At 32.9% G+C, this 119245-nt stretch overlaps 17 protein-coding genes, 1 long non-coding RNA gene and 1 pseudogene across 23 annotated transcripts in view; 14 read left to right on the top strand and 5 right to left on the bottom strand.

The window, feature by feature from the left end:
* The first annotated feature begins 7272 nt into the window (after window positions 1-7272).
* LOC105800164 (thylakoid lumenal 17.4 kDa protein, chloroplastic) lies at window positions 7273-8542 on the top strand. Its single transcript, XM_012631105.2, has 3 exons — window positions 7273-7441; window positions 7743-7989; window positions 8293-8542. Exons 1-3 carry the CDS (start codon window positions 7295-7297, stop codon window positions 8514-8516), a joined length of 618 nt encoding a protein of 205 aa, XP_012486559.2. The 5' UTR covers window positions 7273-7294; the 3' UTR covers window positions 8517-8542.
* Window positions 8543-10928: 2386 nt separating this feature from the next.
* On the top strand, window positions 10929-15359 carry LOC128032406 (uncharacterized). Its single transcript, XR_008188503.1, has 4 exons — window positions 10929-11414; window positions 11547-11598; window positions 12236-12336; window positions 15051-15359. It is a non-coding gene; the product is annotated as an uncharacterized LOC128032406 (long non-coding RNA).
* A 2714-nt stretch (window positions 15360-18073) lies between these two features.
* Window positions 18074-21502, top strand: LOC105800160 (glucan endo-1,3-beta-glucosidase). Its single transcript, XM_012631101.2, has 4 exons — window positions 18074-18320; window positions 18426-19399; window positions 20801-21119; window positions 21253-21502. The coding sequence occupies exons 1-4, from the start codon at window positions 18107-18109 to the stop codon at window positions 21273-21275; spliced, it is 1530 nt and encodes a 509-aa protein (XP_012486555.1). The 5' UTR covers window positions 18074-18106; the 3' UTR covers window positions 21276-21502.
* A 2074-nt stretch (window positions 21503-23576) lies between these two features.
* On the top strand, window positions 23577-26925 carry LOC105800161 (acyl-CoA-binding domain-containing protein 1). The gene is made up of 6 exons (XM_012631102.2): window positions 23577-24316; window positions 24726-24831; window positions 24966-25066; window positions 26019-26110; window positions 26223-26320; window positions 26597-26925. The coding sequence occupies exons 1-6, from the start codon at window positions 23787-23789 to the stop codon at window positions 26771-26773; spliced, it is 1104 nt and encodes a 367-aa protein (XP_012486556.1). The 5' UTR covers window positions 23577-23786; the 3' UTR covers window positions 26774-26925.
* A 4047-nt stretch (window positions 26926-30972) lies between these two features.
* Window positions 30973-34578, top strand: LOC105800158 (importin subunit beta-1). Its single transcript, XM_012631099.2, has 3 exons — window positions 30973-31142; window positions 31736-34147; window positions 34253-34578. Exons 2-3 carry the CDS (start codon window positions 31740-31742, stop codon window positions 34449-34451), a joined length of 2607 nt encoding a protein of 868 aa, XP_012486553.1. The 5' UTR covers window positions 30973-31142; window positions 31736-31739; the 3' UTR covers window positions 34452-34578.
* A 1693-nt stretch (window positions 34579-36271) lies between these two features.
* On the top strand, window positions 36272-40780 carry LOC105800157 (importin subunit beta-1). 2 transcript variants are annotated; one of them, XM_012631098.2, is made up of 3 exons: window positions 36272-36437; window positions 37377-39798; window positions 39905-40780. In XM_012631098.2, the coding sequence occupies exons 2-3, from the start codon at window positions 37391-37393 to the stop codon at window positions 40101-40103; spliced, it is 2607 nt and encodes an 868-aa protein (XP_012486552.1). In that variant the 5' UTR covers window positions 36272-36437; window positions 37377-37390; the 3' UTR covers window positions 40104-40780. The 2 variants fall into 2 exon arrangements, with proteins under 2 accessions (XP_012486552.1, XP_052476908.1); XM_052620948.1 differs by having other exon boundaries at window positions 36304-36437; window positions 37388-39798.
* A 549-nt stretch (window positions 40781-41329) lies between these two features.
* On the bottom strand, window positions 41330-45706 carry LOC105800159 (uncharacterized). Its single transcript, XM_012631100.2, has 9 exons — window positions 45610-45706; window positions 45195-45413; window positions 44538-44811; window positions 43767-43917; window positions 43445-43667; window positions 43275-43366; window positions 43023-43158; window positions 42344-42675; window positions 41330-42126 (listed from the first exon to the last, which is right to left on the bottom strand). The coding sequence occupies exons 1-9, from the start codon at window positions 45654-45656 to the stop codon at window positions 41876-41878; spliced, it is 1725 nt and encodes a 574-aa protein (XP_012486554.1). The 5' UTR covers window positions 45657-45706; the 3' UTR covers window positions 41330-41875.
* Window positions 45707-46339: 633 nt separating this feature from the next.
* LOC105800165 (uncharacterized) lies at window positions 46340-47950 on the top strand. Its single transcript, XM_012631108.2, has 4 exons — window positions 46340-46482; window positions 46641-46713; window positions 46803-46858; window positions 47590-47950. The coding sequence occupies exons 1-4, from the start codon at window positions 46430-46432 to the stop codon at window positions 47702-47704; spliced, it is 297 nt and encodes a 98-aa protein (XP_012486562.1). The 5' UTR covers window positions 46340-46429; the 3' UTR covers window positions 47705-47950.
* A 305-nt stretch (window positions 47951-48255) lies between these two features.
* Window positions 48256-50983, bottom strand: LOC105800162 (protein ABIL2). Of its 2 annotated transcripts, none has more exons than XM_012631103.2 (10): window positions 50677-50983; window positions 50438-50574; window positions 50062-50144; window positions 49796-49946; window positions 49612-49711; window positions 49397-49489; window positions 49238-49301; window positions 49073-49161; window positions 48878-48996; window positions 48256-48788 (listed from the first exon to the last, which is right to left on the bottom strand). In XM_012631103.2, the coding sequence occupies exons 2-10, from the start codon at window positions 50516-50518 to the stop codon at window positions 48618-48620; spliced, it is 951 nt and encodes a 316-aa protein (XP_012486557.1). In that variant the 5' UTR covers window positions 50519-50574; window positions 50677-50983; the 3' UTR covers window positions 48256-48617. The 2 variants fall into 2 exon arrangements, with proteins under 2 accessions (XP_012486557.1, XP_012486558.1); XM_012631104.2 differs by having other exon boundaries at window positions 49073-49149; window positions 50677-50979.
* Window positions 50984-52378: 1395 nt separating this feature from the next.
* On the bottom strand, window positions 52379-57702 carry LOC105800156 (starch synthase 1, chloroplastic/amyloplastic). The gene is made up of 15 exons (XM_012631097.2): window positions 57308-57702; window positions 55828-56198; window positions 55617-55694; window positions 55400-55524; window positions 55175-55256; window positions 54830-55003; window positions 54539-54620; window positions 54126-54217; window positions 53969-54031; window positions 53792-53881; window positions 53520-53644; window positions 53318-53426; window positions 53186-53241; window positions 52929-52968; window positions 52379-52797 (listed from the first exon to the last, which is right to left on the bottom strand). The coding sequence occupies exons 1-15, from the start codon at window positions 57630-57632 to the stop codon at window positions 52639-52641; spliced, it is 1971 nt and encodes a 656-aa protein (XP_012486551.1). The 5' UTR covers window positions 57633-57702; the 3' UTR covers window positions 52379-52638.
* A 5419-nt stretch (window positions 57703-63121) lies between these two features.
* LOC105800155 (CLP protease regulatory subunit CLPX1, mitochondrial) lies at window positions 63122-69988 on the top strand. The gene is made up of 15 exons (XM_012631095.2): window positions 63122-63962; window positions 64335-64396; window positions 64770-64870; window positions 65567-65646; window positions 66289-66339; window positions 66673-66747; window positions 66848-66925; window positions 67169-67225; window positions 67456-67526; window positions 67639-67738; window positions 67830-67934; window positions 68273-68335; window positions 68453-68575; window positions 69547-69702; window positions 69796-69988. Exons 1-15 carry the CDS (start codon window positions 63381-63383, stop codon window positions 69865-69867), a joined length of 1776 nt encoding a protein of 591 aa, XP_012486549.1. The 5' UTR covers window positions 63122-63380; the 3' UTR covers window positions 69868-69988.
* A 2194-nt stretch (window positions 69989-72182) lies between these two features.
* LOC105800154 (E3 ubiquitin-protein ligase SINAT5) lies at window positions 72183-77179 on the top strand. 3 transcript variants are annotated; one of them, XM_052621441.1, is made up of 4 exons: window positions 72183-72482; window positions 74987-75109; window positions 76039-76425; window positions 76642-77179. In XM_052621441.1, exons 1-4 carry the CDS (start codon window positions 72324-72326, stop codon window positions 77002-77004), a joined length of 1032 nt encoding a protein of 343 aa, XP_052477401.1. In that variant the 5' UTR covers window positions 72183-72323; the 3' UTR covers window positions 77005-77179. The 3 variants fall into 3 exon arrangements, with proteins under 3 accessions (XP_052477401.1, XP_052477400.1, XP_012486548.1); XM_052621440.1 differs by lacking the exon at window positions 74987-75109 and having other exon boundaries at window positions 72183-72590; XM_012631094.2 differs by lacking the exon at window positions 72183-72482 and having other exon boundaries at window positions 74492-75109.
* Window positions 77180-77862: 683 nt separating this feature from the next.
* LOC128032443 (30S ribosomal protein S4, chloroplastic-like) lies at window positions 77863-78461 on the bottom strand (annotated as a pseudogene).
* A 1810-nt stretch (window positions 78462-80271) lies between these two features.
* On the top strand, window positions 80272-83715 carry LOC105800153 (protein BOBBER 1). The gene is made up of 6 exons (XM_012631093.2): window positions 80272-80766; window positions 81931-82103; window positions 82180-82228; window positions 82917-83083; window positions 83287-83370; window positions 83505-83715. The coding sequence occupies exons 1-6, from the start codon at window positions 80409-80411 to the stop codon at window positions 83541-83543; spliced, it is 870 nt and encodes a 289-aa protein (XP_012486547.1). The 5' UTR covers window positions 80272-80408; the 3' UTR covers window positions 83544-83715.
* Window positions 83716-85484: 1769 nt separating this feature from the next.
* LOC105800151 (splicing factor SF3a60 homolog) lies at window positions 85485-91854 on the bottom strand. Its single transcript, XM_012631092.2, has 13 exons — window positions 91578-91854; window positions 90942-91150; window positions 90734-90847; window positions 90441-90545; window positions 90181-90323; window positions 89954-90050; window positions 89542-89706; window positions 88870-88941; window positions 88123-88281; window positions 87891-87968; window positions 87154-87282; window positions 86332-86478; window positions 85485-85895 (listed from the first exon to the last, which is right to left on the bottom strand). Exons 2-13 carry the CDS (start codon window positions 91113-91115, stop codon window positions 85749-85751), a joined length of 1530 nt encoding a protein of 509 aa, XP_012486546.1. The 5' UTR covers window positions 91116-91150; window positions 91578-91854; the 3' UTR covers window positions 85485-85748.
* A 1858-nt stretch (window positions 91855-93712) lies between these two features.
* On the top strand, window positions 93713-95634 carry LOC105800150 (protein phosphatase 2C 51). Its single transcript, XM_012631089.2, has 3 exons — window positions 93713-94642; window positions 95027-95132; window positions 95213-95634. Exons 1-3 carry the CDS (start codon window positions 93827-93829, stop codon window positions 95524-95526), a joined length of 1236 nt encoding a protein of 411 aa, XP_012486543.1. The 5' UTR covers window positions 93713-93826; the 3' UTR covers window positions 95527-95634.
* Window positions 95635-99072: 3438 nt separating this feature from the next.
* LOC105800149 (uncharacterized) lies at window positions 99073-103991 on the top strand. Its single transcript, XM_012631088.2, has 2 exons — window positions 99073-99254; window positions 101383-103991. Exon 2 carries the CDS (start codon window positions 101518-101520, stop codon window positions 103591-103593), a length of 2076 nt encoding a protein of 691 aa, XP_012486542.1. The 5' UTR covers window positions 99073-99254; window positions 101383-101517; the 3' UTR covers window positions 103594-103991.
* Window positions 103992-110126: 6135 nt separating this feature from the next.
* On the top strand, window positions 110127-112265 carry LOC105800147 (probable trehalose-phosphate phosphatase D). 2 transcript variants are annotated; one of them, XM_052620392.1, is made up of 10 exons: window positions 110127-110247; window positions 110340-110487; window positions 110625-110759; window positions 110897-110968; window positions 111061-111150; window positions 111244-111297; window positions 111381-111482; window positions 111593-111670; window positions 111768-111908; window positions 112010-112265. In XM_052620392.1, the coding sequence occupies exons 2-10, from the start codon at window positions 110353-110355 to the stop codon at window positions 112175-112177; spliced, it is 975 nt and encodes a 324-aa protein (XP_052476352.1). In that variant the 5' UTR covers window positions 110127-110247; window positions 110340-110352; the 3' UTR covers window positions 112178-112265. The 2 variants fall into 2 exon arrangements, with proteins under 2 accessions (XP_052476352.1, XP_012486540.1); XM_012631086.2 differs by having other exon boundaries at window positions 110619-110759.
* Window positions 112266-117907: 5642 nt separating this feature from the next.
* Window positions 117908-119245, top strand: part of LOC105800148 (abscisic acid receptor PYL8) — a 2002-nt gene continuing 664 nt past the window's right edge. The window contains exons 1-2 of the mRNA XM_012631087.2: window positions 117908-118264; window positions 119094-119245. The exon at window positions 119094-119245 is cut by the window's right edge and continues 64 nt beyond it. Of these exons, the coding sequence (XP_012486541.1) occupies window positions 118145-118264; window positions 119094-119245 (272 nt within the window). The 5' untranslated portion in view covers window positions 117908-118144. The remainder of the gene's footprint in view (window positions 118265-119093) is intronic.

The raw sequence follows: 119245 nt of genomic DNA, 5'->3' as shown, positions 1-119245 counted from the left end.
AGGGAACACTGTTGGCGGCACCAAACAAGGGAACCACATTGGCGGCACCAAACAAGGGTTCCTGTTATGCACCACTCGTGTTATAAACACGAACTCATCCATTGAAACAAGAAAATCAGAAGAAAAGAAAAGAAAGAAGAGGTGTTGCGAAAAAAAGAGAAAAGAGAGAAAGAGAAGAAAAAGAAGTTATTTTCTAAAAATAATTGATTATTTTGTTGTTATTGTTTTGTATAATTTGTATTTTTTTAGTTTAGTTATTAAGATTAAAATCAATAAAACTCAAATTAATAGTTTTAGTTAGGGTTTTATTATCAAAATATTACAAAAAATAAAAATTTTATAGTATTATTATTATTATTATTATTATTATTATTATTATTATTATTATTATTATTATTAAGATGTTACTTAGTATTATTGTTAGTAAAAATTACTATTATTTTATAGTTAGTTATTAATAATTTTAGTTAGTATTATTTTGTATATAAAATTATTAATATTATTATTGTGTTAGTTATTAGGATTAGTGGTTAAATGGCTTTCATGTGCAAAATTGAATATTGAAACATTAATTTTTTTTATTTAAGTTATTTATTATCCGTGCGAGATGTTTTACGAGATTTTGTTTATTTTTTGACAGATTAAATATTGAAGATGGATGCTAAGTTTTTTGTATGCGTTTATTTCGACGGTGTCATCTTGACAACAAGTGTTGGATGTGTATTTGAATGTCAGCAACAAATAGCAATGAGATTTAATAAAAATGTCTCGTTTGATGAAATGGAGGCATATAACCTTAAATTAAGCTTTAATATAATGCAACTTTAAAATAATTAAATTGGTAAAAAGAAATTGAACAATAACCACAATAACTTAAACTAGAATAATTAAATTAGAATAATTAAATTGATACAAAAAAGTACAAACGTGTTAATGTACAAACATGTGCCATGGGATCTGCATCATGCTGGGCCATGGTTATTGTTCAATTTCTTTTTACCAATATAATTATTTTAAAGTTGCATTATATTAAAGCTTAATTTAAGGTTATATGCCTCCATTTTCGATATAATATTAATAATTCTGAACGCCATATACTATTTTATAACTTAATTTGGATACAATGTAATCATAATCATTTGCATAGTTTTTTATCATTACACATAAAAATTTTACAATATTAGGTCAATTAATACCCGATCCGGACGACTGTCCAACATGAAAGTTTCGGTTAAGGCATTTATTCCGACTATGACCACTTAACCTGCATATTCCACAACGCTTTCCGTCAGACTTCTCCCTGATGTCCATTTCATTACGGATTCTGCTTGACTGCGGACGACCTCTTGGATTCCTCCGCAGCCCTCTGTCTGGGAGAAGCTCGAAAGTCGTCAAAGGCACCTCCCACGTTGATAGGTCAGGCAAGACGGGGAACTCATTTTCCCAGACACGCAATGTGCGCTCCAGCGTGTACACATCATCGACATATTGTTCAACATTGACGTTAACTTTAGCACACGCTGCCACGATATGCGCACAGGGATAATAAAGTGTTTCGAACCTTCTGCACTCGCACCGTCGGTTCCGGAGATCAACTCCGTAGGACCTAGTTGGTATACCAGGTCGACGACTGATGCTCTCAGTAACTCGAAATGTTTCCAGTCGTCGTGAATATATTTCTACATTCATTGACCTCGCCAACCGATGGTTTGCGACCATTGTATCCCTGACATGTTCGACAAACACATGTCCCGCCTCAATCTGGTCGGCTTGCTGCTGACCCATTCTTGGTATCAAAGTAGCTAGCCTGTAGAAAGTAGCAGAAAATACAGATGCAATCGGAAGATGACGTGTTTTTAACAAAACAGCGTTGATCCCCTCGACTAAGTTTGTGGTCATTTGGCCATAACGAAAGCCCTCGTCAAAACTTTGAGCCCATTGCCACAGCTCCATTGTGCCCAACCATTGTCGAAAAGATGTGTTTGTCTGCCCCTCCATGTCACTCTTAAGTCGGATCATTTTTTGCCGGAACATATGTGGCTCTAACTCGTACGCTGCACACGTATTAAGAAAAATAAGTTCTAGTAACTCCATAACATGAAACATTACAACTTATAATGAAAATATAAGGTTATCATTTACCCATTGCCACGACTTGTCTCTTCCAGTCTGCATTCTTGTAATCTTTGTGGAAGTTAGCCGCAATATGACGGATGCAGTAAACGGATCTTCACGGCACACCGGAACGCCTGATTGCTGCAATTAAACCCTTCCCTCTATCGGAGATGATGCAAATGTTATCGTTGCTAATAACATACCTCCGCAGGTTTGTGAGGAAGAATTCCCAAAACTCCATATTCTCTTTATCTACGATAGCAAATGCTATCGGGAGCACGTTTCTGTTGCCGTCTTGAGCAACTGCAAGAAGTAGGATCTGTGTATATTTTCCATACAGCCAGGTCCCATCCACCTGCACAAGTGGCTTGCAGTGGGGAAATGCCCGCACACATGGATCGAACGTCCAGAACATCCAATGGAAAATCCTTTTTGCGGTATGAATCGGTCATCCGGCCGTAATATGGCCTTGTCGCAACTCAATCACGCCTCTCGGTACATACTCCCGCATAGCGACTATCCAACCTTGAAGCTCGTTATCGATGAATCGTAATCTCCATACAGCTTGCTCCATCGCCATCTGCTTAGCAATCCATGCCTTCCGATATGAGACTCGATCATCGAATCGTGCTTGTATTTCTGCAATCGATCAAAAACTTTAATGGTCGGCATGTCCTTCACCATTGGCATGATACACGTCTGATTGTTTCGAATCAAGTTTTCCATGATCTTCATCATACGTGTTGATGTGCATGTATGAGGACCAACAAATTTTCGTATCTCCCACATCGAGAACTTTTAATGAATGCATTTCGACTTTTGAGTCAATTGCAGCCTTCCGCTGCCTTCTAACACTCCCCAACATATATTGTCGGAGTAGACACTGTGACTTTATAATCAACTGATATATTCATGTTGTACCGTTTGATGGCATATACACACTCTTCTTTACAGCTAAATCTCTGGCCTATGAATAACTCCTCATCATCAGATGTTACGGCCAGCCCGTGACGATGAACTATTTCAGGGTACTCTGGGAACTCAACTACATACGCTGCGTCGGGGTCTATGAGCGACATGTGTGGCCCAGGATTATTGTGTATCAAAATATGCCGCATCTGCTCCCTGATCGAAGAAGCGTTAATGTCTTCATCGTTGATATCATCAGGTACATCGTCCACATCGGGATCACCGTCACTATCGACCTCTTCATCCCAATGATCGCCACCACCTTCTTCTTCGCAACCACATTCTTCTTCACCACCAACCATATCAACATCGGGTGTAATATTCAGGTCGATACCGATCCCACCCATAGTTGATTCACTATCAACGTATGATATTGGAGCCACCATCCGCGGTTCTTCAGCCCCGTCTTCTTCATCGATGCATTTTGCTCCATACCGACTAACTCAAAGAAATAAGTGAATCGGTGCATTCTTGTCACTCCTGTTCCCACAGAGAGATCGACCATTGTCTCAACGTCTTCATCGTCGCAAGTTCCATTTCATTTAATTTGACCGGATTTGTCGAACCCGAAACTTGTAGAAAATTTTACTATCCTTCTCCCACAACGTCTTAAAATTTTTGCATTAATCATTGCCTTCATTTCATCAAACGAGACATTTCTATTAAATCTCATTGCTATTTGTTGTCGACATTCAAATACACATCCAACACTTGTTGTCAAGATGACTCAAATCGAAATAAACGCATACAAAAACTTAGCATCCATCTTCAATATTTAATCATCAAAAATAAACAAAATCTCGTAAAACATCTCGCACGGATAATAAATAACTTAAATAAAAAATTAATATTTCAATATTCAATTTTGTACATGAAAGCCATTTAACCACTAATCCTAATAACTAACACAATAATAATATTAATAATTTTATATACAAAATAATACTAACTAAAATTATTAATAACTAACTATAAAAATAATACTAATTTTTACTAACAATAATACTAAGTAACATCTTAATAATAATAATAATAATAATAATAATAATAATAATAATAATACTATAAAATTTTTATTTTTTTGTAATATTTTGATAATAAAAACCTAACTAAAACTATTAATTTGAGTTTTATTGATTTTAATCTTAATAACTAAACTAAAACAAAAAAAATACAAATTATACAAAACAATAACATAATCAATTATTTTTAAAAAAATACCTGATTTTTCTCTTCTCTTTCTCTCTTTTTCTCTTTTTTTCCGAACCACCTCTTCTTTCTTTTCTTTTTCTTCTGATTTTTCTTGTTTCAGCTGGACAGAGTTCGTGTTTATAACACGAGTGGTGCCGCCAACAGGGAACCCTTGTTTGGTGCCGCCAACAGGGAACCCTTGTTTGGTGCCGCCAACAGGGTTCCCTTGTTTGGTGCCGCCAACAGTGTTCCCTTGTCCCAGGGAGTTGTCAAATCAGTCCAGGTTTTTTTTCTGTTTTTTTTTGGTTTTTTTGTTTTTGTTTTTGATATATTTTGGTAAATAAAAAAATTTATAATATTTTGGTAATTTTTAATTTTTTATATTATTTTTGTAAAAAACCCGATATATACTCACATTTTTGTTATTTAATATATTTTGAGTTTCTTTTCTCATAAAAAATTAATTGATTTTGTAAAATGTATTAGAAATGATGGAGCTATTGTATAATTTAAATGAAAACACTAAAATTGTTTGATTTTAAAATTAGTTTACAAGTTCTCTTCACTCAAAAAAAATTAAATTACTCAAAAAATAAAAGTATAAGATAAAAATAGAGGAAAACAGAAAGAGAAGCAATGGTAAAAATAAGTTAAAAGAACATAAAATAAAAAAATAAATTGTTCAAAATAAAAAATATGAGGACTAATTATATAAATTAACCTAAAATTTATATTTTATGAAAACCCACGAACATGCAACACAAAAGAATATTAGAAATATTACATATGTGGGTGAAAATTTTAAAATATATATGAAAGAAAATACTATCGATGGTTAAATGGCTAAAAAGAATGTGAGTAGTTTCTTTAAAAATATCTTTCTAATTTTAAAATAATAAAAGACATAAATATTTTTAATAAAATATATTTTATTTTAAGATTTGAGCTTTTTTTTCTTCTAAATTTCAGAGGAGGAAGAAAGATATTCAGAAATCTTAACTCTGAAAATAACATTGAAATTCCAAATTATCTAAAAGAAAGAAGAAATAAAAACACTGGAGTTTATATAAAACTTCGTTAAATTTTCAAACAAGAGAACAAAAATAATAAATCGATTCAGATTCATCAAGTGGATAAAATTCAATTAAATAATTTTGAGTTTTAACAGACACCCATTAATAACAAAATAAAAGAGAAAAACCACCAGAAAATTCATATAAAAATTCATACGAAAAATCATTAAACACATAGAGAAAGAAAGATTTAGACGGGGAGATTAGCGACATCATTGGCAGGGGCGTGATTGTTGACGGCCCTAGAGATAACAGATGATGAAACGGAATTGAAGCTCGAAAACATGAGAGGGCGATCATGCGCTTCTGAATCTTCAGCATCATCAGAAGTTGAAAGGTTTATGCAAGCGAATCGTTCCAGCGATACAAAGAAGGCTTGGGCAACGCTGGTCCCCAACCACGACAAGAACCCGCCTTGATTGTTATCCATTCTTTTTTTGTTCTTAAAAAGAAAAAGATTATTTGATTGATTTGGGAATTTTGGTGTTCCGATTGGCCTATTGTTTGTCACTTTTTACAGCGAGAAATCAAACTGCGAGGTCTTTGAAATTCAAAGCCATAACCATAAAGCATTGAGGAGGAAGCGATGGTCAAAGCCTCAAAGGCACAATAAGGGAAAATGAAACAAATTTACCTCTAAATATTTATTACCATTTTGTCATTCTTTGCTATTTTTTAATGATTTTTACGTTATAATTAGTAAATGGAATGAACGCTTTTGTTTGGAATGCATCAGTTTTATAACTTATATTTTTCGATTAAATTTGTAATTTTAATAAAATTATATTCTGAAAATAGGAAAACTCTTCTTTTTAAGATTCTAATTTTGATCTGTAGAAAATTTTCATTACATCAAACCAGATGCATTAAATCTTGGAAAAATTAACTATATTTTAACAAAAATTATTTATATCTATACTATTATTTAAGTCATGAATTGAGTTGTTATTATTATTTTTGATAATTAAAATAATTTATATTATTTGAGTGTATTTTAATTTTTTTTTATTTTTAAAAATAAGAAAAATCTGGATGATGTTGATTTTGAATTTATAATATTTACATCAATTAAATTTTAATTTTTTATTAATCATATGTTTAGCTATTTATTTTTAAATTTAATTTTATTTAGCGTTACATTATGCATGTGGATTAATGATTTGAAAAGAAAAATTGAAATGTCAAATTTTAATTGGTCGGTTTATAAATTCACCAATAGTATTAATACTAATACATATTGATAGTTTAAGTATCACATTGAACATTTTCAAAGTACAAGTACTAATTGATATTTTATGAAAATATAAATTAAAATAAAATATATATTGATAGTTTAAATACTACCTTAAACATTTTTAAAATATAAATATTATATTAGATATTTTATGAAAATACATTTACTGACATTATCCTAGTAAATTTAGTCTTAAATCGGATTAAACACATTAATGTCTATTGGATGCGAAATCCAACGTGTCATTCCAGGTAAGATAGACGTAGCTAGAACCATCGTCAATGAATAAGCTCTCAAAATGGAGATAAAAGAGACAGAAAAATGCATACCCTCAAAAATGGTGACCCTTTCAACTCCACTCTCCCATAACTCTTTATCCTCTCCACAGTTATCAACGAAACGCCATGGTTGTCCTCTTCATCAACCCCATGTACCTCTCAGAATCACCTGTTCTTCTTCTGGTATGGCCCTTGCTTTTTTTTTCTTTCTTAAACTGCTTCCAAATTCTTTTTCCTTTTTTCCTCTTTTTGAATGTTTGGAATATGGATTCAAGCTTGAAAGTAATTCCCATTATGTGGGTAAATCTCAATTGTCGGTGATGTCTTCAGTTCAAGTCATGTTTTGGGGTTTATGTTGTTGAGTTATTGTCTGGAACTTTAATGGGGGAAGCCATGTTTAGCTTTGTGTTTTCTCTTTAATTACTAAGGCTGATATGTTTTCTTCCATGGAAGCAGCTAGTAAACGTGTTCCCAAATCCGAGGAAAGCTCGTCTCACTTTAAGGAACTGAGGACTGTAGCTTGTGGCCTTCTTGCTGTATGCACCGTTGCCACTGCCTCGCCTGTAATTGCTGCCAATCAGGTTGAAAACCTTCACCACTCCTTTTGGGTTAAGAATTGCCAATAACACATAAATTGTTGCACGGTAGCTGTTTGTATCTTAGCCTGAAAGAAGAAATAATGGAATTCATACGTAAATTAGCCAAGTTAATTAAATCAAACTGTCTATCCAAGTTGCCTTAGGTCATTTAGTAATTGGCTTGCTCGGGTAAGGATGACTATGGGGACTGGGGAATAAATGTTCCCATATCCATCTGACGATTCAAATTAACACTGTCAAAAGGCTACTAAAAATGTCTAATTACTAAAGCATTGTCATGCAGAGGCTTCCTCCGTTGTCAACGGAGCCGAACCGATGCGAGCGTGCATTCGTTGGTAACACCATAGGTCAGGCAAATGGTGTGTACGATAAGCCGCTCGATCTATGGCTTTGTGATTACACTAACGAGAAATTGAACCTGAAGGGGAAATCTCTTACGGCTGCACTTATTTCGGATGCTAAGTTTGATGGTGCAGACATGTCTGAAGCTGTGATGTCAAAGGCTTATGCTGTTGGAGCTAGCTTCAAAGGTAAATCTTCTTTATGTTTTGCATTTTCTGCAATCATACATCTTGTCGTAACTCAGTGTTTTTGAGACAATTATAATTTTGTGCAAATTATCTATTTGATAAACTTGGCACAATTACTCGTATATATTTAGATACAGATATATGAGTATGATCCTCAAAATACATGAAAACATTTAAAAAAAATTAAGTACACGTACCAAGTACATGTGTGTATTTAACACACATCCAAGTTGAAGTATTGGAAATCATGGTGAATAAGTTTAGCATAAAAATGGGAAATGATCCAAAATATATTGAACACAGGTACAGACTTCTTGAATGCGGTTTTGGATCGAGTTAATTTCGGAAAAGCGAATCTGCAAGGAGATATATTCAAGAACACAGTGTTATCTGGTTCAACATTCGACAATGCGCAGCTTGAAGATGCAGTTTTCGAAGATACCATCATCGATTACATTGATCTTCAGAAGCTTTGTACCAACACAAGCATCAGTGCTGAAGGAAGAGTTGAGTTGGGTTACCGATGACTGATTTATATACACATATATATTCTATGTTCTTACTTTTTTTTCTTTTTTACACTACACCAAAACAGGCTTTTAGCGGCGTTTAGATAAAAAACGCCGCTAAAAATCAAGCATTAGCGGCGCTTTTAATAAAACGCCACTAAATATAGAGTATTGGCGGCGCTTTTTAAAAAACGCCACTAAAAATGAGCATTAGCGGCGTTTTCCATAAAGCGCCGCAAAAAACCTAAGTCCAACAACGTCGTTTTCTGAGTTTTGGGGGCATTAGCGGCGTTTTTGAAGAAGCGCCGCTAATGCTAAGGGCATTAGCGGCGTTTTTGAAGAAGCGCCGCTAAAGCTCAGGTCTTTAGCGGCGTTTTTGAAGAAGCGCCGCTAAAGCTCAGGTCTTTAGTGGCGTTTTTGTAAAAGGGCCGCTAATGCTTAGGGCTTTAGCGGCGTTTTTGAAAAAGCGCCGCTAATGCTCAGGTCTTTAGCGGCGTTTTTGAAAAAGCGCCGCTAATGCTCAGGTCTTTAGTAGCGTTTTTGAAGAAGCGCCGCTAATGCTCTATTTTTAGCGGCGTTTATGAGGAAGCGCCGCTAATGCTCAAATTTATCATATTAAATAATTTTTTAGGTTTTTTAAAAGTTTTTTGGGTACATTACTGAGTGTTTTTTCATTTACATATTAAATAATTTTTTATATAATCGTAAAAAGAAATTTATCACTATAGTTTAAGGTTTTTGGTTTAAGGTATATGTGGTTTAGAGTTTAAGGTATATAGGGGTTACTATTTTAAGGTTTTTGCAGATTTTTGTTGGTGTGGTTTGGATCCTAGTGTTTCTTGATATTTTGTTGTTGGTGGTTAGAGATTTTTGTTGCTTGATAGAAATGTGTTTAACTCTGGATATTTTCATCATTTCAGGCAAGAATGATTTATTTTTATTATGGTCTGATTATGGTTTTAGTCCCGATCTGTTATCATTTTATTTTAATTTAGTATAATTTGGTTTCTTTAATTTTATAATATTGACGTGAATTTAAAAAAATGGTAGATGTGTGAATTTATTATTCGTTAGGATTGATTGGAATTTTAGGTGTTCATGTGTAAAAGTTTCATAACTTGTTTGTTCTGTTGTTTGAAACCTAATATGACCCATGGTTTTGCTTGGCACTTTTACATTTTAAATTATCTGTAATACCTTACTATTTTCTTCTTCCTATGGATACCATTACAACTTGCAGCTTGAATGTTTCTTTTAGGTATTCTCGCCTCCAATTCGCCTTACATTTGTTGATTGAATTTTTTTAAGTTATTAGGTTTGGACATTGGTGCTAGGGAGAAGTAAGGAAATCCTAAAGTTGATGATGGATTCAAGGTTCCAAAAGAAAAAATCACCTGCATTGCGGCATCTGTTGATGTGGATGAGGAGTTTGAATCTTTCGGGGTTGGAGAAACTAGGAGTACTGTTACAACTAGGAGTTTGAATCTTTTGAAATATCTTTATGATTAAGGAACTATACTAAATGCGGTCACAAAATTTATGGAGGACAGTTATAAGGGTTGGGGTTTAAGGGTTAGGGGTTAGGGGTTAGGGGTTTACGGTTTATGTTTTACGATTTAGGGGATAGGGGTTAGGGGTTTATAGTTTATATTAATTAGTTTTTTTAATTTATATATTAAACAATTTCTTATATAATTGTAAAATATATAATTTTAATTTTAATATATTAAAATTGTGATTATAGTTTAAATTATTTAAGAACTTAATAGATAAAATTTATATATATTAACTGGTTTAGGATTTAAGGTTTACTTGAGATTTGTTAAATGATAAAAAATTATACAATCAATTAATGCTTTTATATTTAAAATATTTAATCTAAACCATTTGATATATTTAAATATTAGATTTAACAAAAAATTTGATAAATAAATAAATAAAGTAATGATTGATATGAATATGTAACTATCTATTTTGGATAGGACCAAATTATAACAAATAAAATGAAATACAAAACTAAAATCATTCCACATCGAACATCTAGCATAATAGTTATATTTTAGTTAAGAAGAAATATCTCTAATAAAATGGAGATTAAATCGGAAAATAATAATATAAAATCGTGATTAACATTTCAATCTTTAATAGAAATCGTAATTAACATTGGATAATTCTAACTTAATAATTAATTGCACTATTAAATCATTTGTTTTCTTATTAAAATATATGATATTTATTTTGAGAGTAATTAATTTTTTTATAAAAATCCAATTTATAAAAATAGTAATAATAAATGTTTTAAAAAAATCACTTAACTAAAAATTTTTAGTAGACAAAATAAATTTTTTTAGCAAAGTAAAACGGCGTTGTTTTATTTAAAATGAAATATTTTTGTGGCGTTTTTATAAAAAACCCCGCAAAGTTAATCAAAATCCCGCTCACCCAAAAAATGATTTTTTGTTACCCGCTCATTACCCCCTCTTCTTCTCATCTCTGTCGTGTGCCCTAAATCACCAAATAATAGTTTGTTTTTCTTTAGTTGAAATCCCCCAAATTTCCCATTTCCAACAATACCAGTCAATACACCTACACCAATCACACTTCTTTTTCCTTTTCATTTCACTGGACTGAAACCCTAGATGAGAAGAAATCGGAAGAAGGGGAGTAAGGAGGTTTTTGCGCTTTGTTTTCCCCCCTTTCTTTTACATTGCCTTACTAAGATGCCATTGGCTGTTCGCTGAAATAAAGAGATAAAAAAAAAGGTTGAAGAAGGTGAAGAATCTTTGTTTCAGTTTCTTTTACTGTCTTTGCTTAACTAGAGTCAGTGTATAAAGCATCAGGGGGAAAAAGATAAATATCATAAGTCATTCTATGGGGGGTCTTCTGGTAAAATGTTTCATGGGCCTTCACAGTGATGTAAGCTATCTATTGCATCTCTTATCTCCTCCTTTTTCTGCTTTACTGTGCTCTTTATCCTTGTTTTTTCCCACACGAGTTCTAGTTTCGTGTTCTATCTCTTTGTGATGCAATGCTTCTTTTCTTGTACAGGTTTTTGAGAAATATGTGAAGAACTAGATTGCGATTGCTGCACCTTTTCGGGGTAAATGGTCTTTATAACTTGAGTATCATGTAATATGATTGTTTCAGATCATTTGTTGCCCAAAAGGAAGCTGCAAAATAATACAACAATACCTGAATTAAACAAATTCTATTTTAAAGGTCACATAAGACGTATTATAATATTTTCTTCGAATCATACGATGTTGAATTTTTTCCATTGCATTTCTTGATCTACTAAAATCTGAAAATTGGTCAAAATATTGGGTTTATAAGGGAAATTACTGTACAGACTATAGAGTAATGAATCCTAGGTTGAGCTTTTTTTCTTTGTTTAACAAAAATTACAAAATATATATTTGTTCAAGCACCCCAGGCATTTCCAAGTGAGGATTATCTCTGATATGTTTCATTAGAAGCTATCTTAAGATTAGTCACGAGAAGTCTAAGACAATGTAGTTCTATCAAACAATGGCATGCAGTTCCCTTGATGTTCATCTTTTTCCTTATATATGTTCCAAGGTGATTTCTTATAAGCAGGTTTTGAAATATATAAGTTTCTCCAATTAATAGTACACTGGAACTGTCAGTTGAATCACTTCAAAAGAACTTCATATGCTCAATAGCTGGTTTTATTGAGTCGAGTTGCTTATTGAGTTGCTATTGAAATGATTCAACAGGTGCACCTGGATATATTGCTTCTACCTTCCTAAATGGAGTGTCATTTGTTGAAGGGTGGGAACAGAACTTTTTCATTTCAAAGTGGAGCATGCATCAATTAGTATGTGATTATGTTCTAATTACTTTTTTCATTTTCAGTATTTCTACTTAGATGCCAACGAGGGCATGGATAGTCTGTTGACATGCCCATTAATTTATGAATGTTTTATTTAATATTTTTATCGTTATTATTATGTAAATTATGAGTAAATATTTGATGCCACAATTTTGTCATGTTTTGTGATGCAATATGGTTTGAGTTCCATTTTATGAAAGACATGAAAAACAAAATATTAGATACTGTTAATTTGAGTTCTATTTTACATTGGCCTTTTTAAGAACTTGGGAAACATCAATGACCTTTCTTCTAAGGACCATCCAGGATATTATGTGATAAGCAGCATCGAATGTTGTTAATTGATATTTTTAAGTGCTGCAAATTTAAGTGTTTAAATGTTGTAAATTGAAGTGTTTAAGTGCTGCAAATTGCAGTGTTTAAGTGCTGCAAATTAAAGTGCTTAGTTGCTGGAAATTGAGATGTTTTATCGCTGTAATTGAGGTGTATAAATGTTGTTAATTGATATGTTTAAGTGCTGCAAATTTAAGTGTTTAAATGCTGTAAATTGACGTGTTAAAGTGCTGCAAATTGAAGTGTTTAAGTGCTGCAAATTGAAGTGCTTAGTTGCTGGAAATTGAGATGTTTTATCGCCGTAATTGAGGTGTATAAATGTTGTTAATTGATATGTTTAAGTGCTGCAAATTTAAGTGTTTAAATGTTGTAAATTGAAGTGTTTAAGTGCTGCAAATTGAAGTGTTTAAGTGCTGCAAATTGAAGTGCTTAGTTGCTGGAAATTGAGATGTTTTATCGCCGTAATTGAGGTGTATAAATGTTGTTAATTGATATGTTTAAGTGCTGCAAATTTAAGTGTTTAAATGTTGTAAATTGAAGTGTTTAAGTGCTGCAAATTGAAGTGTTTAAGTGCTGCAAATTGAAGTGTTTAAGTGCTGCAAATTGAAGTGCTTAGTTGCTGGAAATTGAGATGTTTTATCGCTGTAATTGAGGTGTATAAATGTTGTTAATTGATATGTTTAAGTGCTGCAAATTTAAGTGTTTAAATGCTGTAAATTGAAGTGTTTAAGTGCTGCAAATTGCAGTGTTTAAGTGCTGCAAATTGAAGTGCTTAGTTGCTGGAAATTGAGATGTTTTATCGCTGTAATTGAGGTGTATAAATGTTGTTAATTGATATGTTTAAGTGCTGCAAATTTAAGTGTTTAAATGCTGTAAATTGACGTGTTAAAGTGCTGCAAATTGAAGTGTTTAAGTGCTGCAAATTGAAGTGCTTAGTTGCTGGAAATTGAGATGTTTTATCGCCGTAATTGAGGTGTATAAATGTTGTTAATTGATATGTTTAAGTGCTGCAAATTTAAGTGTTTAAATGCTGTAAATTGACGTGTTAAAGTGCTGCAAATTGAAGTGTTTAAGTGCTGCAAATTGAAGTGCTTAGTTGCTGGAAATTGAGATGTTTTATCGCCGTAATTGAGGTGTATAAATGTTGTTAATTGATATGTTTAAGTGCTGCAAATTTAAGTGTTTAAATGCTGTAAATTGACGTGTTAAAGTGCTGCAAATTGAAGTGTTTAAGTGCTGCAAATTGAAGTGCTTAGTTGCTGGAAATTGAGATGTTTTATCGCCGTAATTGAGGTGTATAAATGTTGTTAATTGATATGTTTAAGTGCTGCAAATTTAAGTGTTTAAGTGTTGTAAATTGAAGTGTTTAAGTGCTGCAAATTGAAGTGTTTAAGTGCTGCAAATTGAAGTGCTTAGTTGCTGGAAATTGAGATGTTTTATCGCCGTAATTGAGGTGTATAAATGTTGTTAATTGATATGTTTAAGTGCTGCAAATTTAAGTGTTTAAATGTTGTAAATTGAAGTGTTTAAGTGCTGCAAATTGAAGTGTTTAAGTGCTGCAAATTGAAGTGTTTAAGTGCTGCAAATTGAAGTGCTTAGTTGCTGGAAATTGAGATGTTTTATTGCTGTAATTGAGGTGTATAAATGTTGTTAATTGATATGTTTAAGTGCTGCAAATTTAAGTGTTTAAATGTTGTAAATTGAAGTGTTTAAGTGCTGCAAATTGCAGTGTTTAAGTGCTGCAAATTGAAGTGCTTAGTTGCTGGAAATTGAGATGTTTTATCGCTGTAATTGAGGTGTATAAATGTTGTTAATTGATATGTTTAAGTGCTGCAAATTTAAGTGTTTAAATGCTGTAAATTGGCGTGTTTAAGTGCTGCAAATTGAAGTGTTTTAAGTGCTGCAAATTGAAGTGTTTAGTTGCTGGAAATTGAGATGTTTTATCGCCGTAATTGAGGTGTATAAATGTTGTTAACTGATATGTTTAAGTGTTGCAAATTTAAGTGTTTAAGTGCTGTAAATTGAAGTGTTTAAGTGCTGCAAATTGAAGTATTTAGTTGCTGCAAATTGAGATGTTTTATCGCTGTAATTGAGGTGTGTAAATGTTGTTAATTAATATGTTTAAGTGCTGCAAATTTAAGTGTTTAAATGCTGTAAATTGAAGTGTTTAAGTGCTGCAAATTGAAGTGTTTAGTTGCTGAAAATTGAGATGTTTTATCGCTGTAATTGATGTGTATAAATGTTGTTAATTGATATGTTAAAGTGGTGCAAATTGAAGTGTTTAAATTTAACTTGTTTTAGTTTATGTGCTATGTGATGATTGTGTTTTAAAATTTAATTTGTTTTAGTTCCTTACATTCTTATAGGATTCACACTCAAGGAGCAAGAAACATCTTAGCAACTCATTGGGATCGAGCAGTCAAAATTCAGAATCAAGTGACACACAAGAGCTAGATTTGGAGCTTAAACTGTCACTGTAATCAGTAATTTTTTTGCTACTATAAATGCATGCTCATGGAACTACATTTTATGCTTTCCTAGAATTGTAAGTTCAAATAAGTTGATATGAACTAGTTTCAATTTTTTTTAAAAAAATTTCAAAGGAATGTTATGTAATCAAAGGTAATTTGACTTGCTGCATGAGATATAGTGAAAAACATTTATCTTCTTGTTCATGAATTTTCATTTTAATACGTCTTCAAATTAAATTATATATTTTTTAATTGGTGGAATCTCACATTTGCTGTTGCTGTAATCTCTAACCTAAGAATGGAGCAGTTCTAAAGGATTTGCTTAAGCAAGTAAAGAGATTGACATTTTTATAATAATTTAGGATAGGAATGGAGCAAATCCAAAGAATGGAGTGGCGTTTTTATAATTTTTTTTTTAAATTTTTCGTGACCTTTAGTGGCGTTTTTGGGAAAAGTGCCGCTAAAGGTCCTGGTCTTTAGCGGCGTTTGCGGGAGAGCGCCGCTAAAGGTCTTGGTCTTTAGCGGCATTTTCGGGAGAAGTGCCGCTAAAGGTCCTGGTCTTTAGCGGCGTTTGCGGAAGAAGCGCCGCTAAAGGTCCTGGTCTTTAGCGGCGTTTGCGGGAAAAGTGCCGCTAAAGGTCCTAATCTTTAGCGGCGTTTGTGGGAAAAGCGCCGCTAAAGTTAGCGACGCGATCTTTAGCGCGTTTTTTCCGGCGCTTATCAAAGCGCCGCTAAAAGCCTGTTTTAGTGTAGTGTTAATTCGTGTTGAGATTAAAAATGGTATTGGAAAACAGTTATTTCTGGTTTTGCTGCATCTTTAATCTGCTTTGGGCCGCAAATGAAACAGGTCGAAAATTTGTGGAAAAGAATTTGGGTCAATCGGCGCTCAGGCTGATGTCTGATTTGAAAGTTTGCTTTATTATTTAAGGGCATAATGACTATTTAAAAGAAAATTTCTATTTTTCATTTTTACTCCCTTAAACTTACGGTAAAATCTCAAAATTGATAGAAAATTTTACTTTTGTTGATATGGCATGCACCTGGATGTCATGTCAAGAATTAATTAAATTTTTAATTTTAAAAAATTCAAAATTATATTTAAAATAAATATCATTAAAATTATAAAAATATTTAATTGCATTGAATCAAAGTTTATGTATCAAATTGCACATTAGATCAAAATTGTGTATAAATTTAAAATTTATACCTATATAAACTATAGCAAATATAGCAATTTATACTTGCATCTTAGGAAATTTTGAGAAAAGGGTTTAAAAGCCATCTAAAATAAACAAGTCGGTTTAAAAGGGTTTACCTCTATTAATATTAAAAACAGCAATGACATTGAAATTAATTACTATAGCAAAAGATAAAAGATTCTATCGCAACATAATTGCGGTCCATTCAAAGGGGTTTTGGTCAAGTAAGAAGTTTCTCCCTATTACATGTAATATTCTTAAATAAAATAATAAAAAAAGGAGTGAATTTGTTTTTCATGTTTAGTAGTGGAGAAGATAAAGAAGAAAGAAATTGGGAAAATTTTGTGGGAAAAAGGATTGAGAGCAACTAAAATTGTAAAAATAAAAAAATGAAAGTGTTAGATTAGGGTTTGTTTTTTATGTATCGTGTAGAATGTATATTTGGGGCTAATGCTATAATAAATGCTTTCAAGTTACTTTGTCATGCAATTTTGTCCATTTGATTTTATATTGTATTGGTTTAAAGGCAATTAATGTTTATTTTCTTATATAGCTCTAATTTTTATATTTATTTTGATTAAGTTCTTTATTCAAATATTTTAACATGGTAATTTTGCAGTACCAATCCTTCAATTTTATACAACATTTGTTATTACACATTAAAATTTTAACTTAAGATTATTTAAAAGCTTAAAATTTTATTAAGCTTATATTTATATTTCATTTCTATATTTTGATATTTTTAATTTATGCATTTTATATATTTTTATTTTACTATTTTAAAAATACTTTTAAAATTATTTAACAATAGTTGAATTATTTTTTTCAAAACACGTTTAATAAAATAATAAATAAAATATTAATTTTCATATTTTCAAGTTTTACAATTTTTTATATTTTTAATATAATTATTTAATATAAAAATAGTTTAATTTTAATATAATTATATTTTCCATTAATTTAAGAAAATATAAATTTAATTCATATTTTATTATTTAATATAAAATATAGTATAAAAACAATGTAGTTTTAATATTAATATAATTTTCATTTTTAATTGTAATTTTAACACAAATCTAATTTTAATTTATATTTTATTATGTAATTTAAATATATTTTTAATATTTTTAATAATTTATCATATATACATATTTAATCTAATTTCCTCAATAATCCCTTTACATTCTCATTTCATCGCTAAGCTGCATTTAAATTAAAATACACATAATTTTTAATCTCATTATTACAACATGCATCTAATTCCATCACTAAAACACCTAGTTTCACTACTATCTAGTTTTAATCTTATTAGAGGTATTTCAAATCTCAAATAAATTTTAAGGATGACTAAATAAAGCCGCAAAAGCTGAATATATTGAAAACTGTGCGAAAATTAATTGGATTCTCAATGGCTATTTGAAGCTGTATGATATTCTTTATGCTGTTGCCAGCATGAATATGAAACCAGCACCTTCAATTTTAAGCTTAAATAAGGAACTGATCAACATTCATTTATTTTTAACAATACCTTCTCCAGGATGGAAGAAAAGATTATTCCTTACCATCATGAACTAAAGTAAGATCTGATCCTTAACTCATCTACTTGTCCCCAATGACAATTTCACTTCTACAAGATCCTTAATTATATTTATGCTATAAAAAATAGAAAAATCTGAGTAGTGAGTAACGTAAGATCGTAGGATCCAAAGTTAGATCTTAAAGTAAGCACAAACGATAAAGTTTAATTGCCAACATGCTTCATGTCGCAGTTCCAAACCCCATTCACAAAGTAAAGCATCTAAAACTTCTTTTCTTCAGCCATGGTGGTCTTGTCCCCCCATTGCACCAACGATCACCATCTTCTCTAACCCACCAAAAGCTAGCCATGGCAAAACAATTCATCCCATTGTCTTCTTCAATATTGGTCGCTGTAATTTCGCTTTTTCTTGTATCAACGTTCGTTCCAGGTACAAAAAAACTAAATCATATTCGATCCATTTTCAAAGATTTTGTGTTATTATATATGTGTAAGCCTGCTAGGTAATTGTTGCGTTTTTTTTCTCCTTATCTAGGAGTTGGGTCCATTGGCGTGAACTATGGCACCGTAGCGAACAACCTTCCCCCACCACCGCAAGTGGCGCATTTCCTTTTGGAGTCTACCGTTATCAACCGCGTTAAGCTCTACGACGCCAACCCTGACATCCTTAAAGCCTTTGCTCACACCGGCATTGCTGTAACGGTCACTGTTCCAAATGATCAAATTCCTCGACTTACAAAGCTGAATTTTGCTCGACAATGGGTGGAAGATAATGTTCAACCTTATACACCAGCCACTAATATAGTTCGTATTTTAGTCGGCAATGAAGTGATAACGACGGCGGACAAAATGCTCATCGGAAACCTTGTTCCGGCGATGCAAACCCTCCACACTGCCCTTGTGGCGGCTTCATTAGACCGGAGAATCCAAGTCTCGACGCCTCATTCTTTAGGCGTTCTCTCGAATTCGAGCCCACCGTCGTCCGGAAAGTTTCGACTGGGCTACGACATTCATGTGTTGAAGCCATTGCTTAGCTTCCTTAGAGCTACAAAATCACCATTTATGATAAACCCGTATCCGTTTTTCGGTTGCTCGCCCGATACGCTTGATTACGCACTGTTTAGGCCAAATGCCGGAGTGTTGGACGAAAACACGGGGTTGCTTTATACGAACATGTTGGATGCTCAATTAGATGCGGTGTTTTCGGCCATGAAAGTCCTGGGATTTGATGATCTGGAGATTGTGATAGCCGAAACGGGTTGGCCATCGATGGGGGATTCGACCCAAGTTGGCGTTGATGCAAATGTTGCAAGCGAATACAATGGTAATCTCAAGCGGCACGTATCGTCGGGTGCCGGCACACCATTAATGCCGAACCGGACTTTCGAGACCTACATTTTTGCGCTTTTCAATGAAGATCTTAAGCCTGGCCCGACATCCGAGAGGAACTTCGGTCTCTTCCAACCAGACATGACCCCGGTTTACGATATTGGGATCTTAAGGCCCACGGTAACTTCTACAACCCACCTTTTGAATTTCAACGTTACATATCAATATACCCATATTGATATGCTTCAATATCAATATTGTTGTACTCAATTTTCTTTTCCTTAAAAGGATTCGTTTCTATTTAGTTAACTCGAATTAAAGGGGTTTAAAGGTAAGTCAGATCAAATTCATGATATTAGTATTACCTATAATTCTTCAAGCTTACCCATATTTTTAAAATAATTCTTTTATTTAATATTTATTTAATATTTAATTATATATATCTTTAACTATCATCACATCTATTTTTATTAAATTTCTAAATATAGATATAAATTTTAATAATTAAATTATAATATATATAATTTTCGTATTATATAAATTACATGATATATACAAAAAGGGCTTGGGTTCTAAACCTTTTAAAGCCAAAATGATAAAACATATTTTGGGTGTACCTTAAGCACTCTCGATAAATTCTATGAACCCCTTTGGTTTTTTCTCGAGGTTGAGAGACAAAACCTTAGATAGAGGCAAAGTTAAAAAAAAATTTTAGGGGGCCGAAATTCAATTATAATTTTTATGGTAGTAAAAATGTAATTTCACCATTTTAATAGCTTCTATTTTTATAATTTTTAAATGATTAAATAAAAAAATTATCTTTTTTAGGGGAGTCAAAGTGCAATTTTATCTTTATTGATTTAAATTTTTAAAAATTTTAAAGAGCTTAAATGAAAAATTTTTCATTTTAGGGGGGCCAGGGTCCCTACTAGTCCCCCTGATTTCGCCTCTGACCCCAGGACTAAAATTGAGTACAAACACCCCGAGCACAATGCCTCTATTGTTTGAGGTCTCGGTTGGCTGCTCAGAGGACGGCACTTCAAATACTTTTTCTAATAAGAGAGTCGATTCCCCCTCAACAAAAACTAATATATCATAAAGCGAAAATAATCAAGTCAAATCAAGCTTGAGTTTTTAATATTGAAGTCAAACTAAAATAATATTTTATACATACCTAATTATTTAACCTAAGCTTATTTTTTAAGTATAATATTTTTGTTTAAACTCTTTCAAATTTTGGATAAACATTTGGGTATGAGTCAATAGCTTTACCCTTGAACATATTTAAATCCAACTTATTAATACGGGTAAACTGTAAAAAATAATCTCTTATATTTGTTTAAATTTATATTTTGATCGATAATTCGATCACTAACGTCCTCAATTTATAACAATTTAGTCTTTTTTTTTTTCGCTATTATAATAACACCATTTCAACAAAACTCAACTATATATTTTTTCTTTATAATTTTTTTTACATAAAGTTTAGTGGGTGCCATACTTTATTTAAGATAACATGGACTGGTTATAATAATGATTAATGAATTTGATCTGTTGATGTCATGTGGTTGGGATTGACAGGCTAGATCATCGATTCCAAACAACCCAACCCCAGTGCCGAGGGCCGCACCTTCAAATCCGACGCCAAGATCGTCTAAGGGGAAACAATGGTGTCTTCCCAAAACAGGCGCCGATGACAACGCTTTGCAAAGGAACATTGATTATGTTTGCGGCTTGGGTTTGGACTGTGGACCCATTCAACAACATGGTGCTTGCTTCCTCCCTAACACTGTTCGGGCCCATGCCGCTTTCGCCATGAATCTTTACTATCAATCCACCGGAAACAACGACTCCGACTGCGGTTTCGACCAAACCGGAGCCATCACCAACGTTGATCCGAGTAATTTAACCCGCAATCATTATTTTGCAATTTTAACTCTAGTTGTTAATCATAAATAAACGTGAACATTAATCAGTTTTGTGAAACGTTCTTTTGATCCCTTTCGGTGGGTTTTTTCCCCTCCTTTTTGCAGGCTATGGAAAATGCCAGTACTGACACTTTGTGCTGCAAATCCAACGGATCAAGACATGGAACTCTGAATGATTCAGTTTTCAATTTTGTTTCATTTTTAGTTTCTGTAGTTTCGGACAAGGAAACAAAAACAGGAGGAGTGGTCTTTTTATGTATTAGAGGCATGTGGGTGCATGCATCGTCACGTGAAAGAAACATAGGGGATTAATCTTTATGAATATAAAATATATTTGGGTTTTACTTAACACAAAGTGGCATGCATGATCACATCTTCATTCGTGATGGTATTTATGCTTAATTATTAATTACATTCCAGATTTATACGATTTTTTCTTACAAGCTCAAAGATATACATATATGTGTCTCTGTGTTAAATCCGTATGCTTCAATCTGAAATATTATGTTTTATAGTATTATTTTTGTGCCATTCGAACTCTAACATAGTTTAATAGAGAATTACTTTTGAAATAATTTTTATAGGATTTTACTTGTTTAATATGATGGTTGCATTTTATATTTTATTCATGTATATTAAGTTTGACTAAATTGAAATTCGTTTAATTATTTGCTGCATAAAGTATTTCAAATTTTAAAATATTTTAATTATTAAATATATATTAAATAAAACAATATTTTCAATTACTATGATAAAATGTTAAATATGTTTAAAATGTTGCAAGACAGTTATAATAAATCTAAAGATTATTTTGTTAAAATTTAAATCATATAAAAATGATTGGAGTGGTTCCAAAAATATTATTGAGATGAGTCAATTAATTTAATTTTTTTAATGTTTATTATGCCTCCTTCACGTGTTATCAACGGGTAGTAAACCATGAGTTAAGGAATCCATACCAGACGAACCTCTAATCATGTGAGTTTGTTGAAACTTGAACCATAATAGATTAACAAACTTTCATAACGTCATCTTTGTTTGAGCCATGTAAGGATTCACACTTATTGATTACCTAATTGTTTTGAGACATCATATCCTAAAAAGAAACAATATATAACTCTATTGTCAATGAGTTCATAATACATGGAATCCTTTGTCCCCTATGTATAAGTTCATCATAACACCTCAGAAAGGGAAAACAAAACAAAACTATTTATCATATACAACCATGCCAAATCCCATATTTAGTGGCTCTCCATATCGACTAAGGGTGAACCACCATCATAATCACTATCTCTTCCTCATTGTTAATATCACTGGTTAACAACAAATGCATTGTATTCATATAATCACCTAGGTATCTATTTTTTTTCTTATTTTAAATAGGGATAAATATCAAAACTTATATGAACTTTAGTTTTGTGGCAATTTTGTACATCAAATTTTAATTTGATTCATAAATCACTAACAACGTCATTGAATTAGAATCATCTTACGTTGATATATTATATAGACAAACAATTATATTAATCTAATATGAAATTAAATATATTTATTTATTTATTTAAATGTGTACAATTGAATCAAAATTAAAATTTTATGCATACATGTAAATCACAACTCAAATTTCATATATAAAATTATACTAAATTAAAGTTAATACATAAAATTACACATTAAAATAACGTTTATATATAAATTTAATATTAATCCTTTTAAGTAATATAATTATTTTCCTTTAAAAAAAGAGATCAGTGAGAATACTTATTATCATCATCTAATTGCATTAAATGAACTTAAATTAAATTAAAAGCAATATATTAGTTAACAAGATCTCTCAAAGTTCTCTTTACAACATTTAAAAAAAATCTCAAAATTATACATAAATAATAATTTAATATGAAAGTATATATAAAAAATTTATTTTAAAATTTTTGTAAGTTATTAACACAATTATTAATATAACATCATTTTATGTTAATATAAAATAAATTGATGTATTTATTTATTTAATCGTATAATTAAATTAAAATTTAAGTTTCAAGCATATATTTGAACTATAATTAAAATTTCACGTATATAATTAGACTAAATTAAAATTCATGTATATAATTATGGATTAAATTAAAATTTATGTATAATTTTAAAATTTATCCTCAAAAAGCCTCTCAAAATTTAACTCAAAGAAAAAGACTTCCTAAAGTTCTGTATATCACGTGTTAAACACGTGATATAGAAAAAGAAAACCAGAAACTAATCATTGTCAAGATAAATCTGAGGTCAACAACAAGAAAAGAGCCACCTGTGTCACAATAATAGTTAATCGTAGTCCGCGAAACAACTGATCGCATTCCATGGGTGCGCACTACGCCCACATTTGGTTCCTTCTTCTTGTTATATTTTTATTAGAGTATAAAGACCCATTAAAAAAACGAGTAGTATAAAGAGACTACTACACCTTTGGTTTGGTTTCTCCGGCGGCAATGTTTCCTAAGCAATAATATACAAAATTTAAGGGAAAAAGAGGAAATTTTTATCTTCTTCAATTTCCGACAAGATTTATAGGGTTTTAGCTTAACTACGATGCAAAGATGCTTCATTTCTAGTGTTTCTGTTTTTTAGGGTTGGGCTTTGATTTTATGTCTGGGTTTTGGTTGATTGATTCCATGGCTGACTGGCAACAGCTTTTGCAATCGATTATCTTAGGTCTTATATTCTCTTATCTTCTAGCCAAGCTAATCTCCTTAGTCGTTTCTTTCAAAGACGATAACCTTTCGATAACCCGAGCCCGAAGCAGCAATGTCCAGGGCTACGAGAAAATCGACGATTCGGGTTCTGGATCCGACCCGATTGGAAGTACTGAGCACTTGGGTCTGCACAAGTCGGATTCGGTAGTTGCCGAATTGGGAAGTATTAGGGCCGAGAGTGATGGCGATGGTGATGGCGTGGATGATGATGACGACGATTGGGAAGGGGTGGAGTGTACGGAACTGGATGATGCGTTCAGTGCGGCAACGGCGTTCGTGGCGGCTGCCGCGGCTGATCGGTTGTCGCAGAAGGTTCCGAACGAGGTGCAGTTGCAGCTTTACGGTTTGTACAAGGTTGCCACCGAAGGGCCTTGCACTGCTCCCCAGCCTTCCGCTTTGAAAATGACGGCTCGTGCTAAGTGGTAACGCGGTGCTTCTTGGCGTTTTCTGCTCTCTCTCTCTCTCCCCCTAATTTATTCGGGTTTTTTTTTGTTTGATTGCGGGTTATTTCTTATTTTGGGAAATGTGAACACCATAGATGAGCTTACTGAGTATAATTTAGTTAATTCGCTGACTAAACTTTGTTTTTACGATTCAAAGCTGAACTTGTTTTACTTGAAGCTCTTATTATGAGTAGAAATTTGGGTAAATTTGATGATCATTTAATTAGTTTCTTATTCAATCTTCAATGTTTGATTGTTCCTCATTGTATGGCACTTCAATTTAGCTTGAGAATTGTTTCTACTACATAATTCAAGACTTGAATGATTGAAAATTGATTGAGAAATTTATAGCCCTGGTTATTGAATTTGATTATTCGTTTATTCTTAGGCAAGCATGGCACAAATTGGGTGCTATGCCTCCAGAGGATGCAATGCAGAAATACATTGATGTTGTGACAGAGCTATATCCATCTTGGGCTGCTGGTTCAGCTATGGTGTGGTTTTAATCTTATTGCTTTTCTATCTGCTAACTTCCTTTTTTGAGGATACTGTTTTATTTCTATCCACTTTCTTTTTGTTTTTCGATGTTTTGCTGATTAACTGGTTTTTTAACCTTTGTTCCTGGAAGGGCAAAGGTGGGGCTGATAATGCTTCAAGTAAAGATGTCAAAGGACCAATGGGACCGGTTTTCAGCTCTTTTGTGTATGAAGAGGAATCTGAAAATGATTTGTAAGGTTCTTAAAACTTATCTAACTGCTATTGACTGTGTATACTTATGTCTTATTAAGGTTAACCAGTTAAGAGATAATTAATCGAGTTGTTCTTTGGGTACTATGTTGCTCTAACTCTTCGTTTTTCTTGAAGTACCCATGTACAGCACTCATGTTTGACGCATATCCTAACATGGGTTTAGGGATATGAACCTCCGAATGCATATAAAAACTTGCAAAAAAGTTGAATATACTTCTTTGCAACATATACCAATGTCTGAAACTCAATACTTGTTTCCGAGTAACATGGTGAACCGGACGTTTTGTTGTGTTTTCGGATGTTATAGGGCTTTGCATGTTTGCTTGAGCAAAACCTAGGTCTTTGAAATTGCTATTGTTTGTGATAGCGTAATTGGTTTTAAGCATGGAAGTTTAGTATGTAAATTTGAATAGGAAAAAACTTCCTTTCTTAAGCTATAAGTCAACCATATGCAATTCTACCTGTGATAGTAAAAATTTCTTCTGTTGTACTATTTTGCAGTTCTTCTCACGACTTGCGTATCTTATCCAATATAATTATGGAGCCATCAAAAAATTGAATCCTCCAAAATCAAAGACCATTTAACTTCGGACTATGAATATGGAATGTGCCTGTTCCATGATTTATGATCTATATTTTCAAGTTTTGTTTTTGGCTGTTTGTAATTCTGAATTCTCTTCACGAACATTGGTGTTGCCTTGGATATTATATAAGTTTCTGTTTCTGATTGTTGGTGTGCTCGACTACGGAATAGTTCCTATTAGCACAAAGGAGTGCATAATTATAAGTGTTTCATTAATGAATCAGACTTCCGTCCTGTCATTTAAGCAAAATATTCTTTATTGCTTACTAAATTCTTTATTGCTTACTAACTGAGCATGTTGTTTTCTAGTATCCAAGACATTTGATGGGAATGCTTATTGTTTTTCAGGAAAATGGATGCTATCCACACTTTTGCCAGAGAAGGAGAACTGGATAATTTGCTTAAATGCATTGAAAGTGGTGTTTCTGTGCATTTGCAAGGTTTGTTTCTATTTAGTTGTTTTTCCTCCTTTAAAGAAAAAACTAGACTTGCATATATGGGTCTGAAAGACTTTGCTTAATCAAGTAACTTGTTTGCATTTGATGCTTGCAGACAGTGAAGGCAGGACCCCGATGCATTGGGCTGTAGATCGTGGCCATCTTAAAATTGCCGAAGCACTTCTTAGCAGGAATGCTGATGTGAATGCTAAGGTAATTATTGTATCGCTGTTACGGTTTTACTGGTATTCACCTCCTAATCTATTTGTGTGTGCTGAAACTATCCGTGCCTGATGTACCTGTAATGCACAAAAACAAATATGAAATAACTGTCTTTTAGAATGTTTTTGAACCGTTTTCAAAAGCATACCGAAGTAAATAAGAAATTTTTTTATGTTAAATGGTGCACAATGCTCTTTATTTCTCTTTTCTCTTTCTGGTGTTGTAAGCATTGTTGTTAAAATCTTTGTTTTTTTTTTCTATTGGAAGGACAATGAAGGTCAAACCCCATTGCACTATGCTGTTATGTGTGAGAGGGAAGACATTGCCAAATTTCTTGTAAAACAAAATGCAGACAAAGATACGAAGGATAACGACGGCAACTCTCCAGTCGACCTATGTGACTCAGATTGGCCTTGGTTGCAACGTGCAGGCAAAGCGGAATGACCTGTGTTTTATTCCCAAGTTTGGTTTCAGTTAAAAAGTACTTGAAAAAATTTCTCATGGATGTATATGGGTATAAGTAACCTTTTGCACTTCTTTCCTTAGTTATATGCTAATGTGGGGTACTCTGATGTTCATTGGCCTCACCTCCTTAATTACTGCTTTCTTTACCACCATAAGTAGATGGAAAAGAATTGGAAGGTGGGTTTAGCCGGTGAAATGGAATTCTGATACCATCATTTGTTTGAATAGAGTCTAGAGGTATGTAGCTGGACATAGCCGGAGAAGTTGGATGTTACTCTTCAAAGGGATCCAAAGCGAGCAGTGCAGTGAACCTAATTAGTTGTTTGATCTGATGGTAGATATGATAAACCGTAGATTCCATTACCCTAAATCTGTTCCCATCAAACGGAGACTTCGTCACCCTAAAAACTGATGTAATTTCACAATATAAATGGGCAAACTGCTTAAGATTACTTATCCTGGTTCACTAAAAAGTTTCTACCGTCTGATCAAGATGTCATGATATAAACTTTGCCTCTTATCTTAATAAAGATTATATCATGATTTGGTCTGAAATTTTATTTTATCTTTGTCCCATTTGGTCTCTAAACCATAGTGGTTGGAATTCTACCGATCTTTGTTGTACCCTAACAGCAACCTCTTTGACATTTGCATCTTCTGTTATCATGCCATCGAATTAGGTGCCGGCATGGCTTTCATTTAGTGGATTTTCAGAACTTTACTTTAACTTGTAGTTCCAATCATGCACAACCTTGAATGCAATAAATTTGGCATTTTGGGCCAACAATTTAAGGACGTCAACTTTATCTTTTTCAATTTTATCAAAATTAAGCATGGTGGGCATTAATGTTTAATTTTTTTTTAAATTTATCTAATTCTTTTTCATTGCTTTTTCTCCTTAAATTGTTTTATTTATAAATTTATTATTTTAATAAATAAATGTCATGTTAAAAATGAGAAAATAGATATTTATTTATTTATAAATATTTTATAATTTTGTATGTATTTTTATCGAAAAATAAATGTTTAAATTTTTAGTTTTTAGTTTTTATTTTTGAATTTTAAGAATAAAGGTTAAATTGATATAATATGTAAAATTGAAGGTTAATTTTGTTGAATTTTTAAAATTAGGACCAAATTAATAGAATTTGTAAGTATTGTAGAACTAAATTTGTTATTATGTCAATGAAAATGATCATGTTAGCATTCTGTTAGTAATTTAATGGATTAAATTATTAAAATTTGATATATTAGCAACTAAAATAAAAATTTTAAATTTGGATGATAAAAAGAAAAGAAAAGCATCTAATAGTTGAATGACTAAAATATTAAATGTTTGATTATTTGAGCTTGAATATCTATGTTTACGCTTTTATTAATTAAGAAATAAGTCAATTTACTCAATTTGTTCGATTTATAAACTCGAAATTGAAAATTTAACCTAATAAATCGTCAAAATCAATCACCTAAATTGAATAAATCGAAAAACCTACTTAAATTTATTCACGTATATAATTGAATTTTTTTACTAAACTACACAATTAGTCACTATAAATATTAGTTATTCCTATTTTAGTCTTCTTAATTTTCTAGAAAATTAATTTGGTCATCACCATTAAAAAAGTTAACTAAATTAGACACTCCATTATTAAATCTATCTATTCTATTGTTAAGACCATTTTTTATTCCTTTTCTCTCTTCCCCCTTTTTTCCTTATTCTTTCTCCATGATTCATTTTCTTTCTATTCTATCTCCTCTCTCCTCTCCATAACTAACTAGAGCTGATTACGGGTCATGCTAAAGTCCGTTTTTAAGTTCGAATAGACCCGATCCATCCTTTTTTTTTTTTTTTCCATATTCACACATATCTATATGTATATACAAGTACATGACATGTCTTCAATACATTTAAGTCTACAACCATTGCTTTCATGGGAACAAGTGTATTAAAGAAAACACTGCTTTCGTGAGATTAACAAGTCAAACATATTTCTCACCAAAATACGTCATGAAACAAATATTCAACCTACGAACAACTTTGTTTCAAAGAAAGAAGATATTAAGAATTTAGATACATCGATACAATACCTACTAAAGCACAAAGAGTCGCTTTTCTCTTTAATTCTCGGTTCAACTTTCTCCCTTTCTTCTCCACTTCCTTTTAGAGTAATTTTTGAGAGTTCTTTATGTTCTTCCTCGTTCCCACGGTTATAACCCTTTCTATATTGTGAATAAAGAAATTAAAGATTTAGAAAAAGAAGAAAAAGAAAGAAGGATTTAGTTAGGGATTTAGAAAAAAAAGAAGAAAAAGAAAGAAGGCTGAAATGTTGAAGAAAGAAAAAGAAAAGGAAGGATTTAGACCTGATTAGGGCAATGTTGAAATGTCGATTCTGCTGAAAGTTTCCGCTGACACTTGAAAGTAGTAGTTGGGTTTTTACTTTTCAGTTTTTAAGTTTGGGTTATTTAGATGCATAAGACAAAAGGGTTTTCACTTTTAAGTTTGGGTCATTTTTCTTTTGGGCTTGGGAATGAGGTAGGATGTGGGGAGGAGAGGAGAGGGTTGTGTAAATATGTTGATTTGGGCTGGGCCCTGACAAAAATACTTGAGGTCCGACTTGTTTAAAAAACCGGCCTCAATTTTTGTTTAAGCCCATTTTTCGAACTTATGTTTTTGTACAAACCCTATCTTATTTTGGACAAGCCTTCAGACCTTAGCGGATGACCTGACCCATGATCAGGTCTACCGCCAACTCACATAGCTCTCTACTTCTGGCCCTTTCTCTTGGGTTCCAATCCCGTACGATCATCGTTATATTCTACACAACCCTTAGCCACTCAACACCTCATCACCCTTCTACACCACCATCTCCTACACAACATCACCATCCAACGCTTTTACCTTCATCATTACTACGTCTACCTCCTTTACCATTGGACATAGAAGCATCCACTACTTGAACCGCCAAAGTAGAAGACTCGAAACCCAAATCTTAAACAATCATTCATACACAAAATTCAACACAAGAAAAAAGTCCAATCAACAAATATAACCAACACAATTAAAAAAAGCTACTTGTTATTTTGAAGAACCTAAATCGAGCCTACAAACAAATAAAACAAAAGTTCGTATTTAAAAAAGAAGGAAAATAAATTGAAAAATAAACAAAAAAAAAGTAAAAGGGATTTACCTCTATTTAAGTTCGGGTTTGGAGCTATGGGATTCTATTTCGCAATTTGAATTGTGACGAGGTGCATTTCGCCAAAGAAAGCAACATATCTCATACCTAAGGCGATTAAATGACAAATGTGATAGATCGAGACAATAGAAGTTCAAATCTGATTTGATATTTTCATGATTTTTAGGTGGCTTTTGAGAAGATTTGAACCATTATATCAAAAGAGAAATGTAAGGTGGATAGTTTGGTGGATTTTTCGACTTATGATGTTGTCGTAGTGAGGCAATTAAGGAAGAGTAGCGCAAGGAAGAAGATGAGGAAATGGAGAGGTGAAAGGGGAAAAAAAGGAAAGAATAAATAAAATAAAATTTAAAAAATTAAAAAGAACAAAAAAATAAACTTAATAGTAGCAATGAGAATGAGGCGGGATGGGAGTAGATATAGCTAAATCTACCACCACTCTACAATTGGTATACTCTGCTCCACCAACCACTGCTTCACAAGGATGTATAATTTTAAAATCACTATTACTATTCTAGATGTTAGATGTATCCATTTTTGTTTCACCCCATTGTGCTTCAATTTAATTGTTGCTACTAAAAATTCTCTTTGAAATTTGAAATTTATAAAATGATTCAAATCTTACCATTCTTATTTAATAGTGAAAATGATAGATTTAACAACGAAGCAATCAGTTTGTTTAATTTTTTTAACAACAGTGCCACATTAACAATTTTTTTTTTGAGCGACGATAATAAGGATTACCCTTATTTAGAGTTGGCATGGAGATAGTTTGACCTAATTTGCTTTAAAGGTTATAATTTTTTTCTCAGCCCTAATTTTATAATTTCTTAAAAAGAAATAAATAGACCGACATTATTTCCATATAAAAAGTCGGTCAACTCAATAACTGGTGACCACTTAAAAGTTAAAACCACCTGTGGGTTCTTTTTTTGTTCTTAACAACTTGTGGAACTCGTACTAGCCAATAGAAACGAGAGAAATAAATTCTGCCATAAATATATTTATTAAAAAGTAATCTAAAAATTCAGATTTATTTAATTATCTGCCTCCAGCTCTAACCCGCTCCTCCTTATATTATTTTTCTGCTTTTTGCTTTTACAATTTTTTTCCCTTTTCCCTAGGGTTTTATTCAGCGCAGCCGGCTAAAGGTAAAGTCTGCATTCAGTTTCGAGTTATTGAAGTAGTTTTGACGAATTCTACTTTGTTTTTTTATATAATTAGGGTTTTGGATAGTGATTTTTAAGTGGATTTGTTGAATTCTAGCCCCGAAAGTTTTGTTTTTTTATGTAATGTAGTGTTTTGATAGTGATTCTTAAATTTTGATATTGAATAACTTGATGCTTTGAAATTTATGTTTTTATAATATTTGTTGTCTTCTTGCTTGCAGTACTATTTGCAATATTAGATATTTATTGTATTTGTACAGTGAGTCAATGATATTATATTTAATTTAAATCTAATTTGACCTGGTATGCTTGGTTCATTTTTAATTTCAGAGTTTCAAAATTTTTAATATCGAATTGGCACAACGGATCTCGAATATTTAATATTTAAGTGTATAGTTGTAAGTATCTAAATAGAGTTAAGATTAGGGTTTTTGTTTTATTTGTTGCAGATGTTTTCACTTTTCCAATGATATGTCTTTCTTTTTATATGGTTTCTTAATCTTCTATACTGCATTTAACTATTTAGTGTCTGTGTATTTCATTGATTAAATTGTCCATGTTTTCTTATATATTAGGGTGATGGAAGTTACACAGGTGCTTTTGAATGCACAATCAATAGACGGAACAGTACGAAAGAATGCTGAAGAAAGTTTGAAACAGTTTCAAGAGCAGAACCTTCCTGGTTTTTTGCTTTCGCTTTCTGGAGAGTTGGCTAATGAGGAGAAGCCTGTGGAAACACGTAAATTAGCGGGTTTGATACTTAAGAATGCATTGGATGCTAAGGAAGAACACAGAAAGTTTGAGCTTGTTCAAAGATGGTTGTCGTTGGATGGCAATGCAAAGAGCCAAATTAAGGCTTCTTTACTTACGACCCTATCTTCTATTGTGTCTGATGCTCGATCAACTGCATCGCAAGCAATTGCCAAGGTCGCTGGCATTGAGTTGCCACAGAAGCAGTGGCCTGAGTTGATAGGTTCACTTTTATCAAATGTTAATCAGCAACCAGCTCATGCTAAGCAAGCCACTTTGGAAACTCTTGGATATTTGTGTGAGGAGGTCCCTCCTAATGTTATTGATCAAGATCAAGTAAATAAAATACTTACAGCTGTAGTTCAAGGTATGAGTGCCTTGGAAGTAAACACTGATGTGAGGCTTGCTGCCACAAGAGCACTTTACAATGCAATCGGATTTGCTCAAGCGAATTTCATCAATGACATGGAGCGTGATTATCTTATGAGAGTTGTTTGTGAGGCAACCTTGTCCCCCGAATCGAGGATACGGCAAGCAGCTTTTGAGTGTTTGGTCTCCATTTCATCAACTTACTATGAGAAACTGGCTGCTTATATTCAGGATATTTTTAATATTACGGTAAAGGCTGTGAGGGAAGACGAGGAACCTGTTGCCCTTCAAGCTATTGAATTCTGGAGTTCAATATGTGATGAGGAGATAGATATTTTGGAGGAATTTGGAGTTGATTTCACTGGGGATTCTGATATTACTTGCTTTTACTTTATCAAGCAGGCTCTTCCTGCCCTTGTTCCTATGCTTTTGGAGACGTTGCTGAAGCAGGAAGAGGATCAGGATCAAGATGAAGGGGCTTGGAATATTGCAATGGCTGGGGGAACTTGTCTTGGTCTGGTTGCACGTACTGTAGGAGATGATATTGTTTCTTTTGTTGTGCCTTTTATTGAGGAGAATATACAAAAACCAGATTGGAGGCAGAGAGAGGCAGCAACTTATGCCTTTGGTTCAATCTTGGAGGGCCCTTCTCCTGAAAAGTTGATACCTCTTGTGAATGTTGCCCTAAACTTCATGCTAAGTGCTTTGACAAAGGACCCTAGTAGCCATGTCAAAGACACTACTGCCTGGGCCCTTGGACGAATCTTTGAATTTCTTCATGGATCAGCTGTGGGTTCAACTGTCATCACTCAGGAAAATTGCCAACAGTTGGTCACTGTTCTGCTGCAAAGTATGAACGACACTCCAAATGTTGCTGAGAAGGCTTGCGGTGCTCTGTATTTTCTTGCTCAAGGTTACGAGGAGGTGGGCCCATCGTCTCCTTTAACTCCTTTTTTCCAGGAAATTGTGCAGTCCCTTCTCACTGTCACTCATCGAGAAGATGCTGGGGAATCCCGGCTGAGGACGGCTGCCTATGAGACTTTGAATGAAGTGGTGAGGTGTTCAACAGATGAGACAGCTCCATTAGTGTTGCAGTTGGTGCCTGTCATCATGATGGAGCTTCATAACACTCTTGAGGGGCAGAATCTGTCATCTGATGGGAGGGAGAAGCAAAGTGAATTGCAAGGGCTTCTTTGTGGGTGCTTACAGGTCATTATCCAGAAGCTTGGTTCATCAGAACCAACCAAGTATGTGCTCATGCAGTTTGCAGATCAGGTAATGGGGCTTTTCCTAAGGGTTTTTGCTTGTAGGAGTGCGACTGTGCACGAGGAGGCCATGCTTGCAATCGGAGCCCTTGCTTATGCAACTGGGGCAGATTTTGCGAAGTACATGCCAGAGTTTTATAGGTACTTGGAAATGGGTCTTCAGAATTTCGAGGAATACCAAGTCTGTGCTGTCACAGTTGGTGTTGTGGGTGATATTTGCAGGGCATTAGAGGAAAAAATTGTTCCTTACTGTGACGAGATTATGACACAACTTCTCAAGAATTTATCAAGCAATCAGTTGAATCGTTCTGTGAAGCCTCCCATATTTTCATGCTTTGGTGACATTGCATTGGCAGTAGGAGAGTATTTCGAGAAGTATTTAATGTGGGCCATGTCTGCTCTTCAAAGAGCAGCAGAGTTATCCACCCATGTAGCAGGAGATGATGAATTGACAGAGTACACAAATTCGCTGAGAAATGGAATTCTGGAGGCATATTCTGGGATATTCCAAGGTTTTAAAAGCTCTGCAAAAACCCAGCTCTTGATTCCTTATGCACCTCACATCCTCCAGTTCTTGGATGGCATATACATGGAGAAAGACATGTGAGTTACATTAAAAGACTCTTCTCAGCTCTTACTCTATTTAATAGCTTGCCTTTTGATATGTGGTTACTGACAATCATTTTTATGCTACTTATTTGCCCGTAGGGATGATGTGGTCATGAAGACTGCCATTGGTGTCCTTGGAGATCTCGCTGATACATTGGGAAGTCATGCCGGTTCTTTGATTCAGCAATCTCTTTCAAGCAAAGATTTTTTAAATGAATGCTTGTCTTCAGAAGACCTTATGATTAAAGAATCTGCTGAATGGGCCAAGTTGGCCATTAGTCGTGCTATTTCTGTTTGATAGTATTGCCATTCAGCGCATTTATTTTCTGTTGGAAGTCCATGCATTTGGGTGTGTTGTGTTGAGGGTCTGGGATTGCATGTTTCAAGTCGTCACTATTTTGAAGACAACAGAAGTTGTTATCGGCCTTCCAGGTTGTCGTTAACTCTTGCATCATCATCATCATCATCATCATCATCATGGGGTCGGATTCCATTTTTTTTTATTACATGAGGTGGGTCGGGGTGGTTTCAGAGAAGTTGATGAAAATCACAATGAAGTCATGGAGGAGCATTAATTAAGAGAGGGTTCAGTAACTGTGACATCAAACCGGTGGCTAACTAGTCCGGTAGCTTCAGTGTTCGCACTGCTCTTGTTTCAAGACAAACATCATTTTTGCCCTCGGTTTGTTTTTTCTCCAAGTAAATATCCATCATTGGAATGGATGACCGAGGCTAGGGTTGAAAGATGTGCAGCACTTTGGAAACAGTCTCAAAGTGCTGCATTTCATTTTTCACCACTGTCCTTTCCATCACCTAGTTTTGATTTCCTTATTTTCCTCACTTTTTTTTTTTGGTCAGCATAAGTTGGCATATATATCTTTAAGCATATACATATCATTCAGTGACTGGGTTGCATTTAGTCTCTCAGCTGCTGCTTTTTGTATAATTGTTTGTTACCCATTTTGGAGTAGTCAATTTGTTCAAGTATCATGCATTCATAAGTTTATCTGTTTTGCCCTTCTTTTCTGTATACATTTTTTTTATCATACAATTGGAATGAATACATGTTCAAGTACTAAATTGTGAATTCTTTTAGAGATCAAAATCAAATCGTTAAAATGTTTTAGTTCAGTTCGGATATCCCTGAGTAGGGGTTGTGGTGGTGTAATTGAGGTTGAGTTTGAGCTCGATTCCACTTGAAGCTAGGTTTGATTTTGTTTGAGCTCATTTTTAATTTTGAACTCAGAGATAAAAAAAAAAAAACTGAATCTTTTTTAGTTTATTCGAATATATTTGATTTTAAACTTGGTTGTTTATGTTTGAGATTGAGCTTGAATTCAAAATCTTCAATGATAATTCATAAAGTATAGCTTTCTAAACTTGAAAGAAATCTTAATTAGCCTTGCTAAAAGATTAAGATATTCAAATTTGGTTTATTGAACTGTGAGTTGGAGTGAACTAAAGGCTAATTTCTCAAACCCAATTCGAATAGTTTGCAACTTATTCCATTTACGCTACTATGGATAAAATATAGATAAAAGGAGATTGATGTAGTCATATTTTTATGAGTATTTTTAGGTTTTTTATAACCAACCATATAATTAACAAATTTTGCTAACACATAAACATGTTAATTTGAGATTGGTTGATTTAAAAAAAATTTAAATTGATAAAAATCATGAAAAATCATTAAAAGTTCTAAAATTTGAGAAATGATAAGTTATATTCATTAAACATTTAATAAAAATTAATAATCCGAGCTTGGACAAAAATTTTTGTATTTTGAATTGGTCTAGTTTCTCTTGAGATTAATTTAAATAATAAAAAATATTTTTAAAATTTAAATTTAATTATAAAATATCAACTAAAATATATTTTTTATTATTTTTGAACACAAAATGAGTTTTGGGCAGATCAGATCGGTCCATGGAAAGTTTTACGGTTGAGTAACTTAAATAAAATTTTTAAATAGTTTGAATTATTTAGTGACTATTTTATAATTTTTTAAAGTTAAGTGATCAAAATATAAAATTACTAATAGCATAGTGAAATTGAGTGTAGTTTAACTTTAAAATTTTAACCAGTGTGCAGAGCAACTATTAAAAAAATAATTTTGTATAAATTATTTGAGTCCAGCTTCAAATGCGCGTCTCTTCCTTCTTCATCTCCTTTTATTATTTTTCTTTTTCTTTTTTTTTTCTTTTTCTATTTTGTTTTCTCTCCAATTATTAGGGTTTCATTTCAGCTCCTAATCCTTCTTCCCCGATTCTCCGATCAGTGAAAGGTAAAGTCTGCATCGTATTTTATTTTCACTTGTTTTAAGTTATACTATTGGTCGATTTCATTTCTGAAAGTTCTATTCCTTGTTTGTAATTAGGGTTTTGGATGGTGATTTTTGTATATTTGGTATTGAATGCATTGATCTGCTCTTTTTTTTATTATGGTTTATATTCCTAAGGTACTGTTTATTTGGAGACTAATCCGAGTATTCGATTTTTGTTGGAAATATTTAAGTGATCGGATTTATTCTTGTTTAAATTAAATCTGATTTGATCTGCGAGATTGTTTTCTTTGCTTTGTTAAATTTCAAATTAAGTTTTTAATGTCTAAATTGCCTCAATTGGTTTTGAATATTTAAGTGTTCCTCTCAGCTGTTAAGTATGCAAGTGGAGATGACAATTTGGATTTGATGGATCCATTTATGGTTATATTGGCGTTACCATCGGTTACTTCCCTTTCATGTAATTTAAGGGAACTGTTTTATGTTAGTTTTGCTTCCATTCATTTTTTGTCACTATGCAGTCTCCTTACCCTTTAGTTTTGGATTTACTTGATTGAGTGAAAAACTGGAAGGATGGAAAGAGGAGAATGAGAAAGTGCAAAGAAAATAAATTTTGAGTGTGCTTGGTAGGAAGTGAAAGTGAGAGGAAAGGAAATATAAAAAGACGATCTTTTATTTTTTAATGCATAAAAGCAAATCACTCTCCTCTTTGAAGGAAAGATAGAAAATAATTATATTTTCTTTCAATTTTCCCATCTTTCCTACTAAGTACAACTGAAAGAAAACATATAAGTTCTTTCTATTCTTTTTCCTCTTTCTAATCTTTCTTTTACCTTATCAAGCGAAGTCTTAATATATTTTTAGGATTGAGGTGCTGCAATATTCATGCTGTTTGGCACTGAATTTCTGTTTGTCTAATTGATTAAATTGTTTGTGCTTTAGAAATATTACAGCCAATGGAAGTTACACAGGTGCTTTTGAATGCACAATCAATAGATGGAGCTGTGCGAAAGAATGCTGAAGAAAGTTTGAAACACTTTCAGGAGCAGAACCTTACAGTTTTCTTGCTGTTACTTTCTGGGGAGTTGGTAAGTGAGGAAAAGCCTGTGGAAACACGTAAGCTAGCAGGTTTGATACTTAAGAATGCATTGGATGCGAAGGATCAGCAGAGGAAGGTTGAGCTTGTTCAAAGATGGCTGTCGTTGGATGGTAATGCCAAGAGCCAGATTAAGGCAGGCTTATTAAAGACTCTGTCTTCCCCAGTATCTGATGCTCGGTCAACTGCATCTCAAGTTATTGCCAAGGTTGCTGGCATTGAGTTGCCACATAAACAGTGGCCTGAGTTGGTGGGTTCACTTTTATCAAATGTTCATCAGCTACCAGCTCATGCTAAGCAAGCCACATTGGAGACTCTTGGCTATTTGTGTGAGGAGGTGTCTCCTGATGTTATCGATCAGGATCAGGTAAATAAAATACTTACGGCTGTAGTTCAAGGCATGAGTGCTTCTGAAGGAAACACTGATGTAAGGCTTGCTGCTACAAGAGCACTTTACAATGCTCTAGGATTTGCTCAGGCTAATTTCAGCAATGACATGGAGCGTGATTACCTCATGAGAGTTGTCTGTGAAGCAACCTTGTCTCCAGAAGTGAGAATAAGGCAAGCAGCTTTTGAATGTTTGGTCTCTATTTCATCAACTTATTATGAGAAACTAGCTCCTTACATCCAGGATATTTTTAACATTACGGCAAAGGCTGTGAGAGAAGATGAGGAACCTGTGGCCCTTCAAGCCATTGAGTTTTGGAGTTCTATTTGTGATGAGGAGATAGATATTTTGGAAGAATATGGAGGTGATTTTACTGGAGACTCTGATATTCCTTGCTTTTACTTTATCAAGCAAGCAATCCCTGCTCTTGTTCCTATGTTGTTGGAGACACTCTTGAAGCAGGAGGAGGATCAGGATCAAGATGAAGGGGCTTGGAATATTGCAATGGCTGGGGGAACTTGTCTTGGTTTGGTTGCACGTACTGTAGGAGACGATATTGTTCCACTTGTTGTGCCATTTATTGAAGAGAATGTAACAAAACCAGATTGGAGGCAGAGAGAGGCGGCAACTTACGCTTTTGGTTCAATCTTGGAGGGTCCTTCCCCTGCAAAGTTAATACCTCTAGTGAATGTTGCCTTAAACTTCATGTTAAGTGCTTTGACAAAGGACCCCAATAGCCACGTTAAAGACACTACTGCCTGGACCCTTGGACGAATCTTTGAATTCCTTCATGGCTCAGCTGTTGATTCACCCATCATCACTCAGGCAAATTGCCAACAGATAGTCGCAGTTCTGCTACAGAGTATGAAGGACACTCCTAATGTTGCTGAGAAGGCCTGTGGTGCTCTCTATTTTCTGGCTCAAGGTTATGAGGAGGTGGGTCCATCATCTCCTTTAACTCCTTTTTTCCAGGAAATTGTGCAGTCTCTTCTCACTGTCACTCACCGAGAAGATGCTAGGGAATCTCGGTTGAGGACAGCTGCGTATGAGACGTTGAATGAAGTGGTGAGATGTTCTACAGATGAAACAGCTCCATTGGTGTTGCAATTGGTGCCTGTCATTATAATGGAGCTTCATAACACTGTTGAGGGGCAGAAGCTGTCATCTGATGAGAGGGAGAAGCAGAGTGAATTGCAAGGCCTTCTTTGTGGGTGCTTACAGGTGATTATTCAGAAGCTTGGTTCATCAGAGTCAACCAAGTATCTGTTCTTGCAGTATGCAGATCAGATAATGGGGCTTTTCCTAAGTGTTTTTGCTTGTAGGAGTGCGACTGTGCACGAGGAGGCCATGCTTGCAATCGGAGCCCTTGCTTATGCTACTGGGCCAGATTTTGCAAAGTACATGCCTGAGTTCTATAGGTACTTGGAAATGGGTCTTCAGAATTTCGAAGAATACCAAGTCTGTGCTGTCACAGTTGGTGTCGTGGGTGATATTTGTAGGGCATTAGAGGAAAAAGTTGTTCCTTACTGTGATGGGATCATGACACAACTTCTCAAGAATTTATCAAGCAATCAGTTGCATCGTTCTGTGAAGCCTCCCATATTTTCATGCTTTGGTGACATTGCATTGGCCGTAGGAGAGTATTTCGAAAAGTACTTAATGTGGGCTATGTCTGCCCTTCAGAGTGCTGCAGAGTTGTCTACCCATACAACAGGTGATGATGAATTGATTGAGTACATAAATACCCTAAGAAACGGAATTCTGGAGGCATATTCTGGGATATTCCAAGGGTTTAAGAACTCTCCTAAGACCCAGCTTTTGATTCCATATGCACCTCATATCCTCCAGTTCTTGGATGGCATATACATGGAGAAAGACATGTGAGTTCTACTAAAAGATACTCTTTTAAGCTTTTATTCTATTGACTGACTTCTCTTTTGATGTGTGGTTATTTTACATTTTCTTATTCTACTTTCTTGCCTCTAGGGATGATGTGGTCATGAAGACTGCCATCGGTGTCCTTGGAGATCTCGCTGATACATTAGGCAGTCATGCTGCATCTCTGATACAGCAATCTGTCTCAAGCAAAGACTTTTTAAATGAATGTTTGTCTTCAGAAGATGTTATGATTAAAGAATCAGCTGAATGGGCTAAGTTGGCCATTAGCCGTGCCATTTCTGTTTGATGAGGTTGCCATTCAGCTTCAGCATGTTTATTTTCTTACGGAAGTCCATGCATCTAGGTGTGTTGAGTTGAGGGTCTGGGATTGCATGTGTCAAGTCATTGCCGTTGTCCAACAACAGAATTTGTCCGTCTTCAAGTTGTCACTAACTCTTGCATCATCATCATCATCATCATCATCATCATGGGGTCAGATTCCATCACTGATCATGGAGGAAGTCGATAGAGATGGAGAAGTTCATAAACCTTTGCTTGTCATTGGGAGAGACTGACTAGTCAGGTAACCCGGTGACTTGCAGTTTGTACATGGGCTATGTTTGAATAGAAGCATCATTTCTGCCTTGGGAGTGGTTTTCTGCGGTGAAATTGTAGGTTACTTGAAAAAGATGACTAATGATGAGAATGAAAGTGCTGCAGCAGATGATCACATCTCATATGCTTCGCATCTCCGTTGCTTCTCCATCTCTGAGTTCTGGTTCTGAGTTTTCCTCACTCCTTTATTTAAATAGCTAAAGTCTGCAGCTTTTGTATAATTTGGCTTTGGTGGGGTCTAGGATTAACCATATATACTGCATGCTATTGGGAGCATTGCATTCAGCATTGAATTGTTGGTTTTTTTTTTCTTTTTTGAAAGATTCAATTGTTCAAATATCATGCATTCATAAAAATTCTGTTTGGAAATTGCTTTAGTTGGTTCCAACATTCGTGATATCGAAGGCATACTTTGGGAGGATGCAATGGAGACTACCTTTGGTAGACTTGGTCCAATGTAGTTTCTGTTCTTAAGAGTTGTAAACTCTCCTTATCTCCCCAATATATATATTGCTCTGGTTTTCCATTTGTTCGATTCTATTTTTGGTTGTAGAAAAAATCCGAGCAAGGGCTGACTGGCAGTATTTCTGGGGTTGCCTCTATTTTGATTAAATTCTTCATTTGCACTTTCTTCTGTTTTTGCTTCCGTTTTTTATTATTTGATTTTCTATTATCGTTAATTTGAATATTTAATTCTATATTTTAAAACAAATTCTAATGTTCTAGCAAATGTCAAATATTGCTCTTTAAATGAATTAGGATTGAAAATTAATAATCAAACGAAACAAATTCAAAATATTTTAAAAATTATAATAAATATTTGATCTAATACCGTATCTGAACTTGCAAATACTTTTATGATATCCTATGTTGAGCTCGAGTTCCGTTGTATATTGATAAAACATTAACTAACAACAATTTAAGACTAATGTTTAGATTGAAGGACAATGTCATAATTACACAACTTGTAGATAAAAAATGTTTTATCTAGTATCTCAACATTAATCCCATTGATCTTAAAACGTACTCTTAACCTCTTTCATACTATCTCTATGAACATCCTCCCGGGTTGTACAGCCAGAAACCTAACGCTTCATTTTACCAACATATCCGTGGAATACACAGTTTTGGACATTTTACGACACTCTAAATAACCCTTCAAAATGCATAAAAACGTCAAAAACAAAAAATGGTCATACCTATGTTGGACACCACCGTCTCTGATACAAAACCCCTAGTGCAAATAGCATAGGTGGTAGCACTAAACTCCATATTCTTTACTCCAAGAACAATTAAAACGTAAACATAATGTTTTCCACCTCCTATCCACAACTGCCGCACTAATCTTCCCTTTACCACAGAGCAACTCAGGTTAGATGAAAATCCGAGAGAAGCCTCTGTAAAAACAAACACTCAAGCAAGAATATGCCGTTTACTTTGGAAAATGATGCTCTATATGCTGTACTAATATCGAACACTTTGTTTGTATTTCATCTGAAGTCTGGACAGCCTTTTTTGTAGTGCAAATTTCTCGTCCTTCTTCCCTAATTTATCCAAGTAGAATACAACCTTATTTAGGGTTACCATAACTTCCTCGCTCTCACTGCCAAACTCTCTCTCTTGAATCTTCAAAACTCTCTCAAGCTGCTCTAGTAACTCAGCCTCACCTTTCCCTAATCGGCTCTGAATTGACACCAAACAATCCAAAGCCTCCCCTGTGATAACATCGACAGACATTACAAGTTTATAAGAGCACAATCATGATTCACTCTGGGCCACAACATGGTTCTATATGCGATACTAATCATCAAGATAATGCTAAACTGCCAAACTGGCTCAGATGAAACCATACTCAGGATAACCAAACTCCAAACAAATAATGCCTATCTGAAAAAATAACTGTCAGAAATAAATGAGATCAGTAATATTTACCAACAGGGAGGGAGTCTTTTCTGAATGCCTTCTTGCGGATGCGTAAAGCCTCAAGTGCTATTTTTTCAGCTTCTTCATCCTGCTTTAAATGGTAAAGGGTCACAGCAAGATGCAACATTGGGAAAGTGATGGAAGGATTTTCAGGCCCGTCAGCCCTTTTCATGATTTCTAAACTAGTCCTCAACAAGCGTTCAGCCGTTACAAAATCTTTTGACTGTGAATACGATGCTGCAAGATTTAGGTAGTGTGTAACTAAGCTGGGATCATCTTTTCCTTTACGTTTCTCAGTGATCAATAAACATTCCTCCAGCAGCTCGCGACCTTCTCTTCCTCTGCCAGCAGACAAATTACAACAGAAGTTAAGACTATGCTTTTACCAAAGCTGTATTATACGAAGATCAAACCAATGTTACTACGATTCGAATATGAGTACTGGATATGGTTATACATATTCAATTTTTTCTTAGTTTTTTCATGTATTTGACCCATGTTCCAATATTTGTGCCGGACACAGGCATCAACTTGATTTTTTTACAAGCTATCCAATATAAACGGTGCTCCCATCCGAGAAATATTCAGAGATATTGGTAGTGGATTTATCATTAAGGCTTGAGAAAACCATGCATTAAAATCTACTAACGCATGCAGATTTTTAGTCTTAATCACACATCGAACGTACCTTCCCACAACATGAAGTAGTTCTGCCAAATCTATTCGCATATTCTCCATCATGCTATCATCTAACGGCATATAACTCGCATCTTTTATAATCTGGAGAGCCTTCTTGTATAAATCAATGGCTTCATTTGCATTCCCTGTAAAGAAATGTGGCACAATGAACCATACTTGCAATTAAGCTTTCAAATTACTGGAGAGCATTTAATGATTGAAAATAGGATAGGGCTGTGGAAAGTGCTATTGTAGAAGCTACCTTTCGCACACTTTGCGTGGGCTAGGGAACACATAGCAAGTCCGACTCTTCCATCGTTCTCCCCATATAACTTGGTATATATATTTAGAATTCTGGAAAAGGAAAAATAAAATGTGAAAAATGAACTGAAAACCCACAAGCGAATCAATATGAATGGAATCCTCACTAACCTAATAAAAGAGTTTTCTGCACCTGTAACTTTGCCCTCCTTTATTAAAAGACTTCCAAGACCAAACAGAGGTACAACAAGATCCTCAGTTTCGACACCTCTATTTAGTTCCAAGATGCGAATCACACGATGATAAATATCAACTGCTTTTGTAGCTTTTCCAGTAGAACTAAGGACTTTTGCGATTCCCAACAATGGTGTGACAAGAACAACACTATTTTTACCTAGGAGAATACGTGCATTTTGAGATAATCATCAACAATTGAAGCTCACAAACTACGTCAACAGTGGAAAAAATATGCAAAAACAATTTAGGCATGTACCGTGTCTGTTCTCTAGAATATCGGTAGCTCTTTGATTAACAGGCAAGGATTTCGCAAACTCCCCCAAATTTGAATACATGCTTCCCATATGCACAAGTATTGAGTCGAGAAGGGGTTCATCATTGTTTAGATCATCTATAACTTCACTAATCTGCAATCAAGAAAATATGTACAACATGAAAAGTGGAAAGAGAAGAAATGGTTTTAATTCTCTCTTGATGAGTGATTCTTACATCAATGAGTCATTTTTATTGCATTCAGAGCTCTTTAATGTTTTATCTATTGCTTGTGACATTGGAACTTAACCTTTAAAACCTATTAGCCACGCAGGCAATCAAGAAACTTAAAAAGAGTAAAAAGGAAGCATCTTCAAGTACTAAACTTGCAAATTTTAAATGAGGGAAACAAATGAAGCTCCTCCACTATATAACCAATAGAAGACTAAACTTTCAGTGCCTTATTTCCATTATTATGAATTCTCTCTTTTGAAGCACGAAAAACCTCTAGGATGTATTATAGTTCACAAACAGTTTGTATATGTTGGTCATTAGCGTCGTCCAATTCAGTCATTTTAAGAAGTTCAAAACCGGATTAACCAAGATAAGATACAAGAAGCAACATCAAAAACTTATTATCATTTGCAAAATGTATGATTTGGCAATCTATAATCACATCAGTAAGTTAATAGTAGCCAAGTGCGATGCCATGTCTGTACAACAAAGAAGCACTTGAAAACATGAAAATTAAGCTTACAAGGGAAAGGAAAGTTACCACATCGAGCAGAGACCGTACAGACTTAAATTCTCCGACAGCCATGTAACCCATAGCAATGACATCGAGAATAGCAGCTTCTTCAATGCCTTTAGAACCGTCATTCATCTGTTCTTTTACAGCTTCATAATTTGCTTGAAGTAGGTCTACAGCATCCTTCTCCTTCCCCGTCGTAATTAAAGTTTTGACTTCATTAAATAGCTCTTGAAGCTGCCTCTCAAAGTCACTCATGCCATCAGAGGAGTCACTTGCTTTGTCAAACAATGTTTTAGACCTGCTAATAATAGATGCTAGGATATAATGTTTCTAAAGAAAATTTCAAAATATTGCCAATGTTATCCAGCTCCTTAAAACTTTTGTAGATTCTTTAGCTAGAGATATGGTAGAGAAATGATACAAATAAACAACTAATGATCATTTAATTAGTGAGACTTGAAACCAATGGTCCAATCCAACAGTACATCACTTAAAGGCAAAGCCCTATGTTACTCGAACTTGAGTGTTGAATACAAGTATATATCTCAATTTTGACAATAACTCAATCAAAAGGAGCAACATAAGCAAAGAATTCGACATTTCCAAAAGGCAAATTAACAAACAGTAACATAAAAAAATAAGGACAAAACTAAAAATGGGTAATTAAGATAAAGTTCCCACCTGTGGAAGCCATTTTGTGATGAAACACCAGAAGCGGCCTTATTTTGATGAGTAGAGACATGGGTTTCTAATGAGTTAACTGCAGCATAAGGTTTGAACATGAATTGGCGGCTGCAAACAGTTGGAGTTGGAGTAGCAGGTACCATGTAAAGCAGGAGCTTGGGTTTCTGGGTTCGAAGCCAACACCGTGAATTCAAGTTTAGAGAGGCTTGGATTGTCCTGAAACATTTATTAAAAGCTAAGAACACTGATTCCAAAAAGGTTCTTCTCTTTAGCCCAAACAATGAAAAGATTAGAATTGAATAAGCGAGCGCCGACGAGACAGTACTTGATGCTAGAGAAGCCAGATAAAGGAAACCCAAAGTAATTCGAAAAAGGAAATTGCATGTACAGCATATAGATATAAAGAATGCACCTGTAAGTGGTGAAAGTGGGAGAGGGGAGAAAAATAGGAGCTGCCATCGAAGTTGCAGTGAGAAGCAGCAGTGAATTTGATTGCTTTGTGTTTTCATTTGTTTAACAACCCATTTTATTATTATTTAGATTATTCTCTAAAAAATTATAAATATTTTTACATTAATATTTTTACATTTTTATAATTATATTTGAATTATAAATTTAGTTAGCTCAAATTAAAATTCACTTTGTCCAAGTCCAACATAAAATAAAACTGAGTTTATCATCTTGTGCTGCTTGTAGCCGGATCTTTAAATAAAATTACTTGTATTTCGCTTGTTTTGATATATGAATTTATCATCTTACTTTTATGTTTATATAATAATATAAAAATAAACTCTGATTTCTTTGAATTTATACTACAGCATCACGTATTCATTAATAACAAATTTATAAATAACTAACATAAATATTAAAATGGTAAAATAAGATATTGAAGAGTAGAAATGATATCTTTGTTTAAATCCTTCATTTATGTTTTAATTCTATTATCATTTTATTTAGGCACTTCAATTTTTTATTAAAATTATATATAAATTATTTATTGAACTTCATACACCTTTCGGGTAAAAATTCACGTAATTGATATTTAAAATACCACTTTTGATAAAAAGAAAATGTTCCTTACCTAAAAGGAAAAGTAGTATAGTTCAGGGACCAATTTTGTAGTTAATCCTTTTTTTTCTTTGTATCTATTTAAGTCCTCAACCCTATTTCATTTCGTCCTCTTCGGCTGATTCTTAACTTCTTGTAACGCAGTTCCAGTTGGAAGACCTCACATGGCTGCTGTCGCTGACTTGTCAGATACCCTGAACCAGTGGGAATTCAGCTGGTAATTTTCTCTCTTTTTTTCCCCTTTTATGCTCTCAAAATTCTATGGGTATCCTTTGGTTACTTCTTAAAGTTAACAAGCTTCGCTTTGCCCTTTGTTTTCTGGGTTTCTTTTTGGAACTGTGAAGTCAGTTGTAATGTCTCTTCTACTATATGCAGTGATTTGGAGGTAGATTTTGAGTCTGAAGAGAATGCTTCAATAGTCTATGCTGCATTGGGTGTTGATAAAGAGGTAATGTACTTTTAACTTGGAATGATGTTGATGAGAATTATAGTAATTGTTTCGTGCAGTTTTTAAATCTGGTTTATGTTGTAATGCAGTTGCAACCAGATAAAGTGAAGAGGCAAATGTGGATCTCTGATGGGAAACTTTCTGTGTAAATTACTTACTATCTTCTTTAATTTGAACAAAAATGTTTTTCTCTGGATTATTACTTTCAAATTCATCTTTTATAGGAATTGCATGGTTTGTATCCTATATTACTATGTTACATGCCACATATTCGGATATAGATACCGGATTATACCAGTGCTGGGAAAATATTAAAAAGATTTAGCATACACATACCCACATTGGACCGTCGCTTGGAATCGGAGTAACATTGTTATGTTTTTTGATTGATTTGACATAGACGTAGTTTAGCTTGTGGTTCCATTCCATGTTTACATAATGTTTGTCAAAACTCGCTGCCCCAACATCACCACTTTCTCACCCTTTGTTGGTACCTTAAGCTTGAGTTTTAGGCATTAGAGTTTAGGATGTGTGAAGTGATGGGAAATACTTATCTCTTGTCGCATAATCCAACAAATGATATCCAAAACGTGGGGGACAAGGAACTTCAGGGGTGAAATGTTCTTACTCCAATGTAGTAATTTATGTTACTTGTGAGTATCATATACTGATTTGCATACCATATGGGCATGTTCAAATTTATACAAGTTTTTCCATGTATTTGGTAAGTCCTTGGAGGGCCATATCTTAATACTCATGTCCCAATATGTACCTGGAAGAATCTGAGCAACATAGGGTGCTAATATTTTACTTTCTCTGTTTGAATGCTTTGTTCCTTCCAATGCCATTTCCTAACCACACTTTGTAAACAATCAGGCACTTTGAAGCAGTTGAAGCTAGGTTTCTCCGTGCATCATTTTCAGCTTTCGTTGATGTACTCACACTTGCCTCAAAAACCATCGAAGAACTTGGGCCAGGAATGGTATTGTGATCTTTGATTATTGCAATTTTACAATAAATGCTGTGGGATTCTGGCATTAATGCATTCTTTTTCGTTATTCTTGTACTTCGTCTTTTGTATTCTTAATAATACACATGTAATTTTAATTAGGATGTAAGCTTAGCTTCTAGCACACCGTTATCTTCCAGGTTTTTTTCTTTATGTATGTTGAACAAGTTTAAACATTTGGAACTATCACTAAGTTATGCCGAATTCTTCTCTTTTTACGACTCTTCATTTCATGTGTGTTTGATACTTATGTTCAACACATATTTAGATACAAGTATATCTGGTAGTGATTTAAAACCAGAAATAATTAATATCAGCTGATGCTTGCTTTAACCTGTAAGCTGTCTTAAAGGGCAGAGACAGGTGGCTGTTTTTGCTCATCGCCAAACTCATTGACCGGGATTTTATTTAATACTTTAGCCCCAAACCCCGAAGAAAAAGATTTTTCCAAAGTGAAGCTAAACCAAGTCTTACAAAATTAAACCCAGATGTGAAATAGTTATTTGCAACATTGGTTAAAATATAGGACATGATGAAATAACTGTGACCATGTTAGATAGAATTTTAAATGGTAAAAACTAACTCAACCCTTCATAAACTTCAAAAAGGCTTCCATCAATATTGCATGCAATGTCTGGTTAACAATGATAAATGCATACACACACATCATTGCAGGCCAACATTGAAATACTAGGGAAAAAATATACGTTGGTTGTGGATAGAAGAGACTTTCCTTCTTTTATATCTGAACTTTTTGGCCTTCTTTGAACAAAAATAAAGAACGAAGGGGTGCAAGTGTAGAGGCTTTCCTCACTGGATTCCCTCTCTTTGTTTCTTTGCCACCGTCACTGACTATTTTATTGGCCCTCTATCATCGTCATCCTTGGTATTTTTCTCAATATTCGTTCAGATAAGTATATAGCATCTCATCTTTCTTCGATTTCGGACGACTAAGCAATGCTTTGAGGAATCTCTTACTTTTGTTTGGATACTGATCAATGTCTTTGGGGCAACCTTTCTCCGATTGAAGACGCATCGAGGCTGATTTTCGAGGCTCTGATGGATACTAGCAAAAAAAAAAAAAATTGAAATTCATGTTAGAAAAAAAAAAGAGCAATACTTCATTGAGAGACTAGTTAATTATTATATGCTCACCCGCTGCATCACACTGGCTGAATTCGGAGTAGTTGGCTGGCTCTTATTTGGGGTTGTAGGCCTGCTGATGGATTCCGACCGTGAAAGCGGAAACCGATGCGGTGATACTGTTTGCTTCTCTGGTCATGCATTTAAACATCATCAATGAGTTCATAACTATTGAAGTAAAAGAAGAAAAATAAATTGTATCCCAACCTCGCATGGTGTCCATAAAGGAAAAGATTGCGGATTGCTGCAGAGGCTGCGGAGAAAGTGATGGAGAATGCCCTTTCCTGCAATGATCACTAGAATAAGTATCGGATAAGTAGCTACGGTTTACTAATGCATTGCACTACAAATGTAATGTTTGTTAGCCTTTACCGGAACAACATCGGGGTTTTGGAGACTGAAGATGTCGGGGTTTCTTGAATTGTAGCGCGGACAGCTTAGAAGGAACCAGTACAATTAGGAAGCTACATTAAAATCTTGTCTGAATTCGATATATAAGAACTGATATAAAAGGATTGAGAGATCTACTACCATTCCTTAACTGATGCCAGTCATCTTCATCGTCTAGGCCACATCCTACGAATTTCAACTTTGTTCTGTTTGCACCATTAATGGTTTCCCCAGCTGAAAGACGTTGAAAGAAAAAAAAAAAAAAAAAGAAGAAAAGAACAGATACCCTTATCTTCATAATTGCTTAAATTGGAAAAAAGATGAAGAGTTACGAGTAACAAAGAAAGGTAATTTGCCTGGCAAGATGTACCGTTTATGGTACTTCGGCATATTAATGACCAGCGACTGTTGGGAAAGCCCTTCACGATCGATTAAGTCTCGGCATGTCTGTAGCCTCTATAATACCGTATCCGAAGCTCAAACCCGAGTCCAATTACCATGTGTTATTTCACTATGTGCTGAAAAATAATCCTACCTTACCTGTTCGATACAAGATACTCGGAGCTCTGTTCCTGAAACCTGTTCGAGATTTTCGTCCAAAAGATCATTAACCTTGTATGTCATTGAACCCAAATGATCTACAGTGTTCACAAGAGCTTTGATGGCATAATCTTTCAATGTTTCTACCACCCTGCAAATATATATGAGTTCTAATTAGTTCTTAAACAACAATATGATGAACAAAAATAAAAACTCCAACACCAACGATTGAACGTATGAGCTTTGAGGAATATGAATTAACTCACATCTGCTTTTGATCATCATTCGTGTAAGATACCTCAAAATACTCAGCTGCTGAGTATAGCTGTGTTCTCAGATTCTTCAAACCCTGAAACACAGTAACAGAAAACCTATGTTATTCGGACTCGGGTTTAAATGTCTATATGGGTCTAAGCCCGATACGAGTATGTTTGATTTTTCTAATTTTTCCCATATATTTAGCATCAAACTGCAAAGTATGTCCTGCATACAGTTTCAAACATAACTAGATTTGCTTATAACCAAAGCTTGAATGCTGGTAACAAGCCATTAGAAAAGCTGCTCAGCCTTCAAAATGCTGAAGCCTACAATAAAGAAGAGCTAAATGTTGAGTAATATATAGAAATACAAGCACTACTGTACCTTGAGACTTTCAGAGAACAACAAGCTTTGCTGCATAAGAACCTCATCGGAACTGGATGTTTCTCGAAACATAGGCGGCATCGCAGCAGCTTTAGCTGTTAAATGTGTGCAGTGGATCGGACAGAACGTGCCTTAATCTGTGAACCAGTCGAGATTACCAGATTAAAATTTAAAGCAGAGGGGTAACCTGAAACTAACCAAAACCAAAAATGAAAAAACCTAGCCTTCGTTTAGACAACCTTGTTATTGTCTTTCCACTTGTTGTGCAGCTGGAACTTTTAAGTAAGGATCCGCTCCCCATTTATAACCTTAAAATCTGTTGCTGTTGCTGTTACTGTTACTGTCTGCTTCGGTCCGTTGAGTCTCTTGATTTTGTCCATAAATAACCGTCTCACAATAGTATTAATACTTATATTCCAAGACCAACTCACACAACCGATGTTATCATGGTGATCTGAATCTGTAACCCCAGTTTCGCATTATTTGCCATTCAGTGCGGTATTTACTTAAAAACTTAATCCTCTTTTGATGTGTGGCCTTTTGTATTTCATTTTGGAGAATTTTGAACAGATCATTAGGAAACTTGTCCATTTATTTACAAATAGATCCCTGTCTGATACAGATGACTCACTGACCCTTTTTTTTTTGGTATGTGTGTGTCCCTGTTTTTGACATTAGATCAGGAAATTTCATGTTTTAAGTATGTTGTATAATAATTGGTTTATGTATATACAATGATGCTTTGGAAACTTTATGTATGTTCTAATTTCTTCTCTAAATTTTCTTCTTCTTCTTTCCTTCTTATTTATTCTTTTAGTTCCCAAGTAATTTCATATTAGCTCATAACAGAGTTAAAATGATTTAATTTAGTTAGATTTTATAAACTTAAGAATGGACAACCAATCCGATATATTTAAATCACTTCTGAACTGCAATGAAATCAACATTAAAAAGCGAATCAATTTTTTTTCGCCACCTTTCTTACCTCATTTTTCCAAAGAGAATCTTATCGATATTCGTCACTGGTCCCATTTCTCTATTTCTCCCCACCTGCTGCGGGGGAAATGATGGTCTAATTTTCCGGAGCTCAGCCTGATTGAACATATCAACTATCTCTATCCCCTTTTTCGGGAACCAACCATATCCCATTTTAAAGTGAAGTGTTAGTTGCAAGGTTGCCATCGCGAACCCCACCACCATTTTTGGTGGACTGAAGAGGGCAAAGCTGTGCTACACATTGTAAGCTCTTGGAAGGCAAGCGAGGCTGGTATTGTGCCGTCTTCTTCAATCAAAGTCCTCTAAATGGATTCCATGCTTGAGATTTTAGCCTATTCTATATTTTTTAGTAATGATTCCTTTTTGTTCCAACTCAATAAATACTCGGTTTAGAAATTAAACATTTTATTCAATTTAGCTATATTGTGATTTCATTATAAAATATAACAAATTAATAATCGAATAAAACTAGATCAATCCGTAAAAAACTAAACAAAAGTCATACATGATATACACATGTAATAAAAATGAAATTCAAATATTGCAATTAGAGACTCAAATTTAGGGGGAAAAAAAAAAGAAAAATAGAAAAGAGAGTTTAAATTTCATGCATTATACCATGAAAATGCAATGCAATGCAATGCAAAGCCCTTGATAGCGTAATCATTGAATGAAAATATATATATATATTAATTTCGGTTATACGTGGAAGGGGACTTTTTGTGGGTTTGAAATCGTGGCTCATAGTTGTGTTAGTTAATTTCCTTTGAACATGCGATGCAAAGCCCTTGATAGTGTGTAATCAGTGCCGTGATTGCTGGGATTGCATGATTTCCGTTTAGGATTGGAAGAGAATGGATAAATATAAATATTACTAATCAACTTACGATATATGAATTTCTACAAACAGTTATGTTTATTTGATTAGACGAAGAGAAAAGAAAATGAAGCAAGAGAGTAAATTGATTTTTCTATTATTAAGATATTAGTTCTGTAGAATTAAAAAGAAAAGAAAAAGGTACATTTGCAAGCTAAACTATAATCTAAACAGAAGAAAGAATAACCGATGCACTGAACCATGTAAATATCTTCCCACTGATTCATTCACCACAATCATGAGCAGCAAGAGCTTGAGTATTTCTAATGTCTTGGAACTTTTAAAGGGGTTTTTCCCCATTTCTATGATTAAGCCTTCTGTTTCCCGATCAAGTAATATACGGCGGATCGATATAAGCCCATTCGAAAACCTGCTCGTAATGAATGGCAGCAGTTTCCCAGGTGAAGTCTCTTTGCATACCTCTTCTCATCAATGCTTCCCATGTTGACTTGTGGTCTCGGTATGTCATTATAGCTGTTCTTAATGCCTGTGCAGTAAGATCAATCTTATTTCTCATGTAAAAATTGCAGTATTTCGATTTCCAAGGGCAAGCTCGAAGGTAGTAAAAAAGGAGACAAGAAATTGAAATTTAATCCTATATGCATGAAATTAACATACCTCCAGCATACTCTCTTTTGTAAGGGGAGAAAAAGTCCACCTGCAACCACATGTCACAACCATTTCAATACTATATACAATTTAACAGTTTCATCCCTTTGTGATTTCGTCTATGACAAGCATGCACAAAATCTGGAACACAGGCTGATCTTCGAATGATATTTTCCGATGGCAAAAAAGTTAGTCTTGTGTTAATTTACAGCCTTCTATACATACAGTCAAGTTATTGAGAATATCAGTCTAAGTATATTGCATACCCTGTGCCTTCCCCGCTACGATCTCCAGCATACGGATTGAAATTCTCTACAGTGTCCTGGAAAAGAAAAAAGTTTGATGCGCAATGTGATAAAAATGGAACGGCTTAGAACACGTTATTGTTTTTAACTCACTCTAAGTCCTCCTGTGGCATGAACTACTGGTACAGTACCATATCTCATTGCAAACAATTGATTTAATCCGCAAGGTTCGAATCTTGAAGGCATCAACAGTATGTCACAGCTGCTCATTCCAGAAAAATTGAAAAATGCTGTGTTAATGGTTATCTCAATTCTCTAGTAACGTGTTAACAATAAAAAAAAATGGTTTGATTACCCTGCAGTAATCCGATGAGAAATGGGAACATTAAATCCGACCCAACCGCGAAATTTATCTCTGTAAGTTTTCTCTGCTGCTCTCATCCAGTCTTCATAGAGAGGGTCCCCAGAGCCAAGCATTACCTGAAGGAAGTTCGGATCAACCAATAATGTCTAGATAAGTCATGGTCCTCAACAAAGATAAATCTAGTTTTACCATCCATAAGCGGATTAAGAGTAATTCTAAGTCAAAAGTACCGAGGTTATTAAGTAAATGGAAAACTCACTTACGAATTGTACATTTTCTTCCATAAGCTCGGGAATCGCCCAACGGATTAGGTCAATGCCTTTCTGATAGTCCAGTCTCCCTATAAATCCAATCTGTAAAGCCCAACTTAGTGAGCAATGAATGAAAGGAGAATAGTTTCTTCACTACCAAGTTTACCCCAACAAGCAGTAAAATCTTACCAAGGGGCATTCAGGCCTAATTGGAAGGCCTAGTTCCTGTTGAAGAGCAGTCTTGCATCGAGCCTGAAGTTTACAATCGATTCAGGTTTGGACAAGAATTAGAACATTAACTTTTTCGGTTATGAATGACTAACAGTAGAAGCAAGAGAGAAATAACCTTGCCGGAGAGATCATCAGCGGAATAATGGAAACTGATGTGCTCATCTGAAGACGAATCCCATTCCGTAACATCAATGCCGTTCACAATTCCTGATCATCATTGAATGCTTAAAAAATATCCAGTTATAAAACATCTAATCTCATCTGAGACAATAAGCATGACCCATGATTGATGCATGCATTTTCTCTAAAATGGTCTGTTTTTTACCTTAATGGGGCTTACAGACAAAGCTAAGACCTAGATAAAGGTCTTACTAAACGTCGTACCCATCGGAAATGGGGTGTCATGGGGAAACTTGGGCACAAAACTTAACCTTCACAACAATTGTATGTGCATGGCCTAAAAGCTTTTGGATTTGTACCAGTATAACATAACGGACACAGTTTATTTATAAAGTAGAGGACACTTACCATTAAGAACAATCCTTCGACTGCTTAATAGCTCGTTTAAACCATGTCCACCTTCAACCGTTGTTATTTCCCATGCATAGCCCTACAATTAACAAATATAGTAGACTAAATCAATCTTTTAAGATTACTGATGTTCACATTTTTCAAATATCCATGCCTGAATATGTCATATACAGGTGTTGAGCGCAGGTACTTTAAGATAAACGAATAGCCGAAGCAACGTAATATTTAAGTGTAACATTTAAGATGTAAATATACCATAAAAAATAGAACATGTGCAAAACAAATCACCTTGCTAACTGTAAGTATTCGATCTGCTGTCACGATTGCACCCTTTAAAATATTGACGGCTTCCCCTGTGTCGAGAGCATGCGTCCTTGCCCATGTAGGAAACACCCATTCCAATGCCCCATACCACTCCCACGGCAGTCCCAAGTTCTTAAAGCTTGCTGCAGGTTCCACTCCCTAGCACATGGAAAACAATATGCTTAAAATCATTGTTGCAGAAATTTGATTCATAAGAGTTTGATTTACTAGTCTTATGGCCTTAAAAAATCTGAAAAGCAGGTTTTTTTCTAAATTGGTCTCTGTGTGCCAGAAAATGAGAAAATCGAGAACAAAGCAAAAAGCATTTACCTGATGTGCAAGGTTATGAATTACAAGGATGCTCCGAGCATCCTTATAAATTCCAAAAGGACGGTATTTGGAAGCCAAAAGCCTGAAAATTTAACATGTAAAATCAGCAGTCCACAAAATTTGCAAAGATGATACATCTCAAAAAACTATAATAGGAAAAATATTTGGTAAATGAGATCAAAACAGAAAACAATTGCAATGATAAGCAAGCAGGCAACGACTTACACGGGGACTAGACCGGCATGCCAATCATTGACAAGGAAGAGACACTTCTCGCCATAGGTATACCCTCCCAATGGAAGCACTAAGGGAGCTTCACATGCTGCATGGCAAAGTAAAGTAAACCGAAACTGTAAAGCCAAAAAACGAGACAAAAAAGGCGGTCATTTTAATGTATCGAAAAAGTAACATCGAATGACAAGCAGGACGAATACAAGTTTACCTGATTATCACCAAAAGCACCATGACTATCACCATATAGATTTCCAGGTCTATGGAATGAAGGATGGTCCACAAATACCTTGAATGGAGGCAAACCACTTAAAACATTATTAAAATTATCTCCCACTCCACTAACTTGAGAAATACATGCATGGATCTAATCAACTTATATAGAGATGGCAAATGAGGATGCTCTATGAGGAAATTCTTACCCAATCAACACCCTTCTTATACTCATGGAAGAATGCAACCTCTTGCTCCCCTCCGAAGCAAGGTACCTTAATGTGGCGATCAACATCATAAGCACCAGCGAAATTTTTGTCGGCGGACGTTCCGTTGAGGTATCTAGGAGAAACAACCATGACTCGATGTCCGCAGCCAGCCAGCACGCCCGGCAAAGAACCGCAAACATCTCCTAAACCGCCAGTCTTTGAATACGGTGCGGCTTCAGCAGTAACAAACACGATGTTATAGGTTACTCTGCTTCGGATTTCTTCTTCTCCTCCTTTTTCTTCTTCAATTCCCTCATCTTCGCCTTTAGTATCGGCAGCCTCATCTTGGTGAGAGTCAATGGTGACTTCACCTATGATTCAAGTTAATATGCTGGAGTTAACCCATTAGTCATTAAGAACAAAGATACCGGTGAAGATTTTAAGTCTGTTATTATCTAGAAAAAGAAATGAAATGTAAAGAACCAGCAATGACAATTGAAAAAATGATTTTCCAAACAATCATAAGATTTCATATGACAATCCCTACTTTTACAATGATTGAAGTATATACTTTTTATATATATTTGAATATGAATATAGAAATATAATTTTCTAAATACTCTTTAAATACATTAAAAAAAACTTTTCCATAATCAAATATATTAATATCAAACACATATCCTAGCGTAATCAAGTTCCAACAACATAGTTTACAAGGCGAGGTTGAGATGGTAGCCTACGTTTACTGGGTAACTTTCACTGCAGAAATCTCGAGTCCATTGTACAGTGATATAGATAATTTATGAAATAAGAGAAAAGACAGTGAAAAATCAACAGAGAATAGTTATAGTTAAATAACCATAGAATAAAATCAAATGTCTCACTAAACTCTGTTTTGACACATAAATTAATGAAGAATATTGTATTGACAAAGTGGTCAACTTCTGTTTCATAGATGGCGGACCAGTTGACCAAACCATGCAGGCAAAGGTATAAGTATTGCTTTGCCTGATGAAAGGGCAATGCCCAGTTTAGCGGATCGGCAGCATTTAAATGTTCCATCTCCAGTTAAGAGTTATGGCATGTGATTGATTTTTAAATTTTCCACCACGACTAACGAATTTGTTCTAAAAATCGGATTATCTTGATTATTTTTTATTATTAATGAACGAATGGAGCCCAGATTTTCGAAAACAGAAGAAAAAAAAAGACGGGAGAATATCAAATTATCAACATAAAATAACCCAATTTCTCTTTCCAAAAGAGGAAAAAGTGAAAAGCCACTAAACTAAAGTGTTTTACCAATCAAAATCATCTTGACCAAAACAGAAGCATTGATTTTTCATAATCATCTAAGGGTGTCTTTATATTATAAACAATTAACAACACTTTAAAAACTTAAAGACTCATATTTGGTTTTCGTTATTAATCAAATGGCAAGGAAAAAATAGAGTAATTCAGAACGAGAAAAAAAAAATACCAGAAGGAGGAATCAAATGCAAGGCAATAACAGAACCACAATCATCCCTGTCTAAACCTAGCATAAGACCATTCTCTTCTTCTTCTTCTTCATCGTCATCTTCTTCTTCAATGGAATTGGAGTTAGAGCTATCGTCTAAACCGCCGAACCCACCTCCATTTGCAGTTATATCCGATCTCGCAACCGTCAACTTTCCGTTTTGGAAGCTCCTTCTCGACAAAGAACTAAAACCCAGTTGCCTACTCGGTCTAAAACTGCAAGCTTTATGCGATATGTTGGCTGATAATTTGCAAGACATTAGACGAGTTACTTGCAGAGACTCCATTGACAAACAGGGAGTTCAGCAAAAAAAAAAAAGTTTTGAGAGTAAATAATCTAGCAGAGTACGAAAGGAATTTCAGAAAGAACCGAAAGAAGAAAGGAGAAAAATATAGACACTACTTGTGAGTCTTATAATAAAGACAAAAAAGGATGAGAGAAATAACAAGAACAAAATCAGTAAATCACACTCGTAGGTTTCTTTCTTTTTTTGGTACTTGGGTTTTAAAGAGGGTGACGTTAGATCCAGAAAAAGCGCCAAAGCCGACATTTTGGGATGCCCTGTTGGCTGTGGGAGTCCCATTACGGCTGAAGCTTTTGCTTAAGTTATGGGTTTTGGCCACCTCATCTATAAAAAACCCGACATTCCTGACGTGGCAATTATAGAGATGACAGTTGGAAATGTCGATTTATGGCAGTTTAAGTTAAGACAGCATTTTTTGGTTTCATTGTCTTTCCTTTCTTGAGAAGATCCAATGCTCATGCTGTGTGTCACGTGAACCCTGCCATACACTATCAGGTTTTGTAACTTTTTTGGGAACCGATTTCGGTCTGATTTGATTTTGTGTATCAAATATACAAAGAATATGTTTTAATTTGATTTTTTGTTTTTGACTATATTCATATCCCATATGGTTAACGTAAACCAAAGATCTGCTGTTTCAGTGGCGGTAGAAAAGATTTTTAGAAGGATAAATTAGGTTGTATATTTTTATAATAATAAAAATATAATTTTATTATTTTAATAATTTATATTTTATAGTTTGTAAAGAATTAAATTAATTTTTTATTATTTTTAGTAATTAAAATATAATTTTATTATTAATAATTTAAAATTTTATATACTATATAGAATTTAAATAAAAAAATTCATTTTAAAGGACCAGCCTTCCACTGTGCTGTTTAATAAAATGATAATGAAGCATTTAATTGCCGAACTTGATAGCTCAAGTTTGTAACACAAGCGGGGCACTTGGGTGATCCAAAGACTGCAGAGGCTAATAAGCATTGGACCGACGTGAGTAAGGAGTTTCTCTAGATTTCTTTATAAAGAATGATCATATAAATTTTCAATTTTTACTAAAAAATAATTATGATATAAATATTTATTATTTTCACTATAGTAATTTTAATTTTGATTTACAGTATTTTCAGCATGACACATATCGATTTGAATTTTTTTTCCTTCGTCTACGAGGAGAGATAGAGCTGATTACAAGCTACTTCTTCATCGATTGGGGTGCGTTCTGGCTCCTCAGAGCAGCTCGGCTTCTCTTGTCCTACCCAGCCCTTGTTTTCTAACCCCTTCTTTTTATCAAAACTCGATGTGTTAGACTTAGGAATTGTTAAAGTGCTGACATGAAAAAAAAAATCGTAACATATATTTTTAAATATATACAAAGCCAATAAAAAAAACAATATTATGTATGCAAATCGAATATAGGGATTTTCATTCCATGAATAGTTAAAAATTGCAAAAGAGAAGTTTAAATTTAATTATTATTTTCATTCAGAGTTTAACTATGATTGGAAGTTATTATTATTATTTCAAAATGTTAATATATTTTAAATATATATAATTGAATAAATTAAAAAATCAGGTGTAATACACGTGACATTAAAATTATAATTATGTAAGTTTTGAAATTTAAAACATATAATATTTTGTAAATAATGTTTGGTTTAATGATAAATTTAGTCACTAACGTTTGTATATTTTGTCAAAATGACTCTAATTGTATTTTGAACCTTTTTAACGATCAACCTTTTTTTCTAATCTATTTTTAATAGATTTAATGAAAGTACCTTTAAAAAGGTTAACGGGATGATGTGAAATTTCAAATGTGGAATATTTTTAATGAGATGCAATTTATATCCAAGATAATTTGATAAGATAATTACATGTGAAATAATTAATAAAATAAATAATCCATTAAATTAAAAAGCAACTCTTAATTTAAAGAAAATAAACGTAATTATCTAAAAAAACTAACTCAGAGAAAAACTTCTCAAGAAACAAACGTATGAAAGATTGAAACCTTTAGAAAGAAAAGAAAATTTGAAACATTGAATTTATTCATTAAATCATTAGAAAAAGCATATTGAAAAAATAATAAAGGTTAATGGCTAAAAAGACTTAAAAATATAATTAAGGCCATTTTAACAAAACATGCAAACATTAGTGACCAGTTTTATTACTAAGCCATTATGTTTTTTTTTTTTATATGTATAAGTGCAAGTACAACCACAAGAAACATAAAAATAATTATAACCAAAATCAAATGTTACAAAAGAAAGAAAACATGTTAATAACCGAAATATATTTAAACCTATATTAAAATAAATTTAAATATGATCACAGTGTAATTTCGACCAGAATAAAGTTAAATAGAACCTACTGTCAAAATTTTTGAAGCCTCAACTCTCATCTTTCAATATTTTCATTAAGACAAGTTATAGTTAGTTATGCTCGAGAAAAAAATTGGTTAAAGGATTTTAAAATACCAACTTTAATTAAGATATATTTTAATTTCACATGTATTATTGTTACAAATATTTTAGTTTTTTATTATACATTTAAATTTTTAATATTTATTAAAATAATAAAATTTAAATAATTTAATGGACCGGTTTTATAATGAAATGTTCTTTGAAGTAATTTTGAGTTGAATTGAAGTATTTTTTTCGAAACAAATCAGGTAAAATAGCGATTATAACAATTGTTTATTTCACTCTGTTTTATGCACTACATGAAATTGTAATTAAATTTGTAAAAATGTATTATATAAAATCATTGCAAAAAAAGATAAAAATATTTTATGTTTAAATTTTAAGGCGAGTGAAGCGGGGCAAGATGAACGGATTCAAGGCCTTGGCCAAATGGGCAAATTCCCTTTTAGGCCCTCCTCCAAATTAAAAGATTTAATATTGGTCTATTTAACTTTTGATTAAATGAAAATTTTATAATTTTAACTCTTTTGAAAAATTAATAATTCAATTTAAGTTTTTTAGTACAAATTCTTTAGCTTTGGTCTCTCAAATTTTATAATCTTATATCGGCCCCTAAACAGAATTTTTGGTTTCACCCGTAGTGGTTTTTAACATTACATGTTTATCATGGAGTGGGGTGGTTATTGAGACAAAAACGTGCCAACTATGGAGTAGACTTGTCCATGGCTTGGCCCGAAGGCCACCCAAAAAGTGGGAGAGTTTGGTCAAAAATATAAACTCGAAAAATAGGCTTGGGCAAAAACTAAGGCTCATTTAGAAAATGAGTTGGGCCTCGAGTAAGGTTTTTTCGGCCCGAGCCCAATTCGACCCAAATTTGCCAAAAAAATGTTGTTTTGCTGCCATTTCACTATATGTTGCTACATTTTGTTATTATTGTTTAGATATTGTATAACTCTTGTTTTATTGTTAATTTTGCTACTATTTTAGAGGTATTTATTTGTTAAGTTGCACCTATCTTAGTGTTATTTAAGTATTTTTTAATTTGCTAGGAAACATTTATTTTAATGTTTTTAGTGTTTTTTATGTATTATGTTTTTTTAGTTTTTTTTATATAAAAAATTTAATACGGATGGGTCGAATTGGACTCGAGTTTTAACATTTTTTATTTGGGTCGGGCTTTGACAAAAATTTAGACCCAAGTATCAAATGAGTTTAAAATTTTGCAAATACCCGACCTGACTCATGGACACCTCTACTATGGAGCAACTATGAATTTGGTAACATTTGCTACTATTCCATTCTATTGCCATTTATATGGTTCACTTTAAAACAAATTCAGCATCACCAGTGTTTTAATAGATCAACTAGATTATAACACATTTATGATATAGTGAAATTAAATTATATAACAAATCTATAAAATTTTGATGTGAAAATTAAATGTGACTTTAATTGAAATGAAGTTGAGGAAAAGAAAAATTGAAGTATTGAATTCAAATTTTATCACGTGCAAGTATTTTTCTATTTTGTATGAAAAAAACAAAAATACCCTTCAAAATAATATTTACCTGTTTGTAAAAATAAGATTTTTTCTATAAAAAGAAACAAAAAGATTTTAAGTAAACTCATAACTGAATTAGGACCCCAATTGTAGCGACACTACTCAATCAAAATTTTAAATAATAATACAAATAAACTGAGTTAACATTTTAATTAATTAATAAGATTATAAAATATATAAATGTTATTCTTCAATAAAATATATAAAATTTTAATTACATCAAATTCAACTATTTATCATTATACTCAAAATATTAATTAAAAATCAAAAGGAAATGTTAAATTAATAAAATTCATAAAATTATCGAATTAAATATTAAAATATTCAAATTTAAATACCTCTGTATATTTTTTCATTGTAAGTATATTTCATTTAGTTTAATATTTGTGTGTCTTTGTATTATAATCAACTTCTCACCTTAGTCATTTTACTATTTTTATTATTTTATTCAGTTATGATGCTTTTGGATGGGTAATGCATTTACCTGCGATTAGTGTAAAAACAGTTGTGATAATGAGATTAAATATTGTAGTGTAAGACAAAAAAAAAACTAAACGCACCACACTGAAAGTAAACACCCATAACTCTTACTTTTTCTATATATCACTTTAACCTCTTAAACATTTTTATTAAAAAATAACCCTACGTAGTTGTTTAGTGATTTGGATTAGTGGTATACGTATTCAAATTTGATTAGGTTCAACAATTATGTGGGATTTATTTTAATGTAAATCGAGATTACTGTAGGTATGGTAATGGAACGGGACGAGAGCAATATTGCTAAATTCATAACTACTCCAAAATTTGCATGCTTTGCTCTATTATCCGTCCTGCTTCACTACCGGTCCCACTCCATTATGGATGTATAATATTGAAAATCATTATCATTTCCATGAATGTATGATACATCCATTCCTACCTATACTGTTTCGTTTCAATTTAAATTTGGCCACTTATCTTTAATATTTTAAAAATTTTTTTGAAGCCAACTACATATTTAAACATAATTATTTGAAAAGATATTTAAACATAAAATATATGATTTTTCCTGTGTTGTTATTATAATTTTACCTTTTTTTATAATTTATACGTATAAGAATAAATTGGTAATTTCATAATTATCATAACCGCACCACTTACTATTTAAAAGAAAAAAATCCATCCATTTTGTCATTCATCTGCTTTTTAAAAGAGAAAAATTAATGATGATAGAATGAAAATAGAAGGAATAAAAATAAAAATATAAAAGTCAAAGAAATTTTACTTATAGGTAAAACAGCGATGAAGCCTTCATTACTCGTGCCAAAGGAATTTCTATGCTCACAATTTGCATCTAAATACGCTGGCGTTGCGGAGATATTCATATTACCGATTTTATCCCGACACATAGACAGATATCCACTAAGCCCATCTGTCCTCTTCTGTAATTACATATTTTATGAATTTTTTATTTTCTTCATTTTCTCATCTTTTATTTATCCTTTGATTGAAATATTTCCGTTCTTCGACTTCCGTCGGACCTCTTCACGATTCTATCTCCTCCTAACAATGATTTCTCTTTCATAGACATGATAATCGCATGTTCCAATAAAAACCCAATTCAATTCGACCCTCAAATTTTCAAACAGCTTTTAGAAAAATCTCATCTTGAAGAACCCTTGTTTATGAACGCTTAAAATCTACCATCTTGTTTACCCTCAAAATTGTGTTGAATTGTTTATATTTTACCTTTTTTCCTTTCCGATGGCTGCTGCTGCCGCGCTCAGATCCAAACCTCCCGTCGAAATAGCCTCTTTAACGGTCTCACAGTTCAGGCACTTCCTATCTAATTTCATGCACTATGGTCGCGTGGCTAGTTCCTCTCACTGTACCACCAACCGTACCAAATGGGACAACCACTCGGTCAACACTCCTTATTACTTCACTTCTTTCAAGCCCGTCTCGCTGAGCGGGGAACTCGTCGACAAGGGCTCCCAGTTATTGGATATTAGGAGGAATTCCCGCGGTACGAATAAGGATTTCGACAAAGAATTGAGAGATAAATTGAGTTATAACAATTGTACGGTTTTGAGTTCTTACGGGGACCCACCGGAGGTTTGGCAGCCACCTGGGGATGGGGTTGCTATTCGGGTTAGTGGGGTGAATTTGGGCCGTGGCGGCGGTGGAGGAGGAGGAGGACCTAGCCCGGGCTCTGGAGGTGATTTTGGCGCGGGTTCAAAGGATGATTGTTGGGGAGGATCTAGTTTGGGGCATAATTTTCCGACTCCCAAGGAGATTTGTAAAGGATTGGATAAGTTTGTGATTGGGCAGGAGAGGGCAAAAAAGGTGATTTATATCATTGTTGTTGTTCTTACTATCATAAATACTCCATTCGACAAAAAGGACATTGGTTTGGGCTATTGAAAGCAATAAAAGTACTTAGAAATTAGAAACTACAATGATTTGATTAGTTCTTTAATAGCTGCTGACTGGTTTGAAGTCGTATGCATATCATTGTCTTAATTTGTGTTGACATTTAGAAGCTGAATTATGTTATGCATTTGTCGAACGTTTGATGGTACACTCTGCCACTTCTGGGGTATGGCTTTTATCTTTTATGAGGTGGTAAAAACTGAATAATAAAATTGTTCTTCTAATTAGGATGTAAACATCCTTGTACATTTTTTCTTTTGGTCTAATGTTATTCCATGAATTCAGGTTCTATCTGTGGCAGTTTACAACCACTATATGCGAATCTACCATGAGTCGATGCAGAAACGGTTAGTTTGTTACTTCCGTGATATGCAGTCCTTGTTTGAATCTGTTTCTTTTCATCACTTAAATTTGTAATGATATTTGGCTGAGGTAGGTAGTTGTTAGACATGGAGGTTTAGATATGTCTAGAAGAATTATGATTCATATTACATAATGAAATGTTTAGAAAGTTTGACATAATTAGGAAAAGAGAAGGAAAATTTCATTGCAGTAGACATGAACGTTTAGCATTATCAAAGATAGCAGAGTTGCAGCATTGAAAAAGATGGTTGCTGCATTTTCTTCTCATGTGCGCATTTTTGGATGTCTCTGTATTTGCAAACCCTGTTGTGTTTCTTAAAGGGAATCAGTTATTAACATGTTTCCTTGGTAAGCTAGGCCTGCAGGAGATTCAGGTTGCAATATAGCAGATGTATTAGATGATGATATAGTGGAACTGGAGAAAAGTAACATTCTTTTAATGGGGCCAACAGGGTCAGGTAATTTTTCAAAATACTAGGTGTGAAATTGGAGTTTTTTACTTCTCTGTTTCCACTTTGTCGTTAGTTGTTTCTCCTAAGTTCTTTTGAAGAGAGGTTCTCTTTGATGGAGTTGCAGTTTTCTTAACATATCACAATCTCTTTCTCTTTGTTTTAACATTTAAACTGGGGGGTGAGGATTCTTTGACCTCTGCTTTTGCTCATTCTTTTTACCACCCTCGTATTTTCTTTTTTGCCCAGCTAAAAAAGATTTTTATTTCATAACGAAACTCAAAAGCATATACAACGCACCTCTTACAAAACAGATCTATTTTCATCTCACTGCAATCAAATCCCCCTAAAAGAAAATTTTGAGATAATTAAACTTAAAAACCGCCAACCTATTAGCCTATTCAACAAATCAACGCTACTTTAAATCATCACTTACCCTTCAGTTATGTTAAAGAAATCATAATCTCCATGGTCAAAGGTGAATCCCCATACCCTGCCCTTAGCACTTAAGCATCGCTCATGGCTCCAAGAACATAGAAGCAAAACAGCAATTAATTCCATCAAACATCAATCATGTCCTTGTTATCTTTTCTTGTTTTATAGCCAATTTTATCTTAGGTTATTTCAATATCCATTTTACTATAATCATCTGTTTTTGCTGTTGCTAGTCTCACATGTTCCCTTTTGACCTTGTTTCAAGGACAGGGAAAACATTACTTGCCAAAACCTTGGCTCGCTTTGTGAATGTTCCTTTTGTTATTGCAGATGCAACTTCCTTGACTCAGGCAAGCTGCTGACTCTTGATTGTTGTGATTAATTTTCCTTGTTACTTTCCTGCTTAAATGAATTTATTTCATCTTCTTATGTTTTTGTCTCATTTAACTAGCTGTGCAATCAATGAAATAGTCATGTTTCCTTGAGTGTAAAGAACCTTCATAGGTCATGGAATTTTGTTCTGTTTTCTATTTTTCTGATGTGCTTCTAGGATTTGTTTTAATCTTCACAGTGTCGATGAGCATCATTTAGATGAAACTTAGTTTACAAAGATGATCAATTTTTCCAATGGAACATATAAACATCGAAAGTAAACTAGAGTTTCCCTTCGATTTTACTGTCTCCCCCACCTAGTGAATGGATCTTTTCAGTGTACTGTTTAATACCTGAGTTTGATGTCCTGTCTGTCAGTTTCCTTTGGGGTTGCATCTCTTGGCCATGCATCAGATGGACTCATAATAAAAATTGAAAATACTTTGGCATGTTTTGTTTGATGAAATTAACAGTGAATATATGATGTTATTTAATTCACTTCTATTATTCTTCATGTGTTTTAAAAATATAATTTGTCATTGATTATGCCACATCATTTGGAATTTTGTTATTTACATCCATGTTACATGAATCTAAGTTCTTTCATATGCTATGTGCAGGCAGGATATGTAGGTGAAGATGTTGAATCTATATTATACAAGCTCCTTGTGGTAAATTCGAGAGTATTATGTACTCTATATGAATTTAAAAAAAAGTTTTGAAGTGCAACTATTATTCATTCCATGATACCCTTTAATGGCATGCATTTTCTATCTTCAGTGAAGTCAGCTTTATTTAATGGAAGAATATAGTATTTACATTAGGAACTTTAAAGTAGCATTTCTTTAAAGTGAAATGTTTTGGAGTAGCAACTCAATTGCTGTGAAGCCAACATATTACAAATGCAACTTCTTTTATCCATGAGACATTTGTTGGGCTTGTACACTTTTGCATGTTATTGATTAATAACTCCTTTATGAATTTTCATTTATACACATTTTCAGGTCGCTGACTATAATGTTGCAGCTGCACAGCAGGGCATTGTTTACATTGACGAAGTTGATAAGATTACCAAAAAGGTTCCTTAACCTTTCCTTCACCATTGCAAAATTCAGTTCTTTAATTTTTATTTTTTTTCTGTAACTTCTCTTTCTTCATCTCTTACTTATTGCTATGCAGGCCGAGAGCCTTAACATTAGCAGGGATGTGTCAGGGGAGGGTGTTCAGCAGGCATTATTGAAGATGCTGGAAGGAACAGTAAGTGCATGGTTCACTAATTGTGGGTGTATTATATTGTAGATCACAAGAAGATTTATGGCTTGTGGCACTGGATTTTAGGATTGTCTCTGGTTATGAATCAACTCTGGATCAGATGATATTGCCAGTTCTTGTCAACTCATAAGCTAACTAAGCACTAGTTACAATTATTATTTAATCAGGTTCATTTTTTATGATAAGTGGTTCACTATACTTATCCTTGGATCTTTCTTGGTGATCCAGATTGTTAATGTTCCTGAGAAGGGAGCTAGAAAGCATCCCAGAGGTGAAAATATTCAGGTATGCACACGAATTGTAACAGTGTCTCATGGGTGTTTACTTATTTACATAATCCACTATGTCAAGCACATCGAGAAGATATTCATGTTATTTTTTTCTTTTCTAAAGATTAGACCTGGACTTCACGATGGAAAAAGATTATACTGATTTTGCTAGGTCATGCTTTTAATGGCATTTCCATCTCTTAACCATTTTCTTAATGTTGAATTCTTTTTCCACTTTTTTCACAGATTGACACAAAAAATATACTCTTCATATGTGGGGGTGCCTTTATTGACATAGAGAAAACAATCTCTGAAAGGTTATACAGATATAGAAATTAAGATTTTTGTCCAATACTTTTAACATAAAGCTAGCTTTTTTATTTTTTATTTCACTTGATGTCAATTGAAAGTTTCTTGACCTCATTTCAGACGCCAAGATTCTTCTATCGGTTTTGGAGCCCCAGTGCGTGCAAACATAAGAGCTGGTGGTGTTACAAATGCTGTTGTGGCATCATCTTTAATGGAGACTGTAAATTCTTTGTAGCATTCAAGATGATTGTTATCCATATATAGCTTAGACATACCATTTTAGATACTCACATCCCCTGCATGTTTGGCAGGTTGAAAGTAGTGATCTAATTGCATATGGTTTGATACCAGAATTTGTTGGACGATTCCCTGTTCTTGTCAGTTTGTTGGCTCTAACAGAAGAACAACTTGTTCAGGTGGATGCTTTACCTTTTTTCATGAGTGTGCAATTTATTTTTTCTAGTATCAGTTTACTAATGGGATGATGAAGAATGGGAACGTGATTGATAACATAATTGAAATCATAATTTTAAATTCTTTCATTAAGTTTCACGAATGAAAACCGTACTTGTCTTACCTTTATCCTTTATCTATAGATGTGTATTGGAAAAACTGTACTGGAATGCAATTTATCAACTTAATTGTAGTTCTTGAAGTTGCTACTATTGTTGTTTTAAAATATTCCTTTCTTGCACAAGTTCTACGAGTTATTCAACTTCCAATGCAGCTCTTACTGACACCAATACCTTTTTAGGTCCTAACGGAGCCAAAAAATGCACTAGGCAAGCAATACAAAAAGATGTTTCAAATTAATGGCGTAAGTTCTATATATGTCCCTACTTTGAAATGTTAATTCCATCTGGTATTCAATCCGTTTAACTTGTCTGCAATTATGTATAGCTAATTTATTTCACTTTAATCGTCTTTCTTGCAGGTCAAACTGCATATCACTGAAAATGCTTTGAAATTAATTGCCAGAAAAGCAATAAATAAAAATACAGGCGCTCGCGGCTTAAGAGCCATCTTGGAGAATATCTTGATGGATGCCATGTATGAGGTATGTTGACCAACTATTAAACCAACTATTAAGACCCCAGGGTGATGGTGTTTCTTGTTAGAAGCCAATGCCGGTGGGCTTTGTGATTCAAGTGAACAAAATTATATCCAAAGTTGGTTTCCTGCTCGATATGGACTATGCTATTCAAAATTTCTGGATGCATAAATTTGGCGCCTCTCCAACTAATGTCGCATATTAAATTAGGAGACTTTGGTGTCTATTAGAACCAAGTTTCTGACTAGAATTATATTTTAACCTTGTCTTAGTAGAACTAAGAGGGCCTTTCTTTATAGAACTTCTTTGCTTCTCTCGCTACGGACCCTACATCTTGAGAAATGTGCCTTGTACAGATCGAACCTATGTTGCTTTAACTTTCCATTTTTCTTAAAAGTACTCGTATCTAAGACTTCTGTCTGACACATATCCAAACGTGGTATGGTAATCTGACCCTACAAATATATAGAAATATGAGAAAAAATAAAGTATACCTGCACTGGACATATTTGTTTCTGACATTTGCAGTCAAGCCCGAGTAGCGTAGGATAGAACTATCTTATTTGGCATGCTTTGGCCTTATATGGAATTGAGCACCACTATGATAAGTCCTCCTAGTGGAAGCACCATTTCTGGTTCATCCTTCAATTGGCCCTGGTCTGGTGAGACCATAACTATTTTGTGATCTCTTTCTATCCCCAATCTCTAGCACCTACCCCTGTCGAACTTTTTTGCCATCCAAATCAAAGCTCTGGCACCTTGTTCGACCTCAGCTTGACGTGCAGACCTTGTGAAATACAACAGAAAGTTCCAGAGAGTTTTGGCTTTGTGGTTAAACAAACTCAATTGGCTAAGATCAAATCTGCTAAATGTCGCCTCTTATTGGTCCTTGCATGAATCAACAAGGCTAAACCTTAACTACTTATACCAATTATGCTACTTTAGTTTCATGGATTTTGGTACATCTTTTCTTGCAGATACCAGATGTTAGGACCGGTGATGATGTAATAGATGCTGTAGTTGTTGATGAGGAAGCCATTGGATCTGAAGACCATAGACAAGGAGCTAAGATTCTTTATGGTAAAGGTGCATTAGACCGTTACCTTTCACGACAAAAATTGAGGGACTCGGAGGTGTGTATGACTTAAGTCTCAATCAGTCATGATTCTGCAAATATCAGGAATCATGAAATGTCAATAGCTAATAATTAAAACACTGTATTGCAGACAACTGTGGACGGATTGGACGGGGAGCTGGAGGTGGAAGCAGAGCTTCGTCCGGTTGTTGCCAGTATGTGATACATATATTGATGAATTGTAGATGTAACTTGATTGTACATAATAAGCTCACATTGTTTTAAAATAGATTGTACAATATGCATAAACCATTTTATGATATACATGCAGTTCTTTAGTTGTATTCTGCATAGCAGTATGGAGCAGGCAAACCAAATCCCAGCCCTTTGATAAATATTATATATGTTTGTGTTTGTGTTTGTGTGTGTGTGTGTGTGTGTGTGAGAGCGAGAGAGAGAGGAGTGATTCACATTAGCGTAAAACTTGGTTTACTCATTTTCATGATCTTTATTGGTTAAAACTGTAATGGCTGGATTTAACCATATAATTTTACTTCTTATTAGATTTAACAATATAATTTATTGTAAAATTATAACTCGAGATATATCTTTTATCAAGTTAATTGAGAATAATGTTTTTCTAATTATATATTTGAAACTGAATTAATCGACCGAGTCGATTGAATTCGGTTAACTGATCTAGTTTGGTTGGAGGTTAGTTAAAAGTTTTTTGGAATTTCAGTTAATGAGTAATTCGGTTTAAAATCGAGTAATTAATTGAATTAACTGAATTTAATAAGTAATAATATATATTATATGTATTAGGTTATTACTATTCCGGTTAATTCGGTTAATCCGATCAAAATGAACATTATAAATTTGTTTATTTTATATGTTTTATACTTGTTTTAACAAAAAAAAATCCGGTTAATTAAGTTAACTAATTGTATTAATCAAAATATTTCGGTTCCGTTAATTTTTTTAGAAAAAATTTCGGTTAGGTTAACGGTTAAAAGATTAAAAAGCTCTGTTAATATTAATTCAGTTCGGTTAACCGATCGATTAACCGTTTGAACACTCTTACCCGTAATTAAAGTTAGTACCCATGAACATCGTTTTTAACAAAAACAAAAGTGAAGAAAACTGTGTATTATGTCTAATTAGACTCGATTGAAATTGAATGAAGTAAACTAAATAGAAAATTGTTGAAAAATAAAATAAACATAATTTATTATTTTCATAATAACTTATTTAGACTTTCAACTTTATAAAAGAAAATTATTTTAGCCATTCATTTAATTTTTCGTCTCTCTTTGTCTTTAAATTTTGTTAATTTTGATGTCATGATATACACTTGAATTGCCATGTGAATGTCATATCGATAATTATTTATTTTTAAAATTCAAAAAATTAAAAATATAGAAATATAAAAATATTTTTAAATATTTTTAAAATTTAAAAATTAAATAATTGCTAATATGATATACACATAGCAATTCATGTGCATGTCACGTTAGCAAAGTTAACAAACCTTAACTTTTCTATTCATTTTGGAGCAATTTCAATAAATAATGTAAGTTGAATGGCTAAAATAGACGAAAATTTAAATTGAGAGTTAAAATAAATTTTTTTAATAAAATTGGAGGGTCAAAACAAAGTTATTATACTGTTAAGGTTGATATAGTAAGAAAAAATTATATAGTTTTGCATGCTAGATTCTTTTATATTGTTAGAGGTAGGTTGAGTAAGAAAAATTAAAAAGTAATAATCAATTCGAATCGAAACGTTTGAACGAATTTATAAATACAACTATATAAGGTAAAAGGTTGTGGATATTCAAATTGAATGTTATATTTTAATTTAATTTTCAGTTAATTTTAATTTTTAAGATGTAAAATATATGTTTTATATTTAAAATAGTAAAATGACTTTAAATTTCTACAAAAAATTATATTTTAAAACATATCATATAAAAATTATTAATCACTTTTCATTTACTTGAAAATTTCTTTTTTTTAGAAAATTAAGATTTTATTGTCGATTGAATTTTAACATCAATATTATTATCAATGTAGAAAGAAATATGTTCCAAATGTTTTGAAATCCCAATCAAATCAAGAATTGAAATTATGAGAATAGTTTGAAAATTTTAACATTTTATTAAGATAACTTTTTTATGAACTAAAATATTTTTATTCTGTTAATGGATAAAACAAGAAAAAGTAGTAGTAATTTGCTTAAAAGAGTGTAATGGTGTGACGTGTAATATTGGCAGGTGAAGATAAAATCATTACTTAGCAATGAATAAAGCAATAAATGAAGAGAAAAAAACAATAAAAGGAAAACCAACTAAGAAAAGAGTTGCTTAAGACGAGAGGAAAGAGGGCAGTTGGATTCATGGGACTCCATTTTTTCTCTCTCTCATAATCCTTTCTCTTCTTCTTCCTCTAATTCTCACTTCAAGAAGGTAAAAAATATTATTAAAATGGTAAAATAGGAAGGAAAAGTAAAAGAATTTTGAGGAGAAGAGAACAAGGAGAGCTTCTTTTTCTTTTTCTTTTTTATATAAAGTTTTGGGGTGGGGCTTTATATTGTAAATTTTCTTTGAATTTTTGTATCTGTTTCAAACAAATAATTAGAATCTGAGATTGCGAAGGTGGTGTCTGTCTCTGTGTATGAATGGAGTACGATAATATAGAATGTGTGTCATCCATAGATGGATTGAATGAGGATGAGATCCATCACCATAATCTGCATCATCCGAGTCCTCATCATGGTCACCATCCATTCTCATCTTCAAAGCCTCACAATGCCACCAACAACGCCAACAATAGTAATATGGTCAACAATATTGTGGGTGCTACCGGGATCACTCCCGCTACCAGCGTTCATGAATTGTTAGAATGCCCTGTTTGTACCAATTCTATGTACCCACCAATCCATCAGGTTTAATTTGCATTTTGTGTATTGTTATTAATTTTGCTATTTTTGTTGATTTTGGTTGATGGGCTTGAATAGATTTGCTTTGCATTTAAATGGGATTTCATTATGCTTTGATTTGAGATTGTTTCTTGGTTGGATCTAGGTTTAGGATTTTTAAGCTCCATTGTCTATTTTATGGTTTATTTTCAAATTTGGAATGAATTGCTGGATTTTTTTTCTTTTGGGTTCAACTTACACTTTGCTTTAGAAATGCTGTGTCAGAAATTAGAGTTCTTCAATAATGTTTTTATGAATTTGTTGTCAAATAAATAGGATCGAAATGAACTTTTGTGTTGATGCCTATAAACACTTGTGATGCAACATATGCAGATAGATGATTGTGATTCGGAACTGGTTTTCTTATTTGGGTTTAACTGAGGTGATTCTTTGTATTGGATACTGTATTGATATTGTTGTAGTCCAATTCCTAATGCACTCAATTCAAGTTTTCTGAGAAAAAAAACATAAGATTTTCCTGGGAAAACCTCTGGGGTAGTTCTTGTGCCCTGAAATCGTCATCGAAATAGACGAGAACAACTGCAACTTCAACTTCCATTCATTAATATTAATTCATTCGGTTAACCGATCGATTAACCGTTTGAACACTCTTACCCGTAATTAAAGTTAGTACCCATGAACATCGTTTTTAACAAAACAAAAGTGAAGAAAACTGTGTATTATGTCTAATTAGACTCGATTGAAATTGAATGAAGTAAACTAAATAGAAAATTGTTGAAAATAAAATAAACATAATTTATTATTTTCATAATAACTTATTTAGACTTTCAACTTTATAAAAGAAAATTATTTTAGCCATTCATTTAATTTTTCGTCTCTCTTTGTCTTTAAATTTTGTTAATTTTGATGTCATGATATACACTTGAATTGCCATGTGAATGTCATATCAATAATTATTTATTTTTAAAATTCAAAAAATTAAAAATATAGAAATATAAAAAATATTTTTAAATATTTTTAAAATTTAAAAATTAAATAATTGCTAATATGATATACACATAGCAATTCATGTGCATGTCACGTTAGCAAAGTTAACAAACCTTAACTTTTCTATTCATTTTGGAGCAATTTCAATAAATAATGTAAGTTGAATGGCTAAAATAGACGAAAATTTAAATTGAGAGTTAAAATAAATTTTTTTAATAAAATTGGAGGGTCAAAACAAAGTTATTATACTGTTAAGGTTGATATAGTAAGAAAAAAATTATATAGTTTTGCATGCTAGATTCTTTTATATTGTTAGAGGTAGGTTGAGTAAGAAAAATTAAAAAGTAATAATCAATTCGAATCGAAACGTTTGAACGAATTTATAAATACAACTATATAAGGTAAAAGGTTGTGGATATTCAAATTGAATGTTATATTTTAATTTAATTTTCAGTTAATTTTAATTTTTAAGATGTAAAATATATGTTTTATATTTAAAATAGTAAAATGACTTTAAATTTCTACAAAAAATTATATTTTAAAACATATCATATAAAAATTATTAATCACTTTTCATTTACTTGAAAATTTCTTTTTTTTAGAAAATTAAGATTTTATTGTCGATTGAATTTTAACATCAATATTATTATCAATGTAGAAAGAAATATGTTCCAAATGTTTTGAAATCCCAATCAAATCAAGAATTGAAATTATGAGAATAGTTTGAAAATTTTAACATTTTATTAAGATAACTTTTTTTATGAACTAAAATATTTTATTCTGTTAATGGATAAAACAAGAAAAAAGTAGTAGTAATTTGCTTAAAAGAGTGTAATGGTGTGACGTGTAATATTGGCAGGTGAAGATAAAATCATTACTTAGCAATGAATAAAGCAATAAATGAAGAGAAAAAAAACAATAAAAAGGAAAACCAACTAAGAAAAGAGTTGCTTAAGACGAGAGGAAAGAGGGCAGTTGGATTCATGGGACTCCATTTTTTTTTCTCTCTCTCATAATCCTTTCTCTTCTTCTTCCTCTAATTCTCACTTCAAGAAGGTAAAAAAATATTATTAAAAATGGTAAAATAGGAAGGAAAAGTAAAAGAATTTTGAGGAGAAGAGAACAAGGGAGAGCTTCTTTTTCTTTTTCTTTTTTATATAAAGTTTTGGGGTGGGGCTTTATATTGTAAATTTTCTTTGAATTTTTGTATCTGTTTCAAACAAATAATTAGAATCTGAGATTGCGAAGGTGGTGTCTGTCTCTGTGTATGAATGGAGTACGATAATATAGAATGTGTGTCATCCATAGATGGATTGAATGAGGATGAGATCCATCACCATAATCTGCATCATCCGAGTCCTCATCATGGTCACCATCCATTCTCATCTTCAAAGCCTCACAATGCCACCAACAACGCCAACAATAGTAATATGGTCAACAATATTGTGGGTGCTACCGGGATCACTCCCGCTACCAGCGTTCATGAATTGTTAGAATGCCCTGTTTGTACCAATTCTATGTACCCACCAATCCATCAGGTTTAATTTGCATTTTGTGTATTGTTATTAATTTTGCTATTTTTGTTGATTTTGGTTGATGGGCTTGAATAGATTTGCTTTGCATTTAAATGGGATTTCATTATGCTTTGATTTGAGATTGTTTCTTGGTTGGATCTAGGTTTAGGATTTTTAAGCTCCATTGTCTATTTTATGGTTTATTTTCAAATTTGGAATGAATTGCTGGATTTTTTTTCTTTTGGGTTCAACTTACACTTTGCTTTAGAAATGCTGTGTCAGAAATTAGAGTTCTTCAATAATGTTTTTATGAATTTGTTGTCAAATAAATAGGATCGAAATGAACTTTTGTGTTGATGCCTATAAACACTTGTGATGCAACATATGCAGATAGATGATTGTGATTCGGAACTGGTTTTCTTATTTGGGTTTAACCGAGGTGATTCTTTGTATTGGATACTGTATTGATATTGTTGTAGTCCAATTCCTAATGCACTCAATTCAAGTTTTCTGAGAAAAAAAAAACATAAGATTTTCCTGGGAAAACCTCTGGGGTAGTTCTTGTGCCCTGAAATCGTCATCGAAATAGACGAGAACAACTGCAACTTCAACTTCCATTCTGAAGGAGGGAATGGTTACCTATTCATATTGAGAGTCTTTTCCAATTAGAACTGTTACAGATTGGTAGAGGAATGTTTTCTCAGATTTCTTGGACTTGGAGGTTTGTTTGTTAATTGTTGCCCTCTAGCTAAGATAAGAGACTAGAAAGATTAGGATAATTTGAAATTTTCTCTTTTTGCTTGCTTTTATACAGGAGAATGTTGTAATGGAATTTGGAGATATCTGAATTTTGATTGAATATATAGCAATGATAGATGACACTATTAAATTGCAAGGGTATTTGTAAATAATAGAGGATAAATTGCTCGCTTTAACACAACAGTTTTTTGCAGTGCCAAAATGGACATACACTTTGTTCTACCTGTAAAGCAAGAGTACACAACCAGTGCCCCACATGTAGATCAGAACTGGGTGATATTAGATGTTTAGCGTTGGAGAAGGTGGCTGAGTCCCTTGAATTGCCATGCAAATACTACAATTTGGGATGCCCTGAAATCTTTCCCTATTACAGTAAACTCAAACATGAGGCAGCTTGCAATTTTAGACCATACAATTGCCCGTATGCCGGATCAGAGTGTTCAGTTGTTGGGGATATTCCCTTCCTGGTTGCCCATCTGAGAGATGATCACAAAGTGGACATGCACACTGGATGCACATTTAACCATCGTTATGTGAAGTCCAACCCCCGAGAAGTCGAAAATGCTACTTGGATGCTAACAGTAAGTTTTACGATTTTATTACTATCTTTTAAATAGGCCACACTATGTTTTAGAACAATATAGTAAGATGTGCCCTTTGTTTCTTTCATGCCATCTTTTGTTGAGTTACTTGGAGGGAATCGGTTATGGTCGGGCACATTGCAACTACCTGAATAAATGACGTAATAATCTTCTTAATATGAGCCTTAATCTGCTGGCTTATTTGCTCTTTATCAGGTCTTCCATTCTTTTGGTCAGTATTTCTGCCTTCACTTTGAAGCATTCCAGCTTGGCATGGCCCCAGTCTACATGGCATTTCTTCGTTTCATGGGCGATGAGGCCGAGGCTAGGAACTATAGCTACAGCCTTGAGGTTGGAGCAAATGGCCGAAAACTTACATGGGAAGGTACCCCACGTAGCATCCGTGATAGTCACCGGAAAGTCAGGGACAGCCATGATGGTCTGATTATCCAGCGAAACATGGCACTTTTCTTCTCTGGCGGGGACCGGAAGGAGCTAAAGCTGAGGGTCACCGGAAGGGTATGGAAGGAACAACAAAATCCCGACGCTGGACCGTGCATTCAAAATTTGTGTAGTTGAAAGAATTGATTCTTGATAACTTATTCTTGATTTGTTGGAACGCTTTGGGATGTGTCGTAACGGATGGGAAGTTTTTAGCGTTATGAAATGTGTAATAAACATGATTTTCTTCCGTAACCCTTTGTTTGTGATCATTAACTGATGTCTCGAATACATATAGTCCATTTATGGCCAATTTTTTTGTGATTTTGTCTACTCGTCCTCAAAGGTATGGCCTGAAATCATGATTGGTTCATTTGATCTATCTGACCTATTGGGACATTAGATGTGAAATCAAACAAAGGTTGATTTTGATATCACTCATCATAGATGAATTAGAAAACTATTTATAAAATTACCAAAAAATTCAATCCTTAATTGGCTCTTAAAATATTCTTTGGGTGAAATCCCTGAAATCATATGGATGAATGAAATCTTAACATGGTGTAAATTTTTTTAATTAAATTTAATAATTTCTCTATTTCCTTTTCTTCCTCTCTCCCTCTCCCCAATAAACTCTTGTTTTAAACTTTATCTCCCCATGTTTCTCCCTTCTCCTTTTCTTTTATTCCTTTCACATATAGGGAATTTGCAAAACTAGTTTAGCATCAAATTTTGTTTGATATTCAGGCTGCGACAGGGAATTGCAGCTACTTCGTGGTAAATTGGTAATGGAAGAAATTGCTTGAACCAGAAAATGAAATGAAGTAAAGAAGTTTATGAAAAGATGAAAATGAGCTGAATTTTATTATTGAAATGAGCATCTATTTATACACAAATTATCAACAATACTTTTAGATGAAAAGAGTTTTTTTAATTCAAAAAGAAATCTAATTGTTACATATAACCCTAGTTTTGTTATTTTAGTTAAGTTTAAGTTTAACGAGAATAATATTCTACAACAAGCAATTCATTTATCTTCAAATCAACCTATTTCCTATCAATTATTTGATTGACTAATCCTTTATATTGTAATGTGTGAAAGGGCAAATGTTTTGGTAATTCCTCATTGGTGGATGAAACAAGATAATTTTGAATTAGAGTTCTAGATTTTTGTTCATCCCTCGCTGAAATAATATCCCGGGGTTTGCAGCGATAACTTGGTATATCTACTGTACGTCCATTAACTAAAATATGTCTATGGTTAACTAATTGACAGGCTTGAGGAATAGTCGAAGCCATACCCAATCGAAAAAGGATGTTATCCAACCGCATTTCAAGTAATTGTAGTAAAACACACTGTTGACCCTTTGGCTTTTCGGCAATACTGAATGTATTTAAGTAATTGTCGCTTCTGTAAGGTCATAATGAAAACGCAATTTTTGTTTTTCTTCTAAACGAATACGGTATTGAGATTTTTTACCGGGGCACGATTGGTTTCTAAGATCGCTTCCGGCTCTAGGCCTTTTACTAGTTAGTCCCAGTAAAGCCCCCAGACAGCGTACTTTTTTTAATCGAGGCCCTCGGTAACATGACATAAGGACTCCTTATTAATTTGAATTTTATTGAAATTTCATAAACCGAAATTAAAATTGAACTAAATGAAGCGAAATTGAAGGATTGTACTACAAATATTAATGAGATGAATTGGATCAATATAGATACTTTACTTTTTTGTATTGTATATAATGTGTACAAAAAATAGAAATAAAAATATATATAATAGTATAAGTCAATACACCCCCTCAAGTTTGGGGTTATGAAACACCTAACTTGTTAAGACTAGGGTTGCTTTAGGTAGTGCTTTTGTAATTGTGCCAATAATCTGATCGGCCGCAAAAATATGAGTGACGTCCAATTTTTTTTTCTGAACATGATCACAAACAAAATGTAAATTTATCTTGACATGTTTCATTTTTTTATGCAAAACTGAGTGTTAATTGAGAGATGTCGTACATTGTTTGTCACAAAAAAATTTCGGAGCATGAGATGGTGAAAGTTTGAACTCTTTTAACATGCTCATAACCCAAATATTTCTGAGGCAGCAGTTGCAATTGCTTGATATTGAGCTTCAGCGGAGGAGTGGCGAATGGTAGATTGTTTCTTTGAGGACCAACTTCCTGGATTTGGACAAAATAAAGAATAAAATCAATTGTCGAATTGCAATCAATGTGATCACTCGCCCAATCAACGTCTGAGTACATATAAAAGTTTGGATTCATAGAATGAGTGAATCAAAGAGCATAGCTAGAGATTTGTTTCAAGTATCGAAGAATGCATTTCAGTACTCTCCAATCTATGAATGATGAAACATACAAAAATTAAAAAAGTTTGTTCACAACCAACGTCTTGTAAATGAAAGACATTAGAGTTTACCAATAGTTTCTTAATATATAGTGGCATTAGTAGGGTTAGACTCATCTTAAAGCTTGTAACGGTGAGATGAGCTCATAAGAGTAAGAATTTTTTTGTTGTCCTGCATCCTTGTGCCATTTAAGATGTCTTGGACGTATTATTTCAATCCAATAAAATTTTGTAAATGAATGATAATTCCAATATAATTTTCAGGGTGATTTCAACAAAGTAATATTTTGCAACCAATACATCAACCATGATGGTTCTAAGATTTTGCAAATAAATGGTGATTCTAATACAATGCACTTAGTCACCAAAAGGTTAATATTTTGCAAATCAACAGTGGTGATTCCAATACAATACACCCGTCAAAAAGTGATACCTATACTTTTTTTTTGGTCTACTTTGACACTTACACTTAACAATTAAGTCCATTTTTATTCATGAACTTAAAAAAGATAAAAGTTTAATGATGTAACATTTGAGATTGTATCACATCATCACTTGAAAACTAAAAATTTTATATAAATTTTATGATGACGTGGTACAATCTCAAAGTGTCTAATTCAATGTTTTAATAACTGGACCGGTGGTAAAACATATTAGATCACTGGTTCTCGTTTCAACTAGTTTTATCGATTCGACTACCAAACAACAATAATAAATAAATAGTTAAAAATTCAAAAAAATCTAAAAGAAAATTTAAAAAATTGTTAAACTAGTTCAGGTGTCTATTTTTGTCCTGATTTTCAATTTTTATCAATTTCAAACAATTTTCAAGTTAATCGGTTCAACCTCTTTGGTCGGACGATTATATCGATCAATTTTTGGTCTATTCAATTCGATTTTATTCCTGTAACACTGGTAATATCATCAGATTTTGACATAATCCAAATTTATAAATCAAAATAAATTTAATGTCAACTCCATGTCCATTCGAAAATACCCTTTAAATTTGCTTAAATTACCCACTCTTTCTTCATTTTTAACTCCACAAAGAAGCTTGAAAATTCCATCCGACTCCCACCATCGACACAAGGTCTCGTTATATAAAACCCTAACCACACTCTTTCAACACCCGATCGCATACTCAACACTTCCCACGCAGCTAAACTCTCCTAAGTCAAAACATGGCAATTATCTCCGAGTTTCAAGAAGAAGAGGCCAGACCTTCCGCTTCTTCATCGCCGAAAGCGGTGCCGTTTAACGCCAGCTTGGATCCGTCGGACCCTGTTGGGTTTCTGGAGAAAGTTTTCGATTTTCTGGCCAAAGAAACTAATTTTCTTGAGAAAGAGAACTTCGATAAGGAGATTGCAGTGGTCGTGAGAGTTGCTAAGGAGAAACATAAGCAGAAGGTTGAAGAGGTGGCTCCGAAGGTGGAGATAAAGAAGGAGGAAGTGAAGAAAGAGAAGGAGATCAAGGAAGAAGTGAATAGGGAGGCAATGGAGGTCGATAAAAACGAAGACCAGTCTAGCTCTGGTTTGAAAGGTTCCTATTTCTTAATTTCTATTAATTCTCTTCTTATTATATTTTTTCTGGCTAAATTTCTCCTTTTATTATTGTTATTATTGTAAATTTTATTTTGAATGCAAGGCTATTTTATGGACATTTGGGTCTTTGTTTAACTGGAAAATTATCTGAGGTCTGCATTGTTAAATGTTTGCTTTGTGTTTTGAAATTTAGATGATGAAAAGCGTTTAAAGGATAAAGATACTTGTTACTTACTAGATTATTTAGGGTTTAAATTTGTATTTATATCACGTTTGCTAGTAGTTGTGAGGAATGAAATGATGAACAACACCATGCTTTTTCTTTCCCTGTCCTGAAACTTGAGCAGGGCCTCTTGTATTTTGGTTATGGAAAGGGACCTTATAGTAAGCAAGCTCGAGCAAGTTTCAAGAGTTGAGTTACATAATCAAGCTTGAGCTTTGTGCTGTCTCTGGATTTGACTCAAGCTCAGTTACACCGCTAGTAATGTTATGCTGGTCCTCCATCCTCTTGTCTCCCACTTAGTGTCATGATGGTGTGATAAGTGAATGTCTTTTACTAAAAATTAAGTTAGTAATTGTCCACGGTGTGAGGGCTTTTTAAATGCTCGTTTTATTCTGTATAGAAAATATGGGAACATGTTGGATAGAATTCTATTGCCTCAATATTTTTTGGGATTTAGTTGAAGCAGGGAGGTTTGATTGCCTGAGCTTGATGATAGTCTTGGTGCAAATTGGGATTTGATTTCCTTGTCCTGAGCTTGCATTCACCCGAAACTTCTTGTTCAATCACTCGCTCTCTCTGCCTCTCTCTCCATCCATCCATCTATCTTTTTGTTCATTTGTTAGCCAATTTAGATGTGCATTCTCACAATTGGGGCTAATGGTAGGTAAGATTTTATTACACGGTTATGTTTGTTAATTTCATAAGTTGGCTACAAAGATGTGCACCCTGTTGGAATGCTTGTAAAAAAGGGACTTCTTTACTTTTGTATGTATGGGTGTCTTCTTTTTGTTGGTTAGTGGGATGGGGATGGGGAGGTTTATGATTAAGCTTTGCATCGGATATTTTGAATTTGGTATTGTTAGAGGCAAATGAAAATGAAACACAAAGACTAATTATATTACTCACTGTATTATTTATACTTCTCTAAATCTTGGACAGTTCCAAACAAAGGCAATGGACTTGATCTGGATAAGTACTCTTGGACACAGTCCCTTCAAGAGGTCACTGTCAATGTTCCAGTTCCCAATGGAACAAAATCAAGGTTTGTTGTATGCGAGATAAAGAAGAATCATCTAAAAGTTGGACTTAAGGGCCAGCCTCCTATTATTGATGTAAGTTAGTCCATGTGCTTTTTGAGCAAATCTTAGTTTGTTTGTATCCTAGTCACATACTTCTTTATATTTTCAGGGGGAGCTTTTCCAAACTGTCAAACCTGATGACTGTTACTGGAGCATAGGTATGTTATCTCAATGAAAATAAGAGTTGAAGTACTGCAAATTGAACTTCATTTTCTACTTTTCTTTTCTCCCTTCAGCTAGAGTTTACAAGTTCGCAATTATTAGGTTTGCAAGTATTTCAATAACCTATGTCACCTGGACTGAGGTGTGAATGATGTTTACGGTCATGTATCCGATTACGATATATTCAAAAAATTTTCCATATATTTTTGGGGTCTTTTGGGAGTTATGTCTCCGTACCCATTACTAAAAAGTGTGCCTGACATGGGTGTCAGATATAAGTACTTAAAAGAAAAATAAAGAGGACTAGCAATATATATTTAAATTCCAACCTAGTAAATCTTGACTTTTCCGAAATCAATTTTGTAGTTGGTTCTTATCTTCTCTCCTTGTTTATTTTCTTTCATTCTATGCAATTTACTTGAACTTTATACGGAAATGCTTTTGAATCTGTCTTTTATTTTCTCAAAGAGAAAAGTTCATGTCTGGTTAAATTTTACATTGAGTGATATTTTAGCATTGTTGACCAACCAAATAGTTGTTTCATTATTATTAGGATCGTCTATATAATCGCATTGCAATTGTGATCTTGAAACTCCTATACTTTTTTGTGAAAATGAAACCATGTTTAATTCTGCAACATTCTCTTTTATCGGTACTATAAAAATCTTCCCACACCTCTTGTAGAGGATAGTTGTGCACTGTCGATCCTTTTGACCAAGCACAACCAAATGGAGTGGTGGAAATCATTGGTGAAAGGAGATCCTGAAATTGACACTCAGAAAGTCGAACCAGAGAACAGCAAACTATCTGACTTGGATCCTGAAACACGGCAAACTGTAGAGAAGATGATGGTAATTAGTTCTGCCCTTTCCATTATATTTTGCCTCTGGATATAGTTTCTATCTGCCAAAAGAGCTCTCATCCCGGAACATGCCAAATTGCTTAGTTTTTCTCTTTTATTTCCAGTTTTAATTTTACTTGTTTGCATTTGTAAACTTCAGATTCATCATAATCCATAATTGATACTTGTCACAAATTGTGCTCTTTGTTGCAGTTTGACCAGAGACAGAAGGCCATGGGCCTTCCAACCAGTGATGAGCTTCAGAAGCAGGAAATTCTAAAGAAATTCATGTCCGAGGTAAACTATTCTCTTCCAAAATTCGTTCATCCAAGATACACCTATGGGTTACTCTTTTTTTCTTCCTCCCAACTTTTTTGATCCCCATATGGAGCTTTAGCTGATAATAATAAAATTTGCTTGTGTGTTTGCAGCACCCTGAGATGGACTTTTCAAGGGCAAAGCTCATGTAAATGTGAGTGTACCCCAGTTTTAGCTTTTGTCCTATGATCCTTTTTGTTTTGGGCAGAATATGAAATGGTGAACGGTTTGAACAGTGTTGATAGTGGATATTATACTCTTGTAGACATCAGGTTTTTGTTAAGACTTGAATTTAAGAGTAATTCAAGAGTTTTAGTTATCCTATATAGACACATATGTATGGGTATGTATGGATGTGGATGTTTACATTTCACTACAACCGGCTAAGTATTATCGTGAGAAGCTTTAAAAAATATTTCCCACCTCTTATCCTATGACCCAATGTAGTGTCAGAAACTTTTTTTCAGCTGTCACCACTATAAATTCGGTACATATGGTATTATCGTGGTGAAAAATGATCAAAGATAATAATTCCAATTACACATATCGGGTTTTTGAATTTAAAAATGTAAATTTGATTGTTAACATTTTATGTTAAAAATCATTTCAGTAAATTTAACTGTTAATGGTATTAATAGTTTAACCTAAAAACATATTTTAGCTTAAAAGTATTTATTATATCATTTTCTAAGTTAAATAAATGCTTTTTTTCTTTTAAATATGGTATATTATTGCCATTTTTAACGTTCTTATTTCAATGCGATACATTTGGGAAATAATATGATTTTTAGTTTCTTCCATCTGAAAGATAAAACAGTATGGGAAAGTTGAAAAGAAATTTGATTTCTTTTAAATCCAGATTTTATTTATTTGATTAGAGTAGTACAAACTAAAATTCTTGAAAATATATTTTTAATTTGTGTATATTTCAATTATATGAAAATACTAATCAAATTTAGTGAATTAAAAATATAAAGTAAAAATTATGGAAAAATAAAATTATGTCAAACATTGGATGAAAACATTTATATAGTAAATTTATAAACAAATTAAAATAATAATTAGATGTGGCTTTGGTTAAAATAGTAAAATTGATTAGTTGTGGTTGTAGGCTAAATCAAAAATCTTTTTAGGGAGGCAAAATTAAATTGTAATTTTGTGATGGTAAAAATATAATTTTATCATTTTAATAATTTATATCTTTATAATTTTTAAAGGATTGAGTAAATTTTATTATTTTTAAGAGGCCAAATTATAATTTTATCTTTTACTAAATTAAAATTTTAAAATTTTAAATAGCCTAAATTAAAAAATTCATTTTAGGGGCGAGTCCTGCTAACCCTTTGTTACACCCCTGTTATTATGTGTGTATATCTTTCTAGATTTATCAGGATAAAAAGAACATAAATACCTCAAATTAATATTGGTTACTTTATACAATAAATGTGCTTTTGATAATTGCTCAATTGATAAGTGAAACTAACTTAATAAGCCCTTTAAATATTGTATATATATAGGAAGATATTCATTTTATCGGGTAACACTAAAATTATTTTCCGTATTTTTGTACTACTAATTTTTAACAATTCAACCATTAAATTTAATATTTCATTTATATAGAACATACATATCGAATTTGATGTAAATTAAAATTTTACAACTATTCATTCTATTAAAAATATTCAACCACTAAATATATATATTAATACATTGAGTATCATAGATAAATATGATAGAGATCAAATTTATTCAAAATTGACATACATAACAAATATAATTAAATTGAAAATAATCTAACCGTATAAAAAGAAATAATTTACATAACATCCTAAATTTGAACACAGGAAAATTATTATGCACAGATTTGGTTTTATCTTTGTCCTTTTTTCCTTAAATTATGCAATATCATATTCATTTTATGATGAACAAAAATCATTTCTTTCAAAATCCGCGACCATCCCCAACAGTATAACTAGAGTTAGAGTAGAGTGTTAAGTGCCTGCTGCACCTAAGACTTTGGTATTTTGGGGGGTTTGAATAAGGAAGTCAACGTCCTTTTGGCGGATAAACGTGGAAAAACATACGAAACCAAATTAAGGCGTCAATGGCTCAGCTTTCGTATTCACAAGGTCTTGTGCAAATGAAACTTCCAGGTTTTAACTCACTTTGAACTAACTAGTATTTAAGTTTAGTTCAGCTACAAATTGAGACAATTAAACTATTCCAACTTCTACGGTTCTACCCCTCAGGCTTCCCCACAAAAGTATTAATTATACATACATGATGATCAAGGAAACCATAGCAGCGATACGCACCATGTCAAACACAAAACACTCCGTTTCTTAACGGAAGCGTCTTTAAATCAGTCCTTGCCGCTGCAGATCGGTATACGTCTTCTTGTTATAGATGTTGCCCTCTTTATCTTCATATTCTTCTTCAAGATCCGGACGCCACTTGTTCACTCCTTGCCGTTCTCTTATCTTCTCCCACAGTTCTTGTGCTTCCTGCGCAACCAATTTTTTGATTTAATGCTTCCAGGTTAATCACTAAAATGACCCCACAGATAAGAGATAACCCCCCCCCCCCCAATAAATAGAACCCATCACTATTAATTTATATCTAAATAAACTTAGATTTGAAATAAAAACTTATCAAAGTACATACGGGCTCGTTTGAGTATAAGAACAAGTATAAAGCCTTCTTTAATAAAAATAAAACAGTTCATGGACTTAGTATTTTAGCTAATAATTATCAAGAAAAAAAAAAGATTTGTCTAGCTATCTTTTTGCTTTATGTGGACAAACAATGCCACTAGCTGTGAAAACGAAAACCAACGGCAATGGCACATAAACTCAAATCATGAAATAGACCACATATAGGCAAATGAAGCAGAAAGAACGTAAATCATTGCACAATATCTGAAAAATAAGCATCCCATACCTGAATATTGGTTATTTCATTGAAGTTCTTAGTGTTAGGGATACCAAGGCATCGCATGCCATGTTGATGCCGCCATTCTTTGAAATGCCTCTCGAAGGCCCGACGACCCCAGTAGCTGTAGTTCCCACAAATCTCGCACTTAAACTCCTGAAGAATAGAAATGAAAAGGGGACAGAGCTATATGAGATACCGTGACTTGGGAATAAAAACTAGGCAATCAAAGAGTGAAGAAAAGTTCAAAAGCCCCTGTGCAGCCACTCCATCCTTCCTCCTAGGTTGGTTCTTATCGAGCTGAGTTCACCCAACTAGATTCAATTAAGCTTGTTTTATCTAGTAAAATATAAGAATGATTCTCATGCTTAATTTCAAACTTGATTATTTGTGCTCAAGCTTGAGTTTTCAAATTGAGATTTTTCAATATTATTTAAAAATGGAAAAGCTCGATTAGGCTCGCAAGTTAATCTGTCAAGTATTAGGATCTTTGAATTTAGCTTGCTTGATAAATCGACCTTGACCTTGACTCAACAATGATTGAGCCAAATCCGTGAAGTACAGATGTCTCTTTAAGACTTTAACACCTGTACTTCCTCCTTGAATTAGAAGAAAATGTGGAAGAGAAAAACATCAACCTTTTTATTAGGATTAGTCATAAAACATCAAGGAAAATATACTTATAGATTTAAGAAAACACAACAATAAAAAAAAGATGAATCTCATATTCATTCGAGCTTTGACAGCTTCTTAATTAGTTATCTGTAACTTGACAACATAGTTGCACATGCCGAAATCTACATCACGTAAAGAATTAGTAGGAGAAATTACCTGACCAAGACCATGAAGTTTATAAAGCCAGTAAGGGATAGGCTTCCCATCCCAACCCATTGGCAATTTAAGAGGATTATAGATCTGTTGATCTTCATCATCACTTTCAGTGTCAACTTGTGTCTCTTCCTGTTAAGAGAGCAACAATTTTTAGTAAGAAAACCACCCTAAAATTTTCAAGAAAAAGTTTCTGCATTTGTTTACTGTATTTTTTAAAAATCTATAACCGGATTGATAATTCAAAGGCACTGGTTAACCATGACAGTTGCCCAATCGTTAGTGCCTTATTAGGATGAAAAAAAAATGTCCAATCAATACAACATTCATTCAGTGAACAATAGAAGTCAATGGTTGTTTCTCCTCTATTAATCAGTAAATTCGATCAAAGATATTTCATCCCCTATATTTGTTTTGCCTGATATATATAGGAATTGTGTAAAATACTAAAATTCCTAATTCCTGCCATCTAAAATGTGCCCTTCAGATTTAAGTAAAAAACACAGAAAAAAAATCGCCAAGTTACACCCAAAAGTGAGCTGAAGACCTGAAACAAGACTGATACTTAGTGAGTTGGTTCATACAGGCCCCCACATTTAAAACTCTACCTACAGCCATCCTTACAGGGTGTTGAGGGCAGAGATTAGTGAACTATAATCATACCATCACAGTATAAGCAATGAAATTTTGTTCTAGTATTAGAAACACTTGAATTACCATGCCATAAGAGATTAACTTACCTCCTCCCGTTCTTGTTCCATTTCCTCATATGTCAACGCTTGCTTCTTTACTACATTTTCTTTTGTTTGTTCAATTGTCTGCAAAAGATCACAGAAATACTAGTTAAAAATCAACCCCTATAATCACCATATCTGGACTACAAACAGCAGCAACATACTTTTGCAAAGGCTTTCTCTCATATTTTACATTTTTATCAAAGATAGTTAAGGGCAAAGTAAGCAACCAACTAACCTTACTCAGTAAATCACAGAGTTTCTTCATCTTGGCCTCCACTAATGCAATCTGTTTCAGACTGTTAATGTCTTGTGAAACAGCAGTAGACCCATTTTGTCGAGGTCCATGTGAGCCTTTTGCAAAATGTTTCTTGTCCAGCTTTTCCAGCGGTGTGTGCTGTGAAAAATATATAGACATCGAATATACATTTGTCAAATTTATTTGATATCACATTACCAGAACACAATTACCATTAGACCAGTCTATAGTTATCCCATCAACATTTCGCAACATAAAACCTAGTATCGTATTATTTCATAGCTGTATCAGGTTTCATCATTGGTTGTCCATCATCATCCTCTAATTCCAGTCTACAAGTCCTTTAACCTATTTCCTATCTACATGACTCCAAATGATATATTCCAAATTCATTAAAGCAAATTCTAGCAAGAGAGTCTGATATGCAGATTTCTCAAAAACCATTTTAAATTTCAAAATAATGGTACAACTCCAGTTGCCATCCTAATATAATCACGATTACCAAAAGTACAACACCAAGAGAGAGAGAGAGAGAGCTATTAGCCTAGGTTACTCAAACTCAGGTGTGTGTGTCAAATACAGGTATGTTGTCTGACGCAAGTATGTTCAACTTATATGGTCCATGTATTTGGAAGAATCTTGGAAGGTAATATCCCCAAATACATGCATAGATAAGCAATAAACATGGGTATTTCAAGCAAAGTGAAAAGTTGGAGCACGTATTACCTTGGTGAGCAAAAGCCTCTCTGCCCGCTGCTGGACAGTACCACCAGTTTTTAGTCCTAAGGCTGCCAATGCCTGCAAGGATAAATAGACAATTCACTCATCATTAATTAAGCAGGAAGCCAAAAAAGAGCTAATTCATGTTTTTACTTTTAAGCCGTTAGCAAAGTTTTTTAAGTGCATATCAGATAATTGCCTTGAACATCTCAAACAATAATGCCTTTGGGTTCTGGTAAAGTGACAAAGCTTGAGATGCAATTGAGATGGATCTTAAAAACCATATTAGAGCAATTAAACAGAAGAAAACTACTCCGAGGTTGCATTTCATTCCCACAGTTCAGATAACAAATGAATTCCAAATTTATGTTTCCAAAGATAGCACATACGAACACAATATATAACAGCAGGAGAAGTTATAGCCTTCTCCACATAATCTTTTTCACTCTCAAAATAACTACTCAAACTGAAAGTAATCAGCAAGATAAGATGTTTACAATAACAAGATCAGATAATACAATAGCAACATGTTTCTTCATTTTTCACTATTTAATACAACTTGATCATGCATTTGCCTAGAAAGAATGGAAAACACACATTTCTCAGCACTGAAGAGATTGGAGTCACTACAACAAACTGGCTTGCAATGATGACATAATCAAAGAGGACCGAAATTACCTCCTTTAACTTTTCTGGACCAACTTCCATCAGCTCTTCAACTGTGCTGTAATAATCAAGATCAATCATGGTAAGCTGGGCAGGATCATCTTCATTTTCTTGACCCTGCTTCTCCCATCCTTGTACCTGGCCATTAGCCCACTGCTCCTCAAACTCAGCCTCGAGCTATCACAAACCACCATAGAAGTATTTCAATTTATCAGAACCATAGTATTTCAAAAAAAAAAAAAAGTTCCATCTTATATTTATATAGCGCAAGTCAGACTTGTCACTCATGTCAAGTTTTTTTCCTAAAAAATCTATAACCCCATGTTACAAAAAAGGCTAAAGTTTAGCATCTTTGCATCCTCAAGGTTAAGAACCTCTTTTTGGATAAGATATTCAATTAACTTTTAAGTAAATAATGTGAAACCTTAGAAAAGATTCTGTCAAGATCTTGCAGTGGTTCAGTCCTCTGAAAGAAGTAAATAAGATACTCCAGAAGATTCTCCATGTACTCCCTGTATTGCCTACAAATAACAATATTTGCAAATCCAGTATAAGAAGCATGCCAAATAGGTAGAAAAACAGAAAGCAATTGAACTGTGGCAAATCACCTTATGAAAAGCAAGAATAAAAGCAGGATTGAGGAAATTTTACCTTGTTGACTTCAATTTCCAAGGGATATTGTGTGGCTGTGAAAAGACATCGAGGTAAGCCGAGTATTCAATTTTGGCTCCAAATTTAGAATTAATGTACTGATTGAACAATTCGTGCAGGTCCAGGTACCGACCAAAGGCTTCCTGAAATGTATTTTGCTAACAAGTAAGACCAGACAGCAGAAAGGAAATCATAACATAAAATAGGAAATTACTACAACAAAAGGTGCTTAATTGTATGTGAGTGTGGGACAGAGAGACCTCGCCACTGAACTCAATGACTGGTTCTTCCTTAAGTAAATCCTCATACTCTTCATTAGCATCGACAACACGAGCAGCTGGGTGTTTTCTATGGTACTCACGAATCTGCAATTAAGTAACAATTACTTCACTGAACATCGATTTTGGATTAAATTTATCCTCCTTCGCTAAAACAGTAATTGTGAAAATAAAAATAGCTGGGATTTATTCATGCTTCTAAGAAAAAGCAGGATTTGTATAAATTTCCAGCTTAGCATTTTCGGCTCAAGGTTAAAAACAAACTAAAAAGTTACCTCCTTCAATCTATCATAAAAAGCACTAAAGACATTAACTCCAGTAGCCGTTTGACCTCCAAGAGCAGCGATTTCGTCTTTCCTAGCATTGTCTTTATCTTCATATATTTCAACCTGAAGCCATTCAAAAATAAATACAAAAATTAACACAAAATAAAACAAAATCTTTAACCATATCTCAATTTCGCATGGGATAGGGAAGAATTACTAGCTTCTCCGTGGTGGAGATGATGGTGTCGATATTATTGCGGACGCGGTGGCTTTGATACAATCCGTCTTTCGTGGTAGGTGGATCATTTTGCAAGTCCTTCACTATGAGCCGCTCAAGCCGTTCCACATCTTCGTGAGCAGCCCGAGTCACCTCTAGTAGAGTTGAGGACATCTCGGCTTCCGGTTGGCTTAGCCGATTCAACCAGTCTAGGGATTGTTTATCTCAGTTAATAATTGCAGTAGCAAGGGTAAGCGTAAGTGTAGGGGTGAAATTGAGCCGAGTCCGAATACTGGCAAGCTTGAGCTCGACTCGAATTCGGAGTTCAATACTCAGCTCGAGATACAATCGAGCTCAAGCTCGTTTACCAATTTTCATACTCAGCTCGATTGAAATAAAGTATTGTTTTACACAAAATAATAACAATAATACGACTTTTTCAATAACCAAGTCCAAATAGTTTGAAATCATAAGTAGCATAGATACTTCCACCAGATCAATGTCATGATATAATAAAAACATAATCATCATACTCAATATAAAGTGATATCATGGCAGGAAAACACGCAATGAAAACAATAAAAATGACATATTTTATCATTAAATAGAAAAAAACACATAGAAATGTAGGGTTACCAGCACATCAAATTTGGAGACTTGGGGCAAAATTAGAGTGAGTAAGCAGCCGATGCTGATGGAGTCCAAATGAGCTTCCCAAATTCTCTTTGCTTTCTCTGCCGGGAAGATAAAAGCTTTCCAGATTTTGACTCCAGTGAAAATTTCGACCACCGCCAAAGGTCACCGTCTAGGTCTAGCTATCATTCACAGTGATTCAAGTACCAAAATGAAATGGGTCGAGGGAGTTTGAATTCTTTTCGAATATCGGGGTTGTGCATACGGGACGGGATCTGGCTATGAGTGGCAGTTAAGCGGCTAGGAATTTTGGTGTATGGGCTGGGTTGGGAATGGGGAGAGGCACGGTGAGATAGGGTTTGGGTGGGCTTAGGTTTAATATTATAGTAAGGGCATTACTGTGATCCAATAATATAAAAGCTCTATAAGATTAGTGATTCGTTCGAGCTGGGTTTTACATAGTTGGAATGCAGCTTGATCAACAACTTGAGTTCAATTAGATAATTATTAAATTGATTTTAAGTATTTTGAGTTAAACTCATGTAAATTATAAGTATTTATGTCTGATTTGTATTTCTAAATAAGGGTGTGTAATCAATTGATTCGGTCAATTTGATTAAAAATATCCAAAAATTTAATTTAATAAATTTTCATTTTGATAATTTATTATCATTTTACAAATTAAATTAATAAAGGAGTGTTTATAGGAAATTGAATTATTTAGTTGTGGAAAAAATACCCAATTATTTCCTGTAATTCAATTCTGTGTAAAAAGTAAAACTAAGTTTTTTTCCTTAAAACCTAAAAATAATTATAAAAATCAAATTAAATGAAAATATAGAATAATTATTTATGTAAAAGCTGAAGTAATTTTCTCTAAAACCTTAGGGTTTTCCTTTTTGATAGAAAAATTTAAAATTAATTCTAAAAAGGAAAAAAAGGAAATTAAAAATATAAAATGATTTTCTTGGTAAAGATCCAAGATTGCTCATAAAAATCTAGATAATTCCATATAAAACCTTAAGTTTTTCCTTTTTATTGAGAAATAAAATTAATTTTAGAAAAGGAAAAATAAAATTAATTTTAAAAATATTAAATGAGTGATCAAAATGAAAATTTATTAAATTTGAGTGACTAACATGAGTGTATAATAACATTGAATTAGCCGTGACTGACCAAAATGAAAATTTGTTAACAGCTGTGTCTAATTTACAATTTTTTGTTTTATGGCTAAAATAAAATTTAATAAAATTGTGACTAACTATATGATTTACCCTAAAATTTAAACCATAAAAGATTCACATGCCTACTGTATACAATACACAATACAAAACTTTTCATAATTTATAAAATTTTAAATTAATAATAATAAAATTATACTTTTAACCTTATAAAAATTTAATTTAATATTTTAAAATATATAAATTAATTCAACACCCCAAAAAAAATGTGCCCCTTTGACGGTTCATGCTTTCTTGCAGTTGTAGAACGGTGGGCAGAAGAAGTTTACGGGCATACTCAAAGACCTTTTAATTATATATCCAGAAGATTTTTATTTCGAGTTATAGTCTCCCTACAGAAAACATGCTTTATTCTGTTGGGTTGACCAATCAGATTCCATGGCCAAAACTTTATCCGAGGTAATCCGATAAAAAAATCTACTGATATTTGTTTTGTTTAATATTTCACTAATTCAAATAAAACAAATTAAAAAATATTACATAAATATGCTGTGATTCTTGTGAACCATTGATGTGACGGAGCTGAAGTTTTAGGACACGAAATATGGCCATGTAAGAGGTCCTAATCTTACACGCCACCCAGTAGTATCAGACACGTGTCCTTTTAGCCTATTTTCTCAGGTCTAAGTCTGATCTTCCTTGTCAAAGAAAACACCGTTTCTATTAAAAAAAAGCGCTAAACAAGCACAACTCTCCACGTAATATGATTTGAATAGATCATCGTTTCCCTTACCCCACCTCGATTCACTCGACGCTCTATCCAAGCTCCACGTGTTTCTTAACCTAATCAAGTGCCGTCCACGTCTCCTCTTGGATAATCATAGTCGGTGGCACATAAAAGCCCATGCGTCCTCAACACGTGATCTCATTCGCTGAAAACCAACTGCCCTAATTCAAATGCGTTTTCACTCTGCCCCTATATATATCAAGTGTTAAACTCGTGTTATTTTTACCCAAAAAATCGTCAACTTCGCATTTTTCGGTTCTTGCTTTTCATTTCAATTTCATTTAATGCAGAAAAAAAGAGGAACGGATACTGAATCTTCAGTCTCCATCACGAAAGATCCTCGAAATATGCCGTTAGATCAAGGTAAATTTGGCAGATTTACAGTCATCAGAGCCAGGAATGCTCGCCGGAGAAGAATGGAAATAAGAAGATTGAAGTGCACGTGTGAGACGATGATGAATATAACCATCACAAAAAACGGAAGCGATGCTGACAGTGACAACGGTCTTCTTCATGAATCAAAATCAAGCGACGGTTTAACGGAATTATCGCTCTCATCGTCTACTTCTTCTTCTTCGTCATCGTCGTCGAAGCAATCATCATCAGAGGAGAACGACATCGTTTCAGCTAAGAAGACTTGCATAAAAAATGATGATGTTCAAAATTTAAAGTGCAAGACGTCGACACACGGGTTACTATCAATTATCGGTAGGAGAAGAGAGATGGAAGATGCAGTGAAAGTGGAGTTAGGGTTAATGATGAAAAGTGGGTTAGAGTTTGATTTTTATGGAGTTTATGACGGGCACGGCGGGTCCAGGGTGGCAGAGGAGTGTAAGGAAAGGTTGCATAAGGTGTTGAAGGAGGAAATAATTGAGGATAGTAAGGGAGGATGTGGTATTAATTGGGGAAGAACGATGGAGAGATGTTTTGAAAAGATGGATGAAGAGGTGAACAGAGGGAAGTTAGGAGAGGAGATGGTGGGATCGACGGCTGTTGTTGCCGTGGTTGGGAATGGAAAGTTAGTGGTGGCGAATTGTGGGGATTCTAGAGCTGTCCTCTCCAGAAGTGGCGTTGCTGTGGCCTTATCTTCTGATCATAAGGTAACTTTTATTTTTTTATAAAAGTACATTATTTTATTTTCATTCTTTTTAAAAACGTGGTTATATATTTCGACATAATTTGCTATAATTTCTTTTAAAAAATTTAGCCAAATATAACATTTTCGGTATTTTTGGTAAAAATTCGCTAAAAGATATGTAAGTGTTAACGATTGAGTTAAAAATTTGATAAAATCGTTTATTTTCAAACCCAGCATTCCCTTTTAAGTGATTGGTGGATAAATTAGTTAGTGATATAAAATTATTATTGAAAATTAAATAAAATAATTGTATATCTTAATCGATTTAACATTTTAATATAACGAATGACTATAAATTCAATGTAGTAATAATTTTCGACTTTGTTGTTATCAATATGTATTGAAGCCTGAGAGAGCAGATGAGTTGGAGAGAATTGAAGCCGCCGGCGGATGGGTGATAAAATGGAATGGACATCGCGTGCTTGGAGTACTCGCCACTTCAAGATCCATAGGTAAAATAACCAAAAGCATCTCATTTATGAGGAGATGGTTTTGTAACAGGAGAGTAACATTTTTGAATGTGCATTTGCAGGCGATGGGTGCCTCAAACCATTTGTTACATCCACACCAGAAGTGAGAGTAAGCGAGCTTAACAATGGCGATGAATTCCTGATACTGGCGAGTGATGGGCTGTGGGATGTGGTATCTAATGAAGTGGCATGTGGAGTAGTGAGGCGATGTTTGAACAGCCAAATGACGAAGAGGAAATCATCGCTTCAGTTCGTCGACGGAAACCGACGTGCCGAAGCAGCCGCGGCGATGTTGGTTGAGCTTGCCATTGCTCGAGGTAGCCAAGACAACATTAGTGTCATAGTGGTTGACTTCAGAAACTCAACCTATCACTAATCTCCAGTAAATCTCCAGTAAATCTATCCGTGTATTATAATTGATAATTTGTACAAACGAGGCTTAGAAATTCGGGAATAAAATAATTGTACATGTTTGGAATTTTAATTTTTAGGTTTTAAAGTCGAAATTTAATTCATATAATGAGTTTTTTTTTAATGTCATATTTTAATTATTTTATATTATATAATTATATGGTATTCAAATATTTTTGTATTAAAAACAAACTTATTACAAGTATTAATAATAAGTCTTTTAGTATTAATGAATTTTTTAAAATGGTATAATGTGTTTGGATAAGGTAGATTTTTAGCTCAATTTGAGTTTTTTTTTTTGGTTTTTAATTATATTTTTTTAAATATTAATTTCATTATAATCTTTCTTGTCACCTGCCCTTGCCCTCTAATAGTACTGTTGAGCTACACTCGCTAAGATATAGTTACCAAGAGCAAAGCCTTACAAAGTCTAAATGTGAGGTTTGATGGGCGGTGTGTTTATTTGCAGTTAGTATAAAAACAGCGGTGACGGTGAGATTAGATACTGTAACAGTATTGTAGCGTGAGACAAAAAGTAAGTTAAACGCATTGCACCCAATCGCCCATTCAAACTCACCCTAATATAGGGTTACCCTACTAAGAGTACCGAGTCCTTTGTCAAAGCAGTCTACCTCGATCTTTTGGCCTTCATATGAATTATGGGACTAGAGTGTAACAAGTAGAATAACTTGGCGTAGGTGGGACTATTGTATACATACCCTAGGTGTTTAATTGGTCACTTGTCATATTAACTCTACCCTATTAGTTGAAGACGAGTGAAAGGACTATTGGAGATAACACCGGAACGGTATAACAATTGAGGGGTTATCAAAGTTAGTACCCAAGCGGTACTGTTGTTGTGGTGGTTGGTTTTTAGTGGCTATTATAGTTCTTTGACTGGATCTCAAAATGAGTAAGGGTGAGTTTGGATAGGCAGTGTGTTTACTTGCAGTTAATGTAAAAATAGCGGTGGCGGTGAGATTAGACACTGTAGCTATACCGTAGCGTGAGACAAAAAGTAAACTAAACGCACCGCATCCACTCAATCGCCCATCTAAACTCACCCTAAGGAAGGGGGGTGAACGTAAAGAGTGAGTGGGCTATTGGAGGTAGCACCCAAACGACTTTATAGCTCTATATAAGTCTGATTTTATAACTTAAAATCATATTTATTTTTTTATATAATACTTAAAATTAATTATAATCTTTAAATAATAAGATAATGCACTTCAACGTACTTAAATTTACATTTTCATACATTAATAACAATATCGATTTTATCGACCTAAAACTCAATTAGCAAAGTCGATTTTATAACTTAAAATCATATTTATTTTTTATATAATACTTAAAATTAGTTATAATCTTTAAATAATAAGATAATGCACTTCAACGTACTTAAATTTACATTTTCATACATTAATAACAATATCGATTTTATCGACCTAAAACTCAATTAGCAAAGTCTGATTTTATAACTTAAAATCATATTTATTTTTTATATAATACTTAAAATTAGTTATAATCTTTAAATAATAAGATAATGCACTTCAACGTATTTAAATTTACATTTTCATACATTAATAACAATATCGATTTTATCGACCTAAAACTCAATTAGCAAAATTAATACTATTTTATAGTTTAAAATATTGTATGATATTGGTAATAACAAATCTAGTATGTTAGAAGTAAATTAACTATATTTGAATTTAATTGTAAGGCGCTTTCTATCAAATCTTAAAGTTCTCATAAAATTGATGAATCGAAACGAGGATTGAAATAGTAAATAGTAAATATTATTAAAATAAAAAGAAATTAATATAAGACTTCAACTTATTCATAATTCTTTCTTAATTCTTAAATATGCAGTTAAATATGCTAAAGTAATATGTCACTGCAAATCAGATAAATTATATTAAAAGTAATATTTAAACTGTTGACAAAAACATTTCACCATTGTTAATTTCCTTTCTTAATATATTATATCTTATTATTTTTGCAACTAAAAATTAAAATGGAAAATAAAATTCAAATAAAATAATTAAAAAATATAAAACTAAAATTGGAATATAAGAAAATAATCATATAATAAAAATAAATATCATAATTCTAACTTAAGTAATCTAAGAAAACAAGGTTTGCAAAACAATACTAAATGACATTAAAATATCACATGACAGAAAGTAATACAATACTTGCAAAATTGACAATATCTTACAAAAATTTGATATGAAATATTGTCAAATTTTGAGCCTTGCTAGATTTCGTATCGTTCAATTTTTTTTATGGTTCGTAGATGCTTTAGCTCGACCAAGAATAATTTTCTTACCCCATTCGACTTTATGATTTTAATTTGTTTTTGTATTTGTAATGATCCATTATTTTATATTTCCCTTTTTCAAAAACCAAGGTTTTCACAAAAATGGTACCTTGCTAATCTACAAATTCTGATTATATGAAAAAAAAAATCACTCTTATTTTAATTTTTATGACGATTAACGATTAAATATATTTACTTTTAAGTAGGTTCATTTTAATATTTTAGGACCTCTTGAGGAAACAATAAATTGGGCTTTTTTTTAAATATATAAAATGTAATACAATAAAAGTTAAAGAAAACTTTGGAGTCCAAGTATCTATGGTGAAAAATTGAAAATTTTACACATTTAATTAATTTATTTTAGTCTGATTTATTTTCTCATGTTAAAAGCTGAAAAAATATTTTTTTGGACCCTTTTCATCCTGAGCCTTACGCGGCTGTACTCTCAAATAATCCATTACTTTTTAAAAAAATCTCTTTATATTAGTTTAAACTAACTCATTTTAATTATTTTTATATAATTAATATTTCAATGAACGATGATTAATTTAGTAATATAGTTACATTCATTGTACACCTTAAATTTTAAATAAATTCGATATTTTTATCATTTTAATAAAACAAGTATTATATTTTAATATCTAATGGTTAAGAATTAAAATAATAAAATACATATTTTATAAAAAATATTTATAATTAGGGATAAATTTCAAAACTATACATGAAATATGATTTAACGTGTAATTATCTACATGAACTTTAATTTGGTGCAATTTTATACATGAAATCTTGATTTGATCAAATTATTATAAATTATTAACACAATTATTAATATAACATCATTTTATGTTTATATCTTGCAATAATATATAATTGTATTTATCCAATATAAAATAACTTGATGTATTTATTTATTTAAATGTATATGATTAAATCAAAATTAAAGTTTTAAGTATGCATTTAAATCACAACTAGAGTTTCAAGTATATAATTACACGTTATATCAAAATTAATGTATAACTTTAAGATTTATCCCTTATATTTACACTAATGATTTTTCTTAAATATTTCACCTAACTTTGGAATCTTGCAAACCCATTACAAGAGTGAAAAGTTAACCATGGTTAAGTCCTTTGTATTAAAAAACCCAATAAAAGAACTGTTGTGTTAGGGTTAACACAGAAAAGTAATTTAATTTTCATTTCTTTGGGCCAACTTGAGCGGGGGAAAAAAAGAAAAAGAAAAAATAATTATAAAAAAATCTCCCGAAAAAAAACAAATTTCCTCAGGTTCTCAAGGGCTTTTTGACAAATGGGTCATTGTGCGCTCTGATTGATGTTCGTCTCAGATTCAAAAATTTCTTTACAAAGGTATTTTTCTATTTCCACTTTCATTTCTACTCATTTTTAAGACGCGTAATTCTCTGTGGCTTGTAATTTTCGTCGAACGTTTGTAGAATCTAGGGTTTTCAAATTTCTAGCGGGTGATAGAATTTGGGAAGGTTAATTTGATCGTTATAACCCTTGTTAGAATACGGTTTAACTTTAGATCCATGGAGACCTGGAAATTTCAATTTACTCTTCAGTGTCCTTTCCTTGTAGTTTCCCTTACATTTGGGTTTCTAGTTTTTGTTATTCAATGTAACCTAAATTTCATCATCATCTTTTTTTTTTTTTTGGTTTCTGGTTTACGAGTAAAGACTAAGAAACGCCGAGGAAAGTCTGTCGAGGTTGATTTTTTTTTTTTGTTAAATCTTTTGAAGTTAATTAATCTAGTTCTTTATGGAGACTATTGGAGTTTTTTTTGAAATTTCTTAGCAATTCTTTTATCTTGAACAAACAATGTTTTGAGGTTTTGGGCTGTTTCATAAAGTAGAAAAGGAACCGAACTGTTAATATTCTTAAGATTGAGAAATTGAGTTTGTTCTCTTAAGAGGAAATGGTGGTGAGGTGTAAAATCCAAGCACGTTTTATTGCTGCTCGTAACAAGTTGGTGAAATTGTGATCTCATCAAATATTAAATTGTTGCTTTTCATATATTTATGAGTCATATTGTTGCCCTGTAAGAAACTTTTGGCTTTTCTACGTTTGGTATGTTAGTTGTTCTTGGTGAAGGTTAGCCTGCCTTAGAATTATGATGGAAAACTGTTCATCTTTTTTGCCTTGGTTCATTGCTAAAATCTCCCTAAACCACACCAGAACTGCTGATTACGTCTGCAAAGTAGAAAGCTCTCATCTGTCACAGCTGTTATCTGGATAGCAAGAACTAAACATGTTTGGTCAATGCTGTGGGTATATGTGAGGCGAGTAGTAGGACTTGGTATGTGCTGTGCGGTTTAGGGGGAAAAAAGCAGCAGTCAAAAGAAATGAGGCTGACAAACGAGTAAGATAGAAGTTGAAACTCTTGAAAACAGAACTTTATAAAAGAGTCTAGTTTCCGAAGCCCATGTCTTGAGAGAAAAATTGTAACGTGGCTGTAAATCTATTTTACAGCTTGTTTATACTAGACTTGTAAATGAAGTTTTAGTCCTAGCCCTAGATTTAAACCCTAAAGATAACTTATAATCCTACTCATCTATCTATTTCTACTAATTACTGAATAAAAATGAAATAATAAAATAATATAAATAGCTACTGTGTCATGCGGCATGTGCCTACCATGGTTAATATCAAATGGAATATCTTGAGAAAAATTGCTACAGGTTTTAGCCATTGATGTATTTTCTGGGTGGATCGGTAATCTCAGTTCATTGTCAATGCATAGACGTTAGATGATAGTTGTATCTTTCCTTATGTACGAATCTAACCATGGCATCTATGACTATGTTCATAGATAACCATATACAGTATCTTCTGCATGCTCTTTTGCTTATAAGTACCTGGTTTCCTTGTGTTGGTTGGGTTCCTGGTCACATTTACTTCTGAGCGTAAGATGAATGCCGTTAAATCCACATAAAACTCTTTTTCTCATGCTTACAGGCTCGAGAGAGCTGATTTGTAAATGCGCAATGATATATTTCTTGGAAGGATGGTCATATCATTCATTATTCCACCTCAATTTGTATTGCAAAATTAACTGTCACCGTCTGAGATAAAAATGGAATGTCTTGAGCTTTTTGAGAAAATGAATGATTTGGTATTATTATTCTTTGAGAAGGTATTGTGATGGTAATGGGTAGTTAGATGTGTTTGTATTGATGTTGAAATTTTATAAGAATTTTTACTCATGCTTCTGCTTAAGTAATGGTGAAACTTGCTTCTGGTTAAGATAAGATTCTAGTGTAAGATACAGAAACATGCAATCTCTGTTTAAGATTATCGGTTTCTCTAGAAAGCAAGCAAAACTCGAGTTTTAATAAAGATTTGTTTTGTTTTGTTTGTTTTTTGCGAAGTATAAGCTTATAGTATAATATCCAATTGGTAATGCATTTGCTTCTCAATTAATTCTCTATTTTATGTGCGTATATTTATTTAAGAATCTTCTCTTCCTTTGGATCAGGCATAAATAACTTGGAGCTATTACCTCTGGCTTAAGGCATGAAAGAGCTTTAAGCTGCAAATTGTGGGTTTTGGTTGTAGTTTCATCATATTCATAATACCTAGGTGAGGAAGAAACACATTAACGTCTGAAGTTATGGAGTGCAACAAAGATGAGGCATTTAGGGCAAAAGAAATTGCTGAAAGGAAAGTTAGAGAGAAGGATTTTGCTGGAGCTAAAAAGTTTGCTATGAAGGCTCAAAATTTGTATCCTGGCCTTGATGGTATCACCCAGATGTTGACAATACTTGATGTTTATATTTCTGCCGAGAATAAAGCAAGTGGGGAAGCAGATTGGTATGGTGTGCTTGGTGTGACCGCATATGCTGATGATGAGGTGGTGAGAAAACAATACAGGAAGCTGGCTCTGATGCTTCACCCTGATAAAAACAAGCTTGTAGGCGCAGATGGTGCTTTTAAGCTTGTTTCAGAGGCCTGGAGCTTGTTATCAGATCAGGCTAAGAGATTAGCATATAACCAGAGGATAAATTTGAGAGGAACACAACAAAAGTTTCATACTCAAAGTGATGTTTCATCAATGCCACCTGGAACAAATGGCTCTCACAGTTCTAGTTCTAACATAAAGTCAAATGCTAGGACTCAAAACGGTAACAACCGGGTAGGTCAAGCCTCATTTGCTCCTCCTCCTAATAAAAAGCCTGAAACCTTTTGGACTGTTTGCAATAGATGCAAGACACAGTATGAATACCTCAGGGTTTACTTGAATCACACACTTCTATGCCCTAATTGTCATGTGGCCTTTTTGGCTTTAGAAAAGGCCCCGCCTCAAAATGTTTACCAGTCAACAAATTGGTCTAGCCAGCAGCAGCGGGCTTCTGGGCATCATGATGCAAATAACAATAATCCATTTAATTATGGAACAAATTCTTCTAGATCTCAAATTTCAGAACATGATAGATTGGCTCAAGAGAAAGTGAAAAGGGAACGTGAAGAAGCTCTTAAAGCAGAGAGACTCCCGAAAAAGAGAAAAGATGACATTTATGTTAATGGTTATGCAGGTAAACTGGCAACTCAAATGCCCATGGGAAATGGACCTTGCTTGGGGAGTACATCTGAATCTAGGGGTCTTTTCGGAATTGGAAACACCTATGGGTATTCTGGTAGCTATCAGAAGCACATCAGTCAGAGGGAATTGTCATTACCTGAAATTCGTAACATGCTGATGGATAAGGCCCTGCGTGTCATTCGTAAAAAGCTTAAAGACTTGAGCTCTGTAACTGAAGCTAAAAATGGTGACAAAGTTAAAGGGAAGGCCAGAGAGAAAGAAAATAGGAAACAAAGGAGCATGGCAAATGGAGATGGATGTGATACCAATAAAGATCATCAGGGCAAGCAGCCTGTGCCTGCCTCTTCTCCTGGTGAATCTGGTAGAGGGACTGCACCATTGTCTATAAATGTTCCTGATCCCGATTTTCATAATTTTGACTTGGATCGAGGTGAAAGTTCTTTTGAAGATGACCAGGTCTGGGCTGCTTATGATGCTGATGATGGGATGCCCCGTTTCTATGCTCGAGTTCACAAGGTGATCTCCTTGAAGCCTTTTAAGATGAAAATCAGTTGGCTCAATTCTAGGAGCAACAGTGAATTTGGTGAGCTGGACTGGGTAGGCTCTGGTTTCTCCAAAACTTGCGGGGAGTTCAGAAGTGGCAGACATGAAATCAGTGAAACGTTAAATTCTTTCTCCCACAAGGTTCAGTGGACTAAAGGCTTGCGTGGGGTAATTAGAATATATCCTAGGAAGGGGGATGTCTGGGCTCTTTACAGGAACTGGTCTCCTGACTGGAATGAACATACACCAGATGATGTGATACACAAATATGACATGGTGGAAGTGCTTGATGATTATAATGAGGAAGGAGGAGTTTCTTTGGTCCTTCTAACTAAGGTTGCCGGTTTTAGGACAGTTTTCTGTAAGCAAATGGACCCCAAGGAAGTGAGGAGGATTCCAAAAGAAGAGATGTTTCGCTTTTCCCATCAGGTGCCTAATTACTTGCTTACGGGCCAAGAAGCTGATAACGCTCCAGCAGGATGTCGTGAGCTAGACCCTGCAGCTACCCCTTTGGATCTACTTCAGGTAATTAATGAAGCCGATAAAGCACCCGTGGAAGATAATTTAAGCAAAACTAAGGAAGAGATGTTAAAAGAGCCATGAAGGATAGTTTGTAGAGTATAGCAAACAAGCTAAGGATGATTATTAACCAACGGTTCCTGCCAAGAGAAACCATAGGATGCTAAAAGATAAGGAATATAGAATTTGGAGACTGCTGACTACACCAGGTTAGTGGGTTTTGAAATTTCAAGCTTGATCCAAACTTAGGAATTGCATTGTTTTTTTCTTTGTGCCATAGTCGGATCCGATTGCAATCCATTATTTTCCCCCCTTCTTTGATATTAAAGCTTCATTTGAAAACTCATGGTATGACTATACTCAAAATTTAATAGAAATTGCTGCTTGTACTGTATTCCTGATGATTGCTTCAGTGTTGTGTCACATTGCCCGTCTGTTAATGTTAATGTTTATGGTAATGAAATGTTGATTCTGTTGTGAAATATGAACTGCTGAACTTGAAATCTCTCTATCGGAGTCTGTCCGGTTGCCATGGGATTGGGACCTTCACATTTTTATGGGGGGTGTACTAAGGAGGTCTACATTGCAAAAGGAGACTGGGAAGACAACGATCTCTGGTATAACTTGTTTTCTGTTTCCTTAGGGCTTTTTTTTTCCGCCATTACAGAAATCAACATACTGTATTTACTTATATCAAACACCCTCAAATTATGGTTCATATTTTAATTTAGTCTTTAAACGTCAGATGTTTTAATTGAATCCTTTTAAGTATCAGTCATTCAATCTAGTCATTAGCTTGAGCACTAAATGTGAGCTCAAATTTAATTTGGAGCATGGTTAAAAGCACGTAATCAAATTATAAACACGTTTTTCTTTATTGAACAAATAATTTACATCCAACGTGTTAAATTTTATTGACAATATTAGATTCAAGTTGGTGGAACAATAAACACACATGTTGACAATTTAATTTATATGTTAGGTTTGATTCAAATCTACATTGAATGCCTAGTTTAAGATGGTTTAACACCATCGTTTTACAGTCTTAACACTATCTTCCTGTCATTCTAGAGTTTATGAAATCACAATTACTTGAAATTGAATTGAATTTTATTTTGTTTAATTTATACTTAATTTTAATTTGTATATATAAATGTTTTATAATTAAACTAGTGAAAATAAATTAATACAATTTAAAAAAAAATCAAATTATTGATTATTTTTATGTACTTGAAAAATGTTTTTAAAAAATTTTATTAAATGATATAAAACAATAAAAAGTTTGGTTAAAAAGTAACAAAAATCCAAAATTAAAATTAAAAACACAAGTAAACGTTATCAGCGTACCTAAAACCCTACTAGATGCATAGAATTGTTTGCAAAGGAAGATATCATTGCAGAAGAATTGAAAGAAGTTGTATTCATTTAATTGGTAGCAAATTTACTTTTAGTTTAAAAGTATAATAACAAGTATCAATAAATTTAAATATGAACTTTTTTCAGTGCATAATTTCTTATGTATTTATTTATACGTATCATTTCCAGTATAATTAATTTTCCTTAATCGGTGGACATAGTTCCATTTGTAAAATATTATTTTTCTCCAAGATTATCTATAAAAATAGCAAATGAAATTTTATTAATATTCTTATTCACTGAATAACTACGATTACCAAAATAAACAAAAATTGGAATCTTCAAATTAGGATTAACTTAAATAAAATTATTAGTAAATTTATGTTTTAATAATTTGATTTTAAAAAAATTATAAAATCATTTAAATGTTTTCGTTTAAGTCAATGAACTCTAAGAATTGTTGTTATTCAGTCTTCTTTATTCACACCATTTGCACCGATTAAAAGTTCTCCCTCTCCTTCTCTTCTATAATTCAATATTTTTTCATGAAACATCTTCGAATGTGACGAATCTACGGACCAAAATTCAAACAACTTTCTTTTTTAATCTTTGACACTGATTATCAAATTGACTTGGATTTAAGGTATGTTTTTCTACTCATCGATAAGTATTGATCTATCGTTTGTCTAATTGTTATTTAGAACTCGCTACCCAGACCTTTTTTTTTAAATAAAAAAAAACTTAATAGCCCAATAACTTAGAAAACAAAAACTTTCAAATAGTTTAGTGACCATTTTATAACTTTTTAAAGTTAAATAATTAAAATATAAACTTAGTTTAGTGACCTTAGATATAATTTACCCTAAAATTAATTAGTCTCTTGTTCGCCCGACTGATTGACTGACTTTATTCACTGGACTTTGTTGCTTTGTTTGTCTCTTCGACTCAGGCCTCAATCGACAGGTCTTAATCAGATTATCCACGTGTAAGGTTGAGATTGTAGTTCCACTGATCAGTTGTTTTCTTTTTTGTAGGTGGGGTAGGGCCGGCCCATGAAACAAAGGCCGGTTTATACCTGAAAAACGGTTAGAGGCATGTTTTAATACTTGACAGTGATTGGGTCGTTTCTTTGTCTATTGAAGGAAACCATTTAAAACAAATTTGAATTTTCAGAAATTAACTTTCATAAATTAGGAAAACTAAAAATTAACATAATTTTGTTCTATAACAAGCGCTAATGCTTACAACATAATATTTTTACCACTAAGTTAAAAAGTTGTTTACAAAATTTAACAGTTATACCATTAAAAATTATAATTATTGACAAACACGTAAAATTGAATCCTTTTAAGTAAATTATATTATTATAAACATATTTTTATTTATATTTTATATAAACTCAAAAAGTACATTATGCGGATTTAAACATATTTGAATAAAATTTTATTCAATTTTTATATATTTTAATAAATATATTTATTACATAATTTTGCAATATTCTTTATATAAAAATTTAATAACGGTGTTATTTTTACAGTTTTCGTAAAATAAATTTTTTATTTGGTGACGAGGTATTGATAATTTTTGTTATTATTTAGGTTGGGTTGAAAATACAAGTAAAATTTAAGGTGAATGCTTTGTTGATATATACAAATAAGGTTATCTCCTTTTAAAAAAATAGTTTTACCTATTTAATCAATCAAAATATAAAAATTTACATATTAATTAATGTATTAATATGATACAAAATTATACAATTAACTGATTTTACTTTTTTTAAAATGAATGCAATATTGTTGTAAACGTTAGATCCAAGTTGAATAAAAGGAAGAAGACAAGTCAATTCATGGCTGCATTGGATACATGTGTGCTCTTTGAACATGCGATGTTTGTGGGAGAACAACGACGGGATTTTGGTGCTTCTCTTCAAAAGCATCCTATTAATGGCTGTCCGTGTCAGAGAAACAAATTAATAAAAAACAAAAATAATAAATCAAGTCTTAATTTGATTTACAACGATATTACTTTGGGCGCATTTAAGTGCGTATTTATTTGTTTGGAAGAAAAAAATGGTTAATACATAATTTGCTCTTTTAACTTGTTCAAAAGTATTTAGTCGGTACTAAATATTTTTTGTACCTAATTAGTACTTAAACTTGTATTCTATTACCTAGGTTAGTACCTCAACGTACCATTAGTTTATGCTAATGTGGCATTGATGAGCGATCCTATAGTGACACTTGATAATCTTTTAGTATGCCACATGGTAGATATAAATTAAAAATAGGTAATTCTGAATAAATTCAGAGAACAATGCTATTAATAAATTGAGATATGGGCTTTAAAAATTTAGGTTATCATCCAAATATTCTTCAAAAAATTCAAAGGGTAAATCTTGGGATATTATTCATTAAAAATCGGCTTTAAAAATGTCGGGAGAAAAAGCAAACCTTAAATTGGCTGTCTTGTCATGTGAAGGTATAGGGGAAAAAAGAGTGAAAAGGCCAAGAAATGTGTTACATTTGGTGGAATCTTAGTGGCGTTATAATAAAAATCATGTTTCCATGGAAACAACCTTTCATGAAGGGAAAACTACGTACTGTTTCTTCTGTCACTCCAAATTAATTTAATACGACCCAATTTAGAAATATAAATTTCTAGCTACTTTTGGAGGCTAAACAATTTTAACCCCAAAATAATTCAAAAAATATTTAAATATGTGCATGCATGCTTTTCTCATCTATATCTAAAACCATCATGCATTTGGGGTCTTGTATTTCAGATTATATTTTAGTTTTTTAAATTAAGAATGAGTACGTTGATTTATAATTTTTTAAAATTCAAAAAAATTAAATAATGGAAATAAGAATATAATAAAGCTCCATTATTGATTGAAATATTTTCTGATATCGATTGGACACATTTGTTTCATGTCCTTATTTCAAATTTCTTCCATATATACATATATATCAAAGATGAAAGCGATATTAAATAAGATTATAAGAAAATTGGATGTCTCCAGCCTGTGTGACATGTCATAACAGGAAAACGGTAAAGGAAGAGGAAGAGATGGATCAGGGTGGCGGGGCGGTCGCCTCTCATTTTTTAATTTTATATATAAGTTATTATGTATTTTAAATTTAGTGTTCACATTGTATTTTAAATAAGCATTCGGGTTTTTTCTTTTTAGATTTTTCTAATTTAACTGACAATCTTAAACAATCAGCTTAAACTCAACCAACCTACCCAAATCAACTTAATGTTAATCGCTTAAGTTGATTGATTGACTTATTTTTATAATTTTATATAAATAAAATAAAATAAATTATTATATATATAAAATAAACAAAAATATATAGAGTAAGTTAATTAAATTATGAATTTCAATAATAAATAATGGACTAAATTGAAGATGGAAATACTTTGAAGGGGAAGTCAGTATCAGCTGAATCAGTTGATGGCAACACAACGGAGACAAAACCCTTTTAACATTAAGCATCGGCCATGCAATGTCGACTCATCAAATCTAACCTTATATGATTTTAATCATAATAATGTCCCTTTATTTTTTTCAAAAAACATATTTTTATGTGCTTTCTTTTTCGACATCAAGTTTTCAACTGAGACACTTAACGGCGACCTTTCTTAAAACCATCCATTCTGGTGAATTAACCCCCCAATAATTTTGCTTTTAAAATACATAACACTTTTCTTTGTTTTCCATGAAAATGGCCTTTCCAAATATAACTTCATCTCTGTTATCAATTTTCAGTCACAAAAGGACTTAATTATCATAATATAATTGATGGAAACCTATTAATCCGCTTACTAATTTTTCTAAGAAAAAAAAAGTACAAACTATTTTGTGGTTCTGCTCTTTTTGATATAATGTCAAAGGCTACCCGTAACCCCTACCCAGCCCTTAAATAAGAGGATAATGCGTTTTAGCGCACTTAAATCCATGTCCTCTTGCAATAGCAACAATGTCAATACCAATCGAATTAAGACTCAATCGACCCTCCATTACAAATTATTATTTCGGCAGCAACTACTTTCATTTTAATAAATTTGAAAGTTTAGTATCACAAAATCAAGTGGCACCATTCTTTATTTTTATTTTTATATATAAAAAAAGTAATCACCTTTTATTTGAAAAGTAACTTTTACTTTCTTTTAAAAATAATATTCCTTTTAATGTATTATTTTGTTAAAAATTTCCATGCATCAATCAAAATCAAGTTGTAATATAAAACTACTTATTTTCATGCAAAAAGGAAAAGAAAGAGTGCATTGGATTCTATAGTAAGTCTCATAATGCGTCTCTAATCTTAAATCGGTTCAAAACTATTTTACAGCAAATCATGTTTTGTGGGCTCATTATCTTCTACTTTAATTTTTTTTGAATAATTGTACTTCAATTTTTTAACCATAAAATTTTAAGTTTTAGTTAATAATTTTGGCAAATAAAAATCATAATTAATTATATCGACAATTCTAATTAAGATAAACACTAAATTGAATAATTCAAGTCAAGTCAGACAATGAAATAATTTTCAAAAAGTGAAACACCAAACTTTAATACTTAAAGTCCGAAATTTGTCTCAAGAAAATCAATGGATTTTAAGATACATTCCCAATGAAGAGAATCAATGTGCTGACTATCTAATAAAATTGGCCTTTAAAAGGAAGGAGGATTTGCAACTGGTTGAGATCCTTCGAGAAGAAGCGTTAGATTCTCTTAAAACAGACAGAGAGAAGAATTTCTATACCTCTCAAATATTTAATGTAATTTAGCTTTGTACTGTCTTCTTTTCAAAAAAAAAAAATCGAAAAACTTAATTTTTATCAGTATGATCAAGGCCTCATTGTCATTTTTACTTTTATCTTTTACAAAAAAATATTTATTTTATAAAAGCAAAAATAAAATTCAAGGTGTTATTTTAAAAAATTGAAAAACATAAATACTCTTAATTTTAATACTCCAATTATTATTTAACACATAAAAGTAACTCAATAAGAAACTCCATATTAGTAATGTTTCATTTGTTTTACTCTATGATTATAATCATATTAATCTACAAACATCCTTTTGATAATTTGGTGAATATATAAATATATATGTATTTTCCAGCAAAAGAAAGTCAAGCTTTTTCATGGATTATTTGTTTTTACCTTTTCTTTTAACATTGGATACACATTTGTTTTGCTTGATTATGAAGTATTTGTATCTATATATAGTGTTATGGTATTGGCAATATAGTGGTGAAGCAATTTTCTTTTCTTTTTTGTGGACAGTGATTCATAAATACTGGACAGAATCTTGAGAACAAACCCTCTTTTTTTTTTTTTAAAGCTTTGAGGATCAACAGTAGCAATAAACAGGTATCATGAAACTAATCAGTGATTGTTAGAAAATTTCTTTCTTTCATATTGATATAATTTTACTAATGAACTTCCATTTCTGGTCACCAAAGCTGTCAGAGAAACATGGCAAAGTTTTTAAGCAGAGACATTAATTTAATGGGGTTTCAAATATCACATTCCAATAAACAGAAATTAAAACCTTTCTATGATGATCCTGACTCTATGCTACCTGATGTTGAAGCCTATGCTTCCTGGCTGGTTTGTCTAATCTTTCACATATTGCTTCGATTTATTTTTTCGAAATTAATATTTATGTCGATAACTATGTCTATCACATATTCAAACAAGGGTTTTGGTTGACTGACATTTGTTATTAATATTATGATAAGCTGAAGCACCCTTCTGCATTGAACTCATTTGATTGCATAATGAAAGAAGCGAAGGGGAAAAAGGTGGTGGTGTTTTTAGACTATGACGGCACACTTTCCCCAATTGTTGAAGACCCTGATAAGGCTTTCATGTCTACTGAGGTACCCATTCATTATTTTACGTATGTATGCATGCACGCACAAAAAACGTCATCTTCATATCAGCTGTTAAATGTGAATCATTGATATATTGCCAAAAAAAAAAAAAAAACTACATATACAAAGTTCTTCACTGTCAGATGCGTGCGGCACTGCGTGAGGTAGCAAAGCAATTTCCAACATCTATAATCAGCGGTAGGAGCCGAGACAAGGTAACATATCCATCGACGAGGGTTAAATTTTAGATTAAATGTTTAGTTTTATGGAGCTAAGAATAAATGGGATTAAGCCATTGCTTCTTCAGGTTAAAGAATTTGTACAGTTAAATAATGTATGTTATGCTGGAAGTCATGGGCTAGACATTATGCAACCTCCCAAATCCCGTGATAAAAAGGTTAGTTTGACGGTAAGGATCCAATATTTAAGAATATACAAAAAGTAAATTAATATCCACTTTAGGGATGGGTTTGTTTTTTGGATTTGGTAGGGAAATGAAGGCGCCTTTCAACCCGCTAAGTTATTTTTACCTGCAATTCAAGAGGTAATTAGGTTGCAGAGTAAATTTTAGCTGAGGTTTTTTAAAACTGTTTTAATTAAATAGGTTACTCCATTTGTTTGTGACAGATCTCAATGGAGTTGGAACACAAGATTAGAGAAACACAAGGTTCTAAGATAGAGGACAACATGTTTTGCATCTCTGTACATTATCGACAAGTTCCACCGCAGGTAAAATTACTTGCCTCCCACTGTTGGATGCATATATGTTTTTAGAAAACCCCAAGACTCTGGCTAACTCAGACTATTAATCATATCTCTGACAATTATATGTTTTGAAGGATCAAGGAAATTTGAAGGAGAAAGTGAAATCTGTGGTTGAAAATCGTCCCGAATTTCGTCTTACTGAGGGTAAAATGGTAGGATAAATAAAGCAAAGCAATATTACTGCAAAATGGTTCAGTTTCTTTCAGATTGGTGTTAAAAAGGATTTCTTTTAATTGTAAAATAAACAAGGTAATAGAAGTGCGGCCATCAATTGAGTGGAACAAAGGTGATGCCCTCAATTATTTGCTTCACACTTTCGGGTTCAGCAATGCCGATGATGTTCTCTCTTTGTACATTGGAGATGATCAAACTGACGAAGATGCATTCAAGGTCTCATTTTTCATTTTCATTAAAAAATTCGTATGCTTAACCCATTCAAATTATGAATATCTGGAAATGAGTTTTCAAAATTATGGAGATGGTGTTTACAGGTGATAGCAGGTAAAAGGGAAGGGTTTCCCATCGTAGTATCTTCCATTCCGAAGGAAACAAAAGCATGGTACTCCTTACGCGATCCATCAGAAGTCTTAGCTTTCCTATTACGTCTAGCCAAATGGAACAAATCCCAGGCTTCCTTTCTTCAACTAGATTATATTTGAAGAACAAACAATTAGTGTATTAAACCACTTTCTTTTTCTTGTTATAAATTAATTAATAAAAAAACAAAAAATTAAGCAATTTTGATTTTTTTATCACTAAACTATAAAAGTTACAAAAAGATCACCCAATTATTAGTAATTTTTTTATCAAAAAGTTATAAAATCATCACTTGACTATTTAATTTTATCTTTTTTATTATTAATTAGTTAGCATAAAAATAAAACCACTCAAAATTAGATGAACCCGTACTAATAATATCCTAGTTTCCCATAAATTATATAGATTAAATAAAAATATAATTGCATGTATAAAACCTTTTGGATGATTGCACATAAAAACTTGGGATGAAATACAAGAATTCCTCAAGAGATTATCCATTTTAGGACTATTCTAGTCTAGTTACGCTTAAATGTGGAGTTTCGATGAAATTCAATGTATTAGTGTTGATATGATCACATCCAATTATATGATTTATGAGAATAAATTATTTGGGGCTACTTCATTAAAGGTTAAGCATCATTGAATCAAATTAACAAATACTTTCATTAAGAGTTACTGGCATTCATAATAAATTACGAGTTAAAACATTTCTTCCCGGATGTTAGTAACGATCGATGAATATGCCTCATTAAAATCTTATTGAGAAAAATATTAAAAAGAATACATGGCATTTTAACTCTCATTGTAAGTTGTTTCATTTAAAACTTTTATCAAATTTCAGAGTTAATTTGATGAATGTTAAGTGCTAATATTATTAGGTTTGAATTTCATCGATTTTGTTAATGAAAGTTAATTATTGTTATCTTTTTCAAGGTTTAGAGTTGATTTAATAAAAGATAATTGCTAATATTATTAGTTAATTATGAATTTTCATTAAATCAACCCTAAAACTCAATATCACTTTTAATCCAAATATTACAAAAGTAATATATTCCATATTGATTTTGGTTGGTGTTGCTATTACTCTATAATTACTATGTGTAAGTTATTGCTTTAATCCTTATACTTTAATTTGGTCATTTTAATTTTTATACTTTTCAAAACTTGAAATTTTAGTCCTTACTAAATGATAGCTATTAAATTCTTTAAGTTAAGTTCTATTATTTATATCATTTTATGCGGTAACATATTATCACCGTGTAATACTATGTCCACAAATGATTAACAAAAAATTAGTTAATCGATTTAACGACTATCATTTGTGTTAAGATTGAAATTTCAAAATATATAAGACTAAAGCTACAATTTTATACATAGTACGTGACTAATAATATAATTTAGTGAAAAAAATTAATTGCCACAGTTTGTGTTAGGACTAGAATTTTAAAATTGAAAAGTACAAGGATTAAAACATACCAATTTGAAATGTAGGGATTAAAATTAACTAAATTAAATTACAAAGACTAAATTCATAACTTAGATATAGTTACAAAGACTAAATTCATAACTTAGATATAGGACAGAGAATAATGGCAAAGTTTAGCAAAAGAACAAAGATCGCTTCTTCTCTTCTCCATAGAAGTGATACCAGTGTGTATGGTTTACATATAGTTGAAGAAATCCCAAGAGTTAACTGGCTTCAGCCAAAGGATGGATTCCATATTTAGCAACATATATTAGTTTGCGTTGGGGAGGAAGATGGCGGGATTGTTTATTCACTTTTGCTTTGCTTTTTCATGGATGATGAAGAAAATTTTCCTATTAGTTGTTAAAGCATATAAGATTTACTGAGAATAATTTTATTCAATAATTAACTCGATACGACTTTTTATTTAACCTTAATCTACTGATCTCACACCAGCGGATAATTGCAAATTTTATATTTTTGTTGATTTCTACACTCATTGTCTTAGACTTATTGCAAGTTAGGTTGATGGACCAGGGTTAATGACAGGTGATTTCAGTGTGATTTGGAATAGTATTGCCGAAAATTAGGGAAACAGAGGAACGTAGTAGTATTTGGTAATGGAAGATAATAGTTTGGGGTGGTTGAGGCTGCAAATCAAGGTGAGCGAAAAATTGGATTAAAATAAATGCGAATGGAGCAATAAAAGTGAGAACTGAGAGTTCATACGCGGTGGTGTACGTCTGATGTTTATCGTCAAAGTGAAGATTGATTATGAATCGGTCTCTATGAGCTTTATTTTTTCAAAAAAATTTATCGTATTAGACGGTATCATTAAAAATTATTACTATTTGTTCCATGTGTATTTTATTGAAAATTTATACCAATACCACCAACGTCACTAAAAATTTAATTTTTTTAAAACCCATTATTGATGGGTGATTTACAAAAAGTGAGGGTTGTGCCACTAATTAAATCCAAAATTAAATAAAACCAAAATCACTTGAATCAAATCGAATGGGATTGATATTTTTGATGGAGTTAGGTGGGAGGGGGTTGACGGAATCTAGCATGGGAATATGAGATTTGCTTTTTTTTCTCAATCATTTTCGTTTAAACTGTTTTTCAAAGCTTTCTTTCATAACGCGTCTTATTTATTACCATCTTGTATTTATTTCGCATTTAATACCAAGTGTCTTTCAAGCAATTAAATTAAAGTTGTACTAGAATTGACTACACATAACAATATTTAGCTTAATTGAGCGGTGAGGTCAGAAATTAATAATTTTAATAGTTTATATATTTATAATTTTTAAATGATTAAATTAAATTTTGTTATTTTTAGAGGTTAAAATGTAATTTATTTTTATTAATTTAAATTTTTAAAATCTCTAAAGGGCATAAATGGATAATTTCCCATTTTAAGGGGGTCAGGCCCTGTCTACCTCCCTAGATATGCCACTAATTGAGTCATCAACATTGTTACATAGTAGGATATCCTCCTATTTAAAAGTTGAGGAGAGACTATGAATAGTTCTAGACGCGGATATGACAAGAACTTATATTGTATTAAAAGTAACAATATTTAAACAAAAACTAACAAAGATTTAAAAAAAAGAGTAAATTACACAAATAATCTATCATTTTGATCATTCGAAAAAAAACCCTATTTTATATTAAAATTATTGTAGATTAGAAATTAGTAAATTAAAAATAAGTGAGATAACATTTCAGTATGTAGGCATTTTATTCTAAATTAAAATTTGTAAAGAATATTAGGTACTGTTAAAAATATTAAATTTTATATGTTTTGAAAATATTTAATTATCTAACTTTAAACTTATTTATACAATAAATTTTTTTAACTTAGTAGTGATGCAAGCTTTTATAAATTATATAATGGAAGTAAATTAAAATTATTTTTAGGTTATATTTTGCTACAAGTCCTTGTATTGTATGCAAACTGTGGATTTAGTCTCTTTATTCTAATTTGGTCAACTTTAGCTTGTGTACTTTTTTGAATTTTATAATTTCAATCCCAATTAAACAACATCCATTAAATTATATTATTTTAAAATTATTATGTGACAAATATATTATCATATGCGTATAATGACATGCCAACTTGTTATTTTCATATAATACTTATAGAAAAGCTACATCATTTTAGATAATGGATTTAACAGTTACCATTTGAATTGTGGTTGAAATTATAAAATTCAAGAAGTATAGAAATTAAAATGATCAAAGTGAAGAATATGGATTAAATCCACAAGTTATGCATAATTTGAGACTAATAACAAAATTTGACCTAACAAATATACTGCTATTGTATGACCGAAATTTCAAAACTCGAAAAAATATAGAATCAAAATTAATCAAATTGAATTCACAACTTACGCATAGTACAAAAACTAATAACATAATTAGCTTCTTTTCCTCCTCTTTCTTCTTCTTCTTCTTCTTCCCCCTTCCTCCCTTTTTTTTCTTTACTTTCCTTCACCACATTCTTATTATCTTCCTTTTCGATTTCTATCTCTTACTTCCAACAAAAAATCATTATCACTAGCATCTCTCTCCAATGGTATGATCTTAATTAGTAGCCTTGATTTTCAAATCTAAAACTTCATGGTTGACTTTCTCTTCTTCCTTTTTGTTGATTTTGAGTATTCACAAGTGTACCAAGTAATGATTGAAGTAGAAAATAACAAAGGAAATAGGGTATGCAAAAGCATAAAAATACTGAAAACACTTGTTGCGCATGAATTTTATGTAAATTTATCTAATTTCTTTTTACAACAAAATCTTACATTTGTTGCATATTTCGAAATGCAAAACCATTACATTGATGCAAGTCAAAATTACCAACCTATAAAAACTTACATTGTTGGTCATACTTTCTGTTGCAACACTGTGCGTGATAGAGAGCTATTCCCATCACAATTTATGTTGCAAACAATATTTCAACAATCTCCCTTTTTAACATTTTGACAAATTTACGTAGTAAATAAATATTACAATCTCATATATTAATCAATAAGCAAATATCAGTGAATAACATATCCCTATTAATAATCTTCTTCAAAAATCACAAACTCAAAAGACTAAATGCTCCCCTATCAATATGCATTTTCATTTGTCAAGCATATAGATAGAAAGCATGCATTCCAAAGACATAAATAAAGAGTATGTGTTGAAACAACAAGCTATAAGGAAAAATAGGACATAAATCCAAAAGGAAGGGAGTCATGCTCTCTATCTCCGTCTCTATTTTTTTTTTTAACAATTTGATTATAAGTTTTGATCATATCTATTATTTTTAATACAATATTTATAACTATTCATACGCTTTAGCACACTCAAACTCACATCTTCTTACATTAACAACAATACCCATGCCAATCGAACTAAAATTCAATCAGCTGGTACTACATATACTTCTCATATTTTAGCTAAGATTTCTCCTAGGATATTTATTTTGGTTCAACCTTAGAGTTTGAAACTAAATCGAAAAAAAGAAGTTTTAATTACTTGAATATGAGAATGGGTTAAACTGGCTAGATTAATTTAAAAATATTTTTAGGTGTCAAACTGGCTAGATTGGGTTAGCAAGAATAGTTTTATTATCTGAATATGTTCTTAGCATCATATTTAAATATTATATAATATATAAATTACCAATAATTTATAAGAAAGTATTATAATAAATTTACAAATATTATAAATTATGTTTGTGGTTACATATCTCATCAATGTTTCAGTTTTTTTAAATGATAATATAATGAAATTAATTACAATGTGTATAATAATATTATTTAATATCTAACTTTTACTAATGTATCAAAAAAAATGTAATTTGTAGTAAATATAGTAAGAGTTTATGTGAGAGAATGTGAGTTCAAACTTAAAGACAGTATTGTTGAGAGAGACAATCATGATCTCGAATATGGACAGTAAGACGAATATGGAAATTACCAAAAAATATTTAAATGCAACTTTAATGATCTAAGAACAGTAAAAAGATATTCACGTGTCTATTTTAACTGCAGCATTGAATGGGATTATTAATTTGGAGCTACAAATTATGTCAAATTAAGGTAGAGGATTAAATCTTAAATGATAGAGGACTAAAACCAAAATTAGACCCGGAAAATAAGGTTAGTTTAGAATTGGAGGCGGCATGGCAAAGTTAGTTTTGGTGTGTTTTTAACACAAAGGGAAGTAACAGAAACGACAAAAGCAGAAGCGGACAAAAGCTATGGCAGCTCTCGTAATAATAACATTAAGCTAAGCTCAGCTGATTGCTGATCAGCAAATAAAAATAAAATAAAATTCAAGTATTTTGTTTTGATTTTTATAAATTGGTTCGATTCTTTTTTATCATATTAAAATATATTTATCATTTGTCAGATGATGAGATAGATGGTATGGAGTAGCCTTAGCTTTTCTTCTTCCTTCTCAATGGCGATGATTTATAGCCTCTTCTTTAATTCTCTTCAGATAAAACAGTTTTTGGTCGCTGATCGGAGTGCTTCCCGCCGGCAAACCAGAACCGGTTGATTTTTTTTTTAATTTCGTAATAAGAGAGAAGTGACGGATAATAAGAAGAAGAGGGGGGAAAATGAACGTGAGTAGCAGTGCGGCGGCGACTGAGTATATAAAGAGGCATCACAGGCATGAGGCTGGAGAGAATCAGTGTAGTTCAGCTCTCGTTAAGCTCATCAAAGCTCCTCTCCCTCTGGTTACGCTCTCTCCTTGTTTTTTTTTTTCTCGTTAAGCATCTTCTTTTAAATTTTGTTTTTGATTTATTTACAAATAAAGATCATTGATTTTCTTTTTCTAGTTGTTTTTTTTTCATCTTCTCTGAGTTGAGTTTTTCAATGTTTGACGGATTCTTATTGAGTACAATTAACTCTTGATCTGCGTTTTGATTTTTCATATGAATTATCTTGAAATCTGATATTAAAAAAATTCTCTTATTTGCTTCTCAGATGCTTTTGTAATGCTAAATCCTTGATTTGTGATCCTTGTTATTATCAACATTTTCTATTGGCCAAAAGAGAAGAAGAACATTTCTGAGAAAATTTCAACCCCTTTACAACACTCTGCATGACTGAAACCATGTGAACGAGTATGTGGATTTTGATTGGTTTGAGTTATTCATTTGGATGGTATACATAGATGCTACCTTTAGGAACAATGGGGGTTAAGATTTAGTTGAACTAAAAGGAATGGTCTGCAAAATGATTTTTATTTTAGTCCAATTTGGACTTACGAAATGAATGGTTTGTATTTTAGAGGGGTTCAGTGGAAGAAGAATATGCCAGAAAAATGGCAAGAATAACTAATAGTGGATATTCTGATCCTGTAGATTACAAACAATGCATTTTTCCATAATTTTAGCTCTTTCTTTTTCTTGTGAATTTGGTATCTATCATCATTTCAAATACGGGTATGATACAGTTCATTTTCGTATATTTAAAGGGTCGGTCTAATATCATATTCATGTGCGGATACTTGGTGTTTTTTCATTTTCAAGAATATGCATAAATTGCTTTGTTTCATTACAGGTATGGTCTTTGGTGAGAAGATTTGATGAACCTCAGAAGTATAAACCCTTTGTCAGCCGGTGTGTGGCGCCAGGAAACCTTGAAATTGGGAGTCTTAGAGAAGTGGATGTCAAGTCGGGACTCCCGGCGACTACGAGTACTGAAAGACTGGA

This window comes from Gossypium raimondii, chromosome 9 (assembly GCF_025698545.1).
Source record: "Gossypium raimondii isolate GPD5lz chromosome 9, ASM2569854v1, whole genome shotgun sequence".
Taxonomy (NCBI): domain Eukaryota; kingdom Viridiplantae; phylum Streptophyta; class Magnoliopsida; order Malvales; family Malvaceae; genus Gossypium; species Gossypium raimondii.
Note: the sequence above shows the minus strand (reverse complement) of the source record. Positions and strands in the feature narration are given on the sequence as shown.

Bases quoted from the DNA above. Each gene is read 5' to 3' on its own strand.
- LOC105800164 (XM_012631105.2), top strand. From the start codon at position 7,295: ATGTTTTCTTCCATGGAAGCAGCTAGTAAACGTGTTCCCAAATCCGAG. The intron at 7,442-7,742 runs GTTGAAAACCTT...ATTGTCATGCAG, and splicing joins CTGTAATTGCTGCCAATCAG to AGGCTTCCTCCGTTGTCAAC. The intron at 7,990-8,292 runs GTAAATCTTCTT...TATTGAACACAG, and splicing joins TGTTGGAGCTAGCTTCAAAG to GTACAGACTTCTTGAATGCG.
- LOC105800160 (XM_012631101.2), top strand. From the start codon at position 18,107: ATGCTTCATGTCGCAGTTCCAAACCCCATTCACAAAGTAAAGCATCTA. The intron at 18,321-18,425 runs GTACAAAAAAAC...CTCCTTATCTAG, and splicing joins TGTATCAACGTTCGTTCCAG to GAGTTGGGTCCATTGGCGTG. The intron at 21,120-21,252 runs GTAATTTAACCC...TCCTTTTTGCAG, and splicing joins CATCACCAACGTTGATCCGA to GCTATGGAAAATGCCAGTAC.
- LOC105800161 (XM_012631102.2), top strand. From the start codon at position 23,787: ATGTCTGGGTTTTGGTTGATTGATTCCATGGCTGACTGGCAACAGCTT. The intron at 24,317-24,725 runs GTAACGCGGTGC...GTTTATTCTTAG, and splicing joins ATGACGGCTCGTGCTAAGTG to GCAAGCATGGCACAAATTGG. The intron at 24,832-24,965 runs GTGTGGTTTTAA...TGTTCCTGGAAG, and splicing joins GGGCTGCTGGTTCAGCTATG to GGCAAAGGTGGGGCTGATAA.
- LOC105800158 (XM_012631099.2), top strand. From the start codon at position 31,740: ATGGAAGTTACACAGGTGCTTTTGAATGCACAATCAATAGACGGAACA. The intron at 34,148-34,252 runs GTGAGTTACATT...ATTTGCCCGTAG, and splicing joins ATATACATGGAGAAAGACAT to GGATGATGTGGTCATGAAGA.
- LOC105800157 (XM_012631098.2), top strand. From the start codon at position 37,391: ATGGAAGTTACACAGGTGCTTTTGAATGCACAATCAATAGATGGAGCT. The intron at 39,799-39,904 runs GTGAGTTCTACT...TCTTGCCTCTAG, and splicing joins ATATACATGGAGAAAGACAT to GGATGATGTGGTCATGAAGA.
- LOC105800159 (XM_012631100.2), bottom strand. From the start codon at position 45,656: ATGGCAGCTCCTATTTTTCTCCCCTCTCCCACTTTCACCACTTACAG. The intron at 43,918-44,537 runs GTAACTTTCCTT...TCTTGATTGCAG, and splicing joins TACGGTCTCTGCTCGATGTG to ATTAGTGAAGTTATAGATGA. The intron at 42,127-42,343 runs GTAAATATTACT...ATGTTATCACAG, and splicing joins AAAAGACTCCCTCCCTGTTG to GGGAGGCTTTGGATTGTTTG.
- LOC105800165 (XM_012631108.2), top strand. From the start codon at position 46,430: ATGGCTGCTGTCGCTGACTTGTCAGATACCCTGAACCAGTGGGAATTC. The intron at 46,483-46,640 runs GTAATTTTCTCT...TACTATATGCAG, and splicing joins AACCAGTGGGAATTCAGCTG to TGATTTGGAGGTAGATTTTG. The intron at 46,859-47,589 runs GTAAATTACTTA...GTAAACAATCAG, and splicing joins TCTGATGGGAAACTTTCTGT to GCACTTTGAAGCAGTTGAAG.
- LOC105800162 (XM_012631103.2), bottom strand. From the start codon at position 50,518: ATGCCGCCTATGTTTCGAGAAACATCCAGTTCCGATGAGGTTCTTATG. The intron at 49,712-49,795 runs GTAAGGTAGGAT...ACGGTATTATAG, and splicing joins GAGTATCTTGTATCGAACAG to AGGCTACAGACATGCCGAGA. The intron at 48,997-49,072 runs GTTGGGATACAA...ATGCATGACCAG, and splicing joins CTTTATGGACACCATGCGAG to AGAAGCAAACAGTATCACCG.
- LOC105800156 (XM_012631097.2), bottom strand. From the start codon at position 57,632: ATGGAGTCTCTGCAAGTAACTCGTCTAATGTCTTGCAAATTATCAGCC. The intron at 55,257-55,399 runs GTAAGTCGTTGC...TTAAATTTTCAG, and splicing joins CATGCCGGTCTAGTCCCCGT to GCTTTTGGCTTCCAAATACC. The intron at 52,969-53,185 runs GTATGCAATATA...ATGTGGTTGCAG, and splicing joins CGTAGCGGGGAAGGCACAGG to GTGGACTTTTTCTCCCCTTA.
- LOC105800155 (XM_012631095.2), top strand. From the start codon at position 63,381: ATGGCTGCTGCTGCCGCGCTCAGATCCAAACCTCCCGTCGAAATAGCC. The intron at 63,963-64,334 runs GTGATTTATATC...CCATGAATTCAG, and splicing joins GGCAGGAGAGGGCAAAAAAG to GTTCTATCTGTGGCAGTTTA. The intron at 68,336-68,452 runs GTAAGTTCTATA...TCTTTCTTGCAG, and splicing joins AGATGTTTCAAATTAATGGC to GTCAAACTGCATATCACTGA.
- LOC105800154 (XM_052621441.1), top strand. From the start codon at position 72,324: ATGGAGTACGATAATATAGAATGTGTGTCATCCATAGATGGATTGAAT. The intron at 75,110-76,038 runs GTTTAATTTGCA...AGTTTTTTGCAG, and splicing joins TGTACCCACCAATCCATCAG to TGCCAAAATGGACATACACT. The intron at 76,426-76,641 runs GTAAGTTTTACG...GCTCTTTATCAG, and splicing joins ATGCTACTTGGATGCTAACA to GTCTTCCATTCTTTTGGTCA.
- LOC105800153 (XM_012631093.2), top strand. From the start codon at position 80,409: ATGGCAATTATCTCCGAGTTTCAAGAAGAAGAGGCCAGACCTTCCGCT. The intron at 80,767-81,930 runs GTTCCTATTTCT...AATCTTGGACAG, and splicing joins GTCTAGCTCTGGTTTGAAAG to TTCCAAACAAAGGCAATGGA. The intron at 83,084-83,286 runs GTAATTAGTTCT...TCTTTGTTGCAG, and splicing joins AAACTGTAGAGAAGATGATG to TTTGACCAGAGACAGAAGGC.
- LOC105800151 (XM_012631092.2), bottom strand. From the start codon at position 91,115: ATGTCCTCAACTCTACTAGAGGTGACTCGGGCTGCTCACGAAGATGTG. The intron at 89,707-89,953 runs GTTTCACATTAT...GGTTTGTGATAG, and splicing joins TTGACAGAATCTTTTCTAAG to CTCGAGGCTGAGTTTGAGGA. The intron at 87,969-88,122 runs GTTAGTTGGTTG...GATCTTTTGCAG, and splicing joins TCTGTGATTTACTGAGTAAG to ACAATTGAACAAACAAAAGA.
- LOC105800150 (XM_012631089.2), top strand. From the start codon at position 93,827: ATGCAGAAAAAAAGAGGAACGGATACTGAATCTTCAGTCTCCATCACG. The intron at 94,643-95,026 runs GTAACTTTTATT...TATGTATTGAAG, and splicing joins CCTTATCTTCTGATCATAAG to CCTGAGAGAGCAGATGAGTT. The intron at 95,133-95,212 runs GTAAAATAACCA...GTGCATTTGCAG, and splicing joins CGCCACTTCAAGATCCATAG to GCGATGGGTGCCTCAAACCA.
- LOC105800149 (XM_012631088.2), top strand. From the start codon at position 101,518: ATGGAGTGCAACAAAGATGAGGCATTTAGGGCAAAAGAAATTGCTGAA.
- LOC105800147 (XM_012631086.2), top strand. From the start codon at position 110,353: ATGGCAAAGTTTTTAAGCAGAGACATTAATTTAATGGGGTTTCAAATA. The intron at 111,151-111,243 runs GTTAGTTTGACG...TGGATTTGGTAG, and splicing joins CCAAATCCCGTGATAAAAAG to GGAAATGAAGGCGCCTTTCA. The intron at 111,671-111,767 runs GTAGGATAAATA...AAAATAAACAAG, and splicing joins GTCTTACTGAGGGTAAAATG to GTAATAGAAGTGCGGCCATC.